This window comes from Mustela nivalis (genome assembly GCF_964662115.1).
Source record: "Mustela nivalis genome assembly, chromosome: 11".
NCBI classification, from domain to species: domain Eukaryota; kingdom Metazoa; phylum Chordata; class Mammalia; order Carnivora; family Mustelidae; genus Mustela; species Mustela nivalis.
In genome coordinates, this window is record NC_139030.1 from 23,080,403 (window position 1) to 23,187,212 (window position 106,810).

Consider the following 106,810-nt stretch of genomic DNA (forward strand, 5'->3'; position numbering starts at 1 on the left):
CCACTACCCCCATCAATTGATCAAGGACACCCAGACAGCCAGTACCTACCTATTAATATGGGATCCAGAGTCAGAAGAAGCTTTAAAAAATCTCAAGAGGGCCTTGCTTAGTGCCCCAGCTTCAAGTTTTCTTACTGTGAGGACTCATATATAACACAAACATAGGGAATGGCCTTGGGCCTCCTAATCCAGGCCTGGGGGCCAGCTCAACAGCTGGTAGGATATTTAAGCAAAAAGTTGGATCTGGTAGTTAGCAGCATGTCTTAGAGGAGTGTTTCCCTCAGCAATGAGGCTAACTCTGTGACAGGAAGAACATGTGAAGTTTCCCAGAAGAATAACCCATTTTCCCATCCACAAGTACAGCGGGTAGAAAGTTACCTGAAGAAGACTGGGAAATGGACTTCACATGCACCAAAAATGCATGGGTATAGGTACCTTCTGGTTTGGGTAGATACCTTCATGCATTGGGCCGAGGCCTTCCCCTACAGAATCAAGAAATCCTCAAAAGTGTTAAAGGCACAGTAAATCCCTCAGTTAGGACTTGCCCAGTCCCTTCAGAGTGATAACAGGGGGAGTATCCAGGGTTATGGGCGCTATCACTTACGCTGTGTCTGAAGACCTCGGTCTTTGGAAAAATGAAGTAGCCCAAGAAATAAGTAAAAATTGGGTGTCCCTACTCTCTATTGCCTTACTCTGAATTAGGAACACCCCCAAGAAAAAAGGGTTGAGTCCTTTTGAGACCTTATAGAGGAGACCCTTCTTTGTAAATGACCTGGTAAGACACAAGGAAGTCTTTGATTTGATAAATCATTTCCTCTGGCAAGGAGCTTCCCAGCTCCCCAAATAAACAGCCTGTTCCATTTCACCCTGGGCATCAAGTGCTTGTAGAATTGGTCTGGGAAGGCCCACATACAGTGATTTTAGCCACTCCAACAGTAGTCAAAATGCCCAAATTTGAAACCTGGATCCACCATTCCAGAGCCAAACCTTGGTCCCCAACGGGGCCTAACAACAAGAAAACAAAATCCCTCTGTGAAACCAGAGAAGACCTCAAACTCGTCTTGAAGCAACAAGCCACAGGTAAGTCTTCTTAAAGGTCACTCTCCCTATATCCCATCAAAATCGTCATCTTCATCACACTCCTTTCACCCACCCTCGCCTCACAGTATGCGGGGAGTTCACTAAAACATACCATCCTCCATCTCCCGCCAGACTCCTGGCTGTACTCAGTCTTGCATTGTGCTTTGGGCCTTGCCTCCTAAATGCTGTAACCCATTTTATATCTTCCAGAATAAAGGTCATCAATCTCCAAGTGGTTATTCAGATGGAGTCCCTCATGGAGGTCAGATCAGACCTCGACAAGCGACTCTTTGATAGATCGGGATGAAAGGGACCCTGACTGCTGCTCCATCCAATGCCCTTGACCATCAGGAAGGAGCTATGATTGTCGTCACACTTTTTCCCTAACAGCAATTAGAGAGTTAGGAATGAGGAAGGATAGTTAGAAGTCAAGCAGTCAGGGACAAGGCTCCCTCACCCTAAGAGGAAATCATCCTTAAAAGGATTTTACACCACCCTGGAAGGAGCTCTCCACCTTTCCCATGTGATAGGGAACAAAAACCTGATTGGATGATATGCACAGGGAGGGTTAATCAGATTAAAACAGCCCACCAACAAGCCCATAAAAACTCCTAGATTTAGAAACTCCAGTGGTAACCCTCTTGGGTCCCGTCCCTCCTTGGGAGCTTTGTACTATCGCTTTACTCTCACTCAATAAAGCTTGCTTTGCTGCCTACTATATATATATATATGTATATATATATATACACACACACACAGATACATACATACACACATGTTATATATATATAATTTGTATTTATATTTATCATTTATATACGTATATAAAATGTTAAGAAAAAGAGGCAAGGAGCAAAAGTATTGTTATGTATGTATGTCGTTTGTTGTCATTTATATTGCCATTTAAAATATAAAGCACAAAAAACCATTACATTTTTAGTGGTTACTTTTACTATGAAAATGTGCAGAATAACATCGGAAGTACATGAACCAAGTTCATAATAGACAAAATGGGGTCTTGATAAAATCTAAAAAAGGTTTTGTAACCTGTTATAATATTCTAAATTAAAAAGGGAATATATCACATGTATTTATATGTCTGTTCAGATATATACTATGTAGAGTTATGTATCATAATTATATAGTATGTTTCAGATGGATGGATAGACAAATAGATCTGAGTAAGGTTTTAGTCTCTGCAACCGGACTTGCTGGGCTTGAGTCCCTCTGTCTCTAGCTGTGTGATTCTGGACAAGTTAACTAACTGCTCAGAGGTTCTAATTCATTTTAAAATTCTGATGATATTAACACTAACCTCATAATTTATTGTGAGCATTTAGTTAATTTATATATTTAAGTGTTTAGAAAAGTGATGGGAGTATAGCAATCCACAAATATTAAATACAATCATCATTTTACAAACAAGAAATACACTGGCAGCAAACTGAGTTAACTACAAAGAGTGGTTACTTCTGATTTGTGAAATATGACTCTATGCTAGCTTGAAGTATTGTTCACAAATGCTCAGTGCCCCTTTCTTAGAGGGAATTAGACTTCCTGTTTCTTTGCCATCTGTCTTCACCTTGCAACTTGCCTTGCTCAATGAAATGAGAGGGAGATTAACATGTATCTTCTGAGTACAATCTTAAAAACCAATATGTGATCCACATTTAATGTTTAAATTATAATAAATCTTTGAGGCTTGTGTAATGTTTAAATTATAATAAACATTTTTTTTTCAACCATTTTTTTTCTCCCAGCAAACTTAGTTAGGTATCAGGCCATGTCAGACTTGAGCTAGGTACTTGAAATACAAAGAAATACATTCCAATCTGTTCCCAATATGTAGATAATGTGGGGGGAGGGAAGTAGTTATGCTTACAAATAAGTAAACTAAAAGATATATTTAAAACATGATATTAAGTGCATTTTTTCCCAATGGTCTCATACTTTCCTGAGATTCAATAGGAAGGAAAATGAGTGACAGGTGAATAAGAAAATCTACTTCACAGATTTTCCAAGCTGGCTCTGCAATCAGTACCCATCATGAACCTCCAAGTAAGAATATTTGTAAAGAGGCGGCCAGAGCAGCACCTGGGGGGCTCAGTGGGTTAAGACTGCCTTCAGCTCAGGTCATGATCCCAGGGTCCTGGGATCGAGTCTCCAATCCAGCTCTCTGCTTAGCAGGGAGCCTGCTTCCCCCTCTCTCTCTGCCTGCTGCTCTGCCTGCTTGTGATCTCTCTCTCCTTCTCTTAAATAAGTAAAATCTTAAAAAAAAAAAAAAAAAAGAAAAGAAAAGAAAAAAAAGAGGCAGCCAGAGACTGGGGAGAGGAAATTAGCAAGGTCTTCCTTGAAGAGAATTTTTAGAAAATTGGGCTCCTTCCCTTTACCAGGAAAACCCTCACCACCATCTCAAGACAAGTGAAGGAAGCACTTAAAGACCAACTTGAAGAGCTTGACAAGACACCTGGGGCCTGTTGGGATAGCGACTCAAGCTTGACTCTTGCCACAAACCACCTCTCTGAGAAGCTGGCTGAAGTGGTTTGGGTTGCAGAGTAAAGACAGGATGACATAATTGGAGCAGTCTGCAATTCTAGAGTTTATAAAGACAAAGGGAGTGGGATTTTCCTGTGAGGAAAGATTCTGGGAGAGAGCAGAACTACAGCCATCTTAAAAGACCCCAGGGCAAGAGGGAGTCAATTATCACATGGTTTCGCTTATTTGTGGAGCATAAGGAATAACACAAAGGACATGGGGAGATGGAGAGGAGAAGTGAGTTGGGGGAAATTGGAGGGGGAGATGAGCCATGAGCGACTGTGGACTCTGAGAAACAAACTGAGGGTTTTGGAGGGGAGGGGGATGGGAGGGTTGGGTGAGCCTGGTGGTGGGTATTATGGAGGGCACGTATTGCATGGAGCACTGGGTGGGTGCATAAACAATGATTCTGGAACACTGAAAATAAATTTTAAAAAAATAATGAAAATAAAAAAAATCAGATAAAGAACATGGATCTAGAAGCCTTAAAAATAAATAAATAAATAAATAAATAAATAAATAAATAACAATAAAGACCCCAGCGCCAAAGGAGGGACCCGATGCGGTGAAGTGAACTCTGGCAGTCCACCAGGGGGCGCACTGCTCCTGCAAGCAACCATGCAGTGGCAGATTAGGATAGAGGCAAAATATAGGCAATAATGTCTAAAGGGAATCAGACTATAGTTTTCCAAAACATGTCACCTTGGAAAATGATATTTTCTTCCAGAGGCTGTATAGTTTTGTATTTCTCACTGAGGTATGAGATCCAGAGCAAATTAATCTGTGTGTAGTGTATGAAGAGGCCTCAAAATAAATTTTTCCCTTGTAGATATCCAATCGATCCTTCACATTTTACTGAAGAGACCATTCTACCCCACTGAGTTGTAGCAGGACCTTTGTCAAAAACCAGGTCTGTTTCTGGACTATTCTGTTTCATTGTTTTATATATCCATCCCTGTCTAATTCCATATTGTCTGATTTACTTTAAGCTTTATGGTAAAAGTTTGATATTGAGAATGTAAATCCTCTCATTTTGTACTTCAAAATTATTTTGGCTGTTTTAGAACCTTGGCATTTTCAAGTAAATATTTAAGTAGCTTTAGATAAGACTTTCAATTAATGAAAATGAGACATCCAATGTCTTAACAAGACCAGAAAAATTCTGGAATCTCTTTAACATACAGGTGTGGAAAAAAGATAAAACAGAGAATTTGAAAGTTAGCGAATAAAATAAGTACTATTTTTTGCTTATACACCATCAAGCCCAGCTCATTTAATAGCCAACTTATAATACTATCATAAATCCCACAGGAAAATTTTATATAACTAGCTATATATTTGAAGACAAGGAAGAAAATATTACAACTGTGAGCACTTGTAAGAGTAAAATCTAACTGCTTCTTGACGTATATATAAGCCTCAACAAAAAACTTAGCTGTAAAAGAAATTTATTTTTTGGAAGAGGATATAAGGGGTATGGAGGGATATGGGAAATGTAATCAGTAGAACTTAACAAAGGGTAGCCAAGCCTCCATCACAGAATTATTACACTGATATTCAAAATGAAGACTAACAGTTTTCAGGTCAAGACGGCAACATAGGAAAATCCTGAACTCACTTCCTCCACAGATGTCCTAAATCTACACCTGTTTTAGAGCAATTCATCCTAAAGAAGGACTGAGGGCTGACTGAACAGCTTCTGCGTAAGGAAAGATAGAGAAGCCACATGAAGAGAGGCAAGAAAGATAGGAGAAACTTATACTCCTAACACTAAGAACTGGAGGCATGGTCCTGAGGGACTCAGAGCAATTCTTCCTTGGGACACAGAAAAAAGCCATGGTTTCAAAAAGCAACAAGAATAAAGGAACTAGCCCTGGAACCCTGCCAAATGTGGGGGAGCTACCAGAACTCTCTACAGGCCGGAGGGCTGCCAAATGCCATAGTTATACTCCCCCTCACCTGATCAGAGCTTCGCACCGTTCCTGCCAGCTCACCAAGGTGACACAGGTGGAAAGCACGCTGCAACACTTTGGGCCCATACCACTTTGACTCCAGCTACACTAGCAGGTGGCCCCTGTGTGGAGTGCCCAGGACCCCTTGGCACATGCCCACCTTGGCTCTGGCTCTTGCCAGGGCACCTCCTGTGTGAAGTGTCCCAAGACAGCCCAGCCTGAATGCAGCTCTGGCTCCAGGTAACCCACAGGGTTCCTCTGAGGGGAGTGCTCCAGGGCCCTTCAAGCCCTGTTGGCCTCAATTCCAACCACCCTGGCAGGTTACCTGGCAACCCAGAATACCACAACTTGCACCCACTTTGGTTTCAGCTGTCTTCTCAGTGTCCTTCTGCATGGAGCACCCTAGGACTCTAGCTTGCACCTACTTTAGCAGACAGCCCAGACTACACCAGCCAGTGCCCACTTCAGTTCTAGCCATCCCAACAGTGTAACCAAAGCATACAGTGCCCCAGGACCCCCAGCCCATGCCAGCCACTGTTCCAATTAACCAGCCAAAATCACCAGGCATAGTCTACATAGGAGACACCCAACACAAGACCATTTCTTCAGATTAGGAGAAGTAGCTGTTCTGTTTTATTTTTTTATTTGTATTTTTAAAGTTTTTATTTATTTATTTGAGAGACAGAAAAAGCAAGTCAGGTGCCTGGGTTGCTCAGTTGGTTAAACAACTGCCTTTGGCTCAGGTCATGATCCTGGAGTCCTGGGATCGAGTCTCATATAGGGGGTCCCAGCTCCATGAGGAGTCTGCTTTTCCTGCTGACCTTCTCCCCTCTCATGCTCTCACTCACTCTCTCTCTCAAATAAATAAATAAAATATTAAAAAAAAAAAAAAGAAAGAGCAAGTGCATGAGCAGGCAGGGTAGGGGCTAAAGGGAGGGTGAGGAAAAGAATCCAAAGCAGACTCCATGCTGAGCACAGAGCCTGATGCAAGTATCCATCTCATGACCCCAAGATCATGACCCAAGCCAAAACCAAAAATTGGTCACATAACTGACTACATCACCCAAACACCTTTCTTCTAATTTATAGAAATTAACATAGTTGCACAAAATGAAGAGACAGAGGAATATGCTCCAAACATATTGGAGATCCAGACAAAACTTCAGGAAAAGAATAAAATGAAATGGAGATAACCAATAGACCCGGTAAACAGTTCAAAGTAGTCATAAAGATGCTTGGCTTGCTGGACTGGAGAGAAGTGTGGATGAACTTAGCAAGAGTTTCATAAAAGAGAGGAATTATAAAAAAGAATCAGAGTTGAAGAATACAGTAACTCAAATGAAAAATATGCTAGAGGCATCAACAATAGATTTGAGGATGCAGAAGAACAGCCCTGTGATCTGGAAGACAGCATAATGAAATGCATCCAAGCTGAAAAGGAGAAAGGAAAAAAATTCTAAAAAATGGTAGGTTAGGAGATTTTTGGACAGGGGTGTCAGCTTGCCTAAGTCTATGGAGTATGCGACTCTTGATCTGGGGGTTGTGAGTTCAAGCCCTACTTTGAGTATAGAAATTATTTAAAAATAAAATCTTCAAAAAAAAGGGGGGGGGGGAGAGAGCTTTTGGACAGTATCAAGTAAAATAATAGCTGAAATCATCCCTAACCTGAGAAAGGAAACAGACATCCAGGTTCAGGAATTATAGAAAGTTCCAAATGAGATGAACCCACAGAATTCTACACCATGACACATAATAATTTAAATGTCAAAGATTAAATGTCAATTTTAAAAGTCATCCAAATGGTAAGGAAAAAATGACAAATGACATCCACCAAAATATTATTAGAAGTAATAAATGAATTCAGTAGAGTTGCAGGATCCAAAATTAATATACAGAAATCTATTATATTTCTGTACACTAATAATGAAATACCGAAAAGAGAAATTAAGGAAACAATTTCATTTATAAGTACAATAAAAAGAATAAAATACCTAGGGATATACTCAACTAAGGAGGTAAAAGACCTATACTCTGAAAACTATAAAATGTTGACAGAAGAAATTGAAAATTAAACAAATGGAAAGATATTCCATGATCATGGATTGAAAGAAGTAATATTGTTAGAATGTCCCTACTGCCCAGGACAATCTATAAATCTAATGCAATCCCTATGAAAATTCTAATCGTGTTTTTCACAAAACTAAAACAAATAATCCTAAAATTTGTATGGAACCACAAAAGACCCCAAAGAGTTAAAGCAATCTTGAGAAAAAAGAATAAAGTTGGAGGTATCACAATTACAGTCTTCAAGATACGGTACAGGGGCACCTGGGTGGTTCAGAGGGTTAAGCCGCTGCCTTCGGCTCAGGTCATGATCTCAGGGTCCTGGGATTGAGCCCCGCATCAGGCTCTCTGCTCAGCAGGGAGCCTGCTTCCTCCTCTCTCTCTGCCTGCTTGTGATCTCTGTCTGTCAAATAAATAAATAAAATCTTTAAAAAAAAAAAGATACACTACAAAACTACAGTAATTGAAATAGTATGGTATTGGCATGAAAACAGACATATAAATCAGGAGAACAGAATAGAGAGCCCAGAAAAAAGCCCACACTTAAATGGTCAATTAATCCACAACAAAAGAGGCAAGAACATAAAATGGGAAAAAAAACAAACTCTTCAATAAATGGTGCTGGGAAAGCTGGACATCACTATGCAGAAAACGAACCTGGACCACTTCCTTATACCATACACAAGAAGCAACTCAAAATGGATTAAACTAACTAAATGTGAGACTTGAAATCCTAAAAATTCTAGAAAAAAAATTGGCTGTAATCTCTTTGACATCAGCCTTAGCAACATTTAAAAAAATATTTCTCAGGCAAAAAAAAACAAAAACAAAAATAAACTATTGGCACTAAAAAGTAAAAAGGTTTTGCACAGCAAAGGAAACCATCAACAAGACAAGAGAGCAATCTAGTGAATGAGAAGAAGATAATTGCAAACTATGTTACCTGATAAACAGTTAATATCCAAAATATATAAAGAACTCATTCACGAACTCATTCACTTTAACACCAAAACTAAACCAAACCAAACCAAAACACAAATAATATAATTAAAAATGGGAAGAGGACTTGAGCAGACATTTTTCCAAAGACATCCAGATGGCCAACAGACACATGAAAAGATGTTCAACATCACTCATCATCAAGGAAATGCAATTCAAACTTACAATGAGATAGTTCACCTCATACCTGTTAGAATGGCACATATTAAAAAGACATGAAATAACAACTGTTGGTATGAAAATGGAGAAAAAGGAATCCTCCACACTGTTGGTGGGAATGCAAATTGGTGCAGCTGCTGTGGAAAGCAGTGTGGAGGCTCTTCAAAAATTTTAAAATGGAAATCCTATATGCTCCTGTAATTCCACTATTGGGCATTTACCCATAGAAAACAAGAATATTAATTCTAAAAGATGTATGCACCCTTATGTTTATGGCAATATTATTTACCAAAGCCAAGATATGGAAGCAACCCAAGTATCTACTGATAGACGAATGGATAAAGAAGACATGATATATGCATACAATAGAATATGATTTAGCCATAAAAAGAAAGAGATCTTGCCTTGTACAAGATGTACGAGGTATGATGCTAAGTGAAATAAGTGAGATAAAGACGAGTATCATCTGATTTCACTTATACATGAAGTCTAAACAAATGGACAAAAAAAAAAAGCAGAAACAGACTCATAAATACAGAGAACAAACTGCTGGTTGACAGAGGGGCGGTGGGGGGATGGGCAAAAGAGATGAAGAAGAGAGTAAGGCACAGGCATCCAGTTATGGAATCAGTAAGTCCTGGGATGAAGGGTAGAGCACAAATTACACAGTCAATGGTACCGTAATAACGCCATATGGTGACCAATGGGAGCTACACTTGTGATCAGCACAACATAAAGTATAGAATCAGTGAATCACTGTGTTGTAGATCGGTAAATAATGTATCACTGTGTGTCAGCTATGCCTCAATTAAAAAAAAAAGAAAGAAAGAAAAAAAAAAGAAAAACAGAGAGAGAGAGAGAGAGAGAGACCCCAGAAAGCTCACTTGTCCTTTTCAGCATGTGAGAACACGGCAAGAAGCTCAGGAGACAGCCCTCACCCGTCCCTGCAGGAACTCACATCTCAGACTTGCAGCCTGCATTAAAAAATGAACATTAAGACCATGGTCAGCTCCAACATTCCATGCTCTCTTATCATATATCTCTATTACTTTTTAACAGAAAGCATAACCTGTATTTCTAAGAAATTCTGAAAATCTTAGAGAAAAGCCTATTGTACTGAGCATAATCTCACAAGACAGGCAGTATCTCTAAAAACTTATTTTAGAAAAATAAATCTAAGCAATTTTTTTTTACTTAATATTTATTTTGAAAACATACTGTATGTCAGGCACACTTTAAAACATTTGGGAAGGGCGCCTGGGTGGCTCAGTGGGTTAAAACCTCTGCCTTTGGCTCAGGTCATGATCCCGGAGTCATGGAAAGGAGCCTCTGCATCTGGCTCTCTGCTCAGCAGGGAGCCTGCTTCCTCCTCTCTCTGCCTGCCTCTCTGCCTACTTGTGATCGCATTCTCTGTCAAATAAGTAAATAAATAAAATCTTTAAAAACAAAACAAAACAAAAAACATTTGGGATATGATGGTGAGCAAACAGGCAAAATCTCTACCCCAAGGGAGTAGAATGGAGTTGCCATCCAGTGAGGACAATAGAGGAACCAGATTCAGAAAGCAACATATGGTATGGGGTTAGGTTGTGTTAGGGCTGGGAGGGAATAAGGCCCGTTGAAGACAGAGGGAGGGTGTATCTCTGAGTTAGAGAGAGGGTTCAGAAAGGAACGAGATGACACAACACCGGCACCAGCATCTGGAGGGAAGAGGGAAGAGCCAACCAGAGGCCCTAGGGCAGCAAGAGCTAGGGGAGTTCAATAAACAGCAAGAAAAGTAGTGCAAAAGTGATCAAGTGCGTGAAGGAGAAGTGGCAGGGAGTGAATTCTAAAGACAACCAGGATCCGAAGTCCCCGGAGCCTGCAGACGGGAGCCTGCAGACGCCCCTGGATTTGTTCCTCTTGTGGGAAAAATCCTTTGCAAAAATCTGAGAAAATGATGTGATTGATAAACGTCTTTGAAAAACTCAGTATGGCTCCTGTTGGAAAGCAGACTGGAACTGGGGTGGTAAACAATAAAGGAAGCAGGGAGACCAAGGGGAAGGTACCGCCGCACTCTAGGGGAGAGAACCTGGACAACGAGTGTTGGGCTCCCCGCCGAGGGGAGGAGGCGCCCGGGCCAGCCGGAGGCCTCTCCTTGGGGCTGAGCGGGATGGCGAGTGTCGCGAACCCGGAACGCACCCACAGAAGACACCGGGCTTGGGGGATCTGTCGAAGCAGGATCTCACTTTATTGTGTGGGGCACACCTTATATAGAGCAGCAGAAGGGAAGTGAGGACAGAGGGGGAAGAGCCAATAAGATTATGCCAAGTAGCAGTTGCTGGGTAAGGTGTGTCGGGCGAGAGGAGGAAGTGCCATAGGTTTCAGGAACCGAAACTGTGAAATTGGCGCCTTGTTGGCCGGAAGAGACGGCGAGCCGGCGCCATCTTTATTCTGGGCCGCACCCTGTGGAGGCACCTCTAGTTATGTGCCTTACAAACGAGGGTGGCGTCGGAGCTACGGAAGAGACGTCAACGGGCTTTAGGACCGCGGTGAAGGTGATGCTGATGAGTTTGGCCCAAGGATTGGATGTGGGGTGTGGGACAAATAGGGAATCTAGACTGCTTCTTAAATTTGGGGACCGAGCAACTGGGTGGACAGAGACGATATTTCTATTAAGATTGGAAGTGAAGGGAAGCATCCGATTTGGGACAGGGAGCAATCAAGTCTTCGGTTGGGACATAAATTCCAGATACCTGTCAGACATCCTGGTGGATGTCTAATTCACTTCAGAGATGTGAATCTGAAGTCTTAGGATCGGTCACAGCTGAAGGTCTTAATTTGGAAATAATCAGCCCTGGGGTAATATTTCAAGCTATGACATCAGATAAAATAATCTAGAGAGAATGTAGACTTGGAGGCCTCTCAGTATTCAGGAAAGCAAGTCTACCGAGAGTGGCTCAGGATATGTGACTTTTATCTAGACAAAGAGGGGTCCAGACAGCCATTCAGTACCAAGAAGGCATGGTTGAGTTCAAGTAGGTTGTCTCCTTCTTTGCCATGGTACACAAGAGACGGTAAAGCCTCACGACCAAGTTCTCAGGATATGAGGTCAGACAAAACTGATTTCTAATAGGCTGCTAAATCCAGGCCAGTGGTGTTAGGAAAATGTACAACCTTGCCAGGTCTGTTCTCCCTCCAGCTAAATGAGCACCTCATCGTTCGCAGCTCAGAGAGTGTTATGAGAAATGAAGGAAAAGATGTAAAGCACTTAGCACAATGCTTAGCACTTAGTAAACACTCAGTAAATGAGTGTTTGGTTGCGTGCGATGATGTCTTTGTTACAGTTCCTTAATTTCCCCCTCGTGTGTTAGACTTTTAAGCTTGTTTCAGTAAATGAAAACAGTTTAAGGATCTTAAGAGGGAAATGGGGTAGGGAAAGAAGATTCACATCAGCTTAAATATATCTTACAGAGAGTAGGTAATAAAGCTAAATGAGGACACAAAGATTATAAATTTTAATCACAGAGAGAAACGTGTTGTGAGAAGAGTATAATTTTGTATCAGACAATAAGTCTGGAGCTAATTCTTTCATTAAAGCACTGGTAAGAACCATTTTGGGGGGAAAAAAAACTGTTCTTGTGGCAAATTTACCTGCAAAGTTTTGAAAAATTTGGACTTGGTAAATGTAACATCATTTAGTTTTCCCCCCCACAGTAATTATAAAATTCTGGAGGGAAGAAAAAGTATAATACTTTCCAGGAATGAGAAGAAAGGAAGCTAATGCTTTGGGCCATCCTGGACATAATTACTTTTGTATATGCACTTTCAGAAGAGGTCCCATGCTGTGGACTGAAGTGGAAAGGAAAGGCAATCATTATGTCTGGCATTAAATACATGTAAGTATATTTTACAACAACATACATTAGTGTATGTCTACCAGATACATGACAACTGGTAAGTATATTATAAGAGAATCCTAATGTGATTGACAAATAACAGCCAAATTGTTTATATAACCTCAGGCACAGAACTGAAAAGAAGGGGGGTTTTTCTTTTCTACTTAAAAGTTATCTATCTAGAGACAGTGATGTGAAGCTGAGTGCTCATGTAAATTGGACGCAATATGAGAAGCTGTAGGCCACCAACATCTCCCCAGCTGTTCCTCACTGCTGCCCTTCCCAAACAGAGGTGAGCCCAAGCTTTTACCTCCAGGGGAGGGGGTCAGAAGGACTGAGTCAGAAGGCAGACCCTTCTCTGGAAGCAGGGAGTCTGAGTGAGGATTCCTCATGCTGCTCTCCAATTCTCAACTCCATGCTCCCCAGTTCTCAAGTCCAGACTTCCCATATCTGTGGACAGTAATAGTGTCAGGTAATGGGCAAATTTCTGGAATTTCAGCTGCTGATTAGAAGTCCCAACCCATTTTGCTCAAGATGATCTCTTTCTTTGTGGTCAGACTCAGCATTTCATAGCACGTAGGTGTTCTACTGGGAGGATGGGTGTATGACTTCTTCTTCTCTGACTTAAGGAGAGAAGAACAGCTTGCCTTGTGCTCTGAGGGGCTTTTTAGAGACCAGCCCACCTCGGGGAAGGTAATGCTTGCAAGCCATGGAGTAACTTCAGAGACTTTAAATACCCTGTTGTTCTCAAACTGTGCAGGGCCACCTTGTTGGGCAAAATAGACTTAATCTCCATAGCAAGACTTATATACATGATTGGCTAACTGAAAGCAAAACCATCACATTTGACTAAAGAAGGGTAGATATTCTTCAGGGGGTCTGCGTATATAAACTCTGTTGGGCAAACACATGTTAGCAGGAGAATGACATGAATAGCTTGAGACAGCATGAACCCTAAATTCTTGGATAACTCATTAGGGACGCTGAGAGGCAGAGTTGGTGTTAGTCTGTAAGAATATTCTCGCAAACCAACTCAGTCTCGGATCTTTCAGTTAACAAAATTCTCTTCTTGCTCATTATAGTTTATCTTTCATGAAAGGGACACACAAATCATGGCAAATTTAGGAATACAAATCACATTTTAATAATCTCATTGCTTCCAGGAGAAAGGTGGAATATATACATATTTTGAACGTTTCCCATATTTTGAATGTAAGCTCACCCCAGAGGCACTTTAGTCCAGAACTTTTATTATCAAGCTTTGAATAACTCTAGCATATTCTCTGAATATAATTCACTCAAGGTCATAATTGATTAACATGACCAACATTACCAAAAAAGCTATGAATAACAAAACAGTATATAATTATGATATATTTTATGTGATTTAATGTAATCATAACTTTTATTATGAGACATGGAAAAAATGAGGCTAAAACATATTTACATATAGTGTAAATTTGCATAAAAGAGGAAGGAAAGGAAATTTTAAAATTATAATAGTGCTGGTGGGTGGCGGGGCTGTGATGGTTTAACGTCTATATTCCAATATTTGAAATAGAATATGATGTAAGGGAGTCATAAAATAATATCTCTTGTTTAGAAACAAGTAAAACTTGCAGAAATGGGTATGATTTGATCAATGCTGATCCTTCAAAACACAGGGATCCAGTCAGAACGAAGCACTCCTATGAAAAAAGGTAAAATAAATTCGACTCTCACAGAATAGGAGCTTTCGGTCCTCTTTGTCACGAAGTGAGGGCCATGGTCTCAGGAAAGCCAAAGTGAGCTTTGGAAGCTGTATGTATGACAGGCAACGTTCCAAAGCAAACACTCCCGAGTCTTTTTCTAATACGGCTTTGTCAAAATAGAATGAAATGTATCCTCAGAATAGAAATGATGGCACAAAAAGCACAGTCTTGCTTACGTTGAAATGTAAGGTTAGCTGCTGTGACAGCTGGAGTGTGAAGAGATAGGGAAAGCATTAGGACTTTGGGCTGATGAGCAGTACCCGCAGAGCCTAGAGCTCTATCTCCAGGTGACTTTCATCGCGTCCGGCTGCTACTTGGAACCTGTGGGATCTTCGGCCACCAGAGGGCGCGCGCACCCAGTGAGACAAAAACTCAAAAGAGCCTCCTAAGGTACTTGGGGAGGTGAAGCTCTTCCTGGCCTAACGTGCTTTGCTTTCTGTGGTTTTAGCATCACACTTAGAACGCATTAGACTTAACTGGGGATGCAACTCCCACGTGTCCAGAAAGAAGTTACAAGCTTTATTATGTAAGCGGCTTGGAGCAATCCCGAGCTCCAGGAGAGCAGACTCTGGCTTCCGCACACCTAGTGCCTCTAAAAAAGGCATCCCTTCAGGGGTCACGGCGCTCCTAACAAGATCCAAGGGACCACAGTGCTGCAAAAGCTACTCCAACAAGTACAGGGCCGCTAAAGGGTCAAGGATGGGAGAGACACTTGCCCAGATGCGAGTTTGTCTAAGCAACTTAATAGATGGCAATTGAGTGCTGGTGTTGGCTAGCTAGGTTGGAGATATCCCATTTGAAGATAATTTAGGAGGTCTGCTGCTAAGATGGGAAAGTAGGGGTGGGGTAGATGTTGAGCACAGTTTGGGTCTATGATTATATAAACCTAAGATTTGCCAGAAAACACTCTGTTAGCAAAAAGACCTATTTCTCGGTTATAATTCTTTTTAGTGGTTTATTTTTTTTTCTTGTTTTAAGCTGCAAAGTCCTCAGCTGTGTAATTTTGAGAAAAATCATTTAACACCGCAGAATCTCGGTTTCCTCAAATATATTAATCTGCACTCCCCAGCCCTCATCTCTTTAGCACAGCGCCTTGAAACAGTTGTTGTGGCCCTTCCTGCACACTCCCCACTTCAAAGAGAGTTTATGTAACGTTTTCCTCATAAGCCCCTGGTTTGAAATCTACCTGCCTTCAAGTCAATTCCCACTTCTTTCTGCCAACTTTGATTTCTTTTCATTATTACTTTCAACTTATTCTGTTTCTTCAAATTACCTTCCTTCCACTAAATTTTTATAATAAAAATTTATAATAAATTTTATAACTAAATTTATAATAAATTTTTATAACTATTTATAATAAGATTTAAATAAAATCTTAAAAAAAAAAAACCACACGAGAGATGTTAAAAACCATAGACATGAATTCCTCAGGCTGTACCATCTCACAAGAAGGGTCTCAGGCAGGCCCCATTGTTGCTGCTCTGTTGTGCTAACTCAGGAAGGCTGGTTCTTTTTTTTTTTTTTTTTTTTTTTTTAAAGATTCTATTTATTTGTTTGACAGATAGAGACCACAAGTAGGCAGAGAGGCAGGCAGAGAGAGAGAGAGGAGGAAGCCAGGCTCCCCGCCAAGCAAAAAGCCCGATGCGGGGCTCGATCCCAGGACCCCGGGATCATGACCTGAGCCGAAGGCAGAGGCCCCAACACACTGAGCCACCCAGGCACCCTAGGAAGGCTACTTCTTGCTAGTTCCCTGCCCACAGTCTGCCGGCCTCCTAGGTGCCACTGCTGTTCCTGCCGCTGATCTGAGAATGACCTCCACCAAGCATTTCCCTCACAGACCTTAACACTGTCCTTCCTGGACATGCTGAGTCTCATCGTGAGGCATTCCTGATCTTCTTGGAACCCCCGGTGTTTCAAAGTAACCCTGTTTTATCTGAAACACTCAGGCGTTGGAGCCCCAGGAAATTTCATGGTGGAATGGCCTCCCGCATCCTTGCTCGCTCTCCCCCAGCCCCTCCAACCCACTTTACCAGCTGCATGCACACATCCTTTAGTGTCTGTGCTTTGTTCCAAATGTCTTATTCCTATGGCCTTCACCAGAGGGCTGCCATGAATCAGCTCAACTCCAGACAGAGAGTCAGACAGACAGGTCTGTCTAGAGCAACTTGAAACCAATGACTGGCTATGGCAAGAGTCTGAAAGCTTGGCTCCCTTGCTCCCAAGTGGAGTGAATTCTGACATAATTTATGGCTTAGAGCTCCGCAGGACATGAGGTGAAGGCTGGGCAGTTGTGTAAAATCATCCCTGTTGCTGTTTGCATGGCCTTCTCTTTTACGTGCTTTCCCTGACCCCTACGGAACCCCTTACTCATGACACAGTATCTCAGGGTCTGCTTCTAGAAAGTTTACATAAGATACTTGGTACCAGGAGTGCAGTGGTGGTTTTTGAAGTCAGACTCTATGGACGGTGAGCTGGAGTTGAACTGCCAGCCAAATAGCACTTAGGAGCCTATCACAGGTAGTATGGGGAAGCTTGAGAGCCCCTGACACACTGTGAGTGCTCACCTTTCCTCTTTGATGAATTAGAATGCTGTTACAGGTTGAATCGTGCCCCCCAAATTGATATTGAAGGCCTAACCCCAGTACCTTACTTGGAAATAGAATCTTTATGAAGATTAAGTTATGATGATGCCATTAGGGTGGGCCCTAATCCAATGTTACAGGTGTCCTTATAAAAAGGGGGAAATTCAGACCCAGAGACAGACACAGCCAGAGGGAAGGTGATATGAAGGCACAGCAAGAACATGGTCTACAAGCCACAGAAGAACTGAAGCTACCGGAAACCCCAAGAGAATCATGGAACAGATTCTCTCTCATAGCCCTCAGAAACATCCCTATTGATCATTTGATTTTGGACTTTTAGGCTCCAGATTGTGAGACAATACATTTCTGCTATTCTAAAACACCCAGGTTGTGGTGCTTTGTAAGGGCAACCCAAGGAAAAGAACAGAGATGAGATACTGACAGATGGGGGTATACTAGGCTGTGCAATTGACATTGGCTTTTGAGAGATACAAGTAAAGACTGTGAGTAGGTTCCACAAGAAAGTGAAGATGCCAGGCTCAAGCTGGTCAATTTCAGGCGTGGTGGAAAGTCAGAATACCCGTTCACATGTTTTAAACAGACCTTCTCCTACAATCAGAGATGGACCAGGCTGAAGATCAGGCCCAGGACCCACTGTAAGAGTCACAGACCTAAAGAAAAGCCAGCTTCCAATTTCAGCAAGTCTCCCGGTGATATTTAGGGTTTTATAAGAAAGGAGGGGGACTTCAAGACTTGGCATCAAAATATGAGAATAGAGGAGCGCCTAGATGGCTCAGTGGGTTAAGCCTCTGCTTTTGGCTCAGATCATGATCTCAGGGTCCTGGGATCAAGTCTCACATCGGGCTCTCTGCTCAGCAGGGGAGCCTGCTTCCTCCTCTCTCTTTGCTTACTTGTGATCTCTGTCTGTCAAATAAATAAATAAAACCTTTTTTAAAAAATATGAGAATAGATACTCTTGAAAAACTTGAACCCTGGGATCTGAGCCACAGAGACTTGAGCCCTTGAATCCTCTGGGTTGCAGAAGAGCCCACCTCCTCTTGCTGGAAGGCAACAGTGTCCTTGCCTTTTTTTTTTTTTTTTTTAAAGATTTTATTTATTTATTTGACAGAGAGAGATCACAGTAGGAGAGAGGAAGGGAAGAGATCACAGAGAGAGGAAGGGAAGCAGGCCCCCTGCTGAGCAGAGAGCCCGATGTGGGACTCGATCCCAGGACCCTGAGATCATGACCTGAGCCGAAGGCAGTGGCCTAACCCACTGAGCCACCCAGGCACCCCCAACAGTGTCCTTGCTTAAAGATTATAACCACGTGTACAAATGCACAGAAGCCTAATACGAGATTTATTTTATGGCTTATATCCCTCATTAGACCTTAAGACAAATAAGTTTATTAGACCTTACATTTCCATCTGTGAGAGAAAGAAGATGGTAATTCAGTTCTCACTCCACAAGTTTGCAACCACAGGCAAGCTATATAATGGATTTGAGCCTCAATTTTCTTATCTGACAAAGAGTGGTTAATGACACGGTAATCTATGCAATGTAAAACTACCTCCTGGAGAGGGTGCTTGATAATTATAATCTATTAGATTCTTTCTAGCTCCAAATGCCCCTGATTCTAATCAAGGATAAGAAATCTACCACCCAGTAAAGAGTCCTGAAAGGTAGCCAGGCAAGGAATATGGAGGGAAGCTTTTCCATTTTTTTTTCTTTTTCTTTTTATCCATGGAGAGGGAGATGAAGTCAACAGCTGTTGAAACAAACAAGCTCACTTAGTGAGTTGAATAATATCAAACTATTGCTCAAATGAAAAGAGCAGCTGGCTTTTTACCAAGGCATCATTGTCATACACACCCTCACATTGGGGATCATTAGAAATTTACATGGGGTGAAAAGCACTGGAAAACTATATTTACTTTTCCATAAATCATCAGAAAAATGCTAGCACACTCTCAGAGAGATATGAGAAAAAAAGAAACACACACACACACACACACACACAAGCAGATGTGTATTTTTCATGTGAATGTGAAGGAAAGTGCTGGAAATAAATTTAAGCCTTCCCCAGACAAAGAAGTGGCAGGCATTCAAAAGAAGATAGATGCTTAGAGGAAAATGGGGTAAGTGTAGCAGAGAAAAATGTGAGCTATTTAAAAGCATAAATTAGTTCAAATGTTTCAACTAGAACTAATTAGTCCTAGGCCTGTTAAGAGTACTGCCTCTCAGATATTACCATTTCAGACCTCTGAGTAAGTACACACAGCTAAATTTCCGAAGTTTACTTTTGTCTGATGCTAAAAATTCACTATAGAATATTTGTAAATTTTAAATAATAGAAAAACCCATAACCTCTTAATCTAGTGAAAATAAACCCACAATATAGGGTTGTTTCCTTTTAATATATTTTTTACACATTTTAACCTAAAAGATATCAAGTAGTATACAAAATTTAAAAGCCTGCCTTTGTTATTTAATATTACTCCATAATATTTTTCACTGTCCCTCAAAGTACTTTATAAACTTTTAAAAAAGATTGTATAATATTGCCTTGTATGAATGTTCTTAATTACCAACAATTCCCTAATAAAATTTAATTTTAAATTTCTTATAAAAAATAACTTATAAAGTTATGAAGTAATCAAAGTTTAATTTGCTTTTAAGATAATAGAATTAATACATGATACTGTGGAAAATCTGGAGACTAAAGAAAATTACAGCAAATTATAAACAAATTTATCTCCATTTTTTTCCTTCCCAGAGTAATCAGTTGTCACATAATTTTTTCAGGTTCCAGAAGTCTTTGGCCATCTCAGGGCCTCTCCATATTAACTGATCTATCTATATGCTTATCTATTGATCTATCTATTCATCCATGCTTATATTACCTCAGATCTCCCAGACGAAACTGTATCTTAAATTCAACAAGTGCCCATAATTATATTTCAGGTTCTATAGAAAACCTGTAAAGGAGATTTTCTGGCATTGCCTTCCGAATTTACATATCTAACAGATTTTGAGGGTTTCAGATATGAAACAGGCTGTCAGCTTCCTTCACCTGTTGGGCTGGTCTCTCGTTGTCTACTCAATGTGCAGCCCTCTCATTTCCTTGGACCTCAGTGACCTGTGAGTAGAAATGGGATCACCTTCATGAATCTGCTCACATTGATTTATGTTCTCAGCCCCATGCCTGTCATTTGCCTCTCTTATCTTCCCCACAGACTCCTGAGGAATCCCTAAAGGGTTCTGGGCTGCTGTTGGTTGAAGATGAAATCTTCACAATGAGGAAATTTCACAGTCTCTACTGTGAAGGGCTCTGCTCATATCCTGGTTACAAAAGTCATCCTCTTATTTGACTGTAAGGCTCTTTATTTATAAGGTGTCTTAGGGCTGGTTCTACTCTAGAATACCCTGGGTTGAGGATTTTGTTGGAAGTAACGTATTAAGAAAGTGAAGTCAGAAATAAATGAGGAAGACAGACAAATAAGGTTGTAGTTTCAGAAGGAGTCCAGCTTTAGGCTCATCCAATGGGAGGCTAAGGGAATAGCCTTAGCTATTTAAGGACTCTTAAACCTGAATCTTAGTCATTGCTAAATTGCTGTTGGAGGGTCCTAACTTCCTGCAGAACCCTGCTGCAGAGGTCTCTGAAGAGAGTCATAGGTGCAGGCTTTTATTTTATTTTATTTTATTTTTTTAAAAAGATTCTATTTATTTACTTGACAGAGAGAGAAAGAGAGGGTGCACCAGCAAGGGGAGTGGCAGGCAGAGGGAGAGGGAGAAGTAGACTCCCCGCTGAGCAAGGACCCCCCCACACACACACCCTGATGAGGGGATCAGTTCCAGGACCCTGGGGTTATGACCTGAGCTGAAGGCAGACACTTACCCAACAGAGCCACCCAAGAATCTTAGTTGAAGGTTCTTAGAAGCAGCACAAAGCAGCTGGCAAAGGGTTTACAGAAAGAGCCAAAGGGATTCAGGATGTCTGCTGGAGCATCAACAGTGCTTGCTAATGCTGTGGACTGAATGAATCTGTCTCCTCTAAACTTCCTAGGTTGGGCCTCATCCCCAGTGTGATGGTATTAGGAGGGGAGGCCTTTGGGAAATGGTTAGGTCACCAGGGTGGGGCCCTCATGAATGGGATCAATGCTCATGTAAGGAGACACACAAAAGAGAGGATCTCTCTCTACACCATTTGAGGATATGAGAAGATTGGCCAATTTACCAGTAAATGGGCTCTCACCCAACACTGAATCTGCTGGCATCCTGATCTTGGACTTCCCAGATTCCAGAATTGTGAGAAATAAATTTCTGTTGCTTAAGCCACCCAGTCTATGGTATCCTGTTCTAGCAGTTCAAACTGCTTAAGACAACTATACATGCCAAAATCCTCATTAAACTGTAGATCTGGGCTATGTGATTTCATATTTCTCATATCTAGCAGAAGATTCCATTATTAATGGCAATAATGTTTAACTTAAACTTATTAGAAGCTTTCATAAAATCAATTTGCTTTTAACCATTTCACAGTCAAACTAGTTTTTATTTGAAATCCATAACGGTTTAGTTTTTGTAAAATTCAGATCTTTTATGGATGACTTCATAGAGAAAATATAAAATATTAGAAACTACAGGCAAAATGTATAGCTAGCACTGAAGTTTGTGCATGAAGTCTAATCTTACCTATATGTAAAGGCAACAATCAGTGTCAATTTTATTGGGAAAACATTTTTTCTTTAAGTCAGTCATCTGTCAGCTTAACAATGGAGGTAATTCTACAAACTATTGAGACCAGGAATGGCAATAATTAGCTATCCTTTCATTATATTCTAGCATGTAGGAAAAAAACCCGAGTCTCCACTTGATGATTTAGAATATTAAATGCATCAACAGAGGTCTAAAAATTCCCACAGGAATTCTCTGTTACAGCTTAATTAGAACACTTCTGGAATCTGAGGTCAAAATGGTATATAGGGATGAAGACCGGTGATCGGGGGAGGCAGTGCTGATATGACTTACCAGCAAAACTCAAGCAGAAAAGTTGAAAAGTGTTGGAGTTCCCCCACAACAGCCTGCAGTTTGGGGTCAGGAATATAAGTAGATGTCTGTCTGGACAGAGTATAGGGAAAGAAAACAGGCTTCAAAACCTAGGAGAAACCCATTTTCTTTCTTTGGCAGGGGGCAAGCTAGCTGACTTTTCCATTGATAATGTCATCCAATGTTTTTCAGGCATGCAAACACAAGCCTCACAAAATAATTGAATATTTAGTTTGGGAATAAAATGATAATATAATAATTCTCTTTTTACTCCCTGAACTGGAAGAGAAGCAAAAATTTACTTGTTTATAAACTAAAGCCGAAATATTAGGAGAAGTAGTAGTATGCTTCCTCTCTCTACCTCCATTTTTTATCTTGGTTTTTGTTGGTAGCTGGCCCAACTAACTAAGGTCTAACTAAGGTTGAAGTTTCATCAAGAAATCCAATGCCAGGGATGCCTGGGTGGCTCAGTTGGTTAAGCAGCTGCCTTCGGCTCAGGTCATGATCCCAGCGTCCTGGGATCGAGTCCCACATCGGGCTCCTTGCCCTCCGCAGGGAGCCTGCTTCTCCCTCTGACTCTGCCTTCCACTCTGTCTGCCTATGCTCGCTCTCGCTCACTCTCTCTCTGACAAATAAATAAATAAAATCTTTAAAAAAAAAAAAAGAAATCCAATGCCATATCAGAAATTCATGCAACCACAGAAAACATAATTTACATCTATTTTACCACCTACTGTAGATCATACACTACCAAAATAAGTTCAATGCAATATGATGGCTATTTATGTGAGGTTCCCTAATTAACTTCATGATATCTCTTTGGTATTTAGAATTACTATAAAACACTCTTTCTGACATGGGGCATTGGTTTGCCATCAACTCTGAAAGGAAGTTTTTTTTTTTTAATTTTTAATTTTTTATAAACATATATTTTTATCCCCAGGGGTACAGGTCTGTGAATCACCAGGTTTACACACTTCACAGCACTCACCAAAGCACATACCCTCCCCAATGTCCATAATCCCACCCCCTTCTCCCAACCTCCCTCCCCCCAGCAACCCTCAGTTTGTTTTGTGAGATTAAGAGTCACTTATGGTTTGTCTCCCTCCCAATTCCATCTTGTTTCATTGATTCTTCTTCTACCCACTTAAGCCCCCATGTTGCATCACCACTTCGTCATATCAGGGAGATCATATGATAGTTGTCTTTCTCCGCTTGATTTATTTCGCTAAGCATGATACGCTCTAGTTCCATCCATGTTGTCGCAAATGGCAAGATTTCATTTCTTTTGATGGCTGCATAGTATTGCATTGTGTATATATACCACATCTTCTTGATCCATTCATCTGTTGATGGACATCTAGGTTCTTTCCATAGTTTGGCTATTGTGGACATTGCTGGGGCACGTGCACCTGAAAGGAAGTTTTTAAAGAACAAAACTTTATGCAGTGCATTTATAGTTAATATGCAAGAGATTTTAGATGCATCCATGCCAATTAAGTGCTATTTTTCCTAATATGTACTTTTTTTGCATGCCTGAATTTTTTCAAACACTAACGATGGAAAGAGAATATAGAACTCTATAGAAATATATTTGAAAATCTAGAGTAAATGAAAGAATTGCTAACGATGTTCTCATTGCCAAATTAAATAGCGGGAAACTTGGATGGACCAAACCCAATAGAAGAGATTACAAAGGTGAATAAAGATATATTAATTGGAAGAGGTTCCAAGAAAACTATAAAATACTAAATAAATTTAATATGAATGACCTAGGATCTATATTTATGATTTTCAACCTTGGATAGGACAAATAGGTCAGCGGTACAGAACAGAGAATTCAGAAATGGTATCCAGAATGTATGAGACGCTACATATGATCAGTTCAGTTGCATGGAAAAATGATGGATTATTTAATAAGTAGTACTAATACCACTGTATGTACACTGTATGTACACCTTCATCTTTTTTTTTTAATATAAGTTTTTATTTTTTATAAACATATATTTTTATCCCCAGGGGTACAGTTCTGTGAATCACCAGGTTTACACACTTCACAGCACTCACCAAAGCACATACCCTCCCCAATGTCCATAATCCCACCCCCTTCTCCCAAGCCCCCTCCCCCCAGCAACGGACCTTCATCTTTTAATGTTTACTAGCAAACTCACAATTGTTTATCATTTTAAATGTAAGGTAAACTAATTAATAAATTTATATACAATACATATATATGTAAACTCTTAAGGAGACATGATGTTAAAAATAGGGGTGGGGGGGACCCTCCTACCCAGGACGGCTGTATAGCTTCCCTTCTGTATTTTCCCTTGGCAATCATTTCAGTCCTTCCCCTTCTCCTTTATTCTTCTCAGGCCCACAAAACTACCTCCAACAGCATCTGTTCCATTCAGTTGCTTAGAAATTCTTACCGTTCCCACTTGCTCTTCTACTGGAGGCTTTGGGAAGACAGAGGAAGGGAAGCGGAGCCCAGAATGATCACTCGTGTGCAGCACCTTTCATGGAACATCGTCGTTCAGGACACCCTCACCACAAGCTGAAGCCTCCGCTGGAGACCACTGCGAGTCCAGATTCTATCATATCACAAAATTCTAGCTTCATGATGACTAGAAGAAAAATGTGGTCATTTTGCCTTTCATTTTTCTTATTTATAGAAACAGATATTCTCTTGGACTTTTCTTTTAAAAAAAATATATTTATGGGGGGAGCATCCATGTCAGGAGGGGAAAGGAAGAGGGGGTAAGAGAATCCTCACGCAGACTCCGCACTGAGCGTAAAGCCCGAAGCAGGACTCCATTCCACAACCGCGAGATCATGACCTGAGCCCAAATAATGAATCAGATGCTTAACTGACGGAGCCACCAGGTGCCCCACTCTCTATGACTTTTCAGTTGAAAGTATTTAATCGGTCTAAAAGTTAATTCTGCTAAATTAGAACATTTCTATGGTAAACTGGCTTAAAGTGTATTGGCCAGCCGAGCAGAATAGCCTGTGGGAAATTATGCTGACCTCAATCACCCCGGGCGTTCATATTGACTACCCACGAAGGTTTTGAGTAGGATTTCTTCTCATACCTAGACACTTATAAACATTTTACAATGGTAACTGAGAAGCTCAGAATTATTGTATTAGGGTTGTTTTTAATTTATTAAACATACCAGAATTTATACAGTCAAATAAGTGCTACCTCTCCCCAGTGTCCCGTGACCTTGCCCTTGCCCTTGCTGTTAGTACTAGGTGTGTTGCTCTTTTCTCAGAATTTTCGTTAGAGTCAAAGATTCTATGAATCTCTTCAATGAGTTTTTGAAACTAGATGCGCAACTGAAAATAGCCAAAACCATACAGAGTAAAAGCTGGATAGTCATATAGAATAAAGTTGGAAAGAATATATGTAGTTATACAGAATATAGATGGGGAAACTCCCAGAATAATACTGTGTGTAAAGTTCCATATACATATGTAAGTGTCTCAAATTTGAACACAATTCTAAATATTTACTGTTTCTGGGTAACTGCGTTAAATGCCAGCACTCACTAGGGATCCAGCTGTCACTTTGGGAGATTAGAATCGCTATCACACGGTCACACCTTTTAAATACTGCACAGATGCATAAATATATTTCCTCTTTAAGACCCATATGGTCCTTCCACTGAAGCCAAGCCAATCTGCCCAGGAGTGGTCCAAGGTCTTGCTATCTCCAACTTCAGGATATTGTTTATGTCACAAATACCCCTGGCCTGAGGACCCTCCTCAAACCTTTGTCAACCCGGTCCAGCAATGCTTTTGAGACCTGACTCTGGACGCCCTGAGTATTCTTTTCTATTAAAAAAAAAAAAAAAAAAAGATAATTTTTCACTTGAAGTAGCACTTGCCTAAGAGATGGCAAAATTAAAGGTGTTTCATTACACTGGGTCTTAATCAGCTGAAGCTGATTAACCACGAGGGACTAGGAATGACCTTTCCTGCCCCCCAACAAAAGGGACCCTTTCTGGATCTAAGTGAACTTGCTCGTGACCAGTAAACAAGGAGAGGATGCTTTTCCAGAGCTCATGCGCCCATCCTCAGTCCTAAGAGAAATGTGAGTTTTCAGTGCTTCATTAGCATAAGCACCATGGCCCTCCACTCTCTAGCATTTAAGACCCTGAGCTTTGCCTTTTAGGCCCAAATATTCAGGGGATTTTCTCACCAGTGTGTGTTTCCTAATAAAGTCAGCCCCGCAGGCCACCCTCACCTCTGTAGGCCTTGGTCTCGTATTCTTCTTTGTCATCTCTGACCTCTTCCGCCTTACTGCTGTTTAGTTATTGTCTCAGAACTTCTGTAGTGTCTGCACTGTATTTTACGTTAAAAATACGTGACCTGCCCGTATTCTTATTTTGTCAAACATGTGACAAAATACGCTCCTAATACCTCTCCTTATGAATCTTGAATCAGGGATAGATTGCTGATAAACCATTTCTTTTTTCATCCCTAGAGACACCGTTCCTTATGGTCTCCAGATAGCATTAGAAGCATCACCTGGGAATTTCATGAAAATAGACATTCTGGAGCCACAGCTCAGATCTGTTGAATCAGAAGCTGTAGGGGTGGGGGCCAGAAGCTTCCCGCATCAGGCCCTCCAGGTGTTTCTGATCACAAACTCAAATCTGACAACTATTTAGCAGGCAGACTGCCCCAGAGCAGTGTCTCAATAAATCCTTGTTAGTTTGCCTTGGTTAGTCCTTCCTTTCAAGCCATATTTATGATTAAGGGAACCCAGCCATTTTAGGTAGAAAATAGGAAAAATATACAAAGGATGCTGTAGGAATTTTAGGCCCATAGAGGGAGCAGATTCTTCAAAAAGAAATGCATCATACCTGTTTATCTCATGTTTCTTTTCTTACCTTGTCTCATCCCGGCGGTGTGATACCTGCATACATTTCTGACTCTCCTGGTTGTCTTCTGCATGGTTTCACACAGGCCCTGAGAAAAATCTTCTTTAACTTTCTGTCCTTTATTCATATTTCAGAGTTGATGTCTTCCCAGAAAGCCAACCCTGAAAAACTGCACGATATCTAGGGTATCTGGAGTCCCTCCAAGTTCTCTAGCAAAACTTGTTTCTCTTTGCATGCCTTCACTAAACATGGGGCTTTCTGGTATTTCACATTTTCTAGAAGCTCCGTAGTTTTTAGATGTCCCGTGTAACAGTCCCTGCAGCAGACAGAGGCACCCGCTGCTTGGGACCAAGATAGCAGTTGGAAGTAAGGACAAGGATGGACATGGAATTGGATGCTGATTGACAAAGTAAGAGAGCACTGAACTTTCTATTTTTCTTTTTTTTCTCTTTGTACTAGGCTTTCCTAAATCATAAGTACTTAGAGCACATGGTAAATCTTTACTTGATTAGCTCTTTGGACCAGTGACTCTCCACTTTCTCAAGGCTGTTCGGATCATCTGGGGCAATTTATTTATTTATTTATTTATTTAACGATTTTATTTATTTATTTGACAGACAGAGATCACAAGCAGGCAGAGAGGCAAGCAGAGCGGGGCGGGGCGGGGGGGGAGCAGGCTCCCTGCTGAGCAGAGAGCCTGATGCGGGGCTCCATCCCAGGACCTTGGGATCATGACTGGAGTTGCAGGCAGAGGCTTTAACTCACTGAGCCACCCAGGCGCCCCTGGGGCAATTTATTTTTAAATCTCTGGGCATGGGACCCATGTATCGGTAATTCTTAAATTTCCCAGGTGATTCCAATGAGTAGCTAAAGCTGAAAAACACTGTTTCAGATTTCCTAATTGAACATTGTTAACAACAACCTTTCTGCCTATTTCTCAATGTTTCTTTTCCTTCAGTCAGCTCCCAGAGGTCTGTCCACAAGTAGATCAAAGAACTGCCCAAAGAGGGAAACTGAGTCATCCCCCAATAGCTCTAGGATCAAAATAAGACACAATTACATGATCAATAAGCTCTGTTACCGTCTCTCTCTTTTTCGCATCTGTTTTTCCCCCCTATCTACCCAAGACCCCTATTCTAACTTTATGACAAAGTACCCACCATTATCAGAGAAAACTATCTGAAAAACTTGCTAATAATAAAGCTTCAGAGACCTAAAAGGTAACTACTATTCTTTTTGATGGATTTTTGCATCTTCAAAAGTTACCTGAAGAGGAAAACATCACACTCATGGGGCTTGAGAGTGTACTAACCCAAGATAATGACTGCATTTCAGGTTAGGGCTGTATCTTTGATCTAAGAGACCTTCCCATCATGCTCTGGGGAAAAGTGTGCTGCCTTGGAAAAAGCAATTTACAGATTTCCAGACACAGCATCCCAGGAAATGATATGGAAGTATGGGCTGAAAGATGGTAAAAATTACTTGATTGATATATACATAGATAGATATAACACAAAAGAATTTCTGGAAATGCAAATTGTTTTTAGTATGTGATGGGAATCTCAATTTTTAGAGCAACACTGATACATACCATCACAAACCTTGCTAAATCACCCCTTCCACTCCTATGGTAATAAAATTAATTTTCTTGGTTAGTTTGAAGACATTCCTAACCCATAATCACCAACAGCAAAGTATAGATTTCAGACATTTACATCTAAAAAGTTAAAGATAACTTAAAATATAATGCTGAATGGGGGCACTTGGGTGGCTCAGTGAGTTGAGCATCTGACTCTTGGTTTTGGCTCAAGTCATGATCTCAGGGTCCTGGGATCTAGCCCGGCATTGGGGCTCTGTGCTCAGTGGGGAGTCTCCCAATTCTGTTCCCATGAGTGCTCACAATCTTTCTGTATCTCAAATAAATCTTTTTAAAAAAGCAATACTTAATGATTTCTAAATTATTCAAAGCTTAGTGCTTTTTTTACATGTTTAAAATTTTAACAATCAACTTTCTTTTAGAGAATAACTGAATAGGAAACAATTACTAAATATAAAGAGATAAAAGAGGCCTTTTGCAGTTTGCCATGCTTCACTTTACTTATCTAAAATCAGGGGCTACAGGGTGGCTCAGTCGTTAAGAGCCTACCTTCGGCTCAGGTCATGGTGCAGGGTCCTGGGATGGAGCCCTACATCGGGCTCCCTGCTCTACAGGAAGCCTGCTTCTCCCTCTCCCACTTACCCTGCCTGTGTTCCCTTTCTCGCTGTGTTTCTCTCTGTCAAACTAAAAGAAAAAAAAATCTTTAAAATCAAATCAAACCAAATTCTGGTTGAAAAGTAAGAAGGAAGGCAAGAAGGAGCCTCTGACTACTATCCGAAGAAGACCCTATCAGATGATGATTGAATCACTGCAAAAACACTATTCCACTGAGGTCACTTCCTCCAGTGGTAAGGTCTAGACTTGTGGTCACTTGTGGAGGGTCAATAGATCAAGACAGGAGTGTGGTTGGCAATTTAAGTGTGAAATTAGATTTCTAGTGTAATTAATCATCTAATTGCCTGGCAAAATATATTCTATATTTGCACATTTAATTATGTTTTAATTGAAATCTTTCTGCTCATAATGATTTGTTCTAATTTCCTTTCAAATAAAATTATCAAAGGAATAATTCAGTTTGAATTCATTTATAGGGGAGGTATATATATTTAAAAAAGAGTAAAAATGATGGATTTTCAAACTGTTTCTTGAAAAAATTTTTTTAGTTCCCATAGAGGTGCAAAGGAAAACAACCCAGATACATTGGATTGCATTTGAACACTCATCTAACTTTGAAGATGGAGAGAATATTCTTTTGTTGTGGATGTGCCCATTATAATATTGGTATAATTAGTCTTTTAGCTGTAACTCAGATTCTTGGGTCAGGGCAAAAGCCTTGTTTGTTTAGAAGAGGCAATTCTCTAAGAAAGTGGCTCATTAGTCTTAGATTCCAGGCATACACGGTCTGGTCTACAAATTTAAAACAGCTATTTAAATTCCCTTTATGAAAATTGTGCCTGGTAGGGCACTTCCACATGCAACAAGGTCTTTATTTCTAAATCTAGACATTCCAGGAAACTAGAAAAGGTGCGGTTTGTATCTCTAGATATGCCACAGTTGATAAATCCTAAGATTCGGATATTAACAATTAGGCAAACTCTTGCATTTCCCATGATTTTAGATTTGAAGCCATTTACTAACTTAGTACTGGGGAAATAATGTCAGGAATGCAGAGAGAGAAAAAATTCCCAGTTATGTTTTTTTGGGTGTCTATAATTGGAAGTCAGATTAGGCCTTTAAAATTAATGACATATAATGTCACACAAAGGTCAATTTGTTATTCACTTGGGAGTCACAGTTCTGAAATTAGTGACTCGAGCATCTAACAGTTTAAATTTAAGTTAGGCAATTAATTTATCATCTGTTATAGTTTCTCTTCCATCCTGATCCTTGCCCTGAACAAGATGTCATTTCATAAACCCAATTAAACATGGTACTTACTGTGGCTTAAATACCAAAACAGATTTAATGTATTGTCCAATTTCACAGATCAGCAATGTTTCTCTTCCTGCATCACTTACCAAGACAGTAACAGAAGTGAACAATCTGTGCCAGTGGGTGGGCCAGAATGAAAAGAGCATTAATACTGTGTGGTCCTGCAGGTAAGACAGTTGGGAGTTCTTCACCAAAGGTGTCAGAGAGTTCTTGGAGATACTGTGAAATTGATATTCTATATACATGAATTTCAGCCTTTTTCAAAATAGATAGAATGGCTTCTGGAAGTCTTTCCAATTTTTTTTTTAAGATTTTATTTATTTATTTGACAGAGATCACAAGTAGGCAGAGAGGTGGGCAGAGAGATTAGGGGGAGCAGGCTCCCTGCTGAGCAGAGAGCCCGATGTGGGGCTCGCTTCTAGGATCCTGAGATCATGACCTGAGCCGAAGGCAGAGGCTTAACTCACTGAGCCGCCCAGGTGCCCCTTTTTTCCAAATCATTGAATTAAAATGTTTAGTCAATGAATAGACAAGCCAGTGCTATTCTCATCAATATTTGAATTGCTTTTCCAGGGTGGGTTTTTTTTTTTTTTCCTTAATTAGAAGAGGGCTCTAGTTAATTTGTTTAAATAGTGAGAAATCAACATGGAACTATTTTGTTCTGGCCTCACAGTGAGCTCGGCCTATCCCACTCCCTCTTCTCCTGTCCAGGCATACTCATAGTGAGGCTGGTGTGAACTAAGTCAGATAATGTTACTGGTTTCTTACTAGAATAATTACTTATTCCCTTAATTTATAATAATCATATTCTATACATGTTGCAACAAGTTCACAGAATGTGGTTCCTTTCCAGTCTGAAGGGATGGGCCATGATTGGTCTAAGCCATGAACATTGTGGTAGACTCTTTAATTTGTTCATAATTCTTTGTTCCCTTGCCACCCTTACCATGCTTCAGTGAGGGAAAAGAGGACTTCCATGCTGCATTAACTTTGGCTTGGCTGTATGATGGCCTTACCTGTGGAACATGGGTAGAAGTGAGAGAGTGAGTACCTATTTTAAGAAAGACTACTAGGAAACATCATGTGTTTCTGCTTCTCCTCTTGCATTACTGCTCTGAATTGTGAAATTCATATGTCCCAGCTAAGTCACAGCCCTTCAGCTTTCCAGGAATGAGGGACTCATGAAACACACCTGAACCTCCCTCATGGTCTGATGGAGAAATGCTGCAACTGATCCACAAACTCATAAGTCAGAGATGATAAACATATGTTTGTTGACATGTTAGTGTGTTTCTTCAGCTGCACTATTATAGCAAAAGCTAATTAATACAAGTGTTGACTTAATTCTTCTTTTCTTGTAATCTTGTGGCTAATCTGATGTTTTAGAAAAATATATTATGGGAGGGAACTTAAAAGTAGGATTTTGACCTCTGAAGAAAAAGTGAGAGGGCAGAAAGTATATGCATTTTTAAAATTTCATTGGCTTTATTGTTTAAAGACATAATTATTGGAGTCGTGGTAGTGACCTTTTAACCATGAAGAGTTACAAAGGATGAAAATGAAACATGCTAAGAGTAGCAAAGCAGAAAGCTAGAGAAAAGCTGTATGCTTATGACATACAGAACTGCCACAGAAAAATCTCATAGCTCTTATTTCCAGATAAAGAGAAACTGAGATACTATATTACTTAAACCACTATTAGTGACTCTTCTGTTACTTGCACCATATGCACTTAATTAGTACAGCATGTTTCTAGCAATTTACCGAGAAATGCAGACTATATACACACAGACATCTTTTTAAATTAAAGCACCATATTATATAAATTGTACTATTTTCATCTAAAAAAGAAAAAGATGACATTCCTATATACCATAGTATCTCCGTACCATAGGATCAATATCTGTCATTTAGAAAAAATACCTGCCTAGTGTTCTATGTATGATTATAACAATGTCTTTGTGCTGAATTAGGAATCTTAAAGATCAATTTCAGTGAGTTATTACTACAAAATAAATTTTAAAATATATAGAAAGATAAAAAATGTGAAAGAAAAGCTAAAGGAAATGGAAATTAAATCCACAAAACATAATATCCACCTGAAGGATTCATGAAGGAATAGAACAAAGGAAACAAATATTAAGAAACAAAAAACTAGGGTGCCTGGGTGGCTCAGTGGGTTAAAGCCTCTGCCTTCAGCTCAGGTCATGATCTCAGGGTCCTGGGACTGAGCTCCGAATCGGGCTCTCTGCTCAGCGGGGAGCCTGTTTCCTCCTCTCTCTCTGCCTGCTTCTCTGCCTACTTGTGATCTCTGTCTGTCAAATGAATAAATAAAATCTTAAAAAAAAAAAACAAAGAACTAATAGAAGAAAACTTTAAAAAGGACTCATCAATTACATCCTCTGAACTCATTACTCACAAGGCAGTAAGTTAAATGAATTTTTTTGTAAAACTCTGAAAGCAGGTACAGCTTTTGAGTATGTGTGTGTGTGCACATGTATGTGAAACATTTATTTTACTTACTTTTTAACAAGGATTTATTTATTTGAGAGAGAGAAAGGGGAGGGGCACAGGGAAAGAGACAGGGAGAATCCTAAGCAGACTTCCTGCTGAGTGTGGAACCTGACGTGGGGCCAGATCACACAACCTAGAGATCATGACTTGAACTGAAATTACAAGTCAGATGCTCAACCAACAGAGCCACCTAGGTACCCCTTAAATTACTTTTGTTGAAATATCACATATGTACATATAAGGACAAATTTTGAGTGTGATGAATTTTTACAAAGTGAATATAGCCATTTAACTATCCACCAAGTTAATAAACAACACGTACCCAGCAACTCTGTCAGATATATCTTCACTTAGGACATTATTTGTGATACTCATCTATGCTGTTCCACATGGAAGTAATGCATATTCATTATTTATAGTACTCTATATGCAAATAGGTGACAGTTTATCTTTTCTCCTCCTGATGGACATGCGGGCTGGTTTCAGGGTTTGGTTATTAGGAATATTAATGTTTTATGAATATGATGTTTTAAATATTCTTGTCCCCCTCTTTATGTTTTTTCTAAGTGAAAATGTATGGATTTTCAGATGGACAAGAGACGCTCTCTTTGTCTCTGGGGAAACCTTGATAGCTAGATTTTTTTGGCTCTTGGCCAAGATAACAGCAATGAGATTTATAATGTAGAACTTAAAGTCAAGAAAGAACTCCTGGTGACCTTCAACATCAAGTTTTTTGTGTTGTTTGGTTTTGGTTTTGGTTTTACTGAGGGTTTGAAACTAGCCCAACTTGCTTGACAACATAGTTAATTACATGGACTAGGGGGTATAAAAGACTAAGGGTTTCTCCTTGGAGCTCTCCTGAAAGCAAGGTTCCTGTCATAGATCTTGGTAGTTCAACCTGAGGACAGAATACAGTCTGTGTGTATGTGAATAAGAAGAGACCTGGGGGGCTTGCATATGGGATGTCTTTCAGAGCCTCAGTGCTTGCCTGCACAATCTCTGATTTGCTGCACCATATTCTTTGCATTTAAGTGAACACCTTAAGAGGGTATGCTTTATAGAATAATGTTCCTTTCAAATACCCAAACTTTGGGAAGTTTGCAATATAGATCTAGCTCTAGGTATATACTAGGACTGAATTTGCTAGTTCATAAGATACACACATGTTGAGTTTTGGAAGATACAGAAAAGGTTTCCAAATGATTGTACTAATTCACACTCCAACCGGCAGTGTGTTAATGATCTGACTCCTTTACATTTTTTCATTACTGGTGTAGTCATTTTATTTTCATTATTCAGTTGTAGTTTTTCTAAAAAAATTTTTTTTTCAAATTTTGACATAACTTCAGACTTAGACACAAGTTGAAAATATAGGACAAAATAATTTCTTTTTGAATCATTTAAGAGTAAGTTACTGGGCAGCAGGCCAATAGCTCTAATACTTTGGGATATATATCTTACAAAACAAGATTTCTCCAACACATCCACAACAAACCAATAGCATTGCTCATCCTGTCTTATATACGTTGCTAGGATCTAATCCTCAGACCCCATCCAAGTCCCTCGCATCCACACTTAGTTATCCATGTGTGTATTCACCCTCTTGCTGGGGCTCCGATCCCCTCCCTACATCTATATACCCCAGAGAACTTCTGTATACAACAGAGAGAACTTTCCTGAATGTTTTATCTTGTATAACCATAACATAATCCTCAAAGCTAGAACACTAGCATTGGCATTAGTACAATAATATTAACCAAGCTACAGGCCTCGTTCGAATACCAGCTGTGTTTTCCTCTAACGCCCGTTTTTTTTTTGTTTTTTTTTTGTTTTTTTTTTTTTGGTTTCAGGATTCTGTATAGGATCCCACCCGACATTTAGTTGTCATGACTCCTCGGTCTCCTCCAAACCATGACAGTTCCTTAGTCATTTTGTTTTTAAGAACCTTGCCATCTTTGAAAAATACTGGTTGTTTTTTTTGTTGAATGTCCCTCACTCGGGTTCTTGTGATGTTTTCTCTTGATTGGATTGAAGATATGCATTTGGGGCAGGAAAAACCAGGAGTGATGCTCCTTTTCAGTACAACATAGCAGGGATTATATGATAGTGACAGTATGTTTTATTACTGATGGTGTTTACCTTGATCACTTGGCTAAGGTTGTGTCTGCTAGATTTCTTTACTATAAAGACACTATCTTTACCATTGTAGCTAATAAATATCTCAGGGGAGATAATCTGAAGCAAAGCAAACATCTTTTACCCCAAACTTTTGCCACTAACTTGGGCATGCATTCATGGATCTGATCACTAACGATTATTAATGTGGTGATTGCCCAATGGTGATTATCCATCTCCTTCTTTCTGTCTATATTCACTTAGAGTTTTTCTTAAGTGCTATCTTTTCCTCCCCATTTATTTATTTATTCAATTATTTATATGGATATAGACTTACATATATTTAGTCTATTCTATGGAACAAAATCCAATAATATATATTATTTATTTTATCACTCAAAATGTTTGAATTTTGGCCACTAGGATCTCCTTCAGGATGACTGCTATGTTCTTTCAACAAGTTCTTTCTTTCATCACTTACTTTATTTTCTATTTTTTAACCATTTCCTTATTTTCAAGGACTATAAGATGTTCTAAGCTTATCTTGTGTTTTCCCTACCCTAGATGAGCAATTAACCATTTTTTTTTCCATGAGTATTGGCTCTTTTTGTTGAAAAAAATCTCAAACTTAAAATATTTAATATGTTTTATAATATTACCAGGAATATTCTCCAATAATTTATAGTGAAAATTATTTTTTAAAATATGCTCACAAAAATTATTATAAGCATCTAAAAATGTTTTCATTCTATGCACTTAAATTATGTCATGGAATAAATAGTAATTTACTAAAAAAAAATGGTGTTTGCCAAGATCTAGGTGCTAGGTGTTCTAATAGAGTATCATTGTTTTTATATGCTGTTACTGAACAAAGTTAAGGAATATATATCTATACATTAACCAACACATACTATAAGGATAAAATGATGAAACTTTCTTTGAGGAGGAAGTTTGCAATCTCCCCACACTCCCATCTTTCAAATGTCTCCTTGAAATCTTAATAGGCCCCAAAAGAGATCTGACCTTTTGATTGTGCAGTGCAAATTTGGGGACCTTCTGATATTTGGAACTGTAAACACATATCTCTAAAATTAACTTAGAAGACTTGTACTAGGAAACTATCAATAGGTATGACTCTTTGTCTATTGAGGAGATGAGAGAAGTTATTCTTATGTCTGCCTTGCTAAAGAAATTATGTGAAAATCTGTCCAGGTGTTTTGTCACATTTTTTAATACCTTACATACATGTAAATCTATTAATTCTTACTTAGAAATAAACTGTGTTCTCTTATCTATATTAGTTCAGAGGGGTCTTTTGTTGGCAAGGTTGTTTTATTTCTCCCAAACACACGTACCCACATCTGCATTTCTGAATTTTGGCTTAAAAAGAGGGGGTGCCCTTGGATGCTTAAATATTGGTGAACAGACACCAGTAAAAAAAGAGCAGAAGAAAATATATTTGTAGATTTGGTGGCAGAACATTAAAGAATTTTTCCCTTTGGGCACCAATTATCTCTGAAAAGTAGAAAGTACCTGTTGGGTGTACCTATAGAATTGGGAGGAAGAAGGTCTGAGGAAAGTAGAGGTTTATAAAATTAAAATAGTTACTGCCAACAATGGGAAATACAGTTGAACAAAAAACAAATCATGCTTGGTTGCCGAGTAGTTTCTTGGATGAGTTCATATTGATGACTGCAACCGTCATCAACTGTGGCTTCACTCACTCCAGAGCTGCCTCTGCTTTTCTGCTCCCCAGCCCTCCACACCCCTCAGCCAGTGGCGCAACCCCAGCTGCACACCAGATTCATATGGACATCTGTTAAGAAACAATGATCCCTGGGCTTCACCTGCGAGATGCTGTTGCAACCCTTCCAGACTATGACGACAGCATCGAGTATTTAAAATCTCCCCAAGTGATTCTTAAGTGCCTGAAGGTGGAGAACCACAGACCCAAATGTACAACTCACTTCTCCATCGCTTGCCACAAATAAACTACCCATGCACGTCATTTGTGAACACAACAAGAGTTTACTGAAGACCGTAAATTGGGAGTTGAATAAGCAAGCAAATTTTGTCAAATCAAATTGAGTTCCAAGGTTTAAAAATTTCCCATGGCCACCCCAAGAACTGGAGACATTCACTGGGCCTTCACCCAGCATCATCTTCGACTTCAAACCATTTCACCAGCTCCACTTTACCCTTCTACCCCAATCTCTTTTTGCCCACTTCTTCCTAATCTGCCTGACCATGGGGAAGTAAACTTCCCACCCTTATGCCGTGTGATTCAGCTCCTACTAACAATCTGGCATCCTGCACTTTCTTGCAGCATGGGCTCTAGCTATTCATCTCCTTTGAGAATTTTTGTGAGGCAACATTCTTGTGTATTATCTAGTTTGTAGAATCAGGACAAAAGGATGGTGCTGACTCCAGAGCTTCTAGGGCCCTGGAACTTCTAAGGAATACATGGCAGATACAGACTTACAGGAGGAGTGTAAATTATTTTTATTTTTGCATTCATTCAGTAGTTACTTACAGCCTGCTACAGGTTAGGCCAGTGAAGGGAAAAGGACAGACAAACAGCCATACAGTGTAATCAGTACAATGGTTTAGTAAACATCAGGGGCACACAGTAGAAACACCTACACAAACTAGGAGGGTGGGAGGAGAGAGGAGGTGAAGGAGCCCTAGGTAGTCAGAGCCCTGGGTTGCAAGCTGGCTTCCTGAGTCCAGACTGGCAGCATTGTAGAATTAGAGCATCACGAGGGATGTTAGCGATCATCTCATCTAATTACCACCTTTTGTGGATTAGGTTATAGAAGCCTGCTGTCTAGGAATTGAACTGACTTGCAGAAGATTCCATAGCAAGTCAGTGGCAAGATCAGGATGAAATTGGAACCTGGGTACATTGGTTACAGGGCTAGTGATTCTTTTCCCAATAGGTGAGTTTCTAAGATTCTACTTAGATTCTAAGATTCTACTGCAGAGAGTGGGCCAGCCAGAGTTGGTGAATCCGCTCCGCTGACCCCTCTATCTACAGTGACTGCCTCAGCCTGCAGCCCTTGGCTGTGCACTCCCTAGGGGCTCCACCCAAAGGGGACCTTGGAGGGAGAGGTAGAGAATTTGGGTCCAGCATGGAGTGAGAAGGGCACATACTGAAAACAGAAGAGACCAGGGCAACTATCTGAAAGGAGAACCACTCTAACAAATGTTAGATTTTTCAGTTACAAAGCAAATATAGCCCAGGCACATGGCACAGCTTTGGAAAATTCTAGGAGAATGAACAAAAGTAAACAAGAATAGAAAAAGATGACTTTGGGACCCGTGTCTGAAGTGAGTGAAGAGGCATTTGGAGACATAACAGCCAAGGAACACACATACCCATCTAAGGAGAAAACCCAGACAAATCTACAATAAGCCTTTAAAAAAAAATCCAGTTTGTACGGCATCCAGTGAGGGAGTGCAGATCATTTCTCCTTACTATGGTTAGACTTGCTTAAAGGCAGCCCTAATAGGGCAAAAACACGATACAATGGGGCCGTTCCTTACAGCAGTTCTCTCTTTTCCTTTTCACTTCCTACCGAAAGGGACTAACGTAGAGAAATTCTCTTTCAGTTAGTTTGGCATTTCCCAATTTCCACATTTGTCATTATGGCTCAGGAAACTTCTTTGCTTGGATAAAGATGTTCTTACATTAAACATAAAACTTTTCCCCAGCGTCCACTAGTTCACCCACTAAGCAATTTCTTCCTTACACACCAGAGGTCAGTGTTGGCCTGTTAATTTACATGAGCTATTAATTTTTATTTTCCCAGTTAAAAAAATGAGGAACAAAATGCCAGGGATCATTGTTATACTGGAATTTGGTATTAATCCCCTAAGAAAGTTTCTTCTGGGTAGATATGTATATATCACAAATGACTTAAGGAAAAGAAGGAAAATTTAAAAAGGGGAAAAAAGCCATGCAACGGAAGTGGCCCTTGTTCTTCAGAAAGCATTCCTAACTCATCCCAGGCATTTCAATTAAGCCATTTTTACATGACACTTATTATTACATGTGAGAAATCTTCCTAACTAGCAGTATTGATTTACATGCTGAAAGTCCACTGAAAGCATAACTAGTGTTTTCGCAGTGTTGGGAGCCGAGGAAGTGAGAATCCCATGACTGCATGGGACTTCAGTAATGTATCCGTTGTGGATGGCAAAGTTGCAGATAATTTGGACAAGTAAGATGGGGGTCCAGCCGTATAATACTGACTGTAGGTACCTAGAGAAGTTCAAAGATCTAATGGAAAGAAGAAAAAACCTAAAGGCAGATAGTAAAACTGTCTACAGATGTATTAAAGGCTTTCCACAGAAAGGAAAACTAGACCGGCAAGGTTGCTTTAGTCGGCAAGGCACAGAATTGTAGACAGGGACACGGCAACTTCATACAAGGTAGAATTTTCTAAAACTGCAGCTGCTACAACATTTTTTGTCCGGGATACCATAGAAACAATTCCGGCATTGGTTATCAGGATAAACTACGGGAATGCCAAAATCTTGTGTGTTCTAAGGTTATAGGAGTATGTGGTTGTGATGCCAAACAGCAGACATTCGCATGGATTCCCCAAATTTCAAGCCTCTCTCCAAGCATATCTCTTCCAGGTGGCACCTGATTTAAAAAGCCTCAGGAATCCTCCAGAACATTTTGCTCATCATGGATGCCTCTAATATTTTAACCACATACATTGGCTTTTGTCATCTTTTGAAACATATTGTACATTTTTGCATTATTTAGCTTTGTGTTGTTACGTCTTATCTGTAAAATAGATGACTCTTTCAGGAATACATGTTATTTTATCCTCCGGAATACAGAGTATAATATGATGAACTTAGTAAGTACTCAGATAATATTTGCAAAGGGAACTGATTTCTTTATCTATAAGCCAGTGAATAAAAACACCCACTTTCCCTGCCTCCCTGAGTTTTGAGGCTCAAATGAGATAATGTGTCTGGAAAGCTCTTTGAAGAGTATAAAGTGCTGTACAAATGTAAGGCATTATTATTTCAGAAGGTGTTCTCTCAGTTATAACCTTCCGTGTCAGCTTGAACGTAATGGCAACAGAGGAACATTTTTAAAAACTTAATCTGAAAAGAGACTTGTCCCTTCTGGGCACAAATTAGAAGACTCCTGGAAAAAATGTTTGTGCATATTTTTGTGTTTGTTTTTAAATAGCATAATGAACTATGGTCTTTCAGGGAAAATGTTGGCCTGATAGAAGTAATTCACAATGTAGAAAATTGCCCTTGTGTACTTCCAGGAAGGAATTGCAAACAAATGAGCTATTTTGTCTTCTCAAGCAAAGGGGCTTACTGGGCATGGGTGGCAGCTGTTCAAGTCCATCTGGTCAAGAATTCACTAAGATCATAATGTGAAAGTAGCTCAAATGCAGATTTGCACGACAGCCTGCAAATGTTCCTTTGGAGACAAAATGGTTTCTCAGGCCAATAATCTGCATTTTAAAAAGTCTCCAAATATGGGCTTATGGAATAATTCACAACAGCTTTAAGAAGCTATTATGGCACACTGGGAAAGTCATCCATATAGCAGGGCATACTTGTTCTGTTGATCTGCACACATTTGTTTACAGTTGGCCTTGACCATATCACAATTTCATAAATAGTTTATTCATTTTTTTTTTAAGAATGACTTTTCCAGACAAAATATTATGAGCAAATAGAGGACACAGCTAGATTTTAGAAACATCTTATTAACTTTGAAATGATATTTTAAAAATGAAATAAGACCATAAGATATGCCTGCTGATAAATGGGAGGGGGGTGAAAAAGAATTAACTGGAAGTTCATAAAAGCTTCATAGCAAATAAACAAATGAGAAAGCAATAAATGATAGAACTATAATCTATAATCTACCATAATGGTACAATTACATAACTTCTTAAAATAGTTTTATCATTTTAACATGCTTTTTCAAATTAGATTATATGAATAATGTTGTGAGATAGAATGTGTATGTTTTACAGTGGAATGTGCTGACATTAAAAGAGGGGGAGTTGGGGCACCTGGGTGGCTCAGTCGGTTAAAACCTCTGCCTTTGGCTCAGGTCATGATCCCAGGGTCCTGGGCTCTCTGCTTGGCGGGGAGCCTGCTTCCCTTCCTCTCTCTCTGCCTGCCTCTCTGCCTACTTGTGATCTCTGTTTGTCAAATTTATAAATAAACAAAATCTTAAAAAAAAAAAAGAGAGAGAGAGAGAGAGAGGGAGTGATTGATTCTGTATCTCTTTCTCAAAAGCATGACTGAAATGAACACTTAGAATCATTACATGGACCTGGTGCTGGTGCCTTAGTCCTATTTGCTCCAGGTCTCCAAGGTATCTACTATGGTGACAACACTGCCCCTGAGCCTTCTTCTCACCTTGTTATCTCTACCTTCTCGAGGCCAAACACCTGCCTCTTCTCTTCATAATCCTCATAGAATTTCAGAAACATTGATAATTAGAGAAGTTATTTCTAGGCTTGTTTATAATTATCCTCCAGTGGGCTAGGCCTGGCTTAGAATTGAAAGAGAGAAGCAAGAGGGCTTGGCAAAATGTCTGTTAGTTCTAGAGTTAAGGCTAGAGGCACCAGGGCAAGCTCACATCTCTCTGGGGTGTCCCAAGGAATCTCTGTTATGTCCATATCAGGTCCAGAGATCATTCCATCAGTCAAAGGCCATGGGCAGCCTTAGCAACTCAGAGTCAAGAAAGTGTTAGCAGTCCCTGGGCAGTCACTAGTCATTCACGGAGTCCCAGGGTCCCACTTGGTTGTCTCTTCAGTGGTTTAGGAGGCAATAGGGACACCTTGGTGGTCATTTCCACCAGAAGCACAAACTCAAGGCAACTTGGCCACTTAGGTGATAATGCTGGCTTTTGAGATTTATGGTAGGTTTATTGCCAGGGTCTCTTCCTACCTGTTCCCACAAGCACTGCAACTGACTCATAAAACTTTCATCCCTTCAGCATATGCAGCTCTAATTAATCCAGGAGGATGAAATGGAACAGGCTGAAACTTGATTCAGAGGTTCTGGAGTTAACAACCCCCATACTACAGCCATCAGGGTTCAATCATGATAGATCGCCCAGGGCTGAGGGAGCAGGAGCCAAGTTCAGAGGCTATTATAAAGGCTCCTATTGACTTCTTAGGGCCAGAAGACACACGTTATTAGTCTTCAGGAGGTAAATGCTCTAGACACTCCAGGCCAGAGTGAATATCTGGGTCTGACTCACAGTCCTCGTAAGGGACCTCTGGGTGGCACACACGAGGTTTTGAGCAAGCATTAGTAGAATGGATGTTTATGGAAGGACAGTTGTCTGACCTAAGGTAACTATATCCCAGTGAGAAACGTTCTTAGAACTAATTGTTGAAGAATTGTACTTCACTTGTTTGCTTGTCTTCTCTGTCATCCAGAATGAGTTTTTTTCAAGAGAGAAACTGTGCCTTGCTTCTGCTCTTCTCCTCAATGGCCATATAGTTCCAGGCATCCAGTAAGCTTTGTTATGAATGAACAATCCAGGTAAGCCCAGTTACTTATTGCCATATGGCTTAGGTGAGACAGGGCTGGAGTTTAGTAAAGGACTCAGTCACTGAGTAGGACCTGGACAAATGGATCCCATCACAGATGTGGACAATAACCAAAGCAGCATGTCCAATACAACAGAACAATAGCAGGTTATAGTCCAGCTAAGTAGATACCACAAAAATGTTAAAATGAAATGGAGCCGTTTCCAAACAGTTGGATGGAATATGACACAATTCATTCTTAGAGAAAGAATAGCAAATTGAAATAAGAGATACCTATCATTATAGAGGATGGTCCAAGCTAATGGGCCAGGATCCAGGACTGGGATATTCCTTTATGAGAATGCAATGGCAGAGAATGAAAGAGAACCTCAGAAACAGGGATCAAACTTGGGTGCCGGGGAGCAGGCAAATAAAACTTCAGAACAGGGAGTCAGTCAGTTAAGCCAACTCTTGATTTTGGCTCAGGTCACAATCTCAGGGTTGTGAGACAGAGCCTAGTGTCAGCTCCTGGCTAGGCATGGAGCCTGCTTAAGTTTCTCTCTCCGCCCCACCTCTCATCCTGGCTTGTACAGTCGCTCTCTCTCTCAAAAAACAAACACAAAAACAAAAACTTCAAAACAGAGTCAGATCCATTTACCAGAACTAAGGTATGACATCAGAGCAAAGGCAAAGTAAACAGGATCAACCACAGTTTCTAAACATGTAGCCATGAGAAACTCCCCAGCAACAATTCAGCATAAGGCAGAGAGTCAAGACAGTGGTGAACTGTGGGAGGGCTTGAAGTGACCACAGCTCAGGGAAGAGGAGACTTTCAGAGACTGGAAGCTATGCCTGGGCTAACATTTGCAATAGTGGGTTTGACTTGGGATGTTCATTCTAACAAACACCAATTTTAATTAAGTGACATATTCCTGGATGTTTAAAAGAGCTAATTTCCTTGGAAATGATTTTTTAAACATTCATTATAGATTTTTTTTTTTTTTTTTTGCTCTGTGCACTTTAGAAAAAGGTATATTATTTATAAAAGTTGGGATTGTTGAACTATTAGACAATGCCAGGAGAAAAAAACCTTCACAAAGTGCCTTCTCCAACTACTCCTTACAGATGTAGTCTTAAAATAATTACTTGACATATTTATACGTGAATCTTTGGTTTAATATCTTACCTAATTGTCCAACAAACTAATTCAATGTTGTTTGCGATGCATTAAATGAACAAAAGAGAAACTGGGTAATAGAGAATGCAAGAGAGCCTAGTGGCCCATGAAATCACTGGATTTGCAAAGTGATTTTCTTTTCAGTGCTATGCCCTATCTGAGAAAAAAATCTGTTGGCAAAGCACTTTAGTAGCAACCAATGGATTAGAATATAGAGACATTAGGCTTGCCACACGGGGTCAAACCAATGGTCCATCCAGGATAACCTATTAGAGAGGCAACATGAGATGTTTTTTGGAGATCAAGACTGTCTGATGTGGTATCAGTTTATAATGACAAAAGCATTTAATATATCTTCCTAAAATCTCTTAGTGAACTGACTTGTAACTATAATCAACCATTTTATACAAATTCTTGTTTTTTTTTTTCAGCAGCTCTCAGTCTTTATGTAACAAGCTCCAGAGTTGTAATGTCTAATATGTGAAAAGTAACACTCTCCTTTTCTTGCTTGTAGATTACCAGATATTTCCAATGTTTCCTAAAACTGGAAGTCTTACTGATATTTCAATCCATTTCCATCTCACTTTGTTGTATAGCAGTTCTCTGTGTGTGGTTCCTAGAGCAGCAGTATGAGCTGGGAAATTGTTAGAAATGCAGAGTCTCAGGCCCCACCCTGGACCTACTGAATCAGAAAATCTCTATTTTCAAAAGCCTTCTCTATGATCACAAGGTATACTCATGACTGAGAACTATTGCAATACGTACAGCACGTTTATCTACATATCCTCTGGCAAGAACATACCTTTGTATTTACTTTCTAGTTTGATGGTTGCTTATCTCGGTAACTGTGGATTCTAATTCAGTGGGAAACAAAAACAGAATTTTATATACTGAAATACAAAATGGAAATGAAGAAGAAAATATTGGTAGCAAAATCAACAATTATAAATAGCAGTTTGAGGTCATTTATTTCAGGGACAGGCAATATATATACCTCAAAACCCACCAAGCCTTGCATTTTATTTTATTTTTATTTTTATTTTTTTAAGATTTATTGATTTGAGAGAAAGAAAACAGGGGGAGGGGAAGAGAGAGAGAGAGCATGAGAGAGAAAATCTCCATCAGATGCCTTGCTGAGTGCAGAGCCTGATGCTGGGCTCCATTCCAGGACCTTGAGATCATGATCTGAGCCAAAATCCGGCGTCCGAGGCATAACCGACTGAGCCACCCAGGTGCCCCAGCATTCCATTTTAAAAACGTAACCCCAGAACCATTCTGTTATATGCCTGAAATTAATATAAATGCTACATATTAATTAGTAATTAATTAATTGCCCCACGTTGGGCTCCACGCTGGGCATGGAGCCTGCTTAAGATTCTCTCTTTTCCTCTCTGCTCCACTTGCCCCCAACTCATGCATGCGGTCTCTTTAAAAAAAAAAAAAAAAAAGTATTGAAAGCAGGCATACTTGCCTTGTTCCTGACCTTAGAGAAAGAAAAAGTTTTTAGTCTTTCGTCGTTGAATTTTTGTTCACTGTGCATTTTTCATATATCGCTTTATTATACTGAGGTAATTTCCTCATACTCCTAGTTCTTTTCAGTATTTTTATCATGAAAGGATGTTGGATTTCAACAAAAGCTTTTTCTGCATCAAATGAGATGATCATGTGGTTTTTGTCCCTCATTCTGTTAATGTAATATATTACATTGATGTTTATATGTTGAACCATCCTTGCCTTCAGGAAAAATTCCATTTGTAAAATTATATTGATAAACTGCTGAATTGAGTTTGCTAGTATTTCACTGAGAATTTTTGCATAAATGTTCATGAAAGATACTGGTCTGTAGTTTTCCTTTCTTGTAGTGTTTTTGTCTGACTTCGGTATCAGGTCAGTGCTGATCTCCTAGAATGAATTAACTTGTGTTTCCTCCTCCCATTTTTTTGGAAAAGTTTGTGAAGGCTTGGTATTAGTTCTTTAGTTGTTTGATAGAATTCACCAGCAAAACCAATGGGAGTAGGGCTTTTCTTTATTGGGAGGTTTTTAATTACTGATTCAATCTTGATGCAATCCCCTTAAGTTATAAGTCTTATTAAGATTTTCTACTTACTCATGATTTTGTATTGGTAGGTATAAGGTTTATAGTAATTTGTTTATTTCATCTAGGCTATCCAATTTTTTGGTGCACAATCATTCATAGTACTCTTATAATCCTTTTTTATTACTACACAATCAATAGTAATGTCCCCACTTTCATTTCTGACGTTAGTAATTTCAATATTCTTTTTTTCTTAATTCATCTAGTTATTGTTTGTCAGTTTTGTTGATCTCTTTGAAGAACTAACTTTTGGTTTCATTTTCTCTATTGTTTTTCTTTTCTCTATTTTATTTATCTCTGATCTAATCTTTATTATTTCTTTCTGTTAGTTTTGGGTTTAGTTTGTTTGTTTTTTTTCTAGTTCATTAAGTTGTAAAGTTAGGTTGTCTTTGTTTCTTAATTTAAGGATTTATAGATGTATATTTTCCCTTTAGCTCCACTTTGGCTACAAAGTTTAAGTTTTGGTATGTGTCATTTTCATTTTCATTTATTTGCAACTATTTTCTGATTTTCTTTGTGATTTCTTCTTTGATTCACTGGTTGTTTAAAGATAGATTGTAATTTCTACAACTTTGTGAAAATTCCATTTTTTTAAAGATTTATTTATTTATTTGGCAGACAGAGATCACAAGTAGGCAGAGAGGCAGGTAGAGAGAGAGAGGAGGAAGCAGACTCTCTGCTAAGCAGAGAACCCAATGCGGGGCTCAATTGCAGCACCCTGAGATCATGACCTGAGCTGAAGGCAGAGGCTTTATCCCACTGAGCCACCCAGGCGCCCCTGAAAATTTCATTTTTCTTCTGTTATTTATTTCAAACTTCATTATGTTGTGGTCAAAGAAGATACCCTTTATGATATCATTTTTAAAAATCTACCAAGACTTAATTTGTGACCTAATATATAGTCTATCCCATTGTACTTTAGAGAAATGTGTATGTTGTGGTTGGTAGGTAGAATATCTTCTACATGTTTGTTAGATCTAGTTGGTCTACCATGTTGTTAAGTCCTCTATATCCATACTTGTCTTTTGTCTGGTTTTTCTACCCATTATTGTGAGTGAGGTTTTATTGTAGAAACATCTATTTCTCACTTTAGTTTTTCTAATTTTTGCTTCATATGTGCTGGTGGTCTGTCATTAGTATATAAATGCTTATAATTATTATACCTTCTTGCTGTATTGACCCTTTTATTAATATATAATGTACTTTTTTGTCCCCTATAATCTTTTTTTCACTTAAAGTCTACTTTGTCTACTATTAGGATAGCTACCTCTACCTTCTTTTTGTACCTATTTTCATGAAATATCTTTCCCATCATTTTACTTTTCAATCTATGTGTGTCTTTGGGTCTCAAGTGAGTCTTTTGTATACAGCATACAGTTGGGCTGTGTGTCTGTTCATTATTTTTTTTTAAAGATTTTTTCATTTACTTTTGAGATAAAGAGAGTGCAGGTGGCAGGGGAGAGACAGAGGGAGAGAATCCTCAAGCAGATTCCCTGCTGAACACAGAGCCGGATGTGAGGCCTGACACAGGGCTTGATCTCATGAGGTCATGATGTAAGACGAAAGCAAGAGTCAGAGGCTTAACCAATTGAGCCAGCCAGGCACCCCTGTTTGGGTTTTTTGTTTGTTTGTTTGTTTGTTTATTCTGTTTTTTAAGGTTTTATTTATTTATTTGTCAGAGAGAGAGATTGAGAACACAAGAAGGGGATTGACAGGCAGAGGGAGAAGCAGGATCCCTGCTGAGCAAGGATACTACTAGGTGGGACTGGATCCTGGGACCCTGGAATCATGACCTGAGCCAAAGGGAGATGCTTAACTGACTGAGCCACCCAGGTGTTCCTGTTTGTTTGTTTTTTAATTTAAGAATAGTTGAAATACAATGTTACATTAGTTTCAGATATATGGTTTAGTGATTTGACAAGTTTATACATTATGCTATGTTTACCACAAGTACAGCTACCATATGCCCCATAACATTGCTATTACAATATCATTGACTGTATTCCTTATGCTCTGCATTTTATCCCCATGACTCACTCATTACATAACTGGAGGCCTATATCTCCTTTTCCCTTTAACCATAGTCCAATTTTCTACTCCCTTTCTTTTTAGCAACTATCAGTTTGTTCTGTGTATTTTTTTTTTTTTAAGATTTCATATATAAATGGACTGTGTTTTTAAGCCATCTATCAATTTCTGTATTTTGGTTGATGAGCTTAATTTATTTATATTTAAAGTAATTACTGATAAGGAGGGATTTAATTCTGTTGTTTTCTATACATCTAATAGTTTTTTTTGTCTCTCATTTCCTACATTACTGTTTCTTTCCTGTTGATTTTTTTATAGTGAAATGTTTCAGTTCCTTTCTCATTTTCTTTTTTGTATCTTCTATAGCTATTTGTTTTGTGGTTACTTCCTTTAGTTCTTTGTGGGGGTTACATTTAAAGTCTTAAAGTTATAACACTATAATTTGCATTTATACCAGGTTAACTTCAATAACATACAAAAACTCTGTTCCTACTTTTTTTTATTGTTGATGTCCCCAAAACTACATTTTTGTATGTTGTGTACCCACAAACTAATAATTCTTTTTAGTTGCATATATCTTTTAAATTACATAGAAAATAAAATTGGAGTTACAAACTAAAATTATAGTAATACCAGCTTTAGACTAATTATTGTTTTTTTAATGTATTAGTCTTTTAAATCCTACAGAAAACAGAAAACTCCAGCTTTAAACTAATGTTACAATAACACTAATTTTTATAATTGCTCATGTATTTACCTTTGCTGGGACCTATTTCTCCATATGGCTTTGAGTTACTATCAAATGTCCTTTAATTTTACCCTGCAGGACTGCCTTGAGCATTTTTTGTGAGGCAGGTCTAATGGTAATGAGCCCCCTCAACTTTTGTATCTAGGGTGTTTTGATTTCTCCCTCACTATTGAAGGAGAGTTTCACTGGATATAGGATTCTCAGTTGACAGCTTTTTTATTCCTCTTAGCACTTTGATTTATTGGCCCACTGACTTCTGGCCTCCAAAGGTTCTAATAAGAAATCTGCTTAAAATATTACTGAGAAGTCCTTGTATGTGATGATTTGTTTCTTTCTTCCTTCTTCTTCTTTAAGATTTTATTTATTTGATAGAGACACAGTGAGAGAGGGAACACAAGCAGGGGGAGTGGGAGAGGAAGAAGCAGGCTTTCTGCCAAGCAGGGAGTCCAGTGCAGGGCTTGATCCCAGGACCCTGAGATCATGACCTGAGCTGAAGGCTCGACTTCCTTCTCCTCCTTCTCCTCCTCCTTCTCCTTCTTCTTCTTTCAGATTTTATTTATTTATTTGACAGAGAGAGAGAGATCTCAAGTAGAGAGAGAGGCAGGCAGAGAGAGAGGGGGAAACAGGCTCCCCACTCAGCATAGCGCCCAATGCAGGGCTTGATCCCAGGTCCCTGAGACCATGATCTGAGCTGAAGGCAGAGGCTTAGCCCACTGAGCCACCCAGGTGCCCCATCTTCCTTCTTTTAAGATTTACTTTTAGTCATTCAAAAGTCTGATTATAATGTGTCTCTGTATGAATCTCTTTGAATTCATATAACTTGGAGTTTGTTGAGCTTCTTGGGTGTTTATGTTCATACTTTTATCACATTTGGGAAGTTTTTAGCCATTATTTCTTCAAGTATTCTCCCTGCCCATTTCTCTGTTTCTTCTCTTCTGGAATTCCCACATATATTATTGTGTTTGGTGCTGCCTCACAGTCCCTTAGTCCATGTTCACTTAAACCTTTTTTCTCTCTGTTCCTCAGATTTGGTGATTACGATTGTCCCATCTCCAAGTTCATTAATTCTTTCTTCTTCCTGCTCACATATGCCCTTGAGTCCCTTTAGTAAATTTTTTAAAAAAATTCAGTTATTATGTTTTTCAGTTCTGGAATTTTTTAGTTTTCTTTTAGATTTTCTCTTTATTGATATTTCCATTTTGTTATGAATTGATTTTTTTAAACTTTCTCCACATCTTCCTTTAGTTGTTTTTTTTTTTAAGACAGTTTTTAAAAAGCTTTTGCCTAGTATATCTTCCATGAGGTCTTTTTTAGGGATAGTTTCTATTTTTTTCCATTAAATGGTCATATTTTCCTGTTTCTTTGTATGTCTTGTGATTTGTGATTGTTGATGTTGTTGAAAGCTGGTCTTTTGAATCTAATCATGTGGTAATGCTGAACATAAAATACTACCCTTCCAGAATTTGTTGGGCTTTGTTGTTGTTATTGTTTTTGTTTTTCTGATTGACGTAGGCTTTCTCTGTACTGAGGATCAAGCTGTGGTATAAATTTAAGGTCTTTCCTGAGACTTTCCCTGGACATGTGTGGTCATTTTCTCATCTGAGTATATTAAGTTGCTTTTGAATATCCTAGTTTTTAATGTTTGTCTCCCAAAGGTGAAAATTAAAAGAAAAATGAAGGAGAAGAAGACATTAGCCCTCTAAATGTCCTGAAAGTCACTTCCGTGGGAGGCAAAGGGGTTTACAACAATGAGGTACTTTAAAAAACAATGGGTGCCCAGTTCTTTGCCTATACTTCTGTGATTTGAACAAGCAATTTTGTTCTTAATAGTTGGAAAACAGGGTCCTTTTTTTCTACCCTGGATCCTACCACTTGTGTACAAACTGTTCCAAGAACGCTGTGCACTGCTGCCTTCCACATGGCTGTGGGTGGGGACAGGTAGGTGCTCCTATACAAAGAGCTAAAATTGATAATCAACAGCTATTTATGATCCAAGCATTTCCCTGGAGATTTAAGCCTTCAATAGATTCCAGAGTTCCAAAACAGTTATATCAGACAGATTCTGCCAGTACAATTGCTGTCTAGGTGACAGATCGTATAGGTGGTGTCTAGAGAGATGTGTCCTACTCTGCTATCCTCCTGTCCATTAGCTTTAAACATGTTAAACTGAGACATAGGCCAAGGCACAGGACAACATGTTCCAGTTTAAGAAGCCAATGATTTGGGGTCAAATTTCACAATAACAGGGTGCCTGGGTGGCTCAGTCAGTTAAGTGTCTACCTTCAGCTTGTGTTATCATCCCAGGGTCCTAGTATTGAGCTCTGCTTTGGGATACCTCCTTAGTGGGGACCTGCTTCTCCCTTCCTTCTGCTGCTCCCACTGCTTGTATTCTCTCACTCTCTCTGTCAAATAAATAAATAAAATCTTTAAAAAAAGAAAAATTTCACAATAACATTATATGTTTGATCATCATGGTGGCAATTTTTTTGAGAGAGAGAGTTGGGGAGGGGCAGAGGAAGAGAATCTCAAGCAGACTCCACAGTGAGTGTGGAGCTGGTTGTGGGGCTTCATTTAATGACTCTGAGATCATGACCTGAGCCAAAATCAAGAGTTGGACACTTAACTGATGGAGCTACCCAGGTTCCCCCATGGTGGCAATTTTTTAAGTATGAAAACTTACTTTAAAAAAAAAATTTTTTTATAAACATATATTTTTATCCCCAGGGGTACAGGTCTGTGAATCGCCAGGTTTACACACTTCACAGCAGTCACCATAGCACATACCCTCCCCAATGTCCATAACCCCACCCCCCTCTCCCAACCCTCCTTCCCGCAGCAACCCTCAGTTTGTTTTGTGAGATTAAGAGTCACTTATGGTTTGTCTCCCTTCCAATCCCCTCTTGTTTCATTTATTCTTCTCCTACCCCCTTAACCACCTCCATGTTGCATTTCCACTTCCTCATATCAGGGAGATCATATGATAGTTACTTTTTAAACCTAAGTGCTAACTTCACAACATTTGGCTTATTCTGAAATGTATCTCTAGCACCAGGAAAAGTCTGACTTCACGTTCAATGGACAGTTGTTGAAGGAGATAATGTATGCTTCTTTTCTGCTAATTCTTTCTGGAGTCATGCTGACCAGTAGAGATGCAAATTCCAGACTAACTGCATCACAGGTGGAAACAGTGGCAGAAAAATATCTCCCTGAGTCCTTATCCTCACAGAGCCAGATTACATCAGAGCCAGAGCCAGAGTCATTAAGGAATTTGGTACAAAACATTGTTAAATTTAGTGGGGGAAAAGTTCTAATTTTCTCATATTCTTTGTCACCTACTGTCTGACATGTTTTTATCCACTCAGTTGTTCTCTGGATTTCAAATAAGATTTCTAATAATAAACATGAACCAATTCCATCATCAGGCTCTTCATGTTCTTTACATTTCTGTCCTTTATAATTATATGCTAGTCTTTGAATATGAAGATAATACCTCTGATGCAGCATTAATAATGCATATGCCTTGAATTGTGTTTTTCTAGAAGGATATATTTGTATTGATCTTATCACTGCACTTTCTTGTCCAGTCTTCATGTGACCAAAAGCATCATCTTAAAGACTGTCATGTGAGTGTGGCTTGTGACTTACACCAAAAATACAACTGGTCAACTAAGCTGATGTGGAAATTCAGCAAAGGCCTGTACTTGGCCTCTTTAGCAATAGGAACCATCAAAAGATAGTGGTCACCACTCATTAATTTAAATAGATACTGAAATTTATCTTTGGAAAAATCCAAAGCACAAAAATAAATACTATATAATACCATAAATTACTGCTATGGATAGTTAGATGACAAAAAATAAAATTGATGAGACTGAGAGCTCTGCAATTGTCAGATTTTCAGGAAAGATTAATAGTATGTTCTGGCTCTAAGAGAATACAAGGAAAGAGTATTGTGGTGATACAAGAATTTAAAATACTGTAGGGCATGTTCTGAAGAAAGCAGATCAGCCTAAAAGTGTTGGAACAAAGGGAGGTAGTTCTAAGAGAATTGGAGGTACCAGTCCTGAGATCCAAATTTAAGATTAACTCAATATTCTCATATATACTTCAAGTATGGGAAATTTAATTTTATTAGTAAAATAGTACATGCTCACTATTACTATTAAAACACACTTACAAAAAAATGTATAATCCAGAATATGAAGTCTCTTAAAGTAAAGTGACTATGGATTCTGACTCCTCTAGACAGTCCTGTATCATGCTGATGATTCAGATGTAATTCACAGAAGTGTCCTGGGGTGTGTGTGTGTGTGTGTGTGTGTGCATACACATATGCATATGGCTTTTGTTTTTATTTATTGTTTGTTTGTTTTGCAAAAGTGGAATAATTGTATACATGTGGTTCTGAGAATCTTTTTCACTGAATATATAACTTAGAATCTTTTGGGGGTTTTTTTGTTATTCAAAATAACTTTTTAAAAAACCTATTATATACTGTTCATTAATTATATTTAATCCTCTATTAAAACCAACTGTATTACTTTGAATTTTGCATGACTATAAATAACTTTGCCATACATTTTTTACCCATAACTTCATGCACATGTTTTAGTGTTCCTGTAGGGTAAATTTTGGAAGTTATATAATTAGATCCAAGAATATGAACATTAAAATTATAATCACTGGGATTGCCTGGGTGGCTCAGTCGGTTAAGCTGTTGCCTTCGGCTCAGGTCATGATCCCAGTGTCCTGGGATTGAGTCCTACATCAGGCTCCTTGTCCAGCAGGGAGCCTGATTCTCTCTCTGCCTCTGCCTGCCACTCTGCCTCCTTGTGCTCTCTCTATGACAAATAAATTAACAAAATCTTTTAAAAAAATTATAATCACTACTCCAAAGTTTAGGTACATTTTTGAATCTTCAATTTAGTAACTCATAAAACTTCAACTTTTTCCATTAATAATATTTCCATTTTAAACTAAAAGTTTTAATTCTTTAAATTAAGTACAAAATGTAGCATATTTTGTTTTGTCATTTATCTTCTGCATCCTACATATACATATATGTATGTGTGTGTGTATATATATATATATATATATATATATATATATATATATACACACGTACCATATATATATTCTGCACCATATTATTTATATTTATATATATATATACACACACATATATATAACCACTCTTTGAGACTGGAGTTATTGACCAAAGAATTATAACATAGAGGTACTGGTTGTCCACACTAAAGCTTGAGACCCTCTGGGAGTCTAGGGACTTCTGGTCCACCTTAAAGCAGTCTCACTTATCATTTGGTAAAATACATCAAACCACCTTATCAAATAGTAAAGTTAGCTGAGTTTCCTTTTATATAGAATAACCTATCAAACTGACCTATTTATGTAATTATAACAGTAATTTATCCTTAGGTTTTAGGAGCCTATGAAGTAAAATTACAGACAATAAGTGGTCTCATATGTTGAATTAGGGCAACTGGAAAGTAAAATATCCTGGAATTAGTAGGCTATATGGATGCATTGTTGGGTATGAGAAAGTGTCAATCCTGACCCAGAAATATCCTCTCTTTATTGTCCTCCTGCTATCCTGGTGCTGAAGGTTGTGCCAATCCATGGAGCCTTGTGACAAAAGGCATATATATGCAAACCTCTTCTTTTTCTTCTTTCCTTGCAGTCTTGCTCATTTGCTTCCTTCTTTTCTTGTCTATTTTACCTTTATACATTCCTATTTCCTACTCAAATACGACCCCAACTCTTTCCCACACTATCCATATGCACCAACAAAATAGCAAGTATAGGTCTTAAAGAAGACACAGATGACTAAGAGGGAGCACTTGCCCTTGAAAAGGCCACAGTTGAGTCAGGGAGACAGATATATAAACAAAGAATTAGCCAGCCTGATGAGTACCATAATTATGTATCCAATATAATTACCATGATAAAGAAAACAGCAATTTATTTTCCTAGGAAGACAGGACAGCTCTACAGAGGAGTTGGTACTTGTGACATTTCTGGAAGGTCATTCCTTTTGGAAAGTGGGAAAGAGTAATTTGGGCACATGGACAGATAGGCCCTGGGCTCTGACTACATCAAACACAGGCTACAGCATGGATGGCAAGTGATATCATTTCTGCCTTCATTCTTTAACCTGAATAACAGAGATGGTAGTAATCAAGTTGTAATACAGTGGTTTTTACTTGTATTTGTGTATGTCACTGTTAGCAGAGGGGAAAAAAATAGCCCCTGAAACAAAGCATTTAGCTTTTGCTAGTTTCCTTCCTTAGGGTAAATAATCTCAGAATTTTTATTTCCTCTTTTTAGGTGAAGCATAGTATTTAAATATATGAAACAAAATCACTCCTTTATTTTTGAGATTTGTAACTACTTCTTCAATAATTGGATGAAACACCTTGATGTTCCATTTTATAAACACTACTATTCACTTGGCCTTAATCCTCAAAGTTCAATTCACGGCCAATAGATAAGTATTGTTCATGCTGCCTAAGAAGGAACAAGCATGATAAGGCTCATACTTGGTAGATGTGTAACTACAAACATAATTACAGTTATCTAATAAAAACCAACAGACTATTTGCTGTTTGAAATAAATCCACTAAGGCATATCAGGAATATATGTGTGTGCATGTGTTTCCCACTAAGTAATTGAAAGCATGTTTCTCAAAGTTTGGATATTTCATAGAAACTTAGATATTATTTTCATTATTTATTCTGTTTTATAAAATTTGTTATTTAACCATCTTGCCTTCCAAGTTTGAAGTAACCTGGTTATATTAATCTTGACAGGTTATGCTATGCTAGGGTACAAATACTGAAATCTTAGCTTTAAAGCTCCAAGATTTATTTCTAGATTGTACTACAAGACCATTGCATTTCTTGAGGGTTTTGTTCTATATTATCCTTATTCCAGGGGTCAGGGTGATGGAAGTTCTACCACCTGGAGCATCTCCAATTGTGGCAGTAGGGGAAGAAATTTCTAGAACATCTTAACTGACAATTGAATGTGTTGGCCAGAAATGGCACACATCATATCCAGCATAATACATGGTCTAGAATAAGTCACATAGTCATGCCTAATTTCAAAGGGAAGGAGAAGCAGGTTTTACAAATGCCTGAAAGGAAGTATGCCACACATATCCTTGGGGACATGCCTACTGACCTCCAACAGGGCCTTATCTGGGCAGGTGGAGTGTAGGGTTTCCCAGGAAAGAAAATGGCACAGTTGGAGCTTGCAGGGTGCAAGCTGGTATCTGGGGAGAGTGCTTGTAAGTTCACATGAAGGGGCAGGCACAGGATGGGCTGGGGTATGTTGGGCATCAGGGAAAGCTCAGAATAGCAGAATCAGGCCAAGGACCTGACCACACCTCTCAGTGGAAGGATGATTTCTCAGTGGAAGGATGATTTCTACTGAAGAAAAACAAAATAGGATTGAAAACAGAGAAGCAAACTATAAGAGACTCTTAACTATAGGAAACAAACAGGGTTGCTGTAGGGATGGTAGGTGGGGGGAATGGGATAATTGGGTGATGGACATTATGGAGGGTACTTACTGTAATGAGCATTGGTAGATGTAACTGATGAATCCCTAAATTCTATTTCTGAAACTGATAATACAGTATATATTAATTAAATTTAATTTAAATAAAAAATTTAAAAAAAAAAAAAACTTCTAGTGGGCCAACAGAGACTCCTGGGAGGAGTAACACCTGGGTTGTGCAGGTAATACATACCCCTCAACCCAGACTTCTCTGTAAGGAGACTGGCTCACACCACCTATCATACAAACTCCATATTTGTGGATAACTCTCCCTCCTACTACTTGACCCAAAAACCTGGCCAGGTATGGTGGAACCAGCAGGTTGTATAGGACAGGGACTGCCCAAGACCATAAAGGAAGTGACCTGTACCTGCGCAAACTGCAAATCTATAGGCTTCTAGGTCCTTGAGAGCCCCAGTTGGCAAGGGTTTCAAGATGGAAACCCAGGACCCCAATCCCATGACTGCCAATGTCCAAGGCCATCGCAACTCTTAGGGCCAGTTTTTCCTCCTGGAAGCTGTGAGTTGTCTAAAACTTGTCCTGTGAGACCATTACTGCTCTTCCTGGCGGCTTTCCATTTAAGAGCAGCCCTGGGACATCGCTCTCTTTCTAAGTGTAAAGCCAACAGGATTTCCTCATACATTGGGCCTAGAAGTAAGAGAAACAGAGACATAGAGGACAATGCTGAGGTTTTTAGATGAACATGTAGAAGCAGGATAGGATTAGGATGGAGTGAATGAAGGGCTGAGGGTACCAAATTTAAGGAGGCACTTATACTTAGGGTCCTGCAAAAGCAGGGTTGGCACTTGCATGATTCTCTAAATGTCTTAAATTTTGTGTCTAAGCAATTAATCTGCTTCACCCTAGTCCCAATACTGACTAGAGGCATAAACTGAGTGGAGGAGGCTGTGAAGAAGCAGGTTTGGTGAGGGTGGGGTGAATATCTGAAGTCTGGTTCTAAATATGTTAAGTTTGAGAAAGCGATGGAATATCCAAGAGAAGAAAACAACAGATGGATCACTGATTCCATATTTCTGGGAAGAGGTCTAGAGTAAAGGTCTAGGTCTAGAGTAAAGTTATACATTAAAAGGTTGTCACAAGACCAGATCAACTCATGAAGGCAGTGAAGATGATAGATAGATAGATAGATAGATAGATAGATAGATAGATAGATAGACAGAGAGATAGGAGAAGATGTTCAAGGACTGAGCCAGGAAGTACTTTTTTGTCAAAACAAAGAAGAGAAACCAGCAAAGGACCTTGGTGGGGGGGGGGGGAGACAAGTATCCAGGGAGAGAAGGAAAACTATAATTGTGGAGTCCTAGAAGACAAGAGAAAATGCTTCAAGGGACAGGGACTAATCAGTTACGTTTCATGCTGTTATATCAAGTTACATAGGATTGTGACTGTAATGCTGGCATCCATTGCATGGAAGTCATTGATACTGATGAGAAACAGTTTTGGTGGAGAGATGGGAAAAAAAGCTTAAATAGAGTACATTAAGCAGAGAGAAGGAGAGAGGAATAGCATTCAGTAAACAAGGACAGCTCTTCAAGGAAAGGGGAGATGGGGGAGCTGTAGAGGGAGAAGCTGCAGAGGGAGAAAGAAGCTACAAGGGGAATGAAGGTCCAGAATTTAGGTCTTTTCCAGTTTCTTAAACTTGCACTCAAACCTCTCATTGGATTTAGCATGAGTTCCTGATTTTTCAGCAGGCAGGATTCGAAATAACAACCACTTTATTCTGATGGGTGAGAAAACTTCTAGAAGAGATTTTTCCACCAAGACACATGTCAAAGGAAATGGCAATGTGTGGCAATTCAACTAGGATCAGCATCTTCTCTGAATTTGTTGATTTGGAAATCATTTGTCTAGTTCTGCAACTGAATCATTATATGCTCTACCAGTTTTTCTAAAGTCTTACATGCTGATGCTGGTTAAGAATAATACATTTTACTCTGTCAACTTTTGCTTACCATTGAGGATCTAAAAGTATGTTCAGAGGTAATTTGAACAGACTCTTTCAAGATACTGCATCTTTTAGTAGATCCACAGAACAGTAAATATAACTTGATAATCATGCCAAACATTTCTTTGCATTGTAAAATTGAATTGGCAGCTTTGCATAATAAAGGGCTAAAATTATGAACCACACAAGATTTGCCTGAAACTTGATTGTTCAGGCTCAAAATTCTCTGCTGAATACTTTTATGCTTGCTTTTGTATTTATCCACTTTCATGTGACTGCTTACAGCAGACATTTTTTTAATCTATTTTCATAAAAATAAATGTTAATAAATATGCCAAAGCCATTCCAATAGCATCCACCATATCACATGTATAATATAGATAGTATTTTACCTTCATAATTGACATACCAGCATTTATGAACTTGAAATTTTTGTGGATGCATTAGAAGTATCCCTTTATAGAATGTAATATTTTGTTACCTTTTGTTTCTTTATCTCACATCTCACAAAATGTTTATAAAATAGGGTGCTTTGGGGATGCAAAATGGGCAATCACCAAGGTAAAGTCATAAAAAAAGCAGAAGTAGAGTGGGGATCATGGAACATTTCCATTTCTTTGTAATGTGTGGATATTTAGCCACAAGGAAACTCTAAAGAAATAATCCAGCAAAAGTGAGATATGGAATTTTAGCTTTCCCAAAGTAGAAATTATGAGCAGAATTATACAATTTCCACTTACAAATTTAATCCTTACCTTCCAATTGAAATTAGGGACCGAAGTAAGCACCAAGAGGGACCTCCAAATTAATCTAAGCTATTCTCATTGTGCATATGAGAACACTGAGCAATGTATTTCCACAAGTCACCCTAATGTGGTCTAGAAAATATTAGAATCTAGGTTTCTATTACTGTTCCAGATATCCATCTATTACAACATACTTTTACTAAGAAGCTAGTATGGACAAGGGACCATTCAAACTTTCCATGAAGGATACAAAGTTGTGGGATATACTCTTTGCCCTAAGAGGACCATAGTCTATTATCAAAAGATGAGACAGAAGTTTCAATATCTAAAATACAAGATTGATTTTATTAAAAGCAATGAGTGATACAAAAGGTTTAAGAAGGAAAAGATAAAATGAAGTTTGGACAAACCAGTGTGCGTTTCTTAAAGGAATAGCACTTCTTTTGTGATGTGAAGGTAAGATTTCAATAAAGAGAGATGAGGAAGAAGATGGTAAGGATGGAAGAGGGGTATCATCAGCAAGGGCAGGAAAATACACAGAAATGAAGAAGAACAAGTGACTGGAATATAATTTATATTCACATTACTCTGTCACGTTATTTCTTACCCACAAACTATGGCCATATTTTCAATGAACTGAAGGATCAGATGAAGTAGCCTTTTCTTAATAGTAACTCACTGAAGTCCCCAAACAGAAAATAACTTGATTGCCATTCTCTGGACTTTGAGAACAAAATCAAGCCATGCATCCTTTACCAAAGTTTGTAAGGCATTTTGATGGGAAAGAAGAAAAGAAGACTCCTATGTCCTAACCACTGGTGTTGGTCATTTGTTTTGTTTCCTCTCAAAGCTATCCCTGCCCCTCTCCTGCGCTGCTATGAATTGCAGTCTTACCTTCATAAACCAAATTCCTTAGGCTCCCTTTACCAAATGGCTACAAGGTAGGTTCAACTAATGGGGGGAAGAGGGGCACTGAAATCAAAGGATGGAAGGAAAGGAGAAGTCAGGATATTTCTTCTCAGTCTGGGCTGAGGCAGTAGCTCCATAATAGTCATATTTCCTTTCTAGCTTCAGCTCTTGTAGTGGTGTCTCTGCCATGGTTCCAGTCTGGCAGACTCAGCCTTCTCTGGGCAGCATCTTCTTCATGGTTCCAAGTTCCGCTGGAAATATGGTAGTGCCAAAGCCTTCCTTTGGGTCCCAATTTGGGCAAGACAGAGAGTTCCTGATAATGCCAAGCAGTGGATGCTTCACACTTCCTTATTTGCCTTTTCAACTCTTCCAACACAGGAAATTAAAGATGCATATAACTGGAATTTTAAAAAATGAATCTTCAGGTATAATTAGAACCAGAACTTCAGATGAAGTCATCATGGATCTATCTTTTCTCTCCCTTTCTAGAATCTTCTGTGTTCTCTCTGCATTGTTTTCATTGTCAGGCCAATATATATGTATGGCACCATATAATAAATAAAATAAAATATATAATATGATATGATATAATTAGACTATATAACCAGAAAGATGATTATTGCTTGGCACGAGTCTATATCCTTGAGGTTTATGAATGAAATGAAAAAGAGTCCTCTTTTTCAGCAATTCTGTATTAAATCCCAAGGTTTAGTCTGATTGATTTACTAGAGTTCTAAGGAGAATGAAATTCTCTGATTGGTCCTGGTCATGTGAGGTAGATTGTTATTATTCCAGCCATAACAGAATGAGCCCCATTAATTTACTGAGTGCGGAGGACTGTTTACTCAAAAGAAGGGATACTGGACAAACAACAAGCTTTAATATCGGGAGACACTGAAAATTCTACATCTGCCCCTCCACATTCATTCTTCATCACTTTTTTTTTTTCTTCTCTTCATCATTTTATGTCCAGAATTTGTGTCCAGGAACCTGACTTCTTTGACCTCTTCTCCTGTCATTTTTTGTCTTCTTTTTGTAGAATACAGTCAATGGAGCACACTGCCAGGGGATTGATTAGAAGGAAAGAGCCTTAGAGGCATATGTTCTACCCCCACCATCCAGTGATTTGGCAGTGGAAGCATCCCCCACTAATGGCTCTTTGCTGGGCAGTCTCTCCTATTTATAAGCTCCAGTAAGAGCTGCCACCTTCCCTGCCTTCACAGGCCTGAGGAATAATGGGTTTTACCACTGCTAATCCCTGGGTGCCTCACTACTCCTGTTAGGTTCTTTTAACTCTGTCTATACCCTAAATGAACTCTTCTTTAAACTCTCTTCAATTGCTCTTAAGAAGAATCTTTTTATTTTTTTTTTTTTTAGAGCAGGTTTAAATTTACAGCAGAATAAGAGGATAGTACAGAGATTTCCCATACACCCCCCTGCTCCCACATATGCATAGCCTCTCTCATTATCAACATCCCCTCCAGATTTGTACATTTGTTATAATTGATGAACCTACACTGACACAGCATTATTACACAAAATCTACAGTTTATTAGGTTTCATTCTTGGTGTCATATAGTCTATGTGTTTGGACAAATGTGTAATGACATTTATCCATCATTATGATATGAATTTTTTTTTCACTGCCCTAAAATCCTATGTGCCTTGCTTATTCATCCCTCACCCTGGAAACTGCTGATTTTTTTACGTCTTCACAGTTTGGCTTTTACCACAATGTCACATAGCTGGAGTTATACAACATGTAGTCAATTCCTACTGGCCTTTTTCACTTAGTAACATGCATTCAAGTTTCCTCTATGCCTTTTCACAGCTTGATAGCTCATTCCTTTTTAACATTGAATAATATTCCATTGTCTGTACCACATTTATCCATTCACTTACTGAAGGACACTTTAGTCACTTCCAAGTTTTAGCATTTATGAATAAGCTGCTATAAATATCTATGTGCAGGTTTTTTTTTTAAGATTTAGTTTATTTATGTGAGACAGAGAGAGAGTGCACACACAGAGAAAGAGGGAGAAGCATGTTCCCTGCTGAGCAGAGAGCCTGATGTAGGGCTGGGTCCCAGGACCCCAAGATCACGACCTGAGCTGGAGGCAGATGCTTAACTGACTGAGCCATCCAAGTACATCCCCACGTGCAGGTTTTGGGGTAGACATGCATTTTTAGGTTTTTGGGGTAAATCCTAGGGAATGTGGTTGCTGGATTATATGGTAAGAAGATGTTTAGTTTTGTAAGAAGCCACCAAACTGTCTTCCAAGGTGGCTGGACCATTTTGCATTTCTACTAGAAATGAATAAGTTTCTTTGCTTCACATCCTCACCAGCATTTGGTGGTGTTAGTGTTCCGTGTTTCAGACATTCTAATAGGTATGTAATGGCATCTCACTGTTTTAATTTGAATTTCCCTGATGACATATGATGTAGGCCATCTTTTCATATGCTTATTTACTAGCTGTATATCTTCTCTGGCAAAGTATCTGTTAAGCCTATTTTTTAATCAGGCCATTTTCTTACTGCTGATTTTTAATGTTTCTCTTTTTAGCATGCCAACTTTCCCCGGCAGGACTTGGTACTTGTGGGTGAAATGATTATTCCTACTTTGTATTTTACCAAGCCAAAGCTCCAGCATTTTCAGAAACTTCCTGGAAATCATATAGTTATGGGGGGCTGGGATTAAATTTAAGGCTCTGGTTTACTTGCCTTCAAAGTCTGGATTCTGAAATGATAATTTCTCTCCTTCTGACATATACATAAATACTAGAGGACATAGTCTATTGTCATTGGCTTTGTCTGATGATGATACTCTACCAAATATGGTGGACAGGAGACAGAGCTTTTGGCTCCTACAGTCAAAATGGTTCCCGCATTAAAGAGCAAAGGGAATAAAATAGAGAATTCAACCCCATCCAATGCTCATGTGGGTGGATGAATCTAGTTTGTTGATAATGCACATACTCAGTTTCTCATAGTCTGTGAGGAAATAGCCCCTTCATAAGTCCATCCAAAGAGTAAGTTTTGCTGTTGTAATCTTCACCCCTGTCTTTGTACCATTCTTAGAATGAATAGCATTAATAAATGTGAGAGTAAATTTCTGATCTTATTATTATTTTTTTTAAATATGTAGTTTGTGTGGGGGAAAATAGCAGTTGAGTGGAAACTTGAATAAACTTTAATCCTCTGAGAAGGTCTGCAAAAGGGACCAGATTTATAAGAAGGACCCTCAGTGGTTCTTAGCTATAATTATAAAGAGATTTTTTTAAGTGGCTTAATTACTGTTAATTCTTTACCATAGAATTTGCTTTAGCACCATATTCATGAAAGTACAATTTATCAATATAAAGTACTTAACAACTTATTATTCAGGGTTCATGGGTATAAAAATAATAGTGTTTGAAAGGCACAAAAACAAATGTGTAATAATAGACAAATAAGACCTGATCCAGAGTGCTAAAGTTCATTTCCTTCTCACTTCATTTTCATTATATCTCCTTACCCAAATGAAGTCCAAAAATACATTATGAAACTAAGAAGCCTAAGAAGTTAAATGGAAAATAACAGCAGGAATAAAGCACAATTAAAGGCATAGGAGGAAAGACAAATCCTCTGATGCATCTGAGATTTGACACACTGGAATACAATTGAGCAAAGCAAGAAGGAAAACTAGACCAGCCAAATCCTGCTGAGAGAGAAAGCTCTGTTCTGCAGTGTCCTTTTATGTGGAGAATCATAGAAGGTCCAATATGCAAGAGAAATGAGCACTGTGGTTTGTAGAAAAATCCAACACAATGAGGTATTTGCATGCAGACAAAGCATTGACTCTGAAGGCCAAGGAAGACAGCAGCTTTATTTAATGATAAGATAACAAAAATGAAAGAATACATCTATAATTATTAAAATCTTGTTTCTTACACATTGACATGGCCCCAAACTGGGAAGACTTGTCTCCAAAAGCAGATTCACAAAGAGTGAAATATATTTTGAGGAATATTTGGAGCAGAGAAAGATAGACAAAGACTCTTTGTGGTCAGAGTCTGCTCTGAAGGGGGGACCCTTGTTTTCTGTAGACACAGTGACACAGGTGGTACAGCAATGACCTCCTTGCAGTTTCTTCTACAAAATTCCAATTACCCCAGAGCCATCACAATTGGTGAAGATAGAAGAGCTTTGTAGAGTGAAATATTCCCATGGTTTGTGTTTATTTGTTTTACTGCAGTTTTAGGTTCCTTTGTAGTCTCTGAATACCTTAAGAACAAAAAGAGCCTTTACTCATTATTCTTATTTCTTAGCTCTGTGCCTGGACAAATAGTTAGTATTTAATAAAGTCAGTTCTATTGACCTAATTTTTAAATTTTGGTATTTTTTCTGCCTAGGAAAAAATTTATACACACACACATACGCACAAAATAGTGGATACAAAAATAATAATGGAAAGTCAAAGAAAAAAAAAACCTATTGACTTTCACTAAAAGTAAAAATGAAGCTATAACAAAAGATCAAAGTAAAAGATTGAAACATATAGAAGCTACAGGAAGACACAGACCTACAAAGCATATTTCATGTCTTCATGTCTCGATCTTTTTTTCTCTAACATGGGGGATGAGATAGAATTTCTGTTGGTCCATGCTTCTGGTTGGATCCTGGTAGCTGTATTTCCTTTTCTAATAAACCCAGCAATTAGCTATAGATGCTCTTGTCCCTAAATGGACCATAAGCATCATTGATCAAATGAAAATTAGTTAAAAGGGAAGGAGGTGTAGTGGGTTGAATAGTGTCTCCCCGTTGAAAAACTCGTGTGCATCCCAAACATCAAAATGTTACCTTATTTGAAAATAGAGTCTTTATAGACATTACTAGGATATGAAAGAGAATCTTGAGGTAAAATCATCCTGGATTTAGAGTAGGCCCAAATCCAATGACTGATGCCCTTCTAAGAAGAGAGAGTGGCACAGGGATACAAGAAAGGTCATGTGCAAACAGAAGCAGAGATTGGAGTTATGCTATCATGAGCCAAGAAACCCGAGGAGCCATCAGAAACTAGAAAAGGCAAGAGTGAATTCTCCGCTGCATCTTCCCAGTGGAGGGTGGCCCTGCTAGCTCTTTTCTGTTTTACTGTCTTTGGACTTCTGACCACACTGTGAGAGAAGAAAATTCTATTGTTTCACGCCACCTAAATTCTGTAGTACTTTGTTACAGTGCCCCAAGGAAGCAAATGCAGGAGTTTTATACTTGGCACTGATTTGAGTAGGAAGGCAGATTCCATAGAGAGAGAGTTTGGTAAATTGTTTTTATTAACACCATATTGAATATAAACTCTACAAGTGGGAAATCAGCACTCCCAACAAAAGCAAATATCACATTTCAACTATACTTATGGTATAGTTCTTATACTAAAAGAGTCCTCTAAAAACTACCATGGATGTAGATCATGGATAACTCCTTGCCTCTTTTATATGCATATTTTATAGAAACTATATAAATTTTAATTTAATAATTAACAAAAACTATATTGAAGCAATTTCTAAAAATATATGATTAATCACTACCTGTAAGTCCTCAGTAAAATAATGACATGTCTTAATTGCTCTTAGTTTTATAGGAATTCATCTTGATACCTCATCACTCTAATAACCTGTGGACTGAGGGAGAAAAGTTCTTCAGCTTCCCTTTGGGAGACCAGTTTTGAATCTACCTTTCCAGAGAGGTATTTTCAAGGATTTCTGTCTCTAGAATTGCTCCTAGAATTGATCCTTGCTATTATCCAGGGACAAAAACTATCAGCTACAATAATTGAGGTCCTGGGACAAATGCTTAGATCATTACTAGAAGATATGCAGGCTTTAAACTTCATTTTATGGACATTGTTTATTATTAATGTAATCATTTACACCAGAGGGAAATGAAGATCAGGAAGTTAAGTGAATTGCTTAGGGTTACACAGATAGTAAATGGCAGAATCAGGAACTGAAACCAATACTGTCTAGTCATGGGGCCATGTACCATATTGTTTCTTTAAAAATGTATTTAAACCTAATTGTCGGCTTATTTCTTTTCTTGAGTTCAGAAAGGTCAAACACCATATGTCCATTGAAAACAAAATGAAACAGTTACTGAGTGCCTATTTTTTGCCAGGCACTGTGAGAGTAAATGGTGGTTTATAAGGCAAGATCAGAGTATACTGGCTGACTAAAATTAAATAATTTTTTAAACTCATTTACATGGTCTAGCAAGATAATAGGAAATAATTTCCCAACATTTCTGCTCTTATGTTTGAGAAGTATATTGACCCTGGGAGATGGGGTGGAGTAGAAAGGAAGAAAAGTGGCATAGCTGTTTTTTTTGTTTGTTTGTTTTAACTCTTCTCAAAATCAAAGACTTATGGGCATACGTTTTTGGTGCAACCAAAGTGACTTCTGCTTCCAAGATCCATCATTTTAGTCATTTTTCAGTAGGAAAACAAATTCATACTGCAATAAAATATGACTAAGCAAATAATCTAAAATTCTACAACAAAGCCCCAAAATCTGACAGTGGGAAGCCACTATTAGTAATAAATTTTTGCCCACCATTTTCTTTTACTAATTTTTAAAACCATGATAAAACACACATAAAATTGGGGAGAGTTAAGATGGTGAAGTAGGGGACCCTAAATTCATCTGGTTCCTGAAATTCAGCTAGATAATTATCAAATCATTCTGAATACCTGTGGACTCAAATAGAGATCTGAGAAAAGAAATGCCACGACTCTACAAATCCACCATTTTTTGGAAGGCAAGAGGTATAAAGACTTGAATCCAGGGTGATATACTGGAGGATATGGCAGATGGGAGGGAGCTGGCTTAAGGAGATACTGCAAAGTATTATAAGCAGCAGAGGGAAAAATTGGAACTTTTAGAAGTCTGCTATAGGGGTTGCTGGAAGAGAGGTGGATGAAGGGTTGGGGTAACTGGGTGGTGGACATTAAGGGGGACATGTGATGTAAGAGTATTGTGTATTATATAAGCCTGAGAAGTCACAAGCTTGTACCTCTGAAGCCAATAATACAGTATATGCCAATTAATTGAATTTAAATTTAAAAAGTTAAAAAAAAAAAAAGAAGTCTGCTACAGTGGGGTATGTCCCTGGCTTAAAGGCACTGAGGTGGTATGGAGGGGTAGAATCCTAGGTGGGACAGTGTGGTCTCAGGATCCCTGAGATCACAGGAAGAATGGGAGTGCCTGAATGTGGCACAGTTCACAGATATTGGAGCAGGGAAGCAAGCTAAAAATAGTGAGTCCAGGTGTTGGCTTTTTGCTCTGTGTTGCCATAAACTATGAACCACTGCATGGTCATATAATTGCTCCCTGGCAGGGCCCAGCAAAAGACAGAAGCATGGCAAGATCCTTCAACTCCCAGGAGGAACAGTGTAGGCTCACTCTAGGACTCCACAGAATTTGGACTCTTGAATCTCAGTTGTGTGTCTGAGGTAAAAAAGCTTGGTAACAGGCTGGGTGAACACAGAGTTTTGAGGGAAACCAGGGAGACAAGAGTGACTGTTTTTCAGTCAGGGCACACTGAAGAGTGGGGGGGTGTACACTTTCAGATCTGGGTCTAGAGAGCAGGGTATCACCATTTTCATCCTGCCAATTGGTGTTGAAAGCCTTCAGACAGCAAAATAGTACTACATGGTGGAATCCAGAGCCACTTAAACTGAGCCTGTCCCCCGGCAAAGGAGGCACATTTTTGCAAGTTCAAAGGCACCTGAGAATCAGTGCAATAGGCCCCTTCCCCAGAAGACCCTCAGGAACAACTGGGTACTATTAAGTTTACTGATCTCAGAGAACTGCAAAACTTTAGCTCTTGGGAAAAACATATATAGCATTCATAGTTTTTTTGTTTGTTTGTTTTTGTTTTTTTATTCTTTAATCTATCAGTTTTATTTTTGCTAGCTAGTTTCTTATTTTTAAATTATTTTTAAATTCTTTTAAAAATTTTATTTATGTATGTTTTATATGTATGATTTATTTTTCATTTCCTTTCATTTTATTTTTGTATATAAATACGTTTTTCTTCCTTTCTTATTTTGGGATCTAATTTCTTATAATAAGCAGACCAAGACACACCTAAAATCTATTTCTTTGTTTTTTTTCTATTTTGTTTCTTGTTTTTTGTTTGTTTTGTTTTTGTATGTTTTTTTTCCCCTTCTGTTGTTGCTGTTGTTATTGTTGTCTTTTCACTTTGTTCTATTTTTTTTCTGGACAAAATGACAAGATGGAGAGATTCAGCATAAAAGAAAGAGCAGTAGGTAATACTCACTGCCAGGGACTTAATCAATTTGGATATAAGTAAGATGTGTGAATAAAATTTAAAACATTTATAAACATACAGTGGGGCTTGAAAGAAGCATAGGAATTCATTACTGTAGAAATAGGAAGTAAAATCTCATCAAACCAAAATTAAAAATGCTATTACTGAGATGCAGGCCCAAAAAGAGGCTCTAAAAGTGAGGATAAATGAGGCAGAAGAGAGTCAGTGATATAGAAGATAAAATGATGGAAAATAAGGAAACTGAACAGAAGAGAAAAAGAGAACTACTGGATCATGAAAAGGAGACTTTGAGAACTCAACAATTCCATAAAGTGAAATAATATCTGGATGATAGAGGTCCCAGAAGATGAAGAGAGAGAGAGAGAGAAGCAGAAGGTTTATTTGAATAAGTTATAGCTGAGAATTTCCCTAGTGGGGGGAAGGAAACAAACATTCCATCCAGAAATAACAGAGAACCCCCTCAAAATCAATAAAAATAGGTTGATACCTCAACATATAATAGTGAAGCTTGCATATTTCAAAGATAAAGAGAAAAATCTTAAAAGCTGTTTGAGACAAGAGGTCCTTAACCTACAAAGGTAGACACATAAGGCTGGCAGCCGACCCATGCACAGAGACCAGGCAGGTTAGAAGGGACTGGCATGACATATTGACTGTGCTAAATGGGAAAAACATACAGCCAAGAATATTTTATCCAGGAAGGTTGTCATTTGGAATAGAAGGAGAGGTAAAGAGTTTACAGGACAAACAAAAACTAAACAAATTTGTGAATACTAAACAAGCCCTGTAAGAAATATTAAGGGGATCCTCTGAGTGGAAAGAGAGCTCCAAAGTAACAATAACCAGAAAGGAACAGAAACAATCTACAGAAACAGTGATTTACAGGTAATATAATGGTGCTAAATTCCTATCTTTCAATAATTACTTTGAGTGTAAATGGACTAAATGCTCCAGTTAAAAGACATAAGATATCAGAATGGATAAAACAAACAAACAAAAAATCCCCACAAGACCCATTGGTATGCTGTTTGCAAAGGACTCATTTTCAACCCAAGTACACCTCCAGGCTGAAAATGAGGGAGTGGAAAACAATTTTTCAAACTAATGGACATCAAAATAAAACTGGAGTAGCAATCCTTACATCAAACTAGAATTTAAACCAAAGAGACTGTAATAAGAGATGAAGAAGAACACTATCATAAGAAAAGGATCTATCCAAAAAAAAGTCTAACAATTGTAAATATTTATGCCCCTAACTTTGAAGCAGGCAACTATATATACCAATTAATAACAAAACTAAAGAAGCTCATTGATGATACAAAAATAATAGGTGATTTTAACACCCCACTCACAGCAATGGACAAATCATCTAAGCAGAAGATCAACTAGGAAACAAGGGCTTTGAACAACACACTGGACCAGATGGACTTAACAGATATTTTAAGGGCATTTTATACTAATTAGCAGAATATACATTCTTCTTGAGTGCACATGGAACATTCTCCAGAATAGATCACATACTGGATCACAAATCAGGTATCAACAGATACAGAAAGATTGAGATTCTACATCTACATACAATGCATATTTTCATATCATAATGCTTTAAAACTTGGACGTCAACCTAAATACAAAAAATGAAGGAATACATGGAGGTTAAAGAGCATTCTACTAAAGAACAAATGGATCAACCAGAAAATTGAAGAAAAACTTAAAAAAAAAAATGGGAGCAAATGAAAAAGAAAACATGACAGTTCAGAACTTGTGCAGCAAAGTGGGTCCTAAGAGAGAAAGTATATAACAATACAGGCTTTTCTCAAGATATAAGAAAATTCTCAAATATACAACCTAAACTTAAAAGAGTTGGAAAAAGAACATCAAGTAAAGCTTAATTTCTTAAAAATATTTTATTTATTTATTTGATAGACAGAGATCACAAGTCGGCAGAGAGTCAGGCAGAGAAGAAGAGGGAGAAGCAGGTCCCCTGTCGAGCAGAAAGCCTGATGCTGGACTCAATCCCAGGACTCTGGGATCATGACCTGAGCCAAAGGCAGAGGCTTTAATCCACTGAGCCACCCAGATGCCTCAAGTAAAGCTTAAATTTATCAGAAAAGAGAACTAAATCAATGATATGGAAATTTTAAAACAACAATAGAACAGATCAATGAAATGAGGAGCTGATTTTTGGAAAGAATCAATAAGATTGATAAACCCTATTTATCAAAAAGACTTATCAAAAAGACATCAAAAAGAAAAGAGAAAGGACACAAAGAAATAAAATCATGAATGAAAAAGGAACAACCACTACCAACACCTAAGGAATACAAATAATTATAAGAGAATATTATGAGAAAATATATGCCAAAAAATTAGGCAATCTGGAAGAAAAGGATGCATTCCTAGAAATAGAAAACTACTAACACTGAAACAGAAAAAAATAGAAAACCTGAACAGACCCATAACCAGCAGAATAATTGAATCAGTAATAAAATGTTGACCTATGAATAAGAGTCTGGGGCTAAATGGCCTTCCAGTGCAATTCTACCCAATATTTAATGATGAATTAGTACCTATTCCTCTGAAATTGTTTCAAAAAATAGAAAGGAAAGGAAAATTGTCAAACTCATTCTATGAGGTCAGCATTATCTTAATCCTAAAACTAGACAAGGACCCCACTAAAAAGTAGCCTTACAGATCAAAATGGTTACAAAATTTCCCACTATGATACTAGCTAATAGGATCCAAAAGTACAATAAAAGGATTATTCACCATGACATGAATTTATTCCTGGGCTGCAAGTGTGGTTCAACATCCATGAATAATCACTGTGATACACCACATTAGTAAAAGAAAGGAGAAGAACCATATGATCCCCTCAATAGATGCAGAAAAAATATTTGACAAAATACAGCATCCTTTCTTGATAAAAACTCTCCACAGTATGGTTTTAGAAGGAAGATACCTCAATATCATAAAACTCATATATGAAAACCCATAGCAAATATCATCTTCAATAGGGAAAAGCAGAGCTTTACCCCTAAGTTCAGGAGCACTATAGGGATACCCACTCTCACCACTCTCACCACTCTCACCACTATAGGGATACCACTCTCAACACAGTAACGGAGGTCCTGGGCTCAGCAATCAGACAACAAAAAGAAATAAAAAGCATCCACATTGACAAGGAAAAAGTCAAACTTTCACTCTTCACAGACAACAAGATACTCTGTAGAAAAACCAAAAGACTCCACAAAATTTGCTAAATTTATAAAGGAATTCACCAAAGTTGTAGAATACAAAATTAATGAACAGAAGTCAGCTGTATTTCTATACACTAACAATGAGGCAGAAGAAAAAGAAATCAAGGAGTCAATCCTATTTACCAAAAAAGGTAAAGATAAATGCACCAAAAAAGTAAGATACCTATGAAAACACCTAACCAAACAGGTAAAATATCCATACTCTCAAAACTATAGAAACCTTATGAATGAAATTGATGAAGACATAAAGAAATGGAAAAATATAACATGTTCATAGATTATAAGAATAGTATTATTAAAATGTCTATGCTACCCAAAGCAATCTAGACATTCAAAGCAATCCCTATCAAAATATCATCGGCACTTTTCACAGAGCTGGAATAAACAATCCTAAAATTTCTATGGAACCAGAAAAGACCCTGGATAACCAAAGGAATGTTGGGAAAAAAAAAAACACAAAGCAAAACAAAACAAAACAAAAAAACAAAGCTGGAGGCATCACAATTCTGAACTTCAAGCTGTATTACAAAGTTGTAATCGTAAAACCTCTGAAATGGATCCTTAACTTTATGGTCAACTACTCTTTGACAAAGCAGGAAAGAATATCCAATGGAAAGAAAGACAGTCGTTTCAACAAATGGTTTTGGAAAAATCAGACAGTCACATGCAGAACAATGAAACTGGACCACTTCTTTACACCATACACAAAACTAAACTCAAAATGGATGAAATATCTAAATGTGAGACACGAATCCCTGAAAATCCTAGAGAAGAACACAGACAACAACCTCTTTGAGCCCAGCCACAGCAACTTGCTAGACACATCACCAAATGTAAGAGAAATAAAGACAAAAATGAACCATTGGCACTTCATCAAGATAAAATATTTTGCATAACAAAGGAAACAATCAACAAAACTAAAAGGCAACCTACAGAATAACAGAAGGTATTTACAATGTCTTATCAGATAATGGGTAGTATCCAAAATCTATAAATAACTCATCAAACTCAACACCCCTCAAAATAACAAATCCAGTCAAGAAATGGGCAAAACATAAACACTTCTCCAAAGAAGACATGCAAATATCTGACAGACACATGAAAAAATGCCCGGTATCACTCAGTATCAGGGAAATACAAATTCAAACCACAATGAGACCTCACACTGGTCAGAACAGCTAAAATTGACTCAGGAAACAACAGATGTTGGCCAGGATGCAATGAAAGGGGATCCCTCTTATACTGTTGGTGAGAATGCAAACTAGTGCAGCCACTTTGGAAAACAGTTTTAAAAAGTTAAAACTAGAGCTACCATAGGGCTCAGCAATTGCAGTACCACATATTTATCCAAAAGATACAAACATAGTGATTTGAAGGGGCACATGTACCCCAATATTTACAGCAGCAATGTCCACAGTAGCCAAAATATGGAAATAACCCAGATGTCCATTGACAGATGAATGGATAAAGAAGATGAGACATACATATATACACATATATAGACAATAGAATATTACTCAGCCATCAAAAGAATGAAATCTTGCCATTTGAAATGACATGGATGGAAGTAGAGGGTATTATGCTAAGTGAAATAAGGCAGTCAGAGAAGGACAAATACCATATGATTTCACTCATATGTGGAATTAAAAAAACACCCAGATAAACACTGGGGAAGGGAAGGAAAAAAAAAAATAAGATGAAAACTACAAAAGACACTGAATTCTAGGAAACAAACTGAGGGTTGCTGGTGGAGAGGTTGGTGGGGGTAGGGGTAACTGGATGATGGGCATTAGGGAGGGTACTTGATGTAATGAGCACTGGGTATTATAAGCAACTGATGAATTACTAAATTCTACTTTTGAAACTAATAAAAATACAATTTCTGGGTCATAGGATAGCTCTATTTTTAACTTTTTGAGAAACATCCACACTGTTTTCCAAAGTGGCTGTACCACCTTACATTCTCACCAACAGTGTAAGAGGGTTCCCCTTTTTCCACAACCTCTCTAACATTTGTTGTTTCTTGCCTTGTCAATTTTTGCCATTCTAACTGGTAAAAGGTGGTCTCTCAATGTGGTCTTGATTTGAATTTTCCTGATGGCTAATGATGAATATTTTTTCATGTGTCTGTTAGCCATTTGTATGTCTTCTTTGAAGAAGTGTCTGCTCATGTCTTCTGCCCATTTTTTTGACTTGATTATTTGTTTTTTGGATGTTGAGTTTGAGAAGTTCTTTATAGATATTGGATATCAGCCCTTTGTCTGTAGTGTCATTTGCAAATATTTTCTCCCATTCTGTGTGTTGCCCCTTTGTTTTCTTGACTGCTTCCTTTGCTGTGCAGAAGCTCTTTATCTTGATGAAGTCCCAAAAGTTTATTTTCACTTTTGTTTCCCTTGCCTTTGAAGATGTGACTTGAAAGAAGTTGCAATGGTCTATGTCAAAGAGGTTACTGCCTATGTTGTCCTCTAGGACTTTGATGGATTCCAGTCTCACATTGAGGTCTTTAATCCATTTAGAGTTTATGTTTTTGTATAGTGCAAATGAATGGTGGAGTTTTATTCTTCTATGTATAGCTATCCAATTTTTCCAGCACCATTTATTGAAGAGACTGTCTTTTTTCCATTGGATATTTTTTCTTGCTTTGTTGCAGATTAGTTGATCATAGAGTTGAGGGCCCATATTTGGGCTTCTATTCCTTTCCATTGATCTATGTGTCTGTTTTTGTGTCCATACCATGCTGTCTTGGTAGTCACAGCTTTATAATATAGCTAGAAATCAGGCAATGTGATGCCCCTAGCTTTTTCTTTCTCAACATTTCCTTGGCGACTTGGGTCTTTCTGGTTCCATACCAATTTTAAGGTTGTTTGTTCCAGCACTCTGAAAAATGCCATTGGTATTTGGATTAGGATGGCTTTGAAAGTATAGATTGCCCTGGGCAGCACAGACATTTTAACAATGTTCCAATTTTATTGTTCCAATCCATGAGCATGGAATGTTTTCCCATCTTCTTGTGTCTTCTTCAATTGCTTTAATAAGTGTTCTGTAGTTTCTAGAGTATAGCTCCTTCACCTCTTTGGTTAAGTTTATTCCAAGGTATCTTAGGGCTGTTTGTGCTATCATAAATGGAATTGATTCCCTAATTTATTTTCTACAGTTACACTGCTAGTGTATAGGAAAGCAATTGGTTTCTGTGCATTGATTTTGTATCCTGACATATTACTGAATTGCTGTATGAGTTTTAGTAATTTAGGGATGGGGTCTTTTGAGCTTTCCACAGAAAATGTCATGTCATCTGTGGAGAGAGAATTTGACTTCTTCTTTGCCAATCTGAATACTTTTTATTTCTTTTTGTTTTCTGCTGCTGTTGTTTGGACTTCTAGTAGTTTGTTAAACAATAGTGGTGAGAGTGGGCATCCTTGTTGTGTTCCTGATCTTTTTTTTTTTTTTAAGATTTTATTTATTTATTTGACAGAGAGAGATCACAAGTAGGCAGAGAGAGAGGAGGAAGAAGGCTCCCCGCTGAGCAGAGAGCCCGATGCGGGACTCAATCCCAGGACCCTGAGATCATGAACTGAGCCGAAGGCAGCGGCTTAACCCACTGAGCCACCCAGGCGCCCCTGTGTTCCTGATCTTAAGGGAAAGACTATCAGCTTTTCCCCATTGAGAATTATATTCACTGTAGGCTTTTCATAGATGGTTTTTATGAAATTGAGTAATGTTCCCTTTATCCCTACACTCTGAAGAGTGACAGATGTAGTAAAAAGAAGGGCCACATGCACCCTAATGTTCATAGCAGCAATGTCTACAATAGCCAAACTGTGGGAGCTAAGATGCCCTTCAACAGATGAATGGGTAAAGAAGATGTGGTCCATATATACAATGGAATATTACTCAGCCATCAGAAAGGATGAATATCCAACTTTTGCATCAACATGGACACAACTGGAGGAGATTATGCTATGTGAAATAACCAGAGAAAGTCAATTATCTTATGGTTTCACTTATTTGTTGAACATGAGGAATATCACAGAGGACATTAGTAGAAGGAAGGGAAAAATGGAGGGGGGGGAATCAAAAGGGGAAGCAAACCATGAGAGACTATGGACTCTAGGAAACAAATTGAGGGTTTCTGGGGGGCGTGGGGGATGTGTTAGCTCACTGATGGGTATTAAGGAGGGCACATATTGCATGGAGCACTGGGTGTTTTATGCAAAAAATGAATCATGGAACACTACATCAAAAACAAATCATGTATTGTATGATGACTAACATAACATAATAAAAAATACACATAAAATTTGCAATCTTTACCACTTCTAAATGTAACTTTCAGTAGTGTTAAGTATATTCACATTATTGTGCAACCAATCTCCAGAAAGTTTTTTAAAGCTCTATTTATTTATTTGAGAGAGAGAGAGAAAGAGAGAGAGCATGTACAAGTGAGGGAAGGGACAAAGGGAGAGATTCTTCAAGGAAACTCCCTGCTTAGCCTGGAGTCTGATGTAGGGCTCAACCCTGGAACCTATGAGATCACAACCAGTGCCATAACCAAGAGTCTGACACTCAGCCTTCTGAGTCATGCAGGTTCTCCTGTCTCCAGAAGTTTTTGATTTTCAAACCTGAAACTCTGTATCCAGTTAAACTTTTTCCCCTTATCCCTGCCCACAGCCCTTGGCAACCACCATTTTTCCTTCTGTTTCTATGAATTTGTTTACTTTAAGATACTTCACTTGAGTGGATTATACATTCCTTGTACTTTTCTAATTGGTTTATTTCATTTAGCAAAAGGTCTTCAAATTTCATCCGTGATGTAGCATGTGTCATTTCATTCCTTTCAATGGCTGAGTAACATTCCATTGTATGTAAATATCACATTTTCTTTATCTATTCATTCATGGATAGACCCTTGGGTTGCTTTCTTGATTGCACTGTTGTGAACATGCGGTGTACACTCTGCCTAATATTTTTCATCACAACTTAAGCCTTTTTATTTTGTAAAAAAGTTCTAAATTAATAGAAAATTCTTGTGTTCTTAACACAATAAAAAGAAATTATTAGTTCTTTATAAAGTGCCATCACATGATATGTCTTTATGTAAAAATACTTCCTGCTGAAGAAATTCCCCCATCACCCTGCCCAATTGCCACCAATATCTTTTGTTTTATTCTTCAAAAGATTGTTAACACATTAGAAGTATTCGATAAAATTTCAGTCTATGTTACTTCTTTGAATGGAGTTGTGAACTGGGCAGTATCCATTTCCCAGGAAGGGAAAAAAAAAGAGCTGGTGTAGTATGAACACTTTCAAATTTGTATCACCCAGAGATTAATGCTCTGAATTTTTCTGACATGCATCTTGATGGTGATGATGCTAAATGTGCCTCATAGGTCATTTCCATTTCTAAATTAACCCACATCATTATGTTTCAGGAATCAAAATTTCTGAGTAAGTCACCTCTTTGTGGTTGTTAAATTATGATGACTTTAAAATGACTGCCTCTCTTCATGATGATTTAATGATCTAATTCCTAATGTGGTGTTAGAGGCTTTAGGTTGGGAGTACTACATACCTATGTTGTGTCCTACTCTTCTAGGAGATAAAATTAATGTTCAGAAAATGAGGTCTTTCAAGGGACATGACTGTCAGATATAGTTAATTGCACAAACTGAATCATCTTTTCTTTTTTCTTTTTATTGCAAGGCAAATATAAAAAATGTTTCTAGTTAAATACTGTTGTTTTTGAGACAAAAGACCTATGCATTGGAAACTGGAGACAATATTGTACTAGACCAGAATTATCTGATGAGATGAGCTAATTGTCATGAAAATAAAATGTTTCACACTCTTTTTTGTTTTATTATGATAGCACCACAACTAAGAAATCTTGATTTTTATAAATATAAATTAACATTGCTCATAAACACACATATACATATCTTACACATAAACTATTATATATATTATATATATAATATGAAGATATATAGATCTTCATATTATGTATATATATAATATATAATAGTTTATGTGTAAGATATGTATATGTATATACATATATATAATATGAAGATCTATATATCTTCATATTATATATATCTATAGATCTAGATATCTATAGATATATATATATATATATCTTCATATTATAAATAAGCAAACTGAGGCCTAGGCAGGTTATGGGACTTACCACAAAGCCCCACAGTCTATTAATGTCAATGATGGAATACCTTAAGCTCTTGTTTCCCAGGCTGTTTTAACTCAAACAGCCTTTTTTTTTTTTTTTTTAAAGATTTTATTTATTTATTTGACAGAGAGAGATCACAGTAGGCAGAGAGGCAGGCAGAGAGAGGGGAAGGAAAGGAAGCAGGCCCCTGCTGAGCAGAGAGCCTGATGCGGGACTCGATCCCAGGACCCTGAGATCATGACCTGAGCCGAAGGCAGCGGCTTAACCCACTGAGCCACCCAGGCGCCTTCAAACAGCCTTTTGATAAACATGAAAGTTTTGTAAAGTTGCAAGGAGTTTCTGAGAGAGACAAATTTCCCTCCCCTTCCCCACAAATCAGTCCCTTTAAAATCACTGGTATGATTAGAAGATGGTTTATTTTCTATATACTTCTACACACTGATTATGTTGAGCTTTTATTTTTCTGTGGTCAAATATTTTTTTTTTTTCAAATTCATATATCCTCCTCTGAGCCTCCTTCCATTACCCTCCAAACACTGGCTGAGAACCATATTATTATTATTTTTAAAATTATTTATTTATTTATTTGATAGACCGAGATCACAAGTAGGCAGAGAGGCAGGCAGAGAGGAAGAGGGAGAAGCAGGCCCCCTGTCAAGCAGAGAGCCCAATGCTGGACTCAATTCCAGGACCCTGGGATCATGACCTGAACCGAAGGCAGAGGCTTTAACCCACTGGGCCACCCAGGTGCCCCCAAAACCATATTATTTTAATTAGCCTGCTCTTTGGCTACATTTAAAGATTTTATTTATTTATTTATTTGACAGAGAGAGAGATCACAGTAGGCAGAGAGGAAGGCAGAGAGAGGGGAAGGGAAGCAGGCCCCCTGCTGAGCAGAGAGCCCGATGCGGGACTCGATCCCAGGACCCCGAGATCATGACCTGAGCCGAAGGCAGCGGCTTAACCCACTGAGCCACCCAGGCGCCCCCTTTGGCTACATTTAAAACATGATTTTTATTTAGAAATATTAAGCCGATGGCTCCTACTTGTACAGACCATCTCTAAAGAATGCTAAAATATGTGAATTTTGCATCACAGCTATACTTTTTATTTCCTAATTTATATCTATCCCTAATTCCGCCTTGTGATGAAAGTCTCTTCAGACAAAGAAAAGTTAACATTAGGCTTTATGTCAGTTGTTAAGGAGTCTATTCTTTAATTTCTACCTATTTCTTGACCTCCTAATTTCCTTCTTTTATTCCATTATGGTTAAAAAAAGACACTTGATATGATTTCAATCCTCTCAAATTCGGTAAGGCTTGTTTTGTGACTGACCCATCATTTGATCTCATACTAGAAAATGTTCTGTGTGACTTGAGAAGAAGGTGTATTCTGCTGCTATTGAATTGAAGGTTCTGTACATGCCTGTAAGATTCATTTGGTCTATAGCGTTATTCAAGAACACTATTTCCTTATTGATTTTCTGTCTGGATGATCTATCCATTGTTGAAACTATGGTATTGAAGTCCTTTGCTCTTATTGTACTGCTATCTATGTCTCCCTTCCATTCTGCTAGCATTTGCTTTATATATCTGGGTTTTCCAATGTTGGGTGCATATATATTTACTACTGTTATAACCTCTTGATGAACTGACCTCTTCATCACTATATAGTGATCTTCTTTGTCTTTTGACTTCCAGATTTCAAATTATATTATGAAACTATAATAATCAAAACAGTATGATACTGCCATAAAAATATATACATAGGCCAATGAAACAGAGTAGAGAGCCCAGAAATAAATCTTCATACATATGGTCAATTAATATTTGACCAGTGCATCAAGAATACACAATGAGGAGAGGAACACTTTCAATAAATGATATTGGGACAACTGGATATCTAAATGCAAAAGAAATGAAATTGGATCCTTATGCTATACACAAAGTTTAACTCAAAATGGATTAAATTTAATATCTGAAACTGCAAAATCCCTAGAATAAAACAGAGAAAAAAAACTCCTTGACATTGATCTTAGCAATGGTTTTTTTGGATATGACATCAATAGTACAGGCAATGAAAGTGAAAATGACAAGTGGGATTACCTTAACCTAAAAAGCTTCTGTAGAGAAAAGAAAATAATCAACAAAATGAAAAACCACCTTATGGAAGGGCAGAAAATACATGCAAACCATATACTTGGTAAAGTGTTAATATTTTGTTTCTCCAAAGAAGGCATACAAATAGCCAAGTATAAGAAAAGGTCCTCAACATCACTAATCATCAGGGAAATACAAGTCAAAACCGCAGTGAGATACTACCACACACCTATTAGGATGACCACTATCAAAAAGAGAAAACAAGTGTTGGCAAAGATGTGGAGAAAAGAGAACTTTTGGACACTATGGTGGGAATGTAAATTGGTACAACCATTATGGAAAACAAGATGGAGTTTCCTCAAAAAAATTAACATAAAGCAGAGTACCTGGGTGGCTCAGTGAGTTAAAGCCCTGCCTTCAGCTCAGGTCATGATCTCAGGGTCCTGGGATAGAGCCTCACAACAGGCTCTCTGCTCAGCGGGGAACCTGCTTCCCCCTCTCTCTCTGCCTGACTCTCTGCCTACTTGTGATCTCTCTCTGTCAAATAAATAAATAAAATCTTAAGAAAAATTAACATGAAGCTACCATATGATCCAACAATCCTATTTCTGGGTTTATATCCAAAGAAAATAAAATCAGTATCTCAAAGAGACATTTGTCCTCCTATATCCACTGCAACATTATTCACAGTAGCCAACATATAGAAACAACCTGAGTTTCTGTCAATAACTGAATGGATAGAGAAAATGTGTGTGTGTATACACACATATACACACATACATGCACACATGGAATGTTATTCAGTCTTAAAAAAAGAAGGAAATCCAGCTATTTATGATAACCTAGATGAACCTAGAGGACATTGTGCTAAGTAAAATAACCCCAACATGTAAAGACAAATAATGTATGATCTCACTTATAGGTGGAATCTAAAAAGGTCAAATTCATAGAACTATAGAGTAGAATGGTAAAGGTTAGGGGGTGAAAAATGGGGAGAGGTTGACCAAAGGATACAAAGTTCCAGTTATAAAATGAAAACTTCTGGGGTTCTAATGAACAACATAGTGATTATAGTTATTATTGTGTTGGATACGTGAAATTTGCTAAGAGAATAGATCTGAAGTGTTCTCAACACCAACAAAAAAATAGTAACTATGTGAGGTGATGGATGTGTTAATTGTGGTAATCATTTCACTCTGTGTATGTATTAAACCATCATGTTATACACTGCAAACAAAATAAAACAAATATTTTTTCCTTCCTTCCTCCCTTCCTCCCTTTCCTTCCTTGTTGCTTTCTTGTTTTCCTTTCTTTCTTAAGTAATCTGTGGATCTCACCCCAAGGAACTTCTTGCACTGATGTAGATTACATAAATTCTACCCTGTGCATTCTGAGAAATATGATATCAGAAACTTAATTAGCTCTGCTTGGTCTTTGCATCAGAAAAGTAAATATTGGGGCGCATAAGTGGCTCAGTGGGTTAAAGCCTCTGCCTTCGGCTCAGGTCATGATCCCAGGGTCCTGGGATCAAGCCCTGCATCGGGCTCTCTGCTCAGCAGGGAGCCTGCTTCCTCCTTTCTCTCTGCCTGCCTCTCTGCCTACTTGTGATCTCTGCCTGTCAAATAAATAAATAAAATCTTAAAAAAAAAGAAAAGAAAAAGAAAAGTAAACATTAGCTGTCGTTGAGAGATAAAGCCTGGAATCTCAGTGGCTTAACACATTGGTTTCATCATGTAAAAACCAGTCCACAGTAGGGTGGAGATGAGAATGAGATCTATGTTTATATTTGTCAGTTTGGGCTACCATAAATACCACAGATTGGGTGGCATAAGCGACAGAAATTTATTTGCCCAAATTTCTGGAGGCTGGAAGTCCTCAATCAAAGTACCCACAGGTTGATTTCTGGTGTGGCCACTCTCTGTTTTGTAAATGGTGGACTTCCTGTTGAGTCTTCACATGGCCTTTTCTCTGTGCATGCTCAAAGAGAGAGAGCAAGCAAGCTCTGGTGGCCTTTCCTTTTCTTATAAGGACATCAATCCTATCAACTTCATTTAACCTTTATCTCCTGACAGGTCTTATTTCCAAATATAGTCACATTGGACAAAATATGTCAAAATATGAATTCTCAGAGAAGGACACAATTTGGTCTACAACAATGCCTATACACAATCTTTCAGAAATCTAGGCTGAAAAAATATACACCACCCTTCTACAAGGTGTCCCTGAGTGTCGATATTTAGTAGCAACAAGGGAAGAAAAAGAGTATTGTGCACAGGAGGGTAGAGGGCCAAGGATATTCATCACTTCTGCAGAGGTCCCACTGGTGATACAGGCATATGTCACCTAACTGCAAGGGAGACTGGGAAATACTGTACAGAGTAAGCCCAGTGTAAAATAAATAGGTTTGATGAATATCTCTCCAATCTGTACTGCAGGCTTTGATGCTCCCAAATATTGTAAAAAAAAAAAAAAAAAAAAAAAAGTGCCTTTTCTTTGCTCTTCCAGACTGTTATCTAGCTCATGTTAATTTCAAATTCTTCCCACAATTTTCCCACATGCTTTCACCTATGGAGCTATGTAACTCAAGAAGTATATGGACAGGGGCACCTGAGTGGCTCAGTCAGTTAAGCATCTGCCTTTGGCTCAAGTAATAAAACCCAAAGTCCTGGGATCCAGCCCAGCATCGGGCCCCCTGTTCAGCAAAGAACCTGTTTCTCTCTCCCTCTGCTGCTCCCCCTGCTTGTATGCTCTCTCTGTCAAATTATTAAAATCTAAAAAAAAAAAAAAAAAAAAAAAAAGGAAGTAAATGGACAATATGTTCATATAAGGAAGAGGAAGGGAAAAAAAAAAAGGAAGAGGGAGTGCGAAGCCACATTCAGCTTAGGTTTGAAATCTATACAATGAGAGAAGAGCCAATGCATGTCCATTTGACAATTGACATGCAATGAATGGTGAAGAGCTTCAACCACTTTAAACACGAGAAGTCTTGAAGCCCTCACCTTGCACGTGTAGAGTCATCAGATTTGTGTACAGTATCTCAGTGTATACAAGAAAAGAGAAGTCCTGTGTGTGTTTCATGTTTTCTGTCATGGTAAGAATGCATAGCAAGAATGGCGCGGCTGGGTGGCTCAGTTGGTTAAGCATCTACCTTTGGCTCAGATCATGATCTCAGGGTCCTGGGATGGAGTCCCATGTCGGGCTTTCTTTCTGCTCAGGGGGAAGTCTGCTTCTCTCTCTCTCCCTCTTCCCCTCCCCACTGTTAGTGCTCTCTGTCTTTGTCTCCAGCTTGGTTTTTCTCAAATAAGTAAAATCTTAAAAGAATGAAAAAAAAAAAAGAAGAAGAATTGACAGCAAGAGAGCTGGGATAAGACCCTGGACAAAGAGGCAATACAAAGCACAGTTATCTTCCTTTCACTCTCTCTACTATCTTTCCAGAAAATCCCATGTAAACCTTAAGCACACTTCAAAACCTTGTGTTTAGACAGGTTTATCTCCCAAGCACCAAGCCCCATGCCACTCCCCCATACCACTGGCATGCTCTCAGGGCACCACTCCCAGGATAAGCTACTGAATGGGTCAAGTGTGTAGGAAAACTCCCAGGGCCACCCTGAAGAGGTAAGAATCCTGGTCTCCTACACAAGAAAGCAAACTGGTCTAGTGCAGAAGCAGGGTGTGCTGGGTGTGCCGTTCATTCCTCCGTAAATGATTCCTCAGAAACCACTCCTCCCTTCTCCAGTTAATTCTTCTAGTAGAATTAAACTCTGTGTTTTCCCCCCCACTCTTCTCTAAAGGGTACACATGAAGGCCCATTCTTTTTTTTTTTTTTAAGGTATCTGGGTTTAATAGACTAAAAATTACTTTTTCTTTTCCTTTTTTTTTTTTTTAAGATTTTATTTATTTATTAGACAGCGAGAGCAGGAACAGGAGCAGGGGGAGTGGGAGACAGAAAGGAGGCCTCCCGCTAAGCAGGGAGCCTGATGCAGAGCTCGAACCCAGGACACCGGGACCATGACCCAAACCGAAGGCAGATGCTCAACTACTGAGCCACCCAGGTGCCCCTAAAAATTACTTTTTCTTTAAATTTCCTGAAAACAGTAAAATTCCTTTGCCATTCTTTTTTTCCCCCATACATTCCTCTTTACTGTACTTTCAAAGTAAGCCTTTTTCATAACCCTGAAGTGGTTTTGTCTTTAGGTTGTCGGTAAAAGCAAGTTGGCCTCTTTGACTCAGCCCATTGAGATATGAGTGCACTGAATGTGTGCAATGGGCCATTGCCAGAGTTGCTGTTTTTCAATTTATGTCTGAGCTGGAAAAGTCCAAGGAGAATTCTACTTGTGTAGGTTGCATAATAGCCAGCAAACAAAGCTGAACTGGATAAGAGCTTAAAGAAAAGAAAAGAAACATAATGTGTGATCGAGGCCACAGATACTGTAGTACAGGGAGGGAGATCTTGTCAAGGTGAAAAGAGGCTGCAGATTTACTAAGTGACTCAGTCCTTCCTGAGAGCTCTCTGCCGTATCTCCTCCGCCCAGCTGCAGATGTTGCCTTTAGTTTTATAAAGATTAGAGCGAGAAAAAAGCTGCTTTGACAAAGGGGGAGGGGTGGGGACCAGTTTCAGTGCACCAGCATGTAGTATGATCTACTGTACCCTGTTATATCTATGCATCCTCTTATTCTCACCTCATGGCATACATATAGTAGAAGCTCAATAAATGTCTACTTCATTGAATTGCTAAGCTCTGTTCTCTTCTAAGGAAGCCAACACCACATGCTGCTTGCCACCTCTTCAGTAATCAATATTTTGGTGGCTTCTTCATTTCTCCAACAAATAGGTCCAATAAAACAGCTCAACCTTTAACTCATCTGTGGGAGCACTGCCTGCCCTCATCTCCTGGTTATGCCAGAGTAACCTTCAGACATACTAAAAGGCAACCCTTCTTCCTTAATATCTCCAATATTCTTCCTTAATATCTTCCTTAATATCCTTAATATCTTCCTTAATATCTCCAATAAGAGTCCCCAAAGACACAAGGAACATGGAATCTCCACCATTTATTACATTTGCTTTCCTTCAAGTACAAAGCATCAGATGTTTCTACATTCAGGAGAAAGAAGGAAAAGAAAGAAAGAAAGAAAGAGAGGGAGGAAGGAAGGAAGGAAGAGAGAAAGAAAGAAAGAAAAAGAAACAAAGAAAGAAAGAAAGAAAAAGAAAGAAAGAAAGAAAGAAAGAAAGAAAGAAAGAAAGAAAGAAAGAAAGAAAGTCACGAGTCATCATGAGAAGACCATACGTTTTGGATTCAGACTGATCCATATTCTAATCCCCACTGCACTTGTAGCTGTGAAACCAGGGGGGAAATAACATGATCTTTCCCAGTCTGTTCCATTATCTGCACAACAGTCATGCCTAATTACAGGGATGATCCAGGAATTAAGTGAGAAAACACCTGTGCAATAAGGTTGACAATGTACTCAGAGTCAAATATAGGTAAAGAAATATAGTTCCGTGGTATTCTGTAGCTGGTCCACTTTTTCTGAGTTCACACTCCATTTGATAGTGGAGGCAGATCTTCATCTGACCCAGGAACAGAAAGTCATTTAGGTAATGCTATCTGTTCTAGATGCTATTCAGACTTTTAGTTTCCCTCCCCTTTCCCTGATCTTCCCTCAGAAATCACCAGACATATGAAGGGGTTTACTCTGTCCTTTTGATAGAGGGAAGAGAAGGCTCAGGTCATGCAGGGTACCCTATGCTCTCCATGGTTTGCTGTGGACAGGCTGGCCTATATTGGTTGCAAAGCTATGACTAGTTCTCCAAGCTATGACTAGTTCTCCCTATTGTTGTTGAAACGAAGCATCCCTACCCACCACAGAAGTCCACCACTCTAGGCATTCACATGTGCTCCCCAATTCCATCTCACCTTTTCCTGTTCTTTGACCCCAAGCCTTTGAAAAGTTGCCCTCTCCTTTCTCAACCCTTTCTCTGCCCGTCTAGTGCACAGGGGGCCTTCTGGATTCCTATCCTATAAACCACAGACAAAGAGGATCCAGGCCTGTATCTCCGGCTCCTGCATCTGGACCCACCCTGTGGGGCTGCTTCAGCGCCATGTTAGGGGCGCACATGCCATTTTAGGGGCCTGCAACCTCCCCCACAGTCCGTCCTAGAGAATAAGCTATTCCCTTGATATTTGTATGCTGCCTCACACTCATTTCTATGTTCCTAAAAGACTTCTGCAACTTGATATATGATTCTTAAGTGGGGAGATAGAAATAAGAACACTTTTTACTCTACTGATTGTTTTTTTTTTCCTGTGATCCCTCAGGGCAAGAAGGGATAAAAACTTTTTCCTCCTTCTCCTCCTTCCTTTTTTTTTCCTTATCTTTTCCTTCTGTCTGAAAGGAACTTGTCCTATATCATCGGTTCCTTGTTCCTAACTTCCTTTAAGACACCAGTGTCACAGTTCAGTCCACATGTTGGGAGGGGTGCAAGAAATCAGTCCGCCCGCAATAGAACCTAAGAAGGAACGGATCTCCAATGCTTTGTAATTGCTACAGACAAAAAATGCTTGGACCAAAGCCTGGAATCTTCTACGTATTTGCAATAGGTAAATATGCTAAACTATATGGTCATTTCTGTGCATACATCAAGCATTATGCTTTGAACTCAGGAATCCAAAACATTTTATAAGACAAGCAGCAGACTCGATATGCCCACTCCACTATCTCTAGGCAGAATTCTGCCCAATCTATCTAGATTAAGGACCTTTGTGCAGGTCTTTGTGATGGTTGCACCATAAACCCAAGTTAACTAATCCCAGTATTAACCAGCAGTTACTCTCAGGAATGTTCTCCAAGTTAACTCGCATTCTAAATGCCTCAGGCAAAAGACAAAGTGTGTGCTTCTCTCTTCCTGTTTATTTGTGGATAGTTTTCAGTGATAAGAAAAGAACCAGACTGTAAATTCAGCTTGTCAACCACAACAATGTGGCTTTTCAACTTTTGGCTGATCAAGACATGAAAAGGTAACAATTTAACGACTTTTTATATAAATATAAGTACATATTTTCACAACTTTGCTTCAAGGCTTAAGCTCCTCCAGCTGATTATTAATTGCCAAGAAATGTCTGCCCAGTCTATCACAGAGTCTTAATTAAGCAAATGCATAGAAATTATAAGGGGGCAGAAGCCCACAGAATTCACCAGGTGTAACGAATTCTAAAGAGGCAGTAGTTAACAGATTTCCCAGGTGTGCTAATAATATACACAGCTAGAAGACAATAGAATTAAGAATTCTTTTTTTTTTTTTCCCCTTCCTTTCTACAAATCTCCTCCCTTTTTAAAAGATACGAACTATTCAGTCCTTAACTCTCAATTTAGGTGCCTCCTCTTTCCAGAGAATTTCTCCGTCTCCTTCTTCTGTCCTCCATTAGGCTGCACGGAATGACCCTCCTTCAAACTCCAACTGGTAAACAGCATTACTATTGTTCTAACCACACTCTGCTTTAATTATCTGTGATATGTTTGTCTCCCCCAAAATGTCTACGGCCTGGCTTGGTCCGTGCTTTATTTATCAAAATATCCCTGGAATGATATAAAATGTCCAATCCACGGTTATCCGTGAACAATTGTGTTCGGTTCACTAAAATGTCCAAAATCACCGGGTTGAGCTCTCCAGCGCACTTTAGAAACCACGAGAGCAGAAGGGGTTATTTATTTTTACATTTTAAATATTATGCTTATGAACAGAACACACAGTGAGCAAACCTTCAGTGAATTTACTACCGATTTTTGCCAAGCTGGGAACTAAAGCATCTTTGGCTCATATTGTCTGTGAGCTGCTGTGCTTTCCATAATTCATTCCTCAGAGGGCTTTACCAGGGGGCTGGGGCAGGGAGGGCCCCACCGGTAAACAGCAGATGCCAGCAGGACTAAGGCATGTCTGACACACAAATGATGAAGGGGATGGGGGAAAGGGAGCAGCAGCTCCCGGGATGACATGTTTAAGAGCCTGAGGAGGTGTATTGCTTGGAAATTACTGATCATAAGAAATAGTTCCTGCAAACGGTGGTGTATGGTATGTGCCCTTCTGTCCACACTAATTCAGTTGGTAAGCACAGAGAAGCAGAACTCTTCTTGTTGAAGCTCATAGAAATGTCAAGAGTGAAAAGGATGGTGCAGTTAGAAATCCTTTTGCAACCTGAAGCTCTCGCTTGAAGATGAAGCCGGGAGAAGGAGCTAAGAGTGAGCGGACTGGGGCAGCAAGTGGGACGAATACGTGATCCAATGCTGGCCTCAAGGAGGAGAGATGAAATGATCACTACCTTAGAGAAAGGCAAGTGCTCCCTTTGCTGAGGTCACAGCCTTCCAAGAAGAGATATTTCAGGGCAGTAGAGGACCACTTTCTCCAAGAAGCTGAGGGCCTGACTTCCTTAATATTCCAAAAGAGAAAAATACAAGGCAGGCACTGATCTTTAAAGAGGTAGAGGGAAGTCTGAAATCACCATATCGCTGACTGCAGAACTGTTCCTTACAGTGGGGTAAGTGGGATTTATATCCTAAGGAAGGGCACTGGCCCTATTCAAGGATAATAATTTCTGGATTAATAATTACTGGATTTCCATTCTCTTTGGCATTTAAAGCAGCAAAGTCTATTAAGCATGCATCATGTGCAAGGTAGTAAGGGAGTAGGAAGTAAGAGACATTCTCTGTCCCAAATGACCTTAAGGATACATTGTGAAGATCGCAGACATGCATCAAAGTGACCAAACAATGGCGTATAAACTTGGCATAGAATGGGCAATGGGTTAATACTGTCATGGATTTCTGCTTTGTGATGAAGTTTGTGGTCTATGTACTAGATTTTAAGTATATGGTATCATCTAAGTTATGTTCATCCCGGAAAAATAGAGAGGCCTGAGCTTGGCACTGTCCCCTCCTTGGGCCTACACACCAAGTCCCTGTGTTTGCTGTCCTCAGGGACTGCCACCTTTTGGTCTCATGAGGCCTCTTTCAGCCCTTATCCCCACTTTCCTGACCTTCTCTGCTAGCCTGTGTAACTGTGGAAGTACATACTAATACACATGAGGACTGTGTGATGATTTTTTGTATTTAGACAAGGGATGGATTGGCTCTTACACAGAAGTTACTGCACTTAGAGTCAGAAGTGCAAAGTGTGACCTGAGTCCCTCTCTTACAAGCATGTGCCCTTGGGTAACCGCCTGACATATGCAGCCCACATGTTCTCATCTTCCCAGAACAGAGATCCCAACTGCGGCAGAGGCCAAGGTGTGGGCCCACCAGGAGTGGACAGCATTGAGTCCATTTTGCTGGAGTGATGGTTTATTTGATGGGAAACACACAAGTTCCTGGAAGTCCTTCATTGGTGAGTATAGGCAAAAAGTAAGGGAAACATAGGTTATGGTCAGTTTTTCAACCTCACTTGTAAGTCTCATGAAAACTTGCGAGATGCAGGTTACAAATAACAGGAAAGTATATAATTTTCCTCATATGGTTATTATGAGAGTTACTCACCAAACAGAGTATCTAATACAGTCTACTTGCATTGCCCAAACATTTCTTGAATCTACTATTTTGCACCTGAAATTATTTAGGGGAAAAAAAATGTTGATAGTTAAAACAGAAGGCTTCGGTTAGAGGAAACTAACTGGGGGTTTGTATTCTTAACGCCCAGGTGGTGGTCATATGTTCTATGTCTCCTCTGGGGGTCGCCCAGCTGCCAGCTCTCAGTACCTTGAGGCACTGACCCCATCCCACTTCATCTCCACGTCCTCCACAGCAGCTCATACAGTGGCTTATTGCACTCGAAGTTCGATATAGATGTGCCAAATAAAAAATGAAGAAAATTATAATTAGAAGTCCATAACAGCAAGAAGCTGCAATGCTAATGCAGCTGATACTGTGTTTATGAGGAATCGTTTAGGAGCCCACAGTCTGGAGATGCTATGCTCATGGGGTACACTGTTAATTAATGAACAGTCAAGTGCTGAGTTCAGGAATGAGAGAAGACAATTATAGCTCGGCTGCTGGTGAGGCAGCTAACATTCACATGTTAGCTCTGCGTAAAGCCTTGGAAATTTCCATTTTAATAAAAACAACCTTGTAGCATCATAGGAGACAGGAGAATCAGTTCCTTATCCCTGACAGTTTGGCTATCTCCTAAAATGAGGTTTAGCCTGCCTGATGCAAAATCCTGGGTGCAAGTTTTGTTTACATTCACAGACCGCCTCTTAGTGCTCTGTAAGAGAGATCAGAGAGAGGCTGTGGATATGAAACTCCCACCAGGCCTCCTCTCATGCTGAGTATAATTAGATTTTAGTCTTAGGTCAGAGGCAAATGGGTAATTGGGGCAAACGGCTATGAAGCCAGGCACTTTCACATATGACTTAGACTCTGAACTCAAATGAACTTGACCTCTCTTGCAGAGTCCTGCCTCTGTAGAGTCTCTGCTGTCACTCCTGTGTCTCCCTCATTACTAACATCCCTCTGCCCTTAGCAGTCCTTTTTGGGGTCTCTCAGTCATTATTTATGTTATTGATAGACTCTCTCACTCTTTCCCACCTTAGATCTCTGGCTAAGGATCCGTATTTTCAGCAGTCCACAATACTTTGCAACGCTAAGAGAAAGGCCCTTACTTAATAATTATTTGTGGACTGGCAAGAACTGGACCCCAGCAGGGTAGTTTGGCTGGCTGATACCAAGAAACCAGTCCGAGTGAGCTGGGTAATTGAAAGCATTTTTGTTTAAAAACCATGCATGGAGAGTTTAATCAAGATAACTATGATTCATCCAAGTGCTGAAAACAGTCACATAACTATGTTTGAAACCTGGGGGATAAAAGAAGGCACAGTGTGCAACCCTCTTCATCCATGTGATGATGTCAAAGATGCTTTGGAAGTTTGGTGTCCCTACCAATGCCTTGATCCAGGGGCTAACGGTGAATGTGAAGGACGACAGCCAGTCCTGGGACTCAAAGCCAGTAAGGAGTCAGGACTGGTCCATGGCAAGGAGGAGAGGTGCCTGGGTGTTCTAGCAAAGCAGAGAACATATCCTGTGGGAAGGGTAGACTCCAGGGAATCAGGCATTAGGCGCGAGGACAGCAAGACCTAAGTAAGACCTAAGTAAGCAAGACACAGCAAGGGAATAATAATGAATGTAATTGTGGCCTTTTTTATGTTTTCGATAACTGTTTTAATACATTACTACACACTTAGTGGCTTAAAACAACATGGATTTACTTTCTTGTAGTCCCAGAGGCCAGAAATACAAAATGCATCCCGCGAGGATAAAATCAAAGTGTTGGCAGGGTTGCCTTCCTTCTAGGTATAATCCATGTTCTTGCCTTTTCCAGCTTCTAGAAGCTACCCATACTCTTTGACTCATGGCCCCCTTCAATCAAATCTTTCTCATGATGTCATTTCTCTGGTTGTACCTCTTCTGCCTCCTTCTTCCACTGATTTTACATGTTCTGGATATCCTCTCTTGCCTTATTTCCAGAGCATTCCCTAACAGTCAGGAACTATACCCCTTGGCAACAGTGAAGTCCTCTCTAGAGAAATGGAAGAGCCCTAGAAACTATGTCTACATATTGTCAGTAAAGGGAGTCTCAATGAAAAAGCCAAACTTTTGATCACCCTCTGTGATAAAACTCTCTTGTTGGCAAATTCTAGCTCTGCACCCTGAGTTGGACCCTAAGATCCTCTTTAGAAACTCAGAACCAGGGCTGTGACAAACCTGCAGATGTTTATATAAACTCTGTCTTCATTCCCTAACCCTTAGGGAACCTGGTGTCTAGGTCAATCATGCTTTTATTCAGTTTCTCCAAGAGTTATCCTCCTGGGATGTGAGAAAGGGGCATCATGTATTCTAGCGGCTGTCAACCAAAAGGATATCTGGAATACAGAACTGAAAGACAAAGTATCTGGTCCGAAAAAGGCCAAATTATGGTGATAACATTTGCATTTAAACAGATCTGATACACAGTGCTTGAATGGAGTATAACTAGGCGTTGGTGAGAACATAGTAAGATGAACACAGAACGCAATGAGCAGAACGCATGGAGCAGAGAAGTGTTGTCTCTCTTGGGGAAGAGTTTCAGAAGACTTCCCAGCATGAGGAACCCTGGAACAAGGAGTTTTTGAAAGATGGCATGGTGGAATTTCCAAGTAGCAAGAGGCATTAAGACAGGTATCTGGAAATCTTAAAATGGTCTGCTGTTCTTGGGAAACACAAAGAAGTTATGAGTGATGCACTTCTGGCCCTGAGAACAAGTATTTGCTCGCTCTCAGAATCCAGATCAGAAGGAACTATGTGCTCATACCATGATGCTGCTTCAGAAAAATACAATTGTTTACTTACTTCCTTGAAATGTTTTGAGCTGCCCATTTTCATCATCTTTCTCAGTGTGACTCTGTCTGCACACCTATTACTTCCTCTTTCCTTAACTACCCTGGTTCCTAGGTCTCCCATCACTCAGTAATTCAGGAAAGATACGAGGCTGACTCAGTCAAAAGGAAACAGAAAAGAGTAATTTAAACATTAAGTGATGGGAACTGCAGTTTTAATCCACATCTATTGCTATCAGAGTCCAGCTGGATTTCAGCTTTGACTGTGAGTTTCTTAAGAAATCATTAAAGTATAGATTTATAGATAGATGATCTTTACCTAGACATGTTACAATATTACATGAGGGTACACGGCCCCTAACACCTGTGCTCTGAAAACTTAGATCTCTGGTCAGTGTCTTTCTAGCCTGCTTCAGCCCTGCTTAGGTCAACAGGATTTCTCCCTTCAATGGAAACAGGGTCACAAGCCACCAGGTGGCAGTGGTTGTTAAAAGCGGATACAAGTTAAGAATATTCTGTTCCTTTTTTCATTCTGGCCATTTCTGAAGAACTTTTAGATGTTCTAAAGTTTCATCTAAATGTTCTAAAGGTTCTAAAGTTTCATCTAAATGTTCTAAAGTTTCTAAAGTTTCATCTAAAACACCCAGCCAGAACTTTCTTTCCTATGGTCAGTGCCATTCTCTCAATTTCCCAAGTTAGGGATTTTAAATGATATTTCACCCTAATTCTTTAATTGCTGTTATCCAATTAATCTTTACTTCTTGATAAAACACTGTTGTCATATAACAACAAATTATCCCAATGCTTTCTTAGCTACTGAGTAGAATCTAAGCATTTCAGGCTAATAATCAGAACTCTACCAAGCCATGCCCATTCACCTTTATAGAACCGTGGAATCAGACAGTGCTGTGCTTAGAAGATGCTTAAAAAATTTTGTCCTTTAACTGATATTGGTATATAATTATAAATATACAAATTTATATAAATGATAATATAAGGGATATTGTCCTTCAACCATATTTATTATGGTCAGATCTATCTGCAAATAATATATCCAAAGCAAGTAAGTCTTTCAAAGCTTACAAACTGCTGACGTATAAAGATTATATAAGATTTCAGTATCACCTCAGAATTGAACCAGAGACCTGTGGCAGAAGACTACACATCCCTGTTAGGGCCGATTTAATGTTAAAACCTGTTTAACTATTAGGGCCTGCTTAGCCAGAGAACTCCATATTGCCTAGGTAGCCAATTACATCCAATTACATCCACGGACTTCATTCCGGGAATAAAAACCCCTGTAGTTCTTGGTATGGTTCCGGGTTTCGATTCCAGGAGTAAACGCCTTAACAATAGAAGCCAGGTACCTTGGGTCTGCGGTTATGCCCTATAAAACCAGCCTGTGAGATCAGGAGAGGGTCGCTCTCTTCGGAGGCGGCTCTGGCCGGTCAGTCTGACTTCTAATGCTTGGCATAGAATAAGGCTTTGCATAACTTTCACTTTGTCTCAGTCTCGTTACTTTGATAACAGACCCCAACAATCCCCCTGTGACAAGAAGTAGCTTTTTCTTCCATCAGATAAACTCGTTTAGTTCATTCATATCCAGGAAACAAACTCACCAACTGATTTAAGATTTCATGCTGACAGTAATAAGAATTTCATCTTGCATGCATAGAATGGGATTTATAAGTGCATAACATGATTTTACTTATTATATCACTTAAATTTATTATATTATTTGAGCCTTACAGGTATCATGTGTGGTTGACAGAAAAGTATTAGTTGTTCTATTTTACAGAAAAAGGCATTCAATTTTAGTGGAAATAACGTATTTGCTCATGGTGATAAGAACAAGAAGTGGGAGAAATAATGACTTACACTGGATTTCCAGACCCCTGGTTACAAGTACAAACTGGACAAACTTGGAATGTTGGAGAAGAGGCAGGCTGTCACTTTGGCTCACTTTACTACTAGAATCTTCTACCCACGTCTGGAAGAAACTCTGTCTTGGTATCATGGGACAGTCCAGCAAAATTAATGGGATTTGATTGACTAATGAACTTCTCTGCCACTCAAATGTAATTTCCAAGCTTTTTTTTTTTTCCCCTCCAGAAACCCTTTTTCATAAGAAAATGTTAAACTGAGGGGTGCCTGGGTGGCTCAGTTGGTTAAAGCCTCTGCCTTTGGCTCAGGTCATGATCTCAGGGTCCTGGGATCAAGCCCTGCATGGGGCTTTCCGCTCAGCAGGGAGCCTGCTCTCCCCCCCCCCCCACCGCTTTGTCTGCCTCTCTGCTTAGTTGTGATCTCTGTCTGTTAAATAGATTTTAAAAACTTAAAAAAAAAAAAAAGATAGTGTGAAACTGAGCTGCTCTGGTTGATAGAGAACCCAGAAAACTGCAAGCTTGCCTTATTCTGTTTTCTTTGTGCAGATCCTGAAGTACCCGCAGAACCAGAAGATTCCAAGAAATACAGGGAAAGGGGGGAAAAAAAAGCAGCATTTGCAGGATTTGGGGTCTTTCTTGACAAGCAAAGAAACTGAGTCTAGTTGATCTGGGGGGGGGGGAGACCTATTGTCTACTTTAATCCTCTTGAAGGCATGGCTTCTCTCGCAGGGGCCCCTGGAAAAGTGCTGATGCCCAGGTGCTCGCCAGAACCAAGCCTGGGGTGACACCTGGGATTGACATGATGAGGGTGCCACTTCTGCTATGGAAACATTTGGCTGTGGACCTGATTCTGCTACTGCCCCCCAAAGTCATCCTTGGTGTCATGGCCACTATCAGCAAAAAGTCTCTGTGACTCTTGCATCCTGGGGTCTCCAGTCCCATTCAAAGTTCAGGAGTGTGTCTGATGGAAGCCCTGGCACCCTTGCTCCAGCTGCGAGGGAGGCTGGTGAACCTCAGGGAAGGTGCAGTCCCCAGGGCAACTTGGTTCATAGGCTTTGCGGCTTTGGTTCATACTTGTCATTCTCAAACCTAGCCACTCAGACGAATCACCTGGAGAGCTTTGAAGATAAAATAAGTGACAAAATACCACAGGGACCAATTGGATCCGAATCCCTAGAGATAGGGCCCAGGCATCCCTGCGTTTCTATCAGTCTCTCCTGGGGATGTTAATACACAGTGAGTGTTGAAAACCACTGGCTATGATGGTCTCTAAAGTAGTTCCAGCTCTGTTTTTTGAATTTCATTACAACAAGCCCAGTGCTCTTTCCACGTTTTGCACAGGAAACTGAGTTCCTCATGCCAAAATGCAGCAAACCCCAGGAATAATCATCCTACTTTTTTGCCTCTCAGCCTGTCCCAGCTTCACAAGAGGAAACCTTTTCTCTCTGTTCTTAAGGTGGAAAGATGCTTTTATATTCTCCCATTGATACATATCCACCCCCCCAACCAGTGGTCTTCCATGTATCCAGAATTGTCTGACATGAGATGCATCCTTCCTACAGAGCCAAATTAGGAATGAAAGGGTGAGAGAAAAAGTCTTTCTCTGGCTTATGAAGGAAAGGTAGCACAGCTTTTCTGGAACATAGTTACGGGCATTCCCGAGCAGTCCAGTCCGTCTATTAATTTAACTTCTATCAGGTGCCAGGAACTGTGAGAGGCACTGGGGATCCAATCATGGCTCAAACACATACTTCCTTGCCCCCTTGGCATTTCAGCCTAACGAGGGAGATTTTCACTGATGTTTTGAAGGCAAAGATCTAAGTTATATCAGAGAATAACAGGCTGGAGGAGGCCAGGAAGGGGACTGGATTATGGGAGTCAAGGACCACCCCTCTGATGAAATGACTCTGGTGCCATTTGAGGAGTTAGTATGGCTAGATCTGATCTAGAATGCAGCCACCAATAGTCCCTGTTTTTCCTCAAGGCAAAGGCAAATTCTTTTTCTCTACTTCAAAAGAGGAGATCAGACAACCAGATGGGCATTTGCTCAACTGGTTTGCTATTTATACTTTGAAACATACTGAGAAATACTGAATCCACTACGGAAAGCAAAACATACAACATTTGGCAAAACCAGTCTCTTGAGGAAATTTCTCGGGAAGTGCTGGGGCCCATCTTTCTTGAACTGTGTCTGTTTAGTAAGATGAAATTTATGCATTTCTGGTTAGCTCACTCAAACCAGTTGCGGAACAAGGCACAGAACACATAGATATTAATCTCTAGTTAATGGCCTCCTGCCTCATAAAAGAAAACGTGTCTTATGTGTTCATCCTTGAATTGGTCAAATTTCTCTTCTTCGGCACATGGGAGATAAGATCTTAGAAATTATTTCCTGAGTGTAGATTTTCAGTGTGATGCTGCCTGTTTTCTGGAGGTGGTCTTTTTTTTTTTTTAAGATTTTATTTATTTATTTGAGAGAGACAGTGAGAGAGAGCATGAGATGAACGAGGAGAAGGTCAGAGAGAGAAGCAGACTCCCCATGGAGCTGGGAGCCCGATGCAGGACTCGATCCCGGGACTCCAGGATCATGACCTGAGCAGAAGGCAGTTGTCCAACCAACTGAGCCACCCAGGTGTCCCTGGAGGTGGTCTTTGACTTAAAGAGCACTGTCCCATCTGAGCTACCTATTTCTGTGTATTTTCTAGATCAAACTGAAAGAGCAGAATGAGCCCATTAACCCAAAATTGGAATGGCATCCCTAACAGACAAGCCCGAGGTAGAGATCATTGATTCACTTCCTGCGCACACACTTTGGGCACCCAACCTCAAGGACCTCAGAGATCTCACAGGGTGTGACACAGCTGTCAGTAGCTCTGGGCCCACAGGCTATGTGCAGTTGGTTGTAGAACAAGGAATCCTAGTTCAATTACAAGCTTTTTCGTGTACTAGGGCTGTGACCACAGGTACTTCACTGTTCTGGGCCACAGTTTTCTCATCTATAAAATGGGGGTAATGACCCCTACCTCACTAGCAAGGTGATGGAATATTAAAGAAACTAGTATAAGATTATCATAAACCACAATGCACTTTACAAATAGAAGGTAGTATATTATGATATACTTCTTTTTATTTCCTCTCTATTCCCCACCTTTTGTTTTGTTTTGTTTTGTTTGTTTGCAAGACAATTCTGTCAGGCCAACCCGCCAGCACCCCTTGCCCCGGCAACCTTCTGTGAATCTTTTCCATTAGCACATTTTCTCCACTATCAGATTGAATTATTTCCTTCACCTCTTATTCAAGGCTTGGTTCTCAAAGGTTTTTATGTGCCTGGGTGGCTCAGTCATTTAGCAGCTACCTTTGGCTCAAGTCATGATCCCAGGGCATCAAGCTCCCTGCTCAGCGGGAAGTCTGCTTCTCCCTCTCCCACTCCCCAAGCTTGTGTTCCCTCTTTCAGTGTGTCTCTCTCTGTCAAATAAAGAAAGTCTTTAAAAAAAGAAAAAGAAGAACAATCAGGGAATGCAAGCAAACCCTGGGAAAGAGGAGAAACTCAGGAGAGGTGGGGGGAAGGGTGCTTTGAAATAGTAGTTAGGGAGATAGAGAAGTACCAGATTAGGGGTCAAGTCTACTGGTGGACACATATAGCATAAAATCAAACTGACATATGTTTTAAAAATGTCAATGTTGACAATGTTTGCTTGTTTCTTTTTTAGTTTGCATGAAGTTCCCTCTATTTGGCATACAGTTCCAGGAGTTTGGACACCCTCTGCCAGCACCACCACACTCAGAACACAGAGTTCATCAGTCCGAAAGGAGTCCCTCTTGCTGCTTCTTTAGAGTCTACTCCTCTCCTGACCTTTAACCTCTGCCAACCACTGAGCTGTTCTCTCTTGTTATCAGAATTTTAAAATGGGAAATGAAAATTTCCAAACCAGTTGGTAAACATGGTTTCCTTCCTGTGTCAGCATTGCCCTTGCCCTGGCTTTTCGTTGTGTTTTAGCTCATAGTGATAAAGTTAAAGAAGAGCGAGTGTTTCCTAAGCATTCCTATCATTGTTTTGGCAAATGCTCTCCTGCCTGGGTACCGGAAGAAGGTCCTGGGGGTGGGGATATACTGTGTTTGCAAAAATGAACAAGATCGCATAGAAAGGCCATTTTCAGCATCGAACTGCAACCCTGGTATAAAATTAGAATTGCTTCTCAAGGAGAAACAGCCTTTATTAAAGTAAGTACAGATTCTTTCAGGAGAATCCCAGGTTTGATATAACTTTTAATTAAGTTTCTCAAAAGCTGGAGCTCATTTATTCTTCCCTCTGTCTGCCATCTAGTAGCAGTGTGCAGAGCCCTGCATTCACTGAGATCTTGCTTTGAATTCTAATTCCTCTTTGAGTTTTTCTACATAATTTTGGTTCGTTCCATGAGTTTTCTAAAATTATTTGTTTGAATATCATCAATATCTCCCTCCACTCTCTCTATGGAAATCTCTTTGGATATAGCTATTAAGGAGTCTGAGCTATCTCGTCTCCATACTGGATTGCAGTTAGTATTTTAGAACCAAATTAAACAAAATGAATTCCCTAAACAAATTAAATTCCAATATGCATTCATTGCTTATCCTGACTGGAGATAAAAAGGTGATAAAATGAACCTTCGAAAAATGATTCTAACAGCAATATTAGGAAAAAGACTTGAGCTTTTTACCGTGTATCTGAGTAGTGAAAGGCCAAATACTATGAAGTTTTAACTAACTTTGAAACTCCAACCAGCGTTTCCTTTGGCATCCAAACTAAAAGCAGAATATACCTACAGAGCAGGCCTTTGCGGGAGACAAAAATCCATCTGCCTTTTTTCTTTCCTCTATTTTTTTTTCTTTTTGTGGCATGACATTCCAGAGGCAAGGGAGCCCACATGTGTATTCAGGATTCCCAAAAGTATTTTGGGAATAAAATACTTTGAAAAGTATTTAATTTTCAAAAGTTAACAAGTTAATTCCACATACCTTCACCATCCTTGACCTATGTCTGTTGTTTCTGCTAGAACTGTGCCGATGGAAACATTTATTTGGCCTAGCCAAGTAGAGAGGCTTTGTATGCACTTTCTATACATTTATGCCTCCTTCTTTAACTGTGCGTTTATTGGCTGCAGATTTCACTTGACTGCACAAAATGCGTTCATAATCAATAACTCTGAAATGTAACAGCAATTGTGTTTATAGAAGGCCATATTCTAGCTACTTAAACTGGCCGACACCCCATGTATAATGTCTGATTATAGAACATTGTGGGAAAGGAGCTAGCCCTTTAGGTCCTATAGGTATCTGCAATTACTCTTAGAGTCCTATACAAGAAATAATAAAAAATGAACATTGATATGCATGTTTTTTGTTTTTAATTAGCCATATTGACAAACAGATCGTAGTTATTTTGTACTGCCTGAAAGCATATGGGTAATTAGTATGATCTCCTTATGTTTTCCAAATAGTGCACTAGAATGGTATAATCTAAGCTTACCAATGGAAAAATAGCTTTGAATTTAGGGAAGAAGGAATAACAAAGAGTCAGAGAATGAGGAGGACAGAGTGCCAAATATCTCAGAGATGGCATCCTGCTTCCAACTAGAAATACTATGTCTCTAAATAATGAGTTTAAACTCAAATCGTCTTAGAATCTTAGAACTGGAAGTGAGATGATGGGATCTAGTTCTTCACATTTGAAGAAACAGAACCCCCACTGGTCTAAGTGCTTGTTCCAAGTCACACAGGGAGCTAGTGAGTAGAGTCGCAAGAAGAACCAGGAGGTCACACACGACTTAATAACTTCCTCTGACTGTCTGAGGAGAGAAGGACTTCTTGACCCTACTCATTGGCCAACTCTGAAACTTTCAGAGGGGAGTCCTAGGGGCCCCTGAGGGTTCTTCCTCATGAGTTTAATGAGCCCTTTTGGATTCCCAAGAGGTAATTTCCAAGCAAATAGCCTTTTCATAAAAAAAGCCAATCTTTCCAATGACCTGAGGGTGTCAATGATCAGAGTTAATCATCCCAGCTCTTTAAGATTTCGTGAATACCATCCTTCCTTTGACACTGCTGCTATCATACTAACTCTAATAATATCATATAATATGTAACATATAATATCGTAATAGGTACAGTAATATCATAATGCAGTGAAAGTATCTTTATCTTCACTGTTTTACTGTGATTTCCTGGCACTCATTGAGCACTCACTATGTTCTAGGTATTTTGCTTTATGCTTTTTATATTTAAAATCTCACCACAAATTAAGATAGTGAGCACTTATGCTGGTCATTGATGTCAGATCCATTTCTGGTTCTTCTGCTCTGTTCAGTATTTACAGGGTGCTCAATCCTGCAAGTTATATCACTTGTGCTTTTTGCCAACTGCTTTTCACTCAGCTTTAGTAAAGGGGGAAACTGGTAAAGATGAGAGGGTGGGAAGAGGGAAAATGTTAGGTATTTCAGTCCATTTCCTTTGGTTTCAGGCAGCATCTCCAAGAGTAGTATTGTCCCCTCCACTGTTCTAGTTCTTACTGAGGAGGCCAGGCTCCAGAGCTTTGGTAACACATGTCCTCCCTCTATCCTGCCAGCTCCATGGGTGGTGGGAGCTTCCTGATGGGTTGCCTCACCATCTCTGTTTGCCCTTTTGGCCCTTCCAAGATCTTTCCAACTGGTTGCCGGTATTAAAAATTCCCTCTAAACTACCTGACATGGGTTCTGCCATTTGGAACGAAACTCGGCCAATAGACCATATTGTCCTCATCCTATAAATGAAGAAACTGAAGGTTAGAGAAATCTGTCTTACACCAGAGACATTACTATGTACTAGACACTCTGATGAACATTTTATACACATTATTTCATTTAATCCTCACAAAACTATTATAAAAAAAATGTTATGGGACGCCTGGGTGGCTCAGTTGGTTGGACGACTGCCTTCGGCTCGGGTCATGGTCCTGGAGTCCCGGGATCGAGTCCCGCATCGGACTCCCAGCTCCATGGGGAGTCTGCTTCTCTCTCTGACCTTCTCCTCATTCATGCTCTCTCTCACTGTCTCTCTCTCAAGTAAATAAATAAAATCTTTAAAAAAAAAAAAAAGAAATGTTATTATTTCTATTTCACAGATTGAAAAATGAGGCTTAACGAAAATAAATAACCTGCCCAATGTCATACTATAACTGGCAATAATACTATATGTCTTATTTTTTTTTTTAAGATTTTGTTTATATGACAGAGAGAGACACAGCACGAGAAGGAACACAAGCAGGGAGAGTGGGAGATGGAGAAGCAGGCTGCCCGCGGAGCAGGGAGCCCAGTGCATGGCTGGATCCCAGGAGCCCTGGATCATGACCTAAGCTGAAGGCAGATGGTTAATGACTGAGCTACCCAGGCACCCCTATATCTTATTTTTAATGGCATAGTTGTTTTAATTGAAATTTATTAGCATGGAGTTTATGATGATTTTGATTTCAGATGCCTGGGTGGTTCAGCCAGGTAAGCATTTTCCTTTAGCTCAGGTCATGATCCCAGGATCCCGGGATCAAGGCTCTTTGTTGGCATGGAGTCTGCTTCTTCCTCTGCCCCTCCCCACCTTGTGCTCTCCCTCTTTTTCTGAAAAATAAATAAATAAACAAAATCTTTCATAAGGAACTATACACTTTTCAGCCCACAGTATTTGAAAAAAACAAAACAAAACACTAAAAGCTGTTAATCAGAGGAAAATGAAAATTAAAACTACAAAGACATACTGCCGTACTGCCGTATACCCCCAGAAGGCATAAAACAAAAGTGACTGACAATACCAAGAACTGATGAGAATGTAGAACAACTAATATCTTTATATTTTGCTGATGATTATGAACATTTGCAAATCTTTTTAGCGATATCTTCTAAAGCTAAATAGTTGCTTATTCTATGATATAATTTCACTCATGGTAACAAAAATAAATGCATCAGAAGGCATGTATGAGTGTTTCCATCAGGTTTAGTTATAATAGCCCCAAACAAGAACAGCCCAAATTTCCATTAGGAGAATAAGCAATTAAACAATATTCATTAAGGGTACCTGGGGGTCTCAGTCAGTTGAGCATCTGACTCTTGGCTTTGGCTCAGGTCATGATCTCATGAGTTGTGGGATGGAGCCCCAAGTGGGGCTCCATGGTCAGTGGGGAGTCTGCTTGAGATTCTCTCCCTCTGCCCCTCCCCTCATTCCATGCACACAAATGTGCATTCACTCTCTCTCTAAAATAAATAGATAAATAAATAAATATTTAAAAAATTTATACATTATAATAATATCCAGCAATTAAAAAAAAAAAGAATTAACTGTTGAAGTCCCTTCCCTCCAAAAAATGTTATGGGCAAATTCCAAAAAAGGTTATGAAGAGAAAAGATCCAGACATAAAAGAATACATTCTGTATATTCCTTATATATGAAGTTTAATAACAGGAAAAACTAATCTATGGGGATAAAAATCAGAATGGTAGTTATATGAGTTGGGGAGGGAGTACTATTGATCGAAGATATGAGTTAGTCTTCTAGGATGTTTACACATACAAAGCTTCCTCAAGTTGTACACTTGAGATTTCTTTACTTTATTATATGTAAATTATCCTTTTTTTTTTTTTAATGTAACATTTAGTTCTAATGGACATGTGTATCTTTTTAGTCTCTGGATCATGCAAAAGCAACGCTTCCCGGATGGGAGAATATTCTAAACCAGCATATACTCGAACACATGGGTCTGTACCAAATGCCAGAGTAGTCTGCTTACCATTACCACTCCCTTTATAAAAAATTCTCTTACATGAATCCTTTGCCTTCACAGATCCCTAATTCAACATTAGACCTCCTCTCAGAGTCACTGAGACAGTAATTGAGATGATCTGTATTATGGATTCAGGCAAAGCTTGTTTGATGAATTGTATTCTTTTATGTTTGTTTTTGTTCTCCTAACTGCTCAGTTACTAATAATATATCAGGTTTCAAATATTTACCAACTTCTATCTTTGGAAGATCTAGACCTTTCCAGGTGAATTTTTAAATATTTAGATTTTTAAATAGGAACTCTCTATTTCTTCATTGTCTTGTCTCATTACTCATTCTTCCTATAAGCAATTCTTACAAGTTGTAATCTCTAGAATACCATCGGTTGTTCTTCTATAGTTCTTAGCATTATTTGTCTACTCACCCATCCTCTTTACATCTCAACTAATAAGTCTCTTCTGCATTATTTCATTTGGTTTGTCTCCTCTTTTCCTGTTTTTTTTGGACCTTTTTTCATTTTTTTCTGTTCTAAGTTAATTAAAATAAATTATTATAGATTTTAATTTATTTATCTCAGAGAGAGAGAGAGCAAGCAGGGGTTGCCACAGGCAGAAGGAGAAGCAGGTTCCATGCTGAGCAAGAAGCCTGATGTAGGACTTGATTCCAGGACCCTGGGATCATGACCTGAACTGAAGGCAGATGCTTAACTGGCTGAACCACTCAGGCCTCCAAAAACAAAATCATTATAAACTTCATGCTAAGAAAGTGTAATTGAAACAACTATGCCATTAAAAATAAGACATATAGCATTATCACCAGTTGTGTGAGCTTAAGCACCTTACTCTGACAAAACGTGGCCAGGAATATTTCATGTACAGCCAAGGGGCTGCTTATGCAGAGACTATCTTCAGGTTACCATTTATGATTTATTGCATATAGTGGCTTAGCTAGTTATGAATACACCTATTTTTAGTTTCACAAGCCCTCAGTAATTTATCTTTTTTTAAAAAAAGTACTTCAAGAAACCTTAAAGATCATCTAGTCTACCTTATTTCCCCATATTTATATATGGTAGAGATAGTAGGAGGTGGAGAAGGCAGCTTAAAGCAGTTACATCATTTCCCTAACATCATTTATCTACTAAGAGGCTAAGCTTGTATAGCACCAAAGTCTCTCCCTTCTTGGCTTATTTCTATACTTATGAGAAAGCCAAATGTCCTGTTAAGATTCTAGTATCTATCATATTTACCTGACATTACCAATCTAACTGAGGTCATGAGCTCTAAGTTTTTATGTACTGTAATTTTAAACTTCCCTGCAAGATCACAGTTGGGTAAAACTGCCTGCTAAATTTAAAATAAACCAGCACATTAAATGAACCAATCAGTTTGTATAAAATACCTACTTGTCTGTCATGAGAAAATAAAATGGGACTCTTCTAAACATTTGATTAAGATAGTTTAACAACATTGCCATTATCATCTACATATATGTGATACAATGGTGCATATGACTAAGCACAATGTTCAAAAGTCTACAGACCAGAGTAAATAAAGATAGCTGAAGAATTTTGTGTACAGTAAAATGGGTTCTTAGTGATGTGGAGAACAAAGGCAAAAGAAAAAAAAATTAAATTTCCGTTTTGCAATCCATTGCAAGAACTTGAGACAGGCAGAATGACTTTCCTTAAGGAGCTTAGCAGCCTTGGTGTTAATATTTTGCTAAACAAAAAGGTCCAATCTCCAGGACCCTATAAAAAAATCCCTTTGAGGGATACCAGGGTGGCTGGGTGGCTCAGTTGGTTGAGTGTTCTACTCTTGATCTCAGCTCAGGTCTTGATCTCAGGGTCATGAGTTCAAGCCCTGGCTGGGTTCCACACTGGACGTGGAGCCTACTTAAAACAAAACAAATTAAAAAACAAAACAAAACAAAACAAAAAACTCTTTGGATAATTCCTTCATCTCTACCCCACAAGATTTATGTTTGTAATCATCCCCTAAACATACGGTCCACTGATATACATCTGAAGGGTCTTGTGACTATAAGGTTTTACTAAATAGCAGTAAACGACCTTATCCTAACAACAGCTAGCCCCTCAAGGTCCTGAAAAACTTTGCTTGCAAATTCCTTAGAGACTATGCTATCCCAACCCCTCCCAACTTGAAAGTATATAATCAGCCACTCCTCACAACCCCAGTGTGGGTCCTGTCCCTGTGCTTTAATAAAATCACCCTTTTGCACCAAAAATGTCTCAAGAATTCTTTCTTGACTGCTTTCTCCCAAATCCCAACATTTTCACATCATTTTGGCATCCAAACATCCAGCTAGAGTCCTCTCATCTAGATTCCATGTCTCGGTACAAACTTGGTGAGTGCGTTCTCTCCTCTTCCTTTACTTTCATTCCAGGGGATTTTCAAGGAGTACTGTCTTATTGGTACACTTTTATGTCAATTTCTCAGGATGCAATCCTCTGGCCCATGTTTACTCCATGGGAAGGAGAAAGCCTGCCTCTCCTAGCTGGAATTTAATACCCTGGTCAGAATAGTAATAAGACCCAGAAGCTTGATGCCCTCTCTTTATTCCTGTCATTATACAAAGTTGTCTGTCTTGGGCATGGAACAGTCACCTAAGTCACCAGGACAGCTGCCAACCTTAAGACTCCTGTGTGAGTGTTCCCCCTCATTGGTCTAATGTAATCCCCTCTACAGCTCTGGTCAAGCCACTTCTGACCACAAGACCTCCACTCAGAGCCAATAAAACCAACACTCAACTAAATAAATTTCAACCAGGAACCATTTCCTAGGGAATTTGGTTGTAAAGACTACTTGTGTTAAAATGTTACTTAGACCATGATGGATTTCAATCTCTACTGTTTTCCATCAATGTCTCCTATTAACTACTTAAATTACAAAATTGGGCAACTTCCAATTGTAAAAATTTTCTAGTATTTTCCATGGGTTAAAAATGACAAGTTCTTCACAGCACAGTCTCAGAGCACCATGAGGCAAGGCAACAGCACAGCAAGGCAAGGCCTTCTTCAGTTCCCAAAGACCCTCCCTTGGAATACCTTTTAATCCACTGGAAATAATTCAGATTGCAAAGTTTAAGAAAGGACTAATCTTCTCTAACACTGGATGGCCTCAGTATGAACTATTAGTTAGATCTCATCTGTAGGAAATAGGGCAAATGGACACAGATATACCGGGTCCAGGCCTTCATGGTTCTAAATCAGAATCCAGACCTAAGGGCCTCATGTGGAACGTGTTTGGTCACTAACCAGGCCAGTAACTTCCATCCAGATATATTGTCTAAATAGGCCTCTTCCTGATCGAACTCATGTTGCTGGAAGAAACACAGGCCATCTCTAACAAAGGGGGCAGGGATGTTCCCCCTTTTTCACTGTGCCTTCTCTTAATAGATGTGGGCGAATCTTCCTCATTCATTTCCTGGGTTAATGCTTACTAACCAACCAACTGTGGTTGTTTCCTTCAGGATGAGGACTTTAAGGAATATTCCCAAGCAAATGCCACAACTCCTTTTTGTTTCAGAGACATTTCCTGTCTTCTCTGGCCAAACATGGACTGTATATTTCCACTTTATTGGAAAAAAGCTTGGCCTCTGCTCATCTGTCTGAGCTGACCAGAACAAGGAGTCCTCTTTCTTTGTCTTCTGGCAGCACTTCCCCTCTTCTGCTCCTCCTTCCACTTTTCCTATTTCTGCACCACCTTTGGCGTGGTCTATATAACTTGGTTCCTACACCAGCCTGAGTGTCTCTGGTGCCATTGGCACCTGGTCCTTCTAACCTTGCTATCAAAGGAGCAAGGAGCACCCCCAAGGACTTACTCTGCCTACTTCAGATATCTCCACTGGTGCCCCAGGTAAAAATGAACAATGGGGAACAAATTGATGGGCTTTTAAGTGGACCCAGGTAGAACATAACTCAATATTTAAACTAATTTAAGCTTGTTGGTTTAATTAAGATAAACATGTCTTTGAAGTCATCAGCATTTAATATGAAACTTTTGTTCTACCAAGGTGTAC

General features: G+C 39.0%; 2 long non-coding RNA genes across 3 annotated transcripts; one reads left to right on the forward strand and one right to left on the reverse strand.

The window, feature by feature from the left end:
- Positions 1-22,938: 22,938 nt before the first annotated feature.
- LOC309843695 lies at positions 22,939-27,172 on the reverse strand. The gene is made up of 3 exons (XR_014300288.1): positions 26,948-27,172; positions 24,479-24,673; positions 22,939-23,461 (listed from the first exon to the last, which is right to left on the reverse strand). It is a non-coding gene; the product is annotated as an uncharacterized lncRNA (long non-coding RNA).
- A 92-nt stretch (positions 27,173-27,264) lies between these two features.
- LOC309843696 lies at positions 27,265-99,352 on the forward strand. 2 transcript variants are annotated; one of them, XR_014300289.1, is made up of 4 exons: positions 27,265-27,347; positions 65,494-65,606; positions 89,004-89,131; positions 97,705-99,352. It is a non-coding gene; the product is annotated as an uncharacterized lncRNA (long non-coding RNA). The 2 variants fall into 2 exon arrangements; XR_014300290.1 differs by lacking the exon at positions 65,494-65,606 and having other exon boundaries at positions 27,324-27,347.
- Positions 99,353-106,810: the final 7,458 nt, after the last annotated feature.